This window comes from Apus apus, chromosome 1, assembly GCF_020740795.1.
Source record: "Apus apus isolate bApuApu2 chromosome 1, bApuApu2.pri.cur, whole genome shotgun sequence".
Lineage (NCBI taxonomy): Eukaryota > Metazoa > Chordata > Aves > Apodiformes > Apodidae > Apus > Apus apus.
This window is the reverse complement of record NC_067282.1, coordinates 172823516-172967694: the sequence shown is the minus strand read 5'-3', so window position 1 is coordinate 172967694 and position 144179 is coordinate 172823516. Positions and strand designations below refer to the sequence as shown.

At 37.0% G+C, this 144179-nt stretch overlaps 1 protein-coding gene across 4 annotated transcripts; it reads left to right on the top strand.

Moving 5' to 3' along the window:
• Positions 1 to 32535: 32535 nt before the first annotated feature.
• SLC16A7 (solute carrier family 16 member 7) lies at positions 32536 to 121047 on the top strand. Of its 4 annotated transcripts, none has more exons than XM_051621320.1 (5): positions 32536 to 32736; positions 83460 to 83702; positions 108192 to 108335; positions 109891 to 110703; positions 113532 to 121047. In XM_051621320.1, the coding sequence occupies exons 2-5, from the start codon at positions 83489 to 83491 to the stop codon at positions 113801 to 113803; spliced, it is 1443 nt and encodes a 480-aa protein (XP_051477280.1). In that variant the 5' UTR covers positions 32536 to 32736; positions 83460 to 83488; the 3' UTR covers positions 113804 to 121047. The 4 variants fall into 4 exon arrangements, with proteins under 4 accessions (XP_051477280.1, XP_051477288.1, XP_051477298.1 ...); XM_051621328.1 differs by lacking the exon at positions 32536 to 32736 and adding an exon at positions 54074 to 54124; XM_051621338.1 differs by lacking the exon at positions 32536 to 32736 and adding an exon at positions 67921 to 67990.
• The last annotated feature ends 23132 nt before the right edge of the window (positions 121048 to 144179 follow it).

Below are 144179 nucleotides of genomic sequence, written 5' to 3'. Positions count from 1 at the left end.
TTGTCTGAGTTTCTCACAGCTCCAGATCAGCCAGCACTGGCAACAGATCTGCAAGGCATCTCATTGTGCTCAGTCCCCTCCTATCTGTGGATGTTGTCTACCTGGACTTCAGTAACTCTTTTGTCACTGTCTCCCACAGCATTCTGATAAAAAAAAATGGCTGCTCATGGCTAGGATGGGCATGTGGTCTGCTGGGTAAAACACTGACTGGATAGCTGGGTCCAAAGAGTGGTGGTGAATGCAGCATCTGGCAGTCAGTCACAAGTGGGATTCTTCAGGGCTCAGTATTCGGACCACTTCTTTTTAACACCTTTATCAATGACCTTGATGAAGAGATAGAATGCACCTTCAGTTCGTTTGCAGACACCAAGTTGGGTGGGAGTGTTGATCTGCCTGAGGGTAGGGAGGCTCTACAGAGAGACTTGGACAGATTAGATCGATGAGTCAGGTCACCCATATGAGCTTCAAGCAAGCCAAAAATCAGCCTCCAGGTTTAAGTATTGTTGTTAGGTGGCTCATAATATCTGAGAACTAAACACTGTTGCTGACAGGTTGGTGTGCCCCATTGCTCACTCCAGTTTCCCTTTTTCCCCAGTACAGATAGAGGAGAAGACCTGGGCATACACCAGACACACCTTGGCTTCATTGTCAGGAAAGCCAGACATCTCAGCAGGACGAGACCTGAGTAGAACAAAAGCTTCTCATGACCTTCTTGATTCAGGAACTATCACTGCAATTTCAGCTATCTTGCAGCTAATGAAATTTTTGTCCCTGGAATAATTTCTAAGTCAAACCTTTGTTATTTATCAAGTAAGCTACAAAGATCTGAGTAAGAAGAGGCAAGGTCTATACCTGTCCTTGTATCCCCACTGGCTCTCCTTGTGTACAGACATCAAACCAGTTTTACAAGAATGTTCCAGAGGTGTTGCCTTGCAACACAAAGTTACACATTACTTGCCCTTCAACAACCCTTTCCAAAGACACACAACACACTACGTATTCACGCTGTTTCTTTGCTCCGCAATTCCTCTGACCCTTTTGCACTCTACTGTTTGTTCTTTGTCAGAAGACAGGCACACAGAGTCCACCTCTTTCCTGTCTCCTCTTGATGAAGGCTCTGAGAATGTTTTATATTCTTTATCCATTTGCTTAGCTACCATCTCCCCAGAATAAGGTGATATTCCTCAGAGACCTCTACATTATTTGCCCACAGTCTTATATTTTACTTTAAATCAAATAATAGACACATAAATCCAGTTTTATCGTGATCTTCTGTATATTTATGTCTGTCAATCTTTGTCTGCTTTCCATATATATGTATATACATACATGTACCCTCTCCCCCCTACTCTTCTAAAGTATTTACAACATGTCATGGTTTTGGGCCCAACACGACAACAAAGAAGACGCTCCATGGCTGCTCACTCAACTCCCCCCACACACACACTCTGGGATGAGGAGGACAAAGCTCATGGGTCGAGACAAAGGACAAGGAGGGTTCTTCACCAATTAAGGTCCCGGGCAAAACAGACTCAACTTGGGGAAATAATAATATTTTAAATTCACACTAATCAAACACACACAGGACACAGAAAACACACAGAGCAGGGCTTGCATATGTTACCCCACCCGTCCCTTCTTCCTGGGCCCAAATCACTTTGTTCCTGGTTTCTCTCCCTCCTTCCCCCCAGCTGCACAGGGGGACAGGGGATGGGGTTTAGAGTCAGTTCACAGGCTGGTAGTTCTTGCTGCGCCATCCTCCTCAGGAAGAAGGATTCCTTACAGTCCTTCCCTGCTTCCCCACAGGGTGTCTCCCATGGGAGAGAGTCCTCCACAAACCTCTCCTTCATGAGTCCTTCCCACGAGGTCTGGAGCTGCTCCAGCCTGGGCTTCCCACAGAGTCACGGGCTGCTTTGGGAACAAACTCCCCTGGCACCAGGGTCTTCCACAGCTGCATAATCAGAGTCCACTGGCAGCAAATTCACTGGCCAAGTTCACCCCTCCTGGAGTCTTCAGGGAATGTTCCATTGTGTTCCTCCATGAGTGCAGGGAGACAGCTGCCACCTCACTATGGGTTGCAGGGAAACTGCTGCTAGGGCGCCTTCTTCCTTTTCTTCCTCACCAACCACCAGCACCACTCTTTTTCCCCAGCACCACTCTCCTCCTCCACAGCTCAACTCTTCTCCCCTATCCTTCTCTGCTCCGGTCTTATCTCAGTTCTTTTGTGTGTTAATCGCTGAGGTGCCTCTGTTGTCCCTCTAATGGCTCCTTGGCTGGGTTTTGGGGCAGGGGGAGATTCTCAGCTTCTTACCGGAGCCACTCTTGTGGTCCTTCCCCCACTACCAAAAAAAACACCAAACCAGAACACAACAGCATACAATACTACTATTTTTGGTCTGATTTCTAATTTCAGTTAAACAACACTAGAGCAGGTGAAAGGGTTACTACTTGATCTTAACTACAAACTTCGCTGACCTAATTTTATGTTCGATATTGTATTTCTGGACCACATCTGGAAAAGAGCAACCAAGCATCTGAAATCAACACAGAATAAATCCTCTTGTTCTAAAATGCAGTCACAAAGATCTGCTTCAAAGTTGCTACAAGGGCAAGATATTAATAGCCATCACTATCTTTAGCAGTTTGATTTTATGTTGCAGCTTCTGCAGTGAAGACCATATGCTCTGAGAGAGGACTCACACCTTCTGAAGCAGTTTTTCTGAACAGGTTCACTTGGTTCTAGTATCAGACTCTCTGTCTTCCTACTTCATTTCTATCCTATGATGAAAACAAGTTTTCTGTTACCACAGAGTCTTTTCCTTTTTCAGAGCTGTTGGTAAATCATACAATGGAAACTACGAAAAATAAAAGTTGCTGAAATCTAGAAGCCTTTTCTAACTTTTTTTTTTTTTTTTCAGTCTTTTTAGTGCATTCCATACAGTACAGCAACAGATCCTTTTTGTGCTTCTGCATGCCAACACTCAGCTTCAGTGCCAGGTTTGGAAACATACGCTACCAGTCCCAGGTGATCACCCTGCCTTTGTTCAAGTGTGCCCCCAAGTCCCTGCTTACATGCATCAGGTGACAGCTTTGTCTGGCACTCATTGTACTTCAATATCAGAACAATTTGCTTTCTGTTTGAATTGTGTAAGAATTTCAAACTCCATGCTTTGATTGGTATGTAGTACCTGTCTGCACTTCTATGAATTATGAAAGGCTTCTAAGTAAGCAACTGGACTAGGTAAAAACTTTCCCAAGAACATACTCTTCCCATGAATTTTTTATCACCATTTTCTTTCTCTAGGTCAAGGAATCACCTCTGTCCTATTGCGACTTACCTGTATAACATAACAAGGCACTTCTCCAAATTTTATTATTTCTTTAACCTTACTTTTATTGTCTTTTAAATCTGTAACATGAGACATTTTCAGAGCTTATCGGAATGTCTGCTTATATTCCTGCATTGTTTCATCTTACATTAGCCAATCCTTCACGTAATACCTTAATAATCTAAATAGTTTTGATTATTTATGTATTTTGGGACTGTACTTCAGGTACAAGGCATAACTCCAAATGTAAGTCAGCAGAGCCACAGTTCCCCAAAGTATTAAAAGCTGACAAACTTTGTTTTAAAGGAAAAAAATATAATTTATCATAATCAAAGCAGAATATTGAACACAGAGTTTGCCACAAAATTTCCTCTTTAATAGCTAGAGGTTGATGTTTTAAAAAACAGTTGTTCAGAGTATTTGTGATAATCTCCCATTGAAATCTAGCTACTGAAGAATGAATCCATTCAGCATGCTCTCAAATTCTCTCAAGAAATCAAATGTAATCAATCTACCAAAGCTGTCATTAAGATTGAGAGATTTCTTTTGATCATGGCAGGACAACATGTATTCCTGTAAATTAAATTTTCTTTATCTGTTTCATATGCTGTTGATGTATCATATGTATCATATGTATCATATGTATCATATGATGTATCACCTCTTCTATTAAAGATGTATTGGAAAGATATTTTGTATGTATGTAACAACCCCATATACCAGTACAGGTTGGGAGCTGACCTGCTGGAGAGCAGTGTAGGAGAAAGGGACCTGGGGGTCCTGGTGGACAGGAGGATGACCATGAGCCAGCAACGTGCCCTTGTGACCAAGAAGGCCAATGGCATCCTGGGGTGTATTAGAAAGGGTGTGGTTAGTGGGTCAAAGGAGGTTCTCCTCCCCCTCTATTCTGCCTTGGTGAGGCTGCATCTGGAATATTGTGTCCAGTTCTGGGTGACCTCATCAATGTTTACAAACCTGTAAAGGGTGAGTGTCAGGACAATGGAGCCAAGCTTTTTTCAGTGATGACCAGTGGTAGGACAAGGGGCAATGAATGCAAACTGGAGCATAGGAGGTTCCATGTGAATATCAGGAAGAACGTCTTTACTGTGAGAGTGACAGAGCACTGTAACAGGCTGCCCATAGAGGTTGTGGAGTCTCCTTCGCTGGAGATATTCAAAACCCGCCTGGACGCCTTCCTGTGTGATGTGCTCTAGGTGATCCTGCTCTGGCAGGGGGGTTGGACTAGATGAACTTTCAAGATCCCTTCCAACCCCTAGGATTCTGTGATTCTGTGATCTCTAATTTCTGCCCTACAGTATAGAGTCTTTTTAAAAAAATCATTTATGTCTGATACAGAATCATAGAATCATCCTGGTTAGAAAGGATCTTGAAGATCATCAAGTCTAACCACAACCTAAATCTCCCTGCTATAACCTAATTTACCTGTTCAGTGCTTAATCATGTTGCTAAGCACTGTATCTGTATTTTTTTTAAACACTTCCAGGGATGGTGACTCCACCACCTCCCTAGGCAGCCTGTTCCAGTGTCCAACCACTCTTTCCGTAAATAAATTGTTTCTAATATCTAGTCTAAACCTTCCCTGGTGCAGCTTCAGGCCATTTCCTCTCATCCTGTCATTATTCACTTGAGAGAAAAGGCCAACTCCCACTTCCCTACAACCTACTTTCAAGCAGTTGTAGAGAGCAATGAGGTCTCCCCTCAGCCTCAGTATGGCTCTTATCAAGACCTGATTTATCTTTGCACCTAGCTAAAGTCACCCAAAGTAGGATTGATTCCTCAACTCCCCTGTCTGAATCTCAGTGTGTTGCACAAGACCAGGATCACTCACCACATTTCTTACTGTATCTCCAGACCTATGTAACCTGGTTGCTTCCCAGTGTCCATGTATGTTCAACATAGGGTACAGTTTTGGAGAAATAGCTCTCTTGAACAGTTTGTCAATAAATCTGCTGTATTCCCATGCTGCTACTACTTTTTCTGTGCAGACTTGTGTCGCATTACTTTGCAGATACACAGTGTGTTCCTCTAAAAATTAGGTACCTTTCAGCTGGCACTATTAGGCCTGCTGGGCAGAATCAGAATAATCCCCCTTACTCCCAGCTGACTTCCCTAATAATACACTACAATTAGAATTATCTTCTCTTTTATCTTCTATGTCCACAGGGTCAATTTTAAGAGAAGGGAGGAAGAGTCCATTCACCCAAGAGTTCTTAGAATCTTCTATGAGGGTTTTACACTCTATATTTCAGTCCCCATGACCAGAAATAATTGTTTCCTTAGATGGACTAAATCTCAAAGGAATAGAAGCACTGAATATTTCTGATTATTTCCTACTGTTATTTCCTAGTATTTCTTCCCTCTTTAAAAGATGAGGGAGACATCTAGTTTAAGACTGGACACTCCACTGGAAAGGTTCCGTTTTCTTTATTTGACAAAGAAAAACAAATAAATTCAAAGTGTGGCTAAAATTGAAATGATCACCTAGCTTCCAGTATGGAACTCCCAATTCTGCTGCATGTCTTCTGCTAGCTAACTCTGCAGCTTTTGAGGCCCTATAATAAACCTATATGAAGGGGAATATAGCAGGAAAAAAGTATTTTAACCTGCAAAAATGCAAAAAGCTTTCTACCACTTTAATTTTATTAACACTTGGCATAAAAAAAACAACCAACCAAAGAGCCAATAAACCAGCACCACAGTGGACATGGAACATACAGTCTAAGATTAGGAAGCAGATCAGCTTGTCTGCAATATTGGACTCCACTCTCAGTAAACTAAACCTTTCTTTTGCAGATGTGTTTCTTCCTCGCTTTACTTACTATGGAATTTAATTTTTTATTTTATCACTGTATTAGTGTATACTGGAGCTTCTACACAGTCTGCTGCATTTACTGGGAAAGCAAAAAATTGGATAGCAATTATATCATTAAAGACTATCTCAAAATCCATATCCAACCTAAATAAGTTCACACAAACAGACCTGACATTAACTTTTGAATGACAAGCTTTACAATCTTCAAATTGTTCCCTTAGTTAACTGTCAATGGGAAATAAATGAGTAAAGGCAATACATGGCTGAAATCTCTCAAGAATGCTGGAAAAAAGTTATTTAAAAATATAAAATTAATGAAATGCTTGTGGATTTTCTTAAATTAATAGTGAAGGTTTAAAATATCAGTTACTTATGTGATTCAGTCAAAACAAATGTAATGTTATATTGAAGACCACTGCAGAGATCAGAACCCTCTTTTAGTACACTGCTCTGAGTGGAAAGCGATACCGAATCTAAAAGCTTTACTTGCTAATAAATGATTCTCTCTTTTTGACTAAACTAATTTTGTCTATTTATTTTTATTTTCATCATGAAGTCTAGTTTTTTGTTCCACTACTACTTCTGTTTCTGACATCTGCATCCACACTTCTGGGGTGCTACATTTGCCTCAGCAGACCTCTGATGATTAATCTACATTTTAGTCATGATCATCTATGTCAAGGAGAAATAGATGCTGCTAATGAGTTATTGATATCACCCTTCACTAAACTAAAATAGCTGGAATTAACTAAGAAATTTGTCTAGATTAGTATATATGCACAGACAACTCTCTGCATAAGGAATTAGAATCAGGAACACTTTTCTTTCTCTTTTTTTTTTTTTTTTTTTTTTTTTCTTCCTTTCCTTTCAGCTGCATAAAAAGAAATGTGAGAGAAGAGTAAGTAAGATTGTGTTCATCTCTTTCCCCCACTGCTGTCTGCCCAAAGGAGAAATAAGTAAAGTCCTATGCAAGAATTCAAACTGCAATGAAAAATTCACAGATCAGAAGAGTGGGTGAGGGTGGGGGCTATTGGCTCTTCCAAAACATTTTTCCCTTTTATAGATCTGTCTCCAGAGCCTGCTTACTTTGTCAACATGCAGAGATTAACTGAGCTACTGTCCATGTATGCAACCTTGGTTTCATAATGGTTTACCATATCTTGATTAAGAGTTTGCACTAATATAGATAAGCACCAAAACATAGATCCCCACTGTTGTCAAATCCTCTGTTTTCTGAAAGGGCTCGTTGATATAAAGCCTTCATTGTTCCAAACAGATACATGAGATTTACCCAGTAGGCTGGGCCATGAATGTCTTTCTCTCTACCTCTTTAATGCACTGGTTGTTACATTTTGTTTTGATTACTTGAATCAGACCACTCGTAATGCATAACCAGACTAAATGGATCACCTGAGCTTTGATTACCTCTAGAAATAAATCCTTCACTACAAAAGCAAAACCTAATCCAAAGGAGCAAACTGCACATTCTCTTAGCATTCACACTTTCCCTGGAGATGCCAGCAATGAGTCTCAGGTAAAACTAACTCACTTTAAAGTACCCTTGATTATTTACAAATCCCTATACAACCATGATCCATTTTATTTTAGAAGCAGTTATCACCCTATTGTCTGTGATGACACACTCCATTCTGAAGACTGATAGTCTGTGGGTAATTGTGAAAAGTAATCTCTCTGAGCTCAGCAAGTGCATGTATTTTAGTTTCTGTTTCTTCTTCAATGATTTAGGGTCTTTAGGATTATTTCTTTCTTTGACATGAATCACAAATAGTACTTGTCGTTAGTAAAATATTTTTAATTTCAACCAATAAATATTAAATTCTACCAAGTTTTCTTTTTAAAAGTGTAATAAAACATGCTATTTCATAGTTCAAGAATAGTTACTAGTTTTATTATTAGGTTCTTATTTCTTAGGTGCTATTATAATACACATGAAATGTAAACAGACATTTGAATGGAGAAAAGTGAATATTTTTAAGATGCTGGTTACATAATTTAGAACCTAAGACAGAAATACTTTATAAAATAAATGAATTCAAAATATCTTCCTTTTTATCTTACTTTTTAATGGTTAGGAAAACTAATAACGTTCTTATTTATTAATGATTTTACAGTAAGTCATATCTGTTGTATACTTTAATGAAACATAAGCACTGGGTGAAATTTCTAAATGGAACAATGAAATCAAAGACTCTGTATATATGAAACTTTGAACTTGTCCAAGTTATCTAAAAATAAACATGACATATTTTTCTTCATTAACAATACTGACAAAATACCTTTAAGGAGTTATCTCGGAATAAAAGAAGGTAAAGAACAAATAAAATTGCCATTTCAACATGCAACAGAAAGTATCCACAATAGTAAATGGATATGGTGAACTCAGGGGTTCACAAGATTAGGTGATGCGTGTTCTGCCTTTGCTTCACTCAGAGTATGAAGGAGAGACTATGTTACAGACAAAAAAGGAATACAATACTTCTATATTTTGGGTAAGGTAGATTTGATGAGCAGGCACTCCTGAAGACAAAAAACTCTCAACATTCGGGTTAATCTGGCATCGTTTTATTGCAGGTAAGGACAGTGTTATTTAATACTTTATAATTAATTATACCATAGAAAGGATATTTTACATGAAAAAGAACACATAGAACATGTTATGAAAACTACATTCCAAATAAATACGTTTTGGGGCATCCAAACTTCATGAGCTTATCTGGAACAATGGACTATATGTCATGGTGTATATACAGTATTATCCAGATCTGAAATGATGGCATTATCCAGAACTACTGACCCCAGACACTGGGAGTTCTTAATACTTTTACTGTATAGCACTGCTATTCCAATCACACAGTTAAATGCTGATAACACCAAACTAGCTCTACAATCAGCTTCCTATCAACAGCTGTAGCAGTGTTGTATTCTCATACAGCCTCTGTGTTACAGTAATAAAGGCAATATGTTTCTCTTGAGTCCCAAACTTCTAGGAGAAACAGAAAACAAAACTATTCACTTTGCCCATACAAAACAATGCCACTGACATTTCCAAGTTCAAAAGAAATCCTTAAAACTATATTTTATTTTTGGGCTAAACTGTCTGCTGAAAATCTCACAGATTGTCTTCTTCATCACATTCCCCCTGGTATTTACAATGTTTGTTTCTACTGCTTAGTCCCAGGACAGCTATAATCTCTGTGCCAGCATCACTACAGAGAAAATCTTTGTGTCTGACATCTACTTCAAATCCCAACCCCAGAGCTTTAAATCATGAAAGCATCTTCTGACCTTACCTTATTTTTCTTACTGAATCTCGTGAATTCTTCTCACTTTGCTCTATTCCACAAACTTTTTGCATGCCCCCAGGTATGTACAGAAGCTCCTAATAGCCACATAACCCCCCCCCCCCATTTCTCCACACTCTGTGTAAAGTGTTTTTTGGCAATTTACCTTGTCATGCAGCAAAATTGTGTGTGTTTGGATCTGAAGCAGGTGATACATAATAAATACCTGACAAAAATATTTTTACCAGCATTTAAAATATCAGTACAGACATATTCCTATCCAGAAAGTTTAATCCAGTGACTTTCAGATGTCTGAAAACCAAGAAACAGGGAGTTGATGTACACGTAATTGAACTTGTGAATATCAAGAAAAATAATGCTAAAACATGTCAGTGAAGCATTAACTCTTCTTACTCAAGTGGCAAAAATCCACATGCATTTCAGCTGGATTCACTCTGCTAAGCACATTGATATTGAATGTTGAAGGGATTAGCTGGAGCAGCTTGGCAGTCTGAGGAGATCTGGGTCTCAGCCAGTACTGGGTGTATTCAAGGAGAGAGGTGTATGTGTGTCTTAATCCAATATCAGTGCAAAGAAATTAAAGATTTTTATTGTAATGGATTTTTTTAGTTTTGTGAGAGTGAAAATCCGACAGGAAATCAACTTAATTTATTAAATTATATAAAAGGATTGTAAACCATCACATATTTGTGGTTACCTCCTAGTTCTAACCCATGTGGGGATAACTTTAACTGATTGTAGTTGATTTAGCTGCACCTTTGTTGTGAAAGGTCTATGTTGGTTATTTGGTTGTCGGAGCATTGTTCAGCCCATACGAAGGAAGGAAGGAAGGAAGGAAGGAAGGAAGGAAGGAAGGAAGGAAGGAAGGAAGGAAGGAAGGAAGGAAGGAAGGAAGGAAGGAAGGAAGGAAGGAAGGAAGGAAGGAAGGAAGGAAGGAAGGAAGTCTTCACAGCCATGCTTGTGAAGGATGTATTGCACTATGTTGTAGAGAAGTCAAAGAGCATTCAGTATCCAATAACATGCTGTACATTGCCATATAGGGTATTTTCCATGTTTTTGTCATAACTTTGGCTGTATCCAGCTATGTTATGGCCTCTTAACAAAGTATCGAACTTTAGTTCATAGATGATCAGCCTGAAAGGCATCAGATAGGTTTAAGAATTAGTCCAATATTTATCTCAAATTTGGAGAGTTTCCTGAACTAATCTTCTATTTGTACATGCCAGACGATTGTCTTAAACATTATTATTTCTACGCAGTGGTTTCTTTTCGTGTAAATGATTAAATATTCTTGGTTGAGAGAGGGAAACTAAGAAACTGTCCTGAAACTAGAATTCATTCCTGTCAAGTGCCATGGTAGTAAGGTTGAAATCTCTTTTTCAGTTAATAATTTTATTTGTGGAAAATGAAATGTAACAGTTACACTGGCATGGAGACAGATCTTTTCTGTCCAAATATTGTATTGGCCAAGGTGATATTTATGACTGATAAACATCTGACAGAAGAATACCTCAGAGTTTTTCTTTATCTATTATGAATATGCAAATACAAATACAAACCGGTTCCAGACCATTAAGCATGTTAAAGTCAAGAATAATTGTCTTGAATCATTTAAAAATCTGACAGGAAAGCTATGCAGTGTCTGAAGGACAAATCTAATGTACTTAAAATGGCTTAGTAACATCATGAACAAACTATGCTATAAATGGATTTCTCAGGTTACAATAAAAATGGAAATACTACAGCCTCACGCTGGCACAACCATACAGCAAAATCCCACCTACATTTATAATGCAATATTTTGGCTATGACTGACTCTTACTAGAACTGGATTTGAACTTTAATTACAATCTTTGCAACCAAGTCTTTACAGTCAGATTTTAACACTTTGATTTTTTCAAAAGTAGGAAAAAACACCATGGTTTGCAAGGAAACTGAAAAACTATTTCCTTAACCCATGACCTGTAACCATTATTACTTTCACGTCTTCACATTCCATTCAAATCATCACATTCCAATGAAAACATGTTTCCCCCTGTGTACTGTATATATAGTAAATAAGCAGGGGCACAGATATTTATGGTAGAAATACCAGGAGCAAATTACTGTTGCTGAGGTAGTCACTCCAAGCCATCTTCAAAATTAATGGTCAGAAATAGACACCTCAAGGGCAGCTAACTGGAGCAATTTTTGATTATTATGTTTAGGTGAGATTAAATTCTTCCATAGTGTCTGTTTTTCTCTATTGATTAAGTAGCATAGGTAAAGTGAGTAGCTGAAAGTTAGGTGTCTCATATTCAGTTGCTTAATTTAGAGCAAATACATATAAACCTAAAGGAAATCATGGGATATACTAAATTATTTGTCCTTTTGACAAAGAAGCATGCACTCCGGAACTTACATACCGGAAGGGAGAGCAATCAGAATTTGGAAGCATAAATATCTTTATTTCATTTTTCACTTGTTCTAAACAATTACTTATCTCTTATCATGCCACATACACTTCTATATGCTTTTTACAGATTTGAAGGTTTTTATGTATTTGCATTTCCATAAATATATGACATATTTACAATTTGCTAATACCACTTGTATTCATTGGTATAATTATGTTCCCTGCTTTGCTCTACATTCCTGTGCCAATAATTCATGTTACTGTGGTTGTTTTCTGACCATTACTGACTGTCAAGCTCAGATCATCAGAAAACTAACCAAAAAATCTCCCAAGACCTCTTTCCAAGTGGAAACAGTTACACTGGTGGATGTGTCTATAGCTAGGATTGTCTTTCTTCCTGTGTGCAGTTCTGTGCAGTTACTGGTGATGAATTTAATCTGCAGTTTTTAACTCTCAGGTGCCTACATAACTCTGCAGCTGCTCAGAATCAGCTTCAGAAACATTCTGATACAATGCTTATAAGTACATCCACATATCTGTTCTTTTCTTTATATGATGTTCTTCTGAGATTTTGATGTGTTGAAAAAATTGACCAAAAAAAAAAAAAAATTGTTCTGGAATTGTTTGTTCAAATTCATTGCTATGTAAGCAATTATTTCATAGGCTTTTCTATCCAAGTACCTGCCCTTTGGGGTTTTTATTGCTTTTATTACCCATTTGGCATAATGGTATTTTTACTATTGCCAGACTCCATTACCAAATCAGAAAGGCTACAGATAAAGTTTGTCATCAAATATACTGATGTTTAATATGAAACTTTGCATGCACAGCTTTTACAATATATTAATGCTGTGTTAATATAGCTTATAGTAATAGAGACTCAATCCTTAGCAACAGGAATTGACAATATAAATTATTGCTTTTCTACTTTTCACAATTTATAAAATGTGGGCTTAACTGTTACTGATGCCGTACGTTGTTTCCTTAAAGATGAAATTTGAATTCAAAGCACAAAACAAGAAGGTCCTAGAAGATAATGGTAGATTTATTACCCATGAGGAAAAAGGTCAAAGCAATTTGTAGAGTGTAGTTATCTTCAACAGGAAGCAAATAAAAGCTTTGCTTTACGTTTCTGAAGTCTAGAGGGTCACTCCTTTTACTGTTTACTGAGAGACTGAAGTGGTTTCCTCAGATATGCGCATAATATATAAAAAACTTGTGATGTGGGACACTTCAGTTGATATATTAGCTAGCAAAAGAATGCTGTGGGTACATAGCCACATAAGCAGGAAAATGCCAGGAAGTTTACCACGCCTGTTGCAAATACAATTATGTAATTAAAGAAAATATCAGCAAATATTAATATTAATCTACTTGGAAATACCACAGTTATTCAAATAAAATTCTGGGGCAAATTCAGGTACAACAAAACTAGGCTTATTTACACAATTACACATAACAATAATTTCTCCTCATAGGAGTTTCTTAAACTGAGATTTCTGCTTTTAAAGGCAGAATGTGACTAATGTTTTAATTTCTGCAGAAGGAATTTCTCCTAGAGCAGGAGACTGAATGTATCTCTCTACCTCTCAGATAAACATCTTTCTGTGGTTGTGCTGTCCCTTTTCTTTTTATTAATCTGTTTTTTCTCTCTCCTCCCAAAAATGATTCACACTTGTCCTGACAAGGGATTCACAGTCTCTCAAACACCTTGAGTCAAGGCATCTGTTGTGTGAAGTGTATCTTTTACTTGATGAAGAGGATTAATACAAAGGACATTTCATCACCAAGTCTCAGAGCAACCCCTTCCAGTCCTAGTCAGTGCATTTTGGCCTTCACACTTCACCCACGGTGATATTTGTACACTCCATCTGAGCATGTTCCCTGTTTTTTAGGATGCAAGGACAGAGAAGGGTTTTCCCAGTTTCACTGTCAAGTAACACCACATGTGGAGAGAATCTGATTATAGTACAAACCAGATTATCTTGCTATCTGAGAATATCATATAAGCACAGCAAAAAAGAGCTTTGGCAGTCAGTTTTTTAGTTCCAGGATGGATTTACTTTCATATAAGAACAAAAAATATGCTTTTATAGTAATGTAGGACCTGTATTTTTTTCTGTTGATTGAGGTGAAGAACTGTACATAGGTGAGGAAATGCATTTGAATTATATTTCATCACGATTCAGGGTCTCCAAGACAGCAACTCATGAAAGAGTAGAAAGCAGAATCTGAAAAAATCAAGATCTTAATACCATAACTGTCTGGGTGGCTAAGGCTGGTCACCATAATCTTATCTATGCAGATCAGAGATCTTTTTTAAGCAAGACAGTGTAAAAGCCTTTTAAACCAGTATACACACACTACGCTTAAACCAAGTTTATTGAGTTTTGTGCTAGTAACATGCCACTGGAAGAAGCAGTACATCACTATTTCTCCTGCACATAGAGACCTGGATTTCTCAGGTTCATCAGTACATGAGTACAGTCCTCTGGGCTACAATCTGAAAGAAAGATCCTAGTGGCACAAAGCCCTTATTTTTTCTCAGGTCTTTGTCTTTAGATATTAATGCAGGAGGTAGGACTGACACTCAAGCTTTTCCCACTGTCATCTTTGCTAGTAAATAATGTACTTGTTTCAGCACCTTTGCAGCTTTATATGACTGTCAATGTAGTAAAAACCAACAGGCTAGTGCCCTTGCCAGAAGTTGATAGACTTACAGTGTTGGGACACTCAAAGGAATTAAACATGTTAAAGTTATATGTTATCACTCTTTCCCAACTTGGTTTCTTGATTTCTCAGCAAAGATTTCTCATATATTTGCTTATCCCCTTGAAAAATTAGAATATTTCTCAGTCACACTATAAAGCCATATCCATGCGATTCTAAAAACAGCGGGCTGATGATTTACTTCACAATGATGAGAGGCTGGATCAGCACTTCTTCACTTCAGACCATTATTCTGTGAAGTACCTCTCAGACTAACTCTCAAAAATCCTAATGGAATGAAAAGGTAAAAGCACTGCATGAAGAATGACCGGCCAGTTCAGTCCTTTACAGATCTGCATTTCTGCTGTAGTCAATACACCTGGTTGAGGGTGCAGCCTCAGTGTTAAATTTGTCTTACTGAAATAAATAGTATTAGTATGTACTTGATTATCACATACTGTGTTTAAAAAAACTGATTTATCATTCATACAAATAGATACAGCACAAACCAAAAGCCTGGGATGTTGTGAGGAGAATGACATAAAAAAAAAGATTTTTTCATATGTAACAATGATGTTCTGCATTTGAAAAACACTGTTACAAACCAATTATATTTACTATTATTTTACTTTTCTTTAGCTATCACATTATAAAATATGCATTGTTATTTTGTTTTCTAAACCTGCCAACTGCAAAGTCACTTGTGATTTCTATTGCCATTGTCTATAACCATTTTCAACCAAAGATATACAAATTATCATAATAAGAAGAATAAAAATAAGAGCGCATTTTGGTAATCTACAAACTTATCAGTTAGAATAAAGTTATAATGTAAAAATCCATAAACTAAATATGAAACAATTACATTCCCATGTTTCCATGTTTATATTCTGAATGTATCTGGATAGTTATTATTTTATTGCATGTTATGAGTACATTGTCTCAAGACCTTTTTAAGAAACAGGATGTCATTTATTTACCTAATTTTTAAGACAAATAGATTTGGACACCAGGGTTGGCCAAAGATGTATCAGTTCTTTTTTTAAAAAATAAAGTAATTTTTCTGCTTTACAGATTACCGCCAGACTCACTTATTATTTTGATCTCCTATTTAAAAAAAAGCCCATCTGAATCAAATGCAGTATCACAGTATTAACATCGATAGTCCTTCTTAAAGAACTATTGTGTAAGTAGGATGAAGGTGTCATTACAATCTTTATTGTATTTATGAAAGTTCTATTTCAGACTGCTCTTCACCTATTTCTGTAGTTCTGTGTTTATAACATGTTCAGAGTTCTTTCTTTGCACCTCTGATTTCTGTTCTGCTTTCTGTTTTGGCTCTGGTGTTCCTGCAGCATTCCCATTCTAAGAAAATTCAGCAAACTTCTATGTATAGCAGAGGGCAAAATCATAGTTTACTTCAGCTGTGAATGGGAAAAGCAAGTATTTTCTGCCACCTTTGTTGAATCTTTGTTATCTAATCCAGCCTGATGTTATCTGCCTCTGTCTCCTTATCTAGTCATGTTTGCACATTTTTTTGGATTAGGAGAAAATGAACTCAGCAGTAAAACCTTATGTCAATCTGCTATGTCTAAACATAGCTAAACAACATAGGACCAGAGAGCAATTTCAAACCCTAAATCCAACCACTCGTTCTACTTAATTATTAACATACTCTCAGGCATGGTTTTCACCTGTACCATCTAGCACTCTCCTAGAAAATGCTTGGGATTGCATGAACCAAGATCCATTCCCTCACCCAGAGCTTTCTCCGCCCTGCTATCCTCTACTAACCTACCAACCACCCCACACCTGTGGCACTATTCCAGCAAGTATTGTACCTCAAATACACCCATATACTCTGTCTATGACACCCCAGAACCAAAATGGATGCCCTCAGCAACATGCTCCGAAAACAAGATGCCAATGGTCTGCAATGTTCTTTCATTTTTTCAATCTTTTTAACTGAAAAAAAAGAAAAGAAAAAAAAAAAGAAAAGAAAAAAAGAAAAAAAGAAAAAGGAAAGCCATCATTATTACTTCTGTGGGTCAAAGTATTTGATCCCAGGCACAGGTTCAAGTCAAGAATATTGTGTGGATGTGGTCAGTCTATGTTTATGCTTTAGAACTGAGGAGTGCTACCTGGCTGTTTGCCTATTTTCAAGTACAGCTGTCAGCAGTTGTTGCCTGGTTGGAGATGCAGGTCAATGCTACAGGTGATATAGAAAGTCACTGAACATGGCAAAGTTTAGCTATTCATAGGTAATGCATCCTCAGTAAGGAGAGAGTCTAGAGAAAGGTTAATATGTATGTTTTACCAATCACATCCTTTTTTTTCTTTTTTTTATTTCTTTCTTTTTTTTTTTTTTTTTTTTAATCTAAAGAGGCTTTTATATCTATTTTGGGTTCAGAGGCTGAGCTTTTCCTTAGGCTAAGTATATAAACAACCAAGTAGAGATCACTTTTCTTAAAACACACCTGATCCTACCTACACTCTGAATGTAGCCCATTTTTATAAATATATTGCAGGAACTTACTTATTTTCTTTCAGCTCCAACAAACTCTCCAGAGTCAGAAGCTGCTGAGGATGATATGCCTTCTGAGATTTAGGTATCTTGATCTGTTTTGGGTGTTGGAAGTAAGAACCTCAACATTCAATCTTGAAGCATCATCGAAAATCACTTCTAAAGGTCATAGTAACAGACATTGCTCCATCAAAATAATACAAAAGCTAGTATCTGAATTGGAATAGCTGCAGGAAACAGGGAATGCAGACGTGAAGCAGATCAGAATTAGATGCTTGGTTTGCATAGGAAATAGAAGGGGAAAAATAGTGCTGGGAGGGAATCTGACTGGCCTCTGGATAATCCTCAAAGGATTATCAACTTTGAAGGGAATAGTTATATGAGTTTTGGCATTTTTTTTATGGTGTGCCTCAAAAATAGTTTTGCATGAGTCACCCCAAGACTATTATTAAGTCAACATTTGACTACCATTGTGAATAGTCTCAATCAAAAAACAGTATAAACTCCATAATATAATGGAGATGCTTTTATTAACACTCTTCTTAATGGGCAGGTTATTTTAACTGCATAGTGCAGTGAATGAAAATATTTTGCTCTCAGATTTACATCTTGATTTCTTTGAATGAATAAGTTTTATCCTTTCTTAGTCTAGAAGTAGCTAATAGGCCATTAATTACAGGGACCATTGACCTTGATTGCCAAAGATATCCTTTAAAATCCTGTTTTTGAGATGTATGAAGACCAAACCTCTGGTGGGGCTGTCCATGCACCCTTTCTCTCAACAGAATTTTAGGTTATCAGTACTTTCATGGCTTCCCTAGAAACCTTGAAACTGTATAATTGAGGGTTTCTTTAGTTTAAACAAATATAATTGACATAATTCATGTTTCTTCTATAGAACATGAACAAGTTTACATAGCATTAGAGTTTAAAATGTTCTTATTTCCTCCTACACATTTTTATTTAAGCCAGGCTCTAATTCCACCTACAAACTTTTAAACTATTACGTTATGCAAAACCACCTATTCTTAATTTTCTGTGTTTATGTGTAGGTGGGACAGAGGGAAGGGAGAGTATTGAGTAGGTACTAATATGGCAGGATATAGGAACTGTTGTAATTCTGACTGACATCCCTTACCTCAGTCTATGAAATACCCTGTGAGACATGACAAAGAAAAAGCTGGGGAAAAACAGGGTCAGGGAAGTCAATAAACCCCATGAGCAGAGGACTAGAGAGAGTGACTGCCATGTTGCCATGTTGTCCTTGTTCATATAGTTATGTTCCAAATTTGCAATGCATCAGCATCTTTTTTTTTTTTTTTCCCCTGATTCTGCATTTATGCACTTCAATTTTTGAAGTAAAATAATAATAATAATTTTGTACCTCCAACATTTGGTGCATTTGAGAAACTAGAAACAGTTATTTTCTCCTTTCCTGTAACTGCAGTAATTTAGTAATATGATGCAAAATCAAACCTATCCTGTATCAAAAACCCTCACTGTGCCAAGTGATCCCAATGGTATAATTTAATTCTGCTCCTTCCTAACACATTGCAGGACTGAAGCGAATGCTGTTGTCAGATGAGGAGCAGAGATGAGTAGAGATGATGATAATGTTGATGACAGTCTGACAAAGTATGAATTCATCAAAAAAGGCATTTTCAGTCACTTCAAAATTGAGTGCAAGCCAAATGTGTTCATTACCAGAATTTTGAAAATTTTTGTTACACACAAATGTAGAACTATCATTACGCCTGCTTAATATAGTGGTCCTGACATCCATACAAAATTTGGCAGTCCCTGTTTAAATTCTCAGCTTTCTCCTACATCCTGGGTTAGTATCCTAACTTCAGAGTACAAAGTAGAAATGGGAGATTCGATTTAGATTATAGTGAGCTGTTTTGTGTTAGTGCTCTTAAATCCAGTGGCTCTTGAAAGATTTTCTGAGTCAAATGCTATCAAGTTTTTGGCTCTCTCTGTCTCAGTAATAATGTCTTACACAGAATGGAGTACCTCCAACATATGGATATCCTATCCATAAATTTCCCAGACTTCAAGTGCTCCACTTCCCACCTCTTACGGTGCTTGTCTGAACTCAGATCAGTTCTCCTTCTGATCGAGGGCAGGAATATGGAATTGTTTCATAGGTTAAATTAATACCTTCTACCAAGGCTATTACCCTATTCTAAGGGTAATACAGAGAAGAGAGAAGAGTTCTGTTATTTCTGCTAGAATTGTTCTCTTGACAAAGCCACCTCCAGCTTGGCAGTTAGGATCAGAGGGGTTTAATATTTAATTCCCCTAATATTAACTGGAAATTAAATCTAGGCTGCACAAGATATGTGGATGTTCCAACACTCCAACAGAAAGAAATATGTGGTTTTCTCTAGCAGTTTTATCTGGAACTGGTTCATCTTCTTTGCTTTTCCTTACCTGTGTTCCAAGAAAATTGCTTGTACAGGGCCATATGATACTTTGATCTCAACTAATTGATTTTTTTTTTTTTTTCCATAGGTCTGGGGCCTAAATTAGAAAAAAAAAGAAAAAGGCAAAAAAAATGAAACAAAACACTCACTTCTCAGAATAAAAACATATTTCTATTGCTTAATTCAGAAGCTAAACTGAAAAATCAATTATTTGCACAGCCTTAAAAAATCATCGGTCTCATTGACATAAATGAGCTGAAGCACACAAGTGAATTGAAAACTAAATTCCTCTATAATTGCCAACATCTGTCACAACTAATTTTAGAATTACTTATTGATCTTTCATTACAAAGATTTAGAAAAGCACTCATTTGGTAATCTAGGCACTTCTGACTTCATTCACAATAAAAACATTATCATAACACTGTCAAAATGAAATACTTAAATAAACATCAATAAATTACTCCAAATATAACCTCAATATAGGGAAGACTTTTCCTCATTGGAACTTTAGGTGGTGGTTTTGTTGTTTGTTTGTGGTTTGGATTTTTTTGTGGGTTTTTTTGTTATTTTGTTTTGTTTTGTTATTTTTGGGGGGTGTGTGTTTGTTTGTTTGTTTTGCTTTTGTAAGCCACTCTATCTTCACCCCTTTCATTCAGGATATCAATGGGAATGTATGACAAAGAACTAAACAACCACAATTCTCTAAGATGAAAAATTAATTGCATAGTCATATATGTGTAACAAAACATGAGCATTTGTTTAGAAACAACAAATGAGTCTCATTGGGCCTCCCAGAAAGCAGTTGTCTAGAATTTTTAAATCTTCCTCTCTTTTGGAAATTCTCACTGAGAAATCAACAGAAATTGAAGTAATTATATACACAACCAGTTTTGTTCCCTTTGAAAATAATGTCTTGTTTCATTTGATAATTCTAAATAACCAGTATCAGTACAAGAAAATTGTTAGCTAGGGTTATTTTTTTAAAATTAATATTACTTGCTCTACTCTGTTTTTTTAGATATGGTTAGCTAAGTGGTTGATGAAGACTGTAAGAAGCAGAGAATATAGTCTGCATACATGGGAGAAAAAACTCACCAGATACCAATATTTCCTATCAAAGCAGAAAATAGCTGAGCAGCAAATATTTCTGCATGTGCCAACTCTGAATACACTTGGCAAAGCGATGTTGTGTGCAAGAGAAAAAGATATCTGTGAATATCAGAGATCAGCTGCCAGCTGTGGGCAGGTCTGCGGCAGTTTCACTGCTGGCCAGGCTTCACTAGCTGTATAGCTTGGGATGTGTTAGTCTATGAAAAACTCCTGCTCCTGCAGAGTGTTATGGGGGCTCAAGCAGATTCTTTATACCTTACACAAAATACAAGTACAACAAAGCTGTGCCATTTTTTTTTGCTTCTGTTGGGTACTACATCCGCACCACAAGTCTATTCAAACCACACTCTTCAAGCAATAGTCCATATGGAGCACAGAAAAGTAGTAACCTGCAGTTAAAACGTAGTGAACTCACCAACAGAGTTTAAAGTGTCTCTGTTTAGGGGCATAAATGGATGGGATGACAGAATCAGGATGAATTTCTCTTACTACATCTAGAGGAAAATCAGGAAAAACACAATCCATGTCTTCTCCATCCTCGCCATCACTCAGTGTTGGATGCTACAGGAGGAAGTCCCCTAGCCTGGAAATATGTAAGTGCTCATCCATAACTTAATGGCTTTTTGTTTTTATTTTCTTCAGCTTAACTAATAAAGTGCTTATCCAGTGCAGAAGTATCAGCCAAAATTGGAAGCCTGTGATAAGTCATTGTACTACAGGACACAAACAGGAAAGACATAATTAACTATTGAACTGTCAAAGATCAGCTAGAGGCAGTATGATAAATCTGTTTTTGGTCCACTGATCAATTTTTCCCTGAAAAATGATGTTAATATGCAAACAAGGGAAAAGTTAGGATGGAAGTAATTTCACTTAACTTTGGATTTTTAAACTGCAGATGTTTATATCTGTACTAACACCCCGAGTTGTCTTTGTAGTCAGTAGAGTCAAATCAGCAGTTCTAGAACACAGTTCTTCTGACCCATTTTAGATCTTTTTGATGAAATCAACTGTGTCCTTCAGATGCCTACTTCTAACTACTAAGAAAAGGGTAGGCTAGATGCTTACCTCTGATGTAGCTGCTATATTGCAAAAGTTGCATTTTTTCATACAAATTTCACATAAAGTAACTGAAGTTCAAAAGGTGCCTGGCAGAGACCCCTCCATCTGTGCAACTGAATGCTATAAAGTGCAGTGTTTGGGACCTTGCTGACCTTTCCTATGATCTTACTACACACACAGCACACTAGAATCCCTTTGGAAGGGAACTGCTATATCTCACTGTATCTGCCATCACAACTGATTCTTGTTTGAAAGATAAATTACAGGTTACAGTGGGTTGCAATTACGGATGAGAGGTCATTTCACCCATTCTTTTGCCTTCAGCCAAAGTCAGGTACATTTTATATCAGATATATCAAAATACACGTTTACATAAAGTTTGTTAAATGGTTTTATGAACTATTACTGAGCAAAAAATTAACCGTAATAGGAAACCTAACTCCGTGATGTTCAGCTACTGCAGATTTGTGAATAGGAAGGCCCTTCAGAATAAAAATCCTGACAAACCTGTATTCAAAAGCTTTGGCCATTCTAACTGCAATAATTGTAAAATGTTCTTACATTCATTTTTGTGGCCATGCTGATTTTATATAAAACCTATATCGATTGTTCCAGTGATTTGTATGGGGCAGAAATATCTGTAGATCTATCTGGTTAATGTGCAGGCTAATGGAAGCTACAGAGTAATAATCTGCCCTTAATTCACTGACTTCTTTCAAAGATCCAGCTTTCTGTGCAGCCTATTAATCTACTAATGAGTCAAACCATTTCTGAAATATACAGGCACCACTTCCAGACATGCTAGAATTTGTTTGCATCTCCCTGGTTTTCTTCAATGTCAAAGTGCTATCCACAGCATCAAGCTAGTCTATTTTAAGAGTTACTTTCAGAAAGGATGCCCTTATCAGGAAAGGTTTTTGGATTTAATAGGAAAAAAAAAAAAAAAAAAAAAAAAAAAAAAAGAAGAAGAGTATACAGCACATATTACTTTAAATTTAATGAAAAAAGTTATTAACATAAACAAAATATGTAAGCGGTTGTTTCATACCTGGTAACATGGTTCTGCAGCATACTTTCATAATGGAAAACAAAAAGATTTAAAGGAATGGTTCTAACATCATCTGTATCCATGGCTAATTTAAACTACCTGGGTACATCCTGCACAGAATAACGGGGAGGCACGCAGGCAGCTTTGCGTTCTCCACAAACATCTGTTTGTAATGCATTTCCTCTCCTCCTTTTTAAGCTGTTTAATTGTCTGGTTTTCAATTGCCAGGCCTCTGTGTCAGGGTCTACAACTGTTTTGTAAAGCATTAGTATGCTTCATAAGTAGGATAGGAAAAGTAACCTTTTCAGCCAGTGGAGATGGCACAGCTTATAGACTGTATCTAAAAAACACGCTTTCAGAGAGAAACAGTGCTTTCATAAATATTTTTTATTTGTTCAAAGAGCAATTAAACTACAAAAGACACATGACAGCATAATGAAGAGTGGACTAATTGGGGTACTAAAAACAATATACCTGAGCTCACAGATCCTGACAAAGCAGGATACAAAGGATTATCTTCGCATAAACTGCAATGTGCCTGTGAAGTCATGGTCTGTCTTCAATGACTCAGTACATGATGTATTTGAGGGCAAATATTGTTTATGTTGTATCTAGTGTATACAATTTTTAGAACTAAATATATCTCAAAAGCTAATATTTTTAAGTACTTATGAGAATTTCTATTTGAAAAGTTGCACAAGAAGCTTCAAACACTTTGTTCCCAACTAGCTCTTGTAATTCTTGTCATAGTACATAAGCTTGTTATATAGCTTGTTCATTCTATATTAGAGCAGCTAATATCTGAGATTTAAATCCTTCTCCTTTTGGCCTCATCTCCATCTGTTCAGGAACACTGGCTGGCTGCCACCACTCTGCAGCTGTCTAGGCTGGAAGTATGCAAAGCAATAGCAATCCAAATACACTTCTCTTTCTTAGGTTTCACCCACTTTGGGAAACTGTGACTATCTCAGATGAGAGATGCAAAGTAAACCATTATTTCAATTAAAGACATAAAGGCAAAAAGAAAAGCTCTTCAGTACTTACAACACAATGGATAACAACTAAAAGGACTGAAGATTAATTGTGCATTCAATATGCTCTCAATGTTCATGATATTCTACAGACTAATTCAGCAGCTAGGTTTTCACATTACCTTGAGTGAAGAATATAATCCTAGTAGAGCAGGCTCATTGATGCTTAAGGTTTCCGCAAACCAACTACTCTTCAGTTTAGTACAGTAATTTTATTGAGACTATCATAGCTGTCATATTTGTAACATCTGCCAGGATGATTAAGATCTACTCCCTTAAGTATCCCAGCTTTCTCATATAGTGAGTGGGTCAAGCGCCTCCAGGAGAAAATTCAGAAACCTTAAGGAGGAAGAATTTGCCTTTCCACTGATGGTGCAGCAAGTGTCCTTGGGAACTCTCAACCATGATATTTGTCTGAACAACTTTCTAACTCATTTACCTACACAGAACAGGTACCTTCATCCCCTGAGATTAAGAGTACTGAAATCACCTCTGTGCACAACCACATAATGAAGGATCCCTCTTTTTATGCACAATCAGGGAAGTTGACCATGAAGAAATACTAAGACCTCCTTCTGTTTACACCTCTCACAGGTGTAAAGTTTCTGAACCTCAGAAAGTTATGTAGCCTGAGACTGAGTTAAACTACTTCCTCTCCATTTTTCCTGTTGAATCTGGATTGCAATGTAGAAAAGACCAAAACATTCCAAAGAATCATGGGAGAGAGAAAAAAAAAACACCAAACAACAAAAAACCTTTTTCTATCCTAATGCTAAGGATGCTTGCCCAAGAGAGATGCACTCTTACTTCTTGCTCCAAGTGTTAGCTATGTATTATTTGCACTATTTACAACAGCACATTTTCAGTATCTTGTTAGCTCATTATTACTGATGTACAGGAATCTTTTATAATACATATGTAGGCATATTCTAGAATTTTATCTATTCTTTTTTGCTTTTTCTTTTTCATCTTCTTTTAAAAAGTAATTAAAATATGTAAGTCAAAAAGAAAATTACCCTGCTGTGTAAAAAGTTATGTAATCTAATGAAGTTAGGCCTATCTTTAAACACAGGGGTAGTAATTTGCAGGTGTATAACACCTGAAAGAATAAATTTATGTAAAAAATGGATCTTGACTGGCCCACAGCCTGTCGCTGGGGTTATACTGGCACAATAGAAAATATTAATCAGGCCTCAAAATAGCATAAGTTCATTTTAAACTTCTAGTATTATGTAAGCTTTGAAATTTTGGCCTTACTTTTTTTGCAGTCATAGAATGAGATATGAAAGGAAATACACTCAGCAATCACTTAGAGGCAGAATTTACAGAGGCACACATTTAATTCATGTCCAGTAGCAAAACAAGTATTAAAACAATACATTAAAAGCCCCAACATGTAGATCAGTTACTTTTTAAGAATGACAGAGAGGACTGTTGAAAGGACACACATAACTTATGCAACCAGCAATGTGGATACAACTAAGTCTCCTTAATGGGTTTTATATGACATGATGATTGCCTGATTAGGACTTTCTTTAATAGGGGCAGCCAATACTCTAAAAACATTTTATGCCTGTTTCTTGGTTTATGCTCTTTCAGTGTGGTATAGATAGATTTTTTTAAAGCATCTTTCAAAGCAAATCGAGCAGCAGAATTCCCTTTTTTTGTCTTTTATTTTGCTCAACTCCAAAGGAATTCACATTTCACGGACATCAGCTACTTTTTATTGTCCACCTCAGGGGGTTAACAAAATAAAGACAGATGTCAGTGGCATAACTCTATAACTGCTTTGGTGGAAAGATGCCATTGAAAGACTTTGTTTCAGTGCCAACTCTCACAAAAATATCTCCTGATGCTATCTCTTTACCACTAATATATATAGTCCTACAATGTCTCAGAAAGAGCAAAAAGAGGTATCAAACGGTATCAGTTTCTTTGCAGGTTCATGCAAGATTTCAGACTTCCCATAGACAGGATTTTTATAATTATGAGTGATTTGAAGAGAAAGATGTTTTGTAGGACTGTGTCAATACACAGCTACTAAGAACAACACATACTGTTACTTACAGATATGGGCCTTTCCCCGCCTTCTCTGTGCTCATAGTAGAGAAAACAGAATGGTTCAGTTATTTTAAGACAAGCAGAAATTACAGAAAAAAGAAATCACATGCCCCACAGTGGACCAGTCAGCATGGCAGGAATACTATGCAATAGCTGCACTGTCACACAGACACAGCAAGACGGAGGATAAAAAGGAGGTGTAACTAGTTTTCTATTCTGGCAGCTGTAATGTAATAGAGGGTCATGGTGTCCCTGGGATTTTGGTCAGCTGTCTTTCAGCAGTGTGATCCTTCTTCACTTTACTCCAATAGTGATTTCTATAACTGAGTATGTCAAACTGCATTTCCAACAACATCTTGAATACTACTTCAGAGCTAACAGGCATGAACTGCTACTGTATTTTCAGCAATATTAGACAGCACTGATCTGGGAGTTGAGTTCATCAATGACCTACCTGAGTTGTTACCTCTTCTCTAGAAGAGAGGTTTATTATCTCTCCCAGGTTTTCAGATTGCTTTTCTATTATCTGTTTATCTTCTACACTTCTACTGACTACCTGCTTCAGCTGATAACTGCCAGCTGCCTCAAATTCTCTGTGATGCCCGATAGAGATCTTTGACAGTTGAGTCTATTGCTGTAGTTACAATGTGTTGTTGTTCGTGTCCCCAGGAGCTGTAAGAGAAAATAATTTTATTGGGCCTGGAATAGACATGGTTGATGCTTATAGAGAAAACTGACCTCAATAGCAAGATCAGCTTTAGCTATATTTTATTACTAGAACTCTACAGTGTAATTCCATTTATATGAATTTTGTCACAGAAATTGAAGTATACTTATCTCTTTCACTAACAGAATTAGGATTAAAGTTTCATGCTAGCAACAGAGCAACAGTGTGTATGAATTAGGGTAGAGTGAGACAGAGGCTGACAATAGCTCACTGATACTAAGCTTACAGAAGATGGCCTAGGTGATTACCTATTCATTTTAATGGTAATACCTGGTGTATTTACTAGAGATTATGAGCATGCATACCACACTAGCCTGCATATGGACATGAGAGAAGTTAGAGTTGAGTATTTATGGAACAGAAATCATCAGTCTGGAAAAAAATAAACAAAAAAAACCCAACAAAGACATAATCAAAATGTAATATTATGTAGGCCAAAATGCCACACAATCCTAAGCATACACCCTTAGATGCAGAATTTGTGACTAGAAGACATAACTTGTGGTGTAGCCAAGGAATCTAAGCTTCGAAGAGGACCTGTAAAATTTTGTGTTCAAATGAAACTACATGACAAATGGCATATGAGGGAAATGGACTATTCCATCAGGAAGCTTACCCAAACAGTTAATGGATAGACCAACAGAAAAATAGCATCAGTTATTCAACATCTGCAGCATTTTCTTTTCCTGTGGTGGAAAATAACACTTCAAAACTTTTTCTGTTAATATCACTAAAAAGACCTCAAGCTGTTATCAGCTGAAACAGGAGTGTGTATAACATGCCTTCTTCCAGAAGTCTCTCTCACTATTGAATGGATCCAGAATGAATAACGAGATGTGTGACTTCTTTTCACACACATGTGAGACAGATAAGTTTGTTTAATTTCTTCTTTCCAACCAATTAGGTCACTGAAAAACACATAATGCCACCCTCCCATACACAGACACATACATACGTGCACACACAGATCTAAACCTTTGCTAGCTTCTTGAAATTCACACATAAATTATTAATTACTATCACTAATAAATTTTTAATTCTTACCCTTAGAGCATGGATATGAACATTTTTACTCTGAATAATGAGCTTCCTACATTGAAGGGGCTCTGACACTGAAAGGATGCAGAATTATGACAGTTTCTTTTTAAATCTGCAACAGAGAACTGAATCACTTCAGAACGTTTGTTCTTCATCACTCACAAAGGAGTGTATTCAGTTTAAAATCTTGATACCATTGCAACTGAGTTCTACATAAAAAATAAAGCCATACATCAACTTTTAATCTGAAAGCTCATGGGAATTTTTGTGACTTTAAGCAGGATGCAGACACTAAACTGTATCTAAACTTGTGCAGTCTGTAGGCCAGGATCACACACTGTTATAACTGCAGCTAGTTTATCTTCTCTGCCTCTGAATAGAAAATGCAAAATGCAATGAAGCACACAGCAACTAAGTAAATTAAGACACATACACCTTTCCTAGAGAGGGTGTTTCAAAAAGGGGCATAGAAAGAAACTGCATGAGGCACATACATATATAGAGAAAATACATACATGTATGATGTAATGGTTAACATGTTAATATAATCTACTGGTTCTATATAGATACATTAATATATACAGTACTAATAGAAATAAGATGTATTCCATATAAGTATAGAATACATTATTTATACTGCATGTAGCACTGTACTATAGCGTGCAATATGTACCATGTATAATAGAGATATTGTGTATATGATATACCTTATCACATATACATATCACTGTGTAAAATTTATTGTCTGTAATATACAGTATACATTTATTAAAATCTATATAACTTTTAATTTTTTCTAGTTAAGGCACATCAGTGGAGAAAATAGAACCATGTAATGAAAAACAGGTACCATTTATATCTTCTTGTATTTATTTTTCAGCTCCCTTTGAAAATCACTTTCCTAATAGTCTATAAAAATATATGAACTTTAATACTTCACTATAAAAGACAATATAGCCATGTTCTGCATTTTTCAGGAACTGTCCTATATGGCCTATGACTTTCTTCAGGGCATACAAAGTGTTTGAACATGGAAGAAAGCTTAACACCTTTATGATGTCAAGTATACAACTTTGATTTCAGCACTAGCAGCTTCTCTACAAAATATCTTACACCAGGCTTCATCCTAATTTACACATTTTTAATCCTGTAATTGTGGGCCTGCCTGGAAGCAACAATGAGTTTGACCATGGTCATCTGTACCCAAGCCTCCTTCACTTCTATGCCCAAGACTTGCTACTTAGTTAATGCTCTTCCCTCTACTTGGCTTAGTGGGCCCCTCTTGCATGCTTCTTGGTATTCCAAAGCCTGTAGTGCAACCTGCTGCCAGGACACACACAGTGACCGTGGGGACAATGGGCACAGGTTCCTTTTATACATTTGCACAAGAGATGACTGACACCACTACCTAAATTAATACAAGTGCTCTGTCTGTTTCAGGAATAAAAGTGTTTCCTGCCTCTTACAGTGAACTATTTACTGCTCCTTACAACTACAGTACCAGGATCTGCCCAGAGACTGTAGCGACCTGGCTGCTTTACAAACATGTGACAAAGTATTCTCTCCTGCACTTGCAGTGGGAGCAGATGATGCATAAATTGTAACAATAATATCCTAAGTAAAGAAAGAATGATATAATGTCACATTACTGAAATTTTAAGGTCTGTGTATTCTGGTTTAATGAGTGTAGTTTAAAGCACAGAATAATTCCTAACATCTCTCACATACAAGCAAACAGATTGGTAAGCAAAAGAGCCAACAAAACCTGATTTCTATGAATCTGTGCTTTGAAATGGCAGTCCTCTGTGGATGGATTCTTTGATGTTTACCAGGTATGGCCTTGAACACTTCCAGGTATGGGGAATCCACAGCTTCCACGGGTAACCTGTTCCAGTGTCTCACCACCTTCACACCAAAGAATTTCTTCCTAAAGTCTAATATAACCTACCCTCTTCCATTTTAAAGCCATCACTCCTCATCATATCACTACGTGCCCTTGTAAAAAGTCCCTCCCTAACTTTCCTGTAGGCTCATTTCGGGTACTGGAAGGTTGTTAGAATGTCTCCCTGGAATTTTCCCTTCTCCAGGCTGAACAACCCCAGCTTCCTCAGCTTGTCTTTGTAGAAGAGGTGTTGCTGCCTTCTGATCATATTTGTGGCCCTCTTCCGGACTTGCTCCAACAGTTCTATGTTCTTCTTGTTTTGGGGGCTTCAGAATTGGACATTACTACAGGCGGGGTGTAGAGGGAGAGAATGACCTCCTTTGACCTGCTAGTCATGCTTCTTTTGATGCAGCCCAGGTTGGCTTCCTGGTCTGCAATCACACATTACTGGCTCATGTTGAGCCATGAACCAACACCCCAAAGTCCTTCTCCTCGGGGCTGCTCTCAATCCATTCTCCACCCAACCTGTACTTGAGCTTGGGATTGCCCTGACCCAGGTGCAGGACCTTGCACTTGCTGAAATTAATGCAGTTCGTATGGACCCACCTTACAAGTCTGTCAAGGTCCCTCTGGACAGTCTCCCTTCCCTCAAGCATGTCAACTGCACCACACAGCTTAATGTCATCAGTGAATTTGCTGAGGGTGCACTTAATCTCATTTTCCATGAAAAAGAGGTTAAACAGTGCTGGTCCCAATACTGACCCCTGATGAATGACATTTGTTAATGATCTCCACTTGGATATCGAGCTGTTGACCGCAACTCTTTGAGTGTGAACATCTACCCAATTCCTAATCCACTAAATGGTCCATCTGTCAAGTCCATGTCTCTCTGATTAGAGACTAGGATGTCATGTGGGACAAAGCCTTCAGGAGCTCCATGATCTTGCTGGGCACAGAGGTTAGACTGACTGGCCTGTAGTTCCCTGGGTCTTCCTTTTTTCCCTTTTTGAAAATGGGGGTTATGTTTCCCCTTTTCCAGTCAGAGGAAACTTGATTGGACTACCCTGATTTCTCAAATATGGTGGATAGTGGCTCAGCAACTTCATCCGCCAGTTCCCTCAGGACCTGTGGGTGCATCTCATCAGATCCCATTGACATATTTAAGTTCCTTAGATGGTCTCAAACCTGACCTACCCCTACCATGGGTCGTTCTTCCTTCTTGCAGCCCCTGCCTTTGCCTTCTGTGACTTGGGCAGTGTGTCTTCAGTGCTTGCCAATCAAGACTGAGGCAAAAAAAATCGAGTACCTTGGCCTTCTCCATATCCCAGGGAACTAGGCCTCCTGTTTACTTCCAGTAGAGCCCATATTTTCTTTAGTCTTCCTTCTGTTTTCGACATACTTCTAGAAACTTTTATTGTTGCCCTTGATATCCATGGCCAGATTGAATTCTATATGGGCTTTATCTTTTCTAACCTGATCCCTGGCTGCTCAATTTCTTTGTGTTCCTCCCAGGCTGTCATTCCTTGCTTACACCCTCTGTAGGCTTCCTTTTGGTATTTGAGTTTTCCAGGAGCAACTTGTTCATCCATCCTCCTGGCACTTTTGCTTGACTTCTCCTTTTTTGGCATGCAGTGCTCTTGAGCTTGGAGGAGCTGGTTCTTCAATATTGAGCAGCTTTCTTGGGCTCCTTTTCCCAACAGGGCTTTATCCCATGGTGCTCTACCAGGCAGGTCTGCAAATAGGCTGATCTCCTTTAGCCCAGGGTAGAGATCTTGCTGTGAGCTCCCCCAACTGCCACTAAGAATCTTGAACTCCACCATCTTATGGTCACTGCAGCCAAAGCTGCCCTTGAACTTCACATTCCCCATTAGCTGCTCCTTGTTGGTGAAAACAAGATCCAGCATAGCAACTCTCCTTGTTGGCTCCTCTATCACTTGGAGAAGGAAGTTAGCATCAATGCATTCCAGGAACCTCCTGAATTGCTTATGTCCTGCTGTGTTGTCCAAAGTGCAACAGAAGTACACAAAGGACTAAACATAGAATATGCAATAAAGTTTCAAAAAAATATCACATTATAACCACATTTACTTTTGTACATATTATGCAACATAATGTCAATAACTGCAATTACTCCAGCTTCCTCCTGCTACTTTTCATGTTGCACATAATATGCAATCTTTACCCATGAGAATAGGCATTATGGTAAAGGTTTTAATTATGCAATTTTAAAATTATGTTCTTTCTCTTCCCCTACAGGATTTCAGCCTTAAGGACAGAATTTTTAGAAATCTTAGTGGCCACTTTCACAAATATGCTAATGATACATACAAAATACTTCTTGTAATTTTTTTTATTATTATTATTATTGTTTTTAAGGGAGAGATAAAGGGGCCAAAGGGCAAGTTAACCAAGATTTTGATCAAGAACTCACTGCTGACTGGCCAAATTTCAGTTCGTGCTTCAGAAGATGTTATAAAAAAAAAAAAAAAATCCGTTTTTTTTTTTTTTCTAACACGAGCAAACTTATTTGCCTGTCACCTACCCGCGGAATAGCGAGTGCGAACAGCCTTATAACGTGAAATACTCCGTACCCTCGGTCCCGAAGAGCAGGAGGAGAACTGGGTGGGGCCGGGGGTGGGGGAATGGACACGTCTTGCGCTGCCTGGAGTGAGGTAAAGATCTCCCTGCCCCTCTAGTTCCCAAGCAGCCCACGCTGCCCCAGCCGCTCCTCCGAGCGAGGGGGGCTCCGCGCTTGGTGGCTGCGGGACGGGCAGGTGGGCGGGGAGGCTGCGGGCGAGGGAGGGGGCTGAGGCCTCGCCCCGGCGGCCGCGGTGTCCCCGCTGCTGCCCCCGCTGCTGCCCGGCGCGGCGCATCCCACCTCCCGCCCCAGGCGTTGGCTCCGTCTCCCCGGACCGGGCGCCGCGCCCCGTCAGCCCCGCGGAGCCGGGTTGGGCAGCCCGGGAGGCGTCTCCTCCGCAGCCCCCGCCCTCCCGCGCCGGTGCTGAAGCGTCTCGGCCGCTCCCCGGCAGCACCCCGGGGACAGCGGCACCCCGTCGGCCCCGCAGCAGCACCCGAGCCTCCCTCCCTGCCGCCTGGCCCGGGCTCCCGCGCCGCTGCTTTGCTGCCGAGGACACCTCATGGGAAATAAATAAATTAATTGCCCCACTCACCCCCGCGGCAGGGAAAGGAGCCGGCGGCGGCCGCGGGATTAGATCCAGCCCGAGCTAGAGACCAGGTAACGTAACCTACCCGCCAGGAGGGTGGAGGACGAGCAGCGAAACCGCTGAGGTCGCCCCCGCCGGGGAGGGCTCCGGGGGACGGAGAAGGGGCTGCCGCAGGCGGGGCGCGCCGGCGCGGCCCCGGGCTGGCTGCGTGAGGGCGGCTGCCCCCGCGCTGTGCGCGCCGCACTGTCAGTCACACACACACCCCCACCGCCGCCCACGCAGGGATGGATGGATGGATGGATGGATGGATGGATGGATGGATGGATGGATGGATGGATGGACGGACGCCGCGCGGGGCGCAGCCGCCGCCCCCGCAGGCGCTGTCCCGGTACCAAAGCAGCCACGGCAGGGAGACACCGCACTCCCTGCCGTGGCCCGTCGGCCCTGCAGCGAGCGGCTTCCCCGCTGCCATGCGGGCGCCCGGCGCTGACAGCGGGGCAGGCGGGCGGGCGGCGGGGCCGGGCCGAGGCCGCAGCTTAGGGGGGCGGGGGGGGCGCGGCGCGATCCCGCCCCCGCGCACCGCGTGCATCCCCGCGGGGCGGCGAGCCGGGGCGCCGAGGACGCCCCCGCCGCAGCTGCGGCACCGCCCGCCTCCGCCCCGGGGGCAGCTCCGGTTTGAAATGTGGGCGGAGAGCCTCGGAGGCGACGGCAGGGGAGCGAAAACCCTGGTGCCGCGCTTGCCGTCATCAAAAGCGGACCTCCCAGAAGAGGTGTTGTCATAGCTGTGTGGTCAGGATGACCTTGAGGAAAGTGGGTCTGGATGGACCCTCTGCTGCACCTAGTGCCAGCTGCAGCACTAATTGCTCTGCTCTGGGCTGCTCTGAGCTCGACAATGCTGACATTATTCTCTCCAAACATTGCTGGCTTTGGTTAGTGGTTGTGTACCGGGCTTCCGCTGTAACTGGGGTGCCAGAGCTGGGAAAATATTTCTCCATCGTTTTCTGCTTGACCTCTGCTAGCACACAGTGGACTCAGGGTCCTTGAAGGGAATGGTACGAAGTGTCTCCCTGGCAAAGGGCAATCGTACGGAGAGAAAGGAGTTAGGTGTCTCCACAGAGACCTCTGTGTCCTGGGTTTGTAGTTGTTGAAATGGCCCCTACAGGACACTGAAGCAATCTTAAAAGAAACTGGGAAGTTGGTGGGTTCACATTTCAGAGACCACAGCGTTCCCTGGTAGCACTGGGAGGGCATGTTACTTCTCAGTCCTGCAGGCACACTGAACTGGCACAAGTTCTCCACTGCTTTTCCAGTCAGGTGGCTTGGAAAACAGACTGAAACAGAATAACATTTAGAGATAACTGTTTATTCAGATGCCAGCCTAAGCTTTCAGTAAGGGAGTCTTACTGAAATTATTATTTAAAGCTGTTTTTGGAAAAAGAAAGAAACTGAAGGAAGTTGCTGCGTCATGGAGGTGTCCATTCTTGTTTCATTGGTCTCTATAATAGTCATTCTTATTTCCATAGTGACATCCATCTGTGGCTCTCAAGTTCAAGTTACTTATCAAATAGTAATGATACGGGTGCTTGCAGCTTCCATTACAGGAATGAGGCCATAAACTTAGTAACGCACCAATCAAGCCAAAAAAATACTGCCTCAGATCTGTCTAGATGAATCATGATATGAAAGTCTTCTAGACAGAGGGATGTAGACTGGTATTTAAAGGAAGCAGAAAACTGACAAACAGTTCAATAAAAGTGGTAAATGCTTTTATGTACAAGTACTCCTCTCTCCTGTTATTGTCTGCAAACTTTGAATATCATACTTGGGAATGAGTGCTGAATATCTACACCTTCCACATGGTGGAATAAATTCAGAGCAGAAATTATACTCCAGACGTTTCTGTTCTTTGTGAAATTTGTTATAGAAATATAACTCTATGTATCTGTAAGGACCCAGCTAATTTAGTTTGCAACATAGTCTCTGCAGTGTAAGTGGCTACAGAGCAAAAGAGCTAATAATTCTGAATAGGCACACTGGATTTTTTTTTTTTTTTTTTTTTTTTTTTCTCCTGGCAGCATTAGTTGATTTTTGGTTAATTAAGACAGCCAAGTCAGGCTTATTTTATTGTGTGGTGGAGATGTGGAATTGCCTAAATATCAGCTATGGTCTTCATGGAAGGTCTTCGTGGATGGCAGAAAACGGGTCAAACTTTTTATGGATAGGAAAGCTCTTTGGATTATGTAGTGACGCAAATGATCTGAACAGGTATTGTGCCGGTAAAGGAGGAGACTTTGAACTCTTACAAAGGGAAATATCAAAGAATCAGAGTAGTTAAACACTGCAGCTCTATGTCTGCAGTGAAAAGAGGTGGAGTTCTGTTTCAGCAATTTTCAGTGTAAGTGAATGCATCATTAATAGTATATAAAAAAAATTCTCCTTCCAGCTCTTTAATTCCATCTGTCACTTCTCTGGAATATATATTGGATTCAAGTTCACTCAGCTCTTACTATGGCAATATCTTATTCTAGAATCTGAGTTTTATGGTGGTAGGAGATCCTTTGGGCAGCCTTAAGGGAGATGCTGTTATTTACAGACAGTCAAGTTAAGGGAAAGTAAAGAAAAGAACACTTCTCCTTGAATCACAAGCTGGTGTTTTTTAAAAAATGTTTTTCTTTCATTGCACTTCTTTCTTGGATTTGGTTTTTGCTTCACTATATCTTACTTGTCTTTTTCTGGCCCCCGTTGCTTTTATTTTTCTTCATTTTAGAAAAAAGTCCTCTTTGGAATCCTTTGTTTCTTAGGTAAATTATCTTGTCCTCTATTTATGATGAGCAGGTGTTTTTTCTTCCAATAACTCGGGTTATTATTGTACCTCTTCCAGCTCAAGAAAAGAGACCACAGCTCACCTGATTTTTTAATATATTTTTTTCCTATTGCAACATCACAGGATGGTTTTGAAGAGTTGCATTTTTCTTGAGGAGATGTTTGATTTAGCAAAGATGGTGGCTGAATGTAATTCTCAATGAATTGTGTCCTATATACCGTTTGCCAGTGTTAATGCTGTCCATTTTCTTATGCAAGGATCAAGAAAAGAAGGATGTTCTTGGGCTATGCTAGTAATCTGTGCTGTTAAGTGAATTTTATATTTCAAGGTAGGTATGATCATGAAAATGTAATTTTCTTTTGGTATTTGTCAGGTCGTAGCTGTTAATCATTGACAGATAATATTACCGGTTTCTGTGCCTGTTTATATAATATATATGGCCTAATGTTTGCACAGCACCAAGGAGGAGGTTAGATAGGAAAACACAATGTCATTGGCCACTGGTTTATGTGTCAAATGAAGGTGAGAAACAGGATGCATCTCAAATATGCATCTAAGTCCAAACCTGCATTCCTTGGCTCTCATGTATTTGTGAGCTGTTGTACCAACTTTCATAATTTTATTGTGAATCTTGGAACATTTGAATAATAATTTGCAGTTTGCAAACAAAAGTATCTGAGATACAGGAGTAATAAGAAACTATTCCATGAGTAGAGGAATAGAGGATGTTGGACAAACTACCTGAGGAGCACTATTTGCCTTTACAATCTGTCACATATTTCTGATATTTCTTATAACTCTTGGTCTTATACTCAAGCAATCAAAATAATGTTAAGCTTTTATTAACTATCTAACCAGGTCATGGTGGCTGACAAACTAGAAAGAGTTTCAGTTTGGGTTTTGTTTGTTTGTTTGTTTGTTTGTTTTGCTTTGTTTTTTATCCTTGCAATCTCAAGATGTTTTAATTAATCATATTTGTGTCTGGGGGGGTTGTGTGATTCATCAACACCAGCTTGTTCTTTTGTTGAGTATATTTTTAGTTTTAGTTTATACAGTGTCTTTAAGCAGGTCTTCTATTTATTATCTCAAGGTCAACCCCCCAGTTACGTGCTAACCCTTTTTTATTTTTGAGACATGGTGCTTTCATGTCTCATGACACTTACAGTAATATCTAATCAGAAGTATGCATTAAGAGCATTTCCTGATAGAAATGGAATAAGCATTTCCAAGAGGATATTAAAGGAACTAGAGCAATTAAAAAAAATCCCAAAAAAGAAGGAAGAAAATTAATGGGAAAGAATAGGGCATTAGCATGATATACTCCTTCGCTTTGTGGGTGCAAGACTTAAGATCTTAAGAAATGCAATTAATTCACAGAATCAGGAAGCAATAGAGAACAAACTGAAGCCTGATTTTTTTTTTTTTGTTTAGCAGTTGTTACATTTTCTTTAAACTTGATGTCATGATTACTTTATGTGAAGTATTAAGTGTATTTAAATGTCCACAAAATAAGAAAGCAGGGCTCTGAATAATAGTGTAAAATGTATAGAATTTGCTAATAACTAGTTTGTGGGAAACTTTTAAGTCAGACATTGACAAATTCCATAAAGCCTACACATTATAGAAGTTGGAGTACTTGAGAAGAGGTGGATTTTATGTTATTTTCATATATTGCTATGGAAGATAATGACAACATCTGATTTAATGGTCAAAGCATAAAACTCCACTGGTTGGCATTGCCCAAATGTGCAGGATTGTTTAAACAGTGTTGGCTTTCTTCCAGCCTGAATATTTGTACCCCACAAAAGAACACTTTCCAGTTCTTTTGACAGCAAATGTAGTAGTTATTTCACTTTAATTTCTCTTTTACATTTTCCAATGGAGGACAGCTGTAGGTCATAATCAAGATGCTGTGGGAACATTCAGAAAGCAAATTGCACAGAAGACAGATCAGAACACCTGTATTTTATGGCTTTTCTTATCATTATATATATATACATGTCCTGGTCCTTTAGAATAGCTCATCTTCCCACACCTGCTAGCAGACTCCAGCAGCTGCAGGTATGTCCATTGTGTAGTGCCCTTCCCATTATATGGCCTCAGTGATAGCAAACTGTTGGCAGCACTCCCAAGTTTAACACTTAAGGATAGTGCATAGGACAAGGAGTCATAATGGTGTTCAAAATGTGTTTGTCATCAAAGAACTTGAGCCTTTGCTGTCACTGCAGTGGTGGTAAAGACATTGAAGTGATGTACAATGCTCTTTGCATGTGTTTGGTGCAATAGGAATTAGAAATCTGTCACAAAAGAGTGAGCACTATATCACTCAAAAGATAGAAGTTATATGTTTTACATATAAGGAGATGAATTGAGATTTTAGCATTCATGCTTGCCAGGCATGACTTAGATACTCTTACAGTACAAGCAAAAAGGAGACAAAAAGAGATGAAATCTCCATTAGTCTCTTGTATTAGTATCAGACTCACAGTGTTAGATTCAGATTTGTACTTCTCAGTGCTAGTTTTCTGAACTCAAGAAATACTGAGAACAAATGTGTGTTTTACAATGCTAAAAAGATGTGAAAGAACAAACCAGAAAAGATTTTATGATTTCTGTGCTGACAAAAATGACAAAAGCATACATGAAAAAGGTGTATTTGATGATTTTAAAACAAAATTAGTTCCTATTGTAATTAATTTGATTAGTATTGCAGATAGAGAAATACGCTCACTTCCAGCATCTGTTTTTCAAATCAATTGTATCAGAGTGTTTTTTAGCATTAGAAATCTTGGACTTTGTGGCATTTTTGTCAAACCTTTGGTGGTGAAGGTTAGAATTTTTGGTGTGACACAGGACTATGTTCAAACTACCAACTATAACAAAGTGGCTTCTGAGAGACATAGCTGTTTTTCTCTGGTGACCTTACTGGGAGTTGGAAATTGGAAAACTTAATGTGTAGGACATCTCAACACTTTGCCGTGCTATTGAATTAAAATGTGATAGGAATTGAGGTTACTATATTGAGTTCCTATAGTCTGTGTTCTTAATAAGGCCTGCAGGGAAGGTTCAAAAGAGAAAGGAAAAAGAACAACTTAATGATGCAAATAAGCTCCCCATGAGAATGCAGGTGTCTGATTTCTTAAGAATTGGAATTTTATGTGTTAAATTCCTTGACAATTCTGCCTTTGCTGAGTACACTCTTCACTGAACAAATATTTTCTAGAAGTTAACTACTTTTGCATGCTATGCCAGTGATGGATTTGAATGTGAAAATGGGTATTTGGCCCCATGTTCTCAACAATGCCTCCTGCTGATGTTAGAAATAGAAATTGGTGAGCTATAAACTGCAATTTGGAACAGAAGATAAATTTCAGAGGTAGAGAAAGTGTGCCTAGGACAGAGGCTCAAGATGGCTGAGCAAGGGGGTTTCATCTGGAAGGAGGTAGAGAGAACAGAATAGGCTGTGGAGGGAAATTGGTGCTGGAAGCTGAAGAAGGCAATGAGTCTATCATCCCATTATGAAACCCTCTTTAAGATGTACATCTTTATAGTAATTTGTACATAGTGTTACATTAAAGGCTTCCTTTCTGCCCTGAGGAATTCATAAGATCTCTGCTCATTGTGTCACACAGGGCTCCTAATGCCCTGTCTTCCATTAGGCAGCCTCTTTCCCCTCTTCTCACCAACTCTACAAAAGGTGAATCAGGAGACTCAATTGCTCATGATTAGAAGCCACAATGCCAGGTTTTAGCATGGAGTGAAAAAAACCTTGTGTATTTTGAGACCTCTATTATATATTTAATGAAAATAGGTAGGAAAGAATATGCCACAATAACCTGTATTTACAAAGCATGAAGTATGCATTGTATTTCTGAAGAATAAGTAAAAAGAAGATCCTGTTTTCCTGTTCTTGTGCAGATACAATTATGTTGGCTGGAGGCATATGGCAGTTTTTGTTCTCATTTTTTTCTAATGTAGTTATCAAAAATTAGATATTTTGATGTAGTTACACTAGGTAGGATGGTGCTTTATTTCAATTTAGCTTATTTCCTCATTGAAACATAACAACACTAGTGCATATGAGAGCTGTGCATGCCCTGTCTCAGTTTTAGCTATATTGTAACAGTGAGAGTTTTATAAAAAAAAAAATAAATCAGATGAATATAAGGCCAAATTCACATGAGGCATGGAAATCCAGGAAGGACATTTAAAACAGACCTAAAAACATTGTATTGTCTCTCAGTCAAAGAATATGTCATTGTTGCTTGGCTGACGTATCCTCTGCTCCTCATACTTCGAGTCTGAACTTGAGCTGCCTTCCTTTTGTGCATTTCCACTGGGTTAAAAGGCATTACTCATGGTTTATACACAGTAATGGCTGCGGAGAGTCTTTCAACTGCTTCTCAGCACTCAGTTAGTTTTCTGCATCGCTTGCTTTGGCTTACCTCATGAGTTTAAATTGAAATTATTTCTCATAATGATTATCAAAATGATTTCTCTGTTTCCAAACACTGTCATGTGTCCATCTTCTCTATCCTTCTCTTCCCATCTTTATATCTGGGAAAACCTTTTCATTCCCCCCATTTATTAGAATAAAATTCTCACAGAATCACAGAATCACAGAATGTTAGGGGTTAGAAGGGACCTTGAAAGATCATCTAGTCCAACCCCCCTGCCAGAGCAGGATCACCTAGAGTAGCTCGCACAGGAACATGTACAGTCTCCAGAGAAGGAGACTCAACAACCTCTCTGGGCAGCCTGTTCCAGTGCTCTGTCACCCTCACAGTGAAAATGTTTTCCCTTATGTTTACGTGGAACCACCTATGCTTGTACCTGTTGCCCCTTGTCCTGTCACTGGACATCACTGAGAAGAGCCTGGCTCCATTCTCCTGACACTCACCCTTTACATATTTATAAACTTCAGTGAGGTCACCCCTCAGTCTTCTCCAAGCTAAAGAGACCCAGTTGCCTCAGCCTTTCCTTATAAGGGAGATGTTCTACTCCCTTAATCATCTTTGTAGCTCTGCACTGGACTCTTTGAAGCAGTTCCCCGGTCTTCCTGAACTGAGTGGCCCAGTATTCCAGACACAGTATTCCAGATGTGGCCTCACCAGGGCAGAGTAGAGGGGGAGGAGTTGCTCTCTCAACCTAGTAACCACACCCCTTCTAATACATCCCAGGATGCCATTGACTTTCTTGGCCACAAGGGCACACTGCTGGCTCATGGTAATTTTTCTGTCCACCAGGACCCCCAGGTCCCTTTTCCCTGCCCTGCACTCCAACAGGTCAGTCCCCAACCTATACAGGTACATGGGGTTGTTCTTTCCCGGATGCAAGGCTCTACGCGTGCCCTTGTTGTATTTCATTAAATTTCTCCCCGCCCAGCTCTCCAGCCTATCTAGGTCACACTGGATGACAACACAGCCTACTGGTGTGTCAGCCACACCTCCCAGTTTTGTGTCATCAGTGAACTTGCTGACAGTGCCCTCTGTTCCCTCATCCAGGTCGTTGATGAATATTTTGAATAGTACTAGTCCCAGAACCCATCTATGAGGGACTCCACTAGATACAGGCCTCCAACTAGACTCTGTCCCATTGACCACAAGTCTCTGACTTCTTCCTTTCAAGCAGTTCACAACCCACCTCACTACCTGATCATCCAGAACACACTTCCTCAGTTTAGCTGCGAGGATGCTTTGGGAGATGGTGTCAAATGCTTTACTGAAATCAAGATAAACCACATCAACTACACTACCATAATCTATCCACCTCATAAAAGGTAATCAGGTTGGTTAAACATGACTTCCCATTGATAAAACTGTGTTGACTCCTCCTGATGACTCTCTTATCCCTGATATGCCTAGAGACAGCACCAAGGATAAGTTGTTCCATCACCTTTCCAGGGGTGGAGGTGAGGCTGACTGGTCTATAGTTACCCAGGTCTTCCTTCTTTACTCTTTTTGAAGACTGAAGTTACATTTGCTTTCCTCCAGTCCTCAGGCACCTCTCCTGTTCCCCATGACTTACCAAAGATGATGGAGAGTGACCTAGCAATGACTTCTGCCAGCTCCCTCAGCACCCATGGGTGTGTCTCATCAGAACCCATGGATTTATGGATGTTCAGATTGCTTAACTGATCCCTAGCCTAGTCCTCATGAACCAAGGCAAACACTTCCTTTATCCTGGCTTCCTCTGGGGCCTCAGGGGTCTGGGGCTTCTGAGGACAGTTTCCAGCAGTATAGACAGAGGCAAAGGAGGCAATCAGTAACTTTGCCTTCTTTGTATCCTCTGTCACCAGGGCACCCACCTCATCCAGCAGTGGGCCTATATTGCCTCTAGTGTTAGTTTTGTCTTTAATGTATTTGAATAAGCCCTTTCTGTTGTCCTCGACCTCTCTTGCAAGATTTAATTCCAAGGAGGCCTTAGCTTTCCTAGTTGTCTCCCTACACCCTCTGACAACAGTCCTATATGCCTCCCAAGTGGCCAGCCCCTCCTTCCATGGTCTGCAAACTCTCTTCCACTTGAGCTTGCCCAGCAGTTCCCTTTTTAACTATGTGGGTCTCCTGGCTCCCTTTATTGATCCCCACCCATTGGGATGCTCTTGTCTTGAGCTTGGAAGATAAAGTATAAGATAAAATACTCATCCTATCAGCATAATGGGTTTTCCATAATACAACTGGAAACTGTTTGAGACATGCTCGTTTGCAGGAGAGCTTTTGTACAGCACAGATGATGAGTCTTCATAGTGATAAGTATTTATGTTTTGTTGATGCTATTTTTATTTTTAGATTTACAAACGTTTACATTCTTCACCCTTCTGTTTTTTAATTCTGCCTTTCAGGTATTATGATGAGGTTGAACAAAAAATTGTACCCTTAAAAAAATGACAAATGTAGAAGAGGAATACAGAGGAGAAGAGAGAGACATTAACCAGAGGAAATAACATTATTTTGAGGAATTTCACAGAGTCAAATATCTTCAGGCTAGCAGAAATGGAATAATGTGTCATATTTTCAGTCAGAGTGTTTTTTAGTTGTCTTTAGATTGTTGCTGGGTTTTTAAAAATTATTTTTAAGAAAAGAGAGAGAATGTTGACCTTTATTTTTATTATTTCTGTGTGCTAATTGTGGTCCATAGCAAGGTTTTCTGTTGGTGATGAACAGTTGTGTTGTCTGATCACTAAATGAGTATGCATTCTTGGCAGTGTTGTTATGTGTACCGTGATATCCATCAAACAAGTGTTAATAAAGAAATGAATATGTAATAAGACATGAGAAAAACTTAACAAACAATTGAGTGATAGATTATAGCCACTGTTTAGTCTAGTGCTTGAATATCTTGACTTCCAGAAGTACTTTGCTAATAATGTAAAACACATTCAAAACCATTGCACTTAACACTCTAAAATTAAATAAAGTCTAGAACTGTCATCTTAAGTAATGATGGCCTATGACCTCAGTGGGAGCCAACATGGACTCTACAGTATGGATTTCTTCAGGTGTATTAGTAGTAGGTGGATGAAAAGGGGGTTCCTGACTGATGACTTGTTCAGCACCGTGAAGCTCCATGGTAGCCAGCAATCCCCTGATGCATCCCACTGCACATGTTTGTGATCTGCACATGCACAGGCAGCTCCCTCAGATGTGTGCTGTGAAAAAGGAGCTTTGACATATTAAATGTAAATACGTCATGTGTACATGGCTGTGTCCAGTAGCACCCATGTGCATAAGAAAATGTTGATCCAGTTGACAGTTTCCAGCTCAGAATAATTTTTGTGGTTAAAGAAATAGAGGTTTCCACCATTATTCTTAATACTAAAGCTGATTGGTTTATGCAACCTGGAAATTACAGTCATGGTGTGTTTGTAATGTAATAAGGTACAAAAGCCCATTCTTTCCACAATTAAAACAGTTTCTTCTTTGAATGTGATAGCATAGAAAGGTGCTAATGAAGCAAGATGTTCTTGCTTACCTGGGTAATCAACTTATACTTCTGGATATACTTTAGTATTGCTGAAATACTGTATACCTAAAATGATTACTCAAAACATCTTTTTCTCATGGCAAATGAATTTTAGCTATGAGGTCATAATATTTTTTTCTTGCATCTATTTTCTGAAAAATTAGAGAATTTAAAAGTACTGAAAAGTAAGCGTGGAAATGGCAACTACAATAGCTTTTATTATTCCAAGCTTTTAAATTATTGTGGTTAAATTGCTAGTCTAATAGAATAGGATTCTTACAGAATACTGAATGGTATGTTTTACTGAGGATTCAGAATATATTTTTAACCTTAATAAGGGAGTAAGGATTTTTTTTCTTTCTTTCTTTTCTTTTTTTTTTTTTTTTCTTTTCCCCCACTTACCAGTGTTATCCCAGGTGTATAAATACAGCAGTTTTTGTATGCAGCACAATTGTTTTGTGAAACCTAAATTAGGATCTTTAATTACAGTGTTACAGGATCCTGGGTAAGTAGGTTGTTATCTCTTAATAACTGAAGCTTAAATACTCTTTTAAATCAATCCTCTCTTCTATGCAACACTGGTACTGGATGGAATCAGAAGTTATAAATGTGTGCTGAACAGCCTATTTTATAAGTACTTTGAACAGCAGATACAGTTGTTTTCTAAGCAGAGAATCTTGCATTATGGTGTAGTGTCAAAGAAGCATCTACTTGCTTCTCATTATGGCAACTGATTAGGCATAAGGAGATAGTTTTCTAACAGGAGTAATTAAGTGTATCTATTCAAATGCACAAAGTGATGTAAAAATGGGAAGAAATGCAACATGCTGCATACTAGGAGATGAAATAGGGAAATGAAGAAACCCTTGGAAGAAGTGTGAATATACTGCCTTGATGTTTCAGGAAGTTCTAGTGTTGCAGTACCAGGGAAGTGGTAGAGGCACCATCCCTGGATATGTTCAGGGAAAGACTGGATGTGGCACTTAGTGCCATGGTCTAGCCAATGTGGTGGTGTTGGTCATAGGCTGGACTTGATGATCTTAAAGGTGTTTTCCAGCCTTGGTGATTCTGTGATTCTGTGATTTACAGCCTATATTGATCTGCCATGAGTACCATAGATACATATAAATTTATATGACCAGGTATGTAGGAAGGTATAGTGAATAGTGATGAAAAAGCATGTATAATACAAGGAGAACAGTGTGAAAGAAAATATGAGACTGAAGGAGAGGAACCCACGTGTTGGCAGTAAAGAAGCATGAGGAGATGTAGAAACTTGACTCAGTAAGAAACAAAGGGATCAGATACTTGGAGAAGACATTTCACTGCCATTTCTTTGACTTAGCACATGAACTGTCAGAACTGAACAGGTGATTCTTTAGTCAGCATTTAACAGTAATTTTATCTCCCTAGAGAATGGAGGACTCCTATAATCACAGAAGTTTTTACTCATCCAACCAAAGCAGAACAGGTTCTGTTTTCCAGAGCCAAGTGGCTAAGGTCATTTGCTTCATAGCTATTCTCACTGCTCCAAAGCAGAGTTTGAACTGTTTGGTCAATCCCTGCTGGGTTCATTAACTTTGTGTGTTTGTTTCTGTTACCCTACTGAGAAGGGAATGGTTTGTATTTGTGTTCCTAAAATATTGGACCTGAATTATTTAACCAAACCCCACTGAGCACAGAAACTTTTGTATTTGGTTGGACTCATGCTCCCAGGGTCATTTTCATCTGCTCCTCTGACCTTGCCAGAGGGAATCCCTGCTTATTTCTTCATTTGATAGAACTGTTTATCTGGGCCCTGCTGAGGGTAGAAATGGGCTGCCTACTTCCTGCTGCAAATGGGAACCATCAGAGACTATCACTTGTCCTAAAGAGAAGAGCTTATGTAAGACTTTTTTTTTTTTTTTTCCCCTCAGAGAATTGGTAATTTCTTGTCTTGGAGGGTGTTGCAGTGATTTTTCAAGCAGGAGTAGGAAGGCTGGTGACAGCAGAGAGAAGGCACAGGGTCTTGAAGGTAGAAAAAAGAAGGAAAGGTACATGTTGTAATCTGTCAGGCTGTTGGCCTTTAATTCTCAGGCAGTCCAGCAATGCATCAACTTGTTTCCTGCCCTGCTTTTGAGGAAAGCTGTAGTAGCTACCAAAAAACCCTCTATGCCTCAGAGTGGAGGGAATGCACAGTACTGTCGGAGCAGCAGCCTATGTACTAGAGCAGTTTGAGCAGTTGTGGATGATGGGCTGACTTTTGAGAGGCTGTTTGTGTAAGTGCTAAGGTTATTGCCTTAAAAAAACTACACAGATGCACAAAATAATTGCTGTAGGGCTACAATGAACCTGTACATTGATCTGAATCTTTTACCTGGGATAGCTAAAAGTGGTGTATTTATCTCAAATAGATGTACTCAGGGTGGCTTGAAAGAAGCTGATTAGGACAGAGAGCAAAAGAGAAAAGTGAGCTGTAGGGGAGAGGTGCTGCTGGAGTGGTATTCAGACCAGCTGGGAGCTGCATAAAATTTATCTGTCTCCTGAGGAGCCTCAGTTGGCAGAATTTGTGTGCATTTCTGCCCATAAAAATAAACCTGCTTTACCCTGCTAGAAACTACAGCCAAGAGTTGGTCCCCCCTGAGGTGAAAGCTTCTGCTAGAACAGCTGCCCCTCCAGGCATAGAAAGACATTGTACTACACCTTTTAATCACTATGGATTATATCTCCTTCCTGCCTAAACAAAATTACTTCATCAATTGCCAAATATTTTTATCACTATGCTTATATATTAATGTATACATAAGTGCAACTGTCACGCTCCCACTATATCTACCTTTATTGCTTACTTGTTTTAAATGCCTCCCTTAATCATCAAAATTAATCAATCAAAATCAAATTTGACTGAAAAGCTGAGTGTACTTTCAACAAATATATAACATATCTTTATCAATTTATGTGTCTATATGTAAGTCATAAACTATCAATTTGGAAATTGCATTTGCTTGCATATACTTGCAGGCTGAAAACAGATTTTTTTGCTTAACATAATAATTATGGGATGACAACTTTTACTAAGTTAAGGCTAAGATTTACGGGCTTTCACAGACATACACCACTAAAAATGAAGATGTCAATAAAGGCAATAGTACCACTCCATTCAAGCTAATTTTCCTCTTACCTTTTATTTTGCCATGTCCTCTCTGCATCCTCTCCTCTCTGAAGAACTGATACTCAGTAAGTCTCATGTATACACTCAGTTCCATTGAATTAGACTCACATACATTATCTGATCTTATTAGAAAAAAACAGTTTTCTACTCTGAAAAACACACTTGCCCACAAGTAATTTATGAAAGACAAAGCAAGGGATTTAGTTTAAGAATCTAAAGTGATCTGAGTAAAAGAGAAAAATAGCAAACATATATGAGTGATTTGAACATATTTTGTTTTCATGAGCTACTACGGTGCTTTAAAAAAGTAAGAAAGTTAGTGGTCAATTCAATACTTCTTTATTTAAGACATTAGGTGGTATTCATGGAATTGTAGAATCATAGAATGGTTTGAGTTCTAAGGGACTTTAAAGATCATCTAGTTTCAACCCCCCTACATGGGCAGGGACACCTCCCACTAGATCAGGTTGCTCAGGGCCCCATCCAGCCTGGTCTTGAACACTTCCAGGGATGCGGCTTCCATAGATTCCCTGTGCAACCTGTTCAGTGTCTCACCACTCTCACACTAAATAATTTCCTCTTAATGTCTAACCTAGATCTCCCCTCTTCCAGTTTTGATCCATTACTACTTGTCCTCTCACTATGAGCCCTCGTAAAAAGTCCCTCCCCAGCTTTTCTGTGGGCTCCATTCAGGTACTTGAAGGTTGCTATAAGGTCCCCCCAGAGCCTTCTTCTCTTGAAGCTGAACAGCCCCAACTCTTTCAGCCTGTCCTCATAGGAGAGTGCTCCAGCCCTTGGTTCATTTTAGTGGCCCTTCTCTGGACTTTCTCCATGAACTCCATGTCCTTCATATGTTGGGGGCTCCAGAACTGGACACAGTATTCACAAGAGCCAAATAAAAGAGGAGAATCACCTCCCTTGACCTGCTGGCTATGCTTCTTTTGATGCAGCCCAGGACACAGTTGGCTTTCTGGACTGCCAGCACACATTGCTGGCTCATGTCCACCATCACCTCCACGTCTTTCTCCTCTGGACTGTTTTCTAACCATTCGCCACCCAGTCTGTATTTGGGCTTGGGACTGCCCTGACCCAGGTGCAGGACCTCGCACTTGGCCTTGTTGAACTCCATGCAGTTTGCACGAACCCACCTCTTGGTAATACCGACGCCTGGGGAACACCACCATCGAGCCGTTGATCAGCATTCTTTGAGTATGACCAGCCAGCCAGTTCCTTACCCAGCAAGTGGTCCATCCATCGAATCTTTACCATTCCAGTTTTGATACCAGGATGTTGTACGGGACAGTGTAAAAGGCTTTACACAGGTCCAGGTAAATTATGTTGGTTGCTCTTCCACTGATGCCATGACCCCACGGTAGAAGGCCACCAAATTAGGTAGGATTTGCCCTTGGTTAAGCCATGTTGGCCATCACCTATCACTCCTTTGTTTTCCATGTGCCTTAGAAGCCTTCAGAAGGATCTGCTCCCTGATCTTGCTGGGCACATAGGTGAGACTGACTGGCCTGTAGTTCCCTGGGTCTTCCTTTCTTCTCTTCTTGAAAATGGAAGTTATGTTTCCCCTTTTCCAGTCAGTGGGAATTTCTCCAGACTGCCAAGACTTTTCAAATATGATGGATAGTGGCTCAGCAACTTCATCCGCCAGTTCCTTAAGGATGAATCTGGTCAGGTCCCACGGATTTGTGCATGTTCAGGTTCTTCGGATGGTCATGAACTTGCTCTTCTCCTACAGTGGGGAGATCTTCCTACTCACAGTCCATGCCTTCACCTTCTCTAACTTGGATAGTGTGACCAGAGTCTTTGCCAGTGAAGACTGAGGCAAAGTAGTCATTGAGTACCTCAGCCTTCTCTATGTTCTGCGTGGCTGGGTCTCCAGTTTTCTTCTGAAGTGAGCCCACAGTTTCCCTCATCTTCCTCTTATTGCTGATGTACCTTTAGAAACCTCTTTTGTTGTTCCTGGCTAGGTTTAACTCTGTCTGTGCTTTGGCCTTCCTTACCTGCTTCCTTACTTCTCTGACAACTTTTCTGTACTCCTCCCAGGTTACCTGTCCCTGCTTCCACTGTCTGCATACCTTGTTTTTTTTTTTAACTTTGTCCAAAAGACCCTTGCTCAGCCATACAGGCCCCATGGCTCTCCTGCCTGCCTTCCTCTTTGTTGGGGCACACAGCTCCTGGGCATGGAGGAAGTGATCCTTGTATATGGACCAGCTTTCCTGAGCTCCCCTTCCCTCCAAGGCTTTGTCCCATGGTACCCGACCAAGCAGATCCTTGAAGAGACCATGTCATGGTCTGTACAGCCTAGTTTCCTATAAAGTTTTATATCATCAGCCAGCCCTTTTCTGTTGGTGAAAAAGGCTTAACTCTGTCCTGATAGAGTTATAAACATCTGTAGCCTTATAAATGATTTTGAACGTGTTGCGTTCTTTTATTTAGTTTATGATTATATATCATATAATGATGGTGTACAAGACAGAGGAGTTATTGCCATTTTGAAGACAAATGAGAAAATCTCTGTGTTTCACATTACCCAGGTAACAGCAAGTCTGTTTGGTCCTGCTGTTATCCATTCATGGTTCCTTATGGTCTTCTCCATTCACCCATTACTATCTCTTGAAGATAAACACTGCAAAAGATTGCTCACAGGAGAATTAGGTAAGAACCTTCCCAAAAGATTGTGTGTTCACACGATGTTGAGCAATGTGGCAGCACACCTTTCAGATTTGCTTTTTTTTTCTTACCTAACACCCACAAATTGTGCACTGTCACGTCCTATGGCATATTTTATTACCCAAGCTCTTGTTTAACTGCAGTTACCTAATAAAAAAACCCCACACCAAACGAACAAAGAAACAAACAAACAAAACAAACAAAACAAACCCAATATTTCAGGCCTAAATGAGAACACTTTTTTTAATAATTCACAGAGAATAGCTTTAAATTATTATTGTGGATTTTTTTTCTGCAAATAGATCTACTATGGAATTCTCAAGCTCATTTGAAAAGTCTTGGTAGTATCTCCGGCAAACTATTTTTCTGGTTAATTGTAAGCAGTTCCTGATGTATGTTCACTATCTGTATCTTCAGAGGCAGCCCTAGCTATTTTGTTGCCTTGAATAGAATATATTCTGCTGCCACTGCTCCAACATTTCCAATAAATTATATTTAATAGTAGGCATTTTAATAGAATTTCAGAATGCCACATATTTATCTATTATGAAATACTGTCTTATAGAATTCCAGAAATATACAAGACAAAATATTTCCACATTCTAAAAATTAATGTCTTATTAGCAATTTAATCATTGCAGTCACAAATTGGCTCTAAAAATGTTGCCTCTCTAATTCTGCAGCTCTGGGCCGCTGTCCAGTCTTTACCTAAGGTGAGCTGCCCTCTTTGTTTTTCAGTAAGACATTGAACCTTTAAATGGATGGTTTATGCAATAACTTAGTTGAGTAAAATGTGAATTAAAATTGCACAAATGAAATTTGTCACTGTTTCTTTTTTCCTTTATTTTATTTTTTTTTAACAAGGCAGAGATTTGCTTTAGTTATACAAGACTTGACTTGAAGATTTACTTTCAAAAGAATAGTATTAGTTGGCTATGGTATGTACATAAAGCATGAGATAGTTTACCTGCATCTTCCATAAATTTTCTTCTATACGGCCATGATAGCCATAAAAATGTTCATAATGCAACATTCCTGAGTTGCACATTTTACAAACAGAGCAACAAAATATGGGTATTGCAGTGAATACTTTTCAGAGATTCATTACTCTGCCAAACTGAATGTATTTTTCTCAGCAATACAGAAAAGACTGCAAAATTGCAGATTTCAACACTATACTGCAAAGCTGTGGATCTACTTCAAAGAAAACAGGAAGAACATTTTTAGAATCCAGAACGTATACTTCTAAACTTTCTTATTTTATAAGAATTAAATAAGTAAACATGAAAACTCTCCTCCTACCTGCCCAAAACAATTAAAATTTAAAAACACTGAACTGGAAGAAGGAACTGGTTAATTACTTCCAATCTCCTACACTACCAAGAAGCTGTATTATGAGCACACAGAAGTGTTCATTCAAATGCAGAGTTCAGTAGCATAGATATTGATAATTTGGTTAATTAGACTCTATATAATGGGAAGATCAAGGCACTTGTAGGCCACATAATTTGTTATAGCTTAGATGGTCTAAAACTGATCAGTGAGATGCATCCCAGAAGTTCAGTTCTGCCCATTGGCTGTAAGTGGAACCTAGGTATCTGGCTCACATGCAGATGTCAACACTGTCAATGTCTAAATATGGCTGTGATGTTTCTGTCTCTTAAATCAGAAAAAGTCACAAATCAAGTGTAAGCCAAATAATATCTTGCAAGTCTTTGTTACAAATAGATCTTTCCTAAAATGTAAAAAGATGAAATCATATACTAGCAGAAGAAACAGCATCATCTCCCAGCATATGAAGTCTTGCAAGGGATTACACCAAAACCAAAAATTCACACCAGCAGAAAAAAACCTTTCACCAAACACCCATTATTTGAACAAATAGCTATATAGCTTTAAGTACTATTGCTGCTGGTAATGTAAAACAGTCTTTCAAGGAATTCAACATCCTTGGATTGTGGTTGAAGAAAAAATTGTGTGTAATATTAAAGATATCATTTGGCTGTGTGCAAAACTGATTTTTTTTTAAGTGCCTATTAATAAACAGATGTTGTACTGGAACAGCTGTTAGTGAGTAGCATGTCTGAGATGAAGTTCAGATCAGTGTCCAGACTAAATGGTTATGCTGAACTTTCTTCAATGTTGATAGCTTAAGCTCATGATCCCAGAAGATCCCAAAACTTCAGCCTCTTCCTGGTGTCTGGCTCTTTTTCAGGAAGGAGTGGTTAAATTTAACAAGTATGTGCCTATGTGTCAATGGGCAGCAAGGTGCAGTAAAGCGATTACATCTAGGCACCTGTCTTAGAGGAGCCCTCTAGTAGCTGGATTCCTATAGTTTTTAAAAACCCACAATCATTACTATTCACAAAATACATTTCCAGATTAGTCTCATGTGGTGAGCTGAGTAATAGCTCTCTTGGTAATCATGCCTTTCTTGTAGTCAAAGCTCAAAGACAGTAATAACTTTTATTTATTGTCAAGTTCAAGCTGACAGTGAAATTCAGGGGAGCTAACTGACAGTAGCATGTCCTCTGGCAATTAGCTCTGTCACTCAGAAGCACACTTTAGTGTTAGCTCAAACCTTCTACCTCAGGCTCAGTTCCCTGGATTTAGAAGATCAGCCTTGATGTAGGCCCAGACTTAGATTCTTCTGTTTGTTATCTGAAGTGGATGAACAAAAGGCAACTATGGTCTACCACTGTGATGCCAAGCTGGTCCTGTGCTTTCCCCACCTGTGTTGACCATGCAGTCAGCATCACCAGAGGACAGCTGTGGGCTCACCTTCTAGGGACATCACAGTGGTACATGTTGCTAATCTCTCTTCCTGTGGCTGCCTTTCACGGGTGCAACAATCTTGAGTCCAGAGGTGATTTTCTGTTCCCCTGCACAAGATCCTGCGGAAGGAAGGGCCTGCCATCGATGGGCATGGTGGGGGGGAGCAACTTTGCTGACACAAGTGAGAAGCTGTACCCCAGGACTAAACACAAGTTGTCAAAATCTAACAGAGGGTTTCCAGCATGAACAATGCCTCACTTCCTATTTCTCTCCAATAATAGGAAACAAGATATTTCTGTCACTGCAGGGTCTCTGTCAGAGTTCAGCAACCCGTGTTTACTTCCTTTTTGTCCTCTTCTTATGTGCTTGTGTCAGCAAACACATTCCCTTCCTGTTGTTGTCCTCAGTGATGAAAAGAACACCCCTTGCAAGTGTCCTCCCTGCAGTTTGGCAATAGAGGTTTACCTATTACTGCCACGTATTATCTCCAATATATTTCATCCTTCCCAAAGGAAGCATTCCATATTAAAATTGAAGTTTTAGACAGTACAGAGATCAATTAAATGATATTTTCTCATTATTGCACTAGTGTTTTCCTTTAAGCAACTCCCATATTGCGTGTGCTTCCAGTAGTGCTAGAACTCGTCTCACTTTTCATGCAAGATTGTCACAGGTCTTAGAAATGCAGATAATCATTAACATCATTATTTTCAGATAAATTAAGAAATTAATTGAGATAATTTCTTCTTTCCCTGTGAATACTCAAAGTGGTGGGCAGTGAAGAAAGTAGCAACAATATTCTCATAAAGTTTGTCCCAGAGACTGCCTAAAATTCCCAAACAAGGCACTTCTAAGTGCTTGGAGGCTTTCATATCAATTGCACAGTGAATATCTAGAACAAGGGAAAAGTTTAAATTTTTTTAAAATCGTTTTTTCCTTTTCATTTGGCCATGCAGTTTCATCCCCTCCAGGATTTACCTGGGTCAAGCAAGTATGGTGTGAGAGACTGGTGAAAAATAGCAGTGGTAATAACACATATACCTTTTTGTTTGGTTCTTAAAAAAAAAAGTTAATGTTATTTTTGGAATTAAAAAGAAAGAAGTTCGATGTGAACTTGTAAAATCATTTTGCTCAGAGTTCTTGAGTGAAGTTACAATCTGCTCTAAGGTACAACTTGCTTTTTATGTGTGCATTTTTTTTTTAATTTTCCTTAAAAAATGGTGACTTTTGGTAAAATGTAGGCAATAGTGGAAAAATATATTTTGAGTTCTGAAGTAAATTTTGCATTGTCTCCAGCAAAATACAGCTTTTTAAATAATGTAGTTGTTAGCATTGCTTATTAATAAAAATAAGTTTATAATTACTCTAAAAAGCCTAATGTGGTATTTTAATATTCCTGTAAATGGAGCAGTGTAAAAATGTCTAAGTCAATTGCATACTTACTGTTAATTGCTGGATAATTTTGCTCAAATGAGAAAAAAAAAAATCCTTTGCAACATTAGCTGCATTAAGTGCCTGCAATTTTACTTTTAAGCTTCTGCAGATGATCTTTAGAGTATTTTGATTAAATTTTTAATTTGTTGTACAAAATCATATTAATCCTAATCTTACTATGTGTTTTAAAAGGCAGGTTCACACCAAGCACCCTAGTACCTGCTGAACTTCTTAGCGATAGGCACAAACTATTTTCAGGTGTCCCCAGATATTAGCACTCACTTTAAAGGCTATAGCATCCAATTATGCCTTTGAATTCCTTTTGATGAGAAGGAAAAATCCTACGTGTCAGACAAAGAAACTGTGAAAGAACTTCAAACAGACGATGTAATGTTCCCAGAAGTCCTGTGGGATTGTGTTCTGAATGTTGAGCTTCACCATAACCTCTTGTGCCTTAGTAATTTGAGATACTTGTTGGTTTGGCAGTTGGTCACACAAAATAAACCGCCCAAACATCATGTGTGATAATCAGCCAATCAGGTCTCCAAAGAGTCTTTAAATGTTCAAACTGAACAAAGGCTCTGTATCTATCAAGTTCAGATTTTTGTCTTGGACAGCAGCCGTCTGCCAGGTAACGTGCTGTTTTTCTATTTCCTTTTGGTTTAGTGGTAATAGGAAGTTTCAGGTTACAGAGGTAATCCATGCAAAACTAATTGACTAATTAAATGCAAGGCAAGTCAATGCGGCAGTGCACGTTGTGCAATATTTGCTGCTGGGTTGTGCAATATTTGCTGCAGACTTTAAAATGATTCATATTGGCAGAAGAGTGTGGAACACTTTACCAAAGAAATATTCTTACACTGTGTCTGGTCCTAGAAGGATATAACAAGGATTAGTTACTGAATAGTTACACTCCCCAGTCTTTTCAGGCTTTATAGATTTGATTGACATTTTTTGTTTATATATTTTGCCAATATTTCTGAGAAAATAGAGTTCAAAGATGAGTCTTCTAAAGAGAAACTTTAAAAAAAGGGAAGCATCAGTGTAGCTCAGGCTGGATTTCAGAACTGATGGACATGAAATGTAAATTAGAGTGAATGGTGTGCTGGAAGTGGTTCTGTGGCTATGTGACTTGGATTGAATTGGAGGAATGAGAGGATAGTGATAAGGAGTGAAATCAAAGTAGCAAAAACATAGCTTTGAAGAAGCTAAGGAACCTCACATCTAGTATGGAAAAAGTTATATGAGGGCAGGAGATTTGAAGACAAGTGGGACATAGCTGATGCAATGGGCAAGGTAGGTGATTGCTGTGGCAGCATGTGTGGGAATCAGGACTAGAGCCTGGGTCGACAAGGAGAATGAATCTCATGTGTTCTGAAGTAACTCATAATTTATAAATGCAATGTCAATTTTGCTTACTTGACAAGTCTTCATGATAAACATCTTGTTTTGGAGGCCAGCAATAACATAACATAAGCCCCCTGGATGAAGCTGAGTGATGAAGGCTATTCAGCCTCACTGAGCACTTACACAGTTCATTCTTCTGCAGTGCCTGAGATTTTTATAATAAAGAATGAAGGTGTATATTTCACTGACACAAGTAACTGTTTCAGTCTGTTACAACCTCAAAACTCAGTATGCCTAGTTTTAGCTGTAGGCACTTAAAAATGGTTACATTTCTTTGACTGAAGCAATGCAAAGTAATTTCCAACCCTTTTTTTTGTATTTAACAACAAACTTCCAACCAACCTAAACAGCCTTGCTAGCAGTTTTACAATGGATGATTAGATACAATCTTGGGGAGAAGTTTACTGAGTTTTCAGGAGATAACCTGGTGATTTTTGGTGCTGTTTTTGTCATCCCTGTTATCAAAGTTTAAAGCCTGAAGGTCCAATTCTTTGCTTACTGAGCTCAAAACTGAGTGCAAAACAATCTTTGATTTCACTAGAGCAGGCTGGTGGTTTAAAGGTCAGAATTTTGGCTGTCATCTTCACAACTCTTCTAATGTCAGAATCACTGTAATAATTTACTGCGTAGTAAGGGTATGGACTTAAATGGGTCAATCTGCAGAACAAAAAATGACAAAACTGGTCAATGGCGACAATTTTCTTGTTTATTTCTGAGGGGTATTTTATAATATATATATATATTTAAAATTTGCATTTGCTCATTATATGATTCTCAATAAATGTACGTTAAATGTTATTCATGAAGTATTCATGAGAAATGAAAATACTGGGAAGATATAAAAGAGTAATATTTTGTTTTTCACCAGTGACTGATACCCTGGTGTATATTCATATAGTCCCATCCTCATGTAGAACTAATGTAACTCTCCAACAGTAAAAAGAGTCACTTGCTGACAGTAAAAATAAAAGGAAGGTAATGGTAGAGAGGTCCCCAAATCCTTATTTAAAGGAGTCATGTTTGAACAAGTGATTTTTTGTGATGCTGCATGCAACATTAGTGAAGTTTTATTATGAAGACAAATCTTTTTGCTTTAACTTACCTCCTAAAAGACTGTTTTTCAGATTGTCACACAGAACTGATTTACCAGTAAAACTCCCTAGATCCCCTTAAACAGTTAGAAGATGGAAAGAAATTGAGGGAAAAAAAAAACAAACAACACACATCAGCTTGTCTCTTCTCCCCAGAGTGACAGAGAAAGGAAGCACTGTGCTTGACCCACAAAACAGGAGAGTGAAAGATGTGTGTTCAATGTAGTTACAGATATTATAAAACAATCACTGTGTGATATTTAAATATTGCTTTGTGGTGTTTCCACTGAGATATTCCATTCGTATGTGATGACAATGAATCATGATAGCACTACCACTGGGAGCCCTTGCCATGGCTGCATACTTTTCTGGGTTTTTTTAATTCCTGTGGATTGCCCATGGAAACAAGGGGGGGAAAAAAATTACTTGAAGAACATAACTAGAATAGAAGCAGTAAAGATATAATGGTACTTAAAAGTGGACCAACTTTTCAACACAGTTTTATTTAATTTTGTCAGTATTCTTTTATTCAAGTTAGAGATGCAGCTTAAATAAAGTCTTGTGGGGAATGTGAACAAATGTCTTTAAAAATGTCCCTGGGCGGTCCATATGTGTTGACAAAACTGGGCTTTTTTCATTATTTTTTTCTAGTTCTGTAGATGTTGCTTGTCTATAGCTACTAATTAGAGAGAATATTTTCAGATAAAGAGATTTGAGTAAGACAAGTTATTCTTTACTGGATAAACACTCAGTATCTGTACAGCATATCAGTTCAGCTGGCAACGTTTCTCCCAGATCTAACTCCCACAAGCTCAGATGGTTAAGTCTTTAGAGCAGGGAAAAGTGCCATCTGGTGATTCAAAGCGATACAAAACTGATGGGATCAACTTCTTGCAGATGACAAATGGAACTGGTCATCAACCTCAAATAAAATTGACATAGGTGAAACCTGACAAAACATTCAGCAATCTCCTTCATCAGATTTCCATTTAAAATTTTATTCTTTCATTATACTGCAGCAAATTAATATAATATGTTTAGCAGCATAATTCATGCAATTCTGAAATCACAAAAATGTCAGTGTATATGATGTGTGCTGGTACAAAAACTAGATACTACATATATGCCAACTATATAAATAATAATTTACTTGTATAAATATAAAATAAAATATAAAATATACATATAAAATATAAAATATTAATAAAAATTATAAACGTATGCTTAGATTTGTCCTTTTACATGTAATTTTGAATCCCTGATATAGGGGTTAGGATTTATTTACATGGATGATATATAGCATGTGTTGTGTGTAAAACAGTAACAATAGTGTCTGATGTATGAAGAAACTAGTTAAACAGTAATATGTTAGAATAATGGTTCTAACTATTTTAATAATTATTCTAACTATTTTAATAAGTTTTAAAAATATTTGCTAGTTGATAAGCTGATGATGTGCCTTGAACTATAGACCTCAAATTTAAGAACAGAAGGACCATAAAGAAAGTAGGCTGTGACTTTACAGAAAAAGAGAAGACAGAAATATAGCAATATTTTATTCAGCAGGTTCAGTTCCTTTCTCTGGGCAGAACTGGATCTGATTTATGTTTTAGTTTGTGGTAAGGGTGAATTAGTAGCTAAGAGAGCAATTCTAGCTCACTGCATTTGTTTAAAGGCTCACATCTGTAAATTCTTAGGCTGAATATTAATTTTCTTTGTATGAGAACATTATGCAAAGTTGTGGTTTGTTTTTTTTCATTAAGGCTCTTTTAAGAGGCTCACTGGAGTGAAGCTTAATTCTGGAGAGTCTAGTAAGAAGTACTAAAATGCTGAGTGTAAGCATTCACATGAATTGCTCCTTTAGTTTGAATACTGAAATATCTGTTGATAAAGAGAAAGGAACTGTAAAACATCTGTAATTCCTGTTTGTAGGCAGATTTTCTTTGAAATCAGCAGACAATTCGAAAGGGTCAGACTGTATATGTATTTCAGTAAACTGATCCTTCAGCTTAAAAAAGAAATACTTAATAAAAGAATAGCATCTAATGAATACCAGACCGTATCCCTTTTCTAATTCTTAATTTCTGTGTTTAAAAACATTTACTACACAGTAGTGTTTATAAATCACTTAGTATGTGTCTTTTTACATGAATGTCATTTTGAAAGAGAGAAAAAAAAAAAAGGCAGAAAGAAACAAAATGTCCTACTGAATGCTTATGGCTCTGTATGGGATTATACAGGTGTGTTTTGCATAAAATCTCTAATAATCTGCCAAACACGAGCTCAAGGCACCTTGTCATACATACCCTGTGAAGTTATAACGCTTTTTGTATGTGGTGCCACAGACAACAATGCAAAGAAGAAGTATTTCTAAGGCAAATCCTATTCTGTAATCCGCTTTAACTTACTTGTTAGTTTTTCTATATTCAGGTATTAGTTCAGCTTTTCCATTATTTTACGTTAGTGCCTTGTAATTTAAAGCCTGGTGTGAATCTATCACTTCAAATGCATACTGTTCTCTGATGTTGTGTGTTTGACTTGGCATAGATAATTTTATCCATAATAGACAGTAACTCTATTTCAAGGAGGTAAGACAAGATGACAGTTCTTTATATTGGTACACAATCACTAGTTGAATCAAGGTGAGTTTTCACAGTAGAATGAGCTACTTGTGATTGCGTCCGGTCACCCTGATAATGAGAAATGGCATAAATCTTCAATTTATTAAATTCTTTCCACTCACTCATGGTATCTTAATTTCCATAAGTTTTCAAATGAGTTTTAGTTTTTGGTTTTCAAGTAGTAATTGGAAATATCAAAAGTACAAAATTAAACTCTAGGTGTCTATACAACATTAAGAGAATGAATACAACATAAATTCAGTTCATTGCAAATTTCAATAACAACACTTTTAATGCAGCTTAATGGTTTTAGAAGTCAATTGATGATAAAGCCAAAATTCCTGTAGAGCAGATTGAGTGAAAGCAATCATCCTTGTGGGAACTGGAACTTATGTTGACTCTTTTGCATTCATCATAGAATGGTTAAGGTTGGAAGGGACCTTAAAGATCATCAGGTTCCAGCCTCCCTGCCGTGAGCAGAAACACCTCACACTAGACGGGGCTGCACAAACCCTCACCCAACCTGGCCTTAAACACCTCCAGGCTGGGGTCTTCCACAACCTGTGGAACACACACATGTTCACAACATGTGATCAGAAAAGCAAAGAATTTTCTACTTTAAGAACTCTTAGGCTGTCAAAAGGTATATCAAGTTCTGTTCACAAAACCAGAGGTTACAGCATGCTTTCACCTTATCTTAAACAAAAAAGCATTTAAATGACAGATGAATTAGTTTCCAGCATAAAAAACTGACTTTGAAAAAATGGAAACAACTGGACTGTGTATGGAGTGGACAGACAATTTAAGATGTACTTTGAATTCTAGGACTTGACTTGGCTTAAAGCCAGGCCTCCTTCAGAAGACCAGTACTGCATTAGAGTTAGGATTCTTCCTGGACATCATGTGCTGCAACAGGAGCTCTACCAGCCTGTGGGATGGAACAGCATATCCCCATCTGTTGCTGGCCAGCTATCCTATACATCCCCCTCCCTTTCATGAGATCAGCCTGGCAGCAGTAGTTATGCTCTGGAGCCATCAAGCAGTGGAGCTGCAAACATAAGCCAAAAGGAGAAGGTGAAATTCTTCGCAGACATTTGCCTGTCTAGAATTCAGTCTCTGTGTGTGTTGGGCTTTCTAGCTCTCATTTAGGGAGCTAGAAATTCTGAGCAGTCTTTTAAAGGGTAGAAGCATACAGTTCTTGTTAGGAGAGATAATGAGATTGGTTATTGAGTTTTGTTATACTGAATATTGTTGGAAGAATTGTGTGCTTTTCTGATAACTAATGGTTTACCATGCTTACTAGTGAACAAACTATTTTACATTTCATTACATTTACCATTGCCTTGTGTCAAGAGAGCATTCATCACCATCTCTGAAGACTTAACTCTCACATTTGGGAATAGTAATTACCTTTTTAAAAATTATTAATATTGCAATACATTCAGGAAATACTCTGACAGTCAGTGCAAAATGTGGCAGTCCACAGTGTCTTATGCAGTGTCAACCTGTGGGAGAAAAAGGTAAAACATCAAGAAAACACTGCTTTAATATTTATTCTGAGAGAAAGGAGTGGTAACATGGCAGTTAGGTCTATTTGAGAGTAGGATTATTAAGGGAAGGGTGGTGGTTTTTTGTTTGTTGTTTTGTTTTGTTTTTTTCCCTAGGTTTCAGACAAGGTTCAAAGTTTATTGAGGTAAGTAGAATGGGATATAATTCAGTCTTTGTGGATTTGCCTTGAAAACAGTTAAAGAAAAGAAGGAACTTAAAAATAGATTATGAAGAAAGTTTTAAAATAAATGATCTTCATAAAACAAATTATCTTCAAAAGTAAATTATGTTTCATTTCTGTTTCCTTAATTCTTCCCAAAAATCTTTTCAAAAGAGCAGGAATAGTCAGTAATGAATAAGTAGTTCAGTATTGTCTTTAAAACGTATACCAATGTTGTTAAGAAAAATCTTCACTAAAACTGATAATTATACTCATTAAACAGTCATGAATCCTTCACTCTACAAAGGTGTGAATACTTGAAAGAGTTTGAGGCTTCTTTCACTAATCTCACACGACTTTTTGTAGTCTGTTTTTGCAAAAAGAGGAAAATTGATATATGATGTCAAATTGAAGTCCCAGTCAGCTCAGCATCCTGTTTCCAAAGGTGTTTAGTTGAATCTGCACAGACTGTATGAAACTAGTGATGTCTAGTGTGATTTTGTAATAAACACATGGTAGTTTGATCTTCAGTATGTCCTGTCATAGTGAGTTCCCCTCTATGAAACTAGAGTTGAAATTGGTATGAACAAATATTTGTTTTAAATCTACCTGATCATTTCTTTGAGTAGCTCCTCCTCCTTGTATTGTGAGAAACAGTTGTAGTTGTTAACGTACTGTCTTGCTCTATATAATTCAGATTTTACAGTGTCACAGACATAGATTAGCAATAATATATTAATGCCATTACATCATATTTAGATTGACTAGGAAGAGTCTGCTTTATTCTGGGCAGCTATCTGTGGTGATTATATGATGTATTAATTTTGTTTTCCATTATCCCTGATTGCTATCAAATTCAAAGAAAAGTACGATAGGAATGGATATTTAAAAAAAAAAAAAAAAGTTACCCATTAGATAACTCGGTGTGAATATTTTTTGTTTGGTCTTTGTTTTGCAGCCTGCAGTTCCTTGGGAATGCAGACATGGAGACACGCTGGTGCAGCGCGGGTACCCAGGTAGCTGGTGAAGGGAAGGCCCTGGCAGGCTGCATGTAGCAGCCAGCACTCCCAGAAGAACAGTTAGGAGGTGATTTGCTCACATGCCAAGGTTGCTGGCTGGCCCTTGCCTGAAGACAGATGAACTAGGGCTACAGGAGAAGAAAAAGTTAATCTGCATTGTAAATGGCAGGTTGATGTAACATCAGCCCGAGGGTATTATGACTTCAGCTGATGGCCTAATGGTGGTGTGCAACTCAAGCAGTCTGTGCTGGTAATACCTAGGTGGAGAGGAGGAGTATGAATACTAAAACTAGAACAGTTGATCTGTGGAAGAGAAAGTCTTTTCAAGCCCTTTGGGTTTTGTCCCTTTGCACAAAGGGAATGATGGCTGGCATGAAGTGAGGTGAAACCTTGAAACATGTAGTAGAAAGGGAAAAAGGATGGAGGAGGTATCTGGGATGAAGAGAATATGATGTGCATGACCATACAAAGTGGAGAATGCTCCATGAGAGGCAGCTGAAAACCCCTTATTTCTGGTGTTTTCTGGATTAGGGCAATTGAGATGGGGCTGCAAAAAGGAGGGCTAGCTATTTTGGGGCATGGTTATCTGAACTTAGCTACTCAGATGCAGAAATCTTTAAGCTGTGAGAGGGAAAGCCATCCTCCTTCTCATCAGATAGTTTTATAACAACTCATTTTAAGAGTAGAAGTTATCATTTGAAAAGATCCATTTGAATGAGGGCAAATTGCACCCTCAGCAAATCAGAAGGCTAAGGATAGTGTGAGGAGGAAGCAACCTTTCATTTTATGCACCTTTATTCCCACCGAACAGTCAGTTAACTATATTGAATAGTGAAATAAAGAAAAATGTAAAAGGCAGAAAAAAATCCCACCTAATGACAAGACAGGAAACTTAAAAAAGTTTTTAACAAAATCTGGCATAGCAGACACTTTAAATCACTATTTATAAGTAGGCCATCACTGTACTGAAATACCGGTATAATGAAACAACCAGTTAAGTGCTTTTGGGTGTCTATATCTGTTTCTTAACTGCTTTGAATTCTTTCTTTCTTCTTTTATTTTTTGTAAGATTTTTCAGAAAATATTAATTCACTTTCAATATTACTGTTATACATAAAATTATTCATATGTCCTCAATTTTAAATTTGAAATCTGAAGAGGTAAACATGAAGGAAACTCCATAATTTAGGAATTTTTGCTTTAGTAATGAACTCTCTTCACACATTATTAGCAAACTAATTCGTATCAATCAGTATGAAATACACCGTTGGAACAAATGTTAACAGTTTTTGCTTAGTAATTAGTCTCTGACTTATGAGGAAGATTTTCTAAAATGTATGAAAATATTAAAGACTTAATTACAGTATGTAAAAATGCTTTTTGGATTCATTTCATCCTTCACATAAGACACATTGTTTTCTGTCCCTCAGTAAGTACTTTATTTGTTCAAAATGATCCCATGATATTCATTTCTACCTTGGCAAAAAGGATGTAGATTGAAAGTAGGTACTAACATCTGTCTACATTGTGAAGCTGAATTACTCATGCGTTAGCAGTAAGAGGAGAAAATGGCTAGCAAATATACATAAATTCAGGCTCAAGGGCCCAGTATTCTTGTGCAATGCTGGTTAAACAGACTGACAAAGCAGAGAAAGTTTGAGATGTGTTAATATGGGAAAATGTAGTTAGTTCCAAAATAAAAGTTTCTGTAATACAGCCAGTAGATATAAACAGAGATTAACAGTGCTAGCCCTATGTGTAATCAAATCATACCACAAGGCTGATGATTTGCTGGGTATTGTACAGTAGAAATACAAGATTTGAAGAGAAATTGCAGAAGCAAACCCTTCACAAATAGACATATTATATGTATCAGAATGAAATATATCGATGTCAGAAATGCAGCTTCATTTGTTATTGCAGCTGTCCTATCTGCTAAGTCACAAAATTGCTTCTAAAGACTGGGGTAACAGTTAACATCTGTTCTTGAGGAGCATTACATTTGTAACAGAGAGGTGTCTGAAGGGCAATTGAACCTTAAGTTCATAGAAAAGTAGGTAAACATTGCTTTCCTTATGTCACTAGGGAAATGTAGTTCTTTAGCTAAAAATAAATTCCTTATCTCTCCTTCCCTGCTAACCATAATAGCGTAGAAGTTGAAACATTTTTTTCCTTCTCTACCAATATTCAATGAAGAACAATTAATTTTCTCCTGTCTCAGGTATCACTTTATCCATCTTTCTCTCCCTCACTCTTTCTTACACTTTATGTTTCTGTGTCCCCTTTCTTTCTCTTCCTTCATCTAAGTACATACATTCACGTTGTCCTTATCCAACCAAAATGCTACTGAAGCTTTTTTCCAGATGCCACACAGCTCACTGTGTAGGTACCTGGCAACAGAAGCCAGTGTCATGAAGACATACCTTGGCTTTTTATATGACACATGAAATATCTGCATAAAGTACAGGCTATCTTGATGTCTGTATCCTAATGGCCACATGTATGGGGCATCAGACAAAAAAGTGTTGGCTTATGAGTCTGGGGGAAATTTTATCTCAGTGTGGTTTCCTCAGACAGCAGGTAAGAGAGAAGCGTACTTTCACACAAAGGCTTACTTCCACTGTTTCCTCATTTCTTACAAGGGCAACATCTGAACTTGCTTTCAGAGCATTGCTTGTTTACTTATTCATGGTGAGTACTCCAATTTTAGAAATATGTCGACTCTGTAATTAACTGGAAATAAAATTTTTCTGTGGCATGAGTCAGAAGTGCCTAGCTGATGATATTTAGCCACTTCTTGATCTTTTCTTTTGGTGCACAGCATGAAGTGTACAAATGTGGTTCTGCCTACTCAGAACTGAAAAGGATTATCCTACATTGGAAGTGCTAGATTTCCAGAAGTTCCTCATGTCTTCATAGGCAGTAATTCTGGGAGATGTCAGGGAAAAATCTGACAGTACTACAAGTTATAGAAATTACTTTAATATTGCTCAAAAGTTACCTGGGTTTATATTAGCACATTGACTCTATTTTTTTACTGCTGAGTTTTGTCTTTTAAACTCCTATTTTTTGAGGGGTTTTAAATTTTATATTTTCACCTTGATTTGTCTTTCATCAGATTCATGCATCTATATACAAATAACCAGAAGTGCCTTACCTGTTTAGATAGACATTGAAATAAAATACCATTTTGTTTCATGGAAATCTCAGACACTGATCCATCTTTTCCTGCTTTTGAACATCCTAATATCTTTATGAGTAGAGGACCAACTTATGTCTTTCTCATAGAATCCTGGGGGTTGGAAGGGACCTTGAAAGATCATCTAGTCCATCATGCCCTGTAAGAGAGAATGAAGTCCGTTAAAGGTGGACTGATGCTATTATGATACAATAATAAAATATCAATACATTCTTCTAGCCTAAAGCCTGCTTTCCAAAATTCTGATTTCAACATCTAGTATCATGTGCATACCTGAAATACAAATAAAAAAATCTTTTATTGTGGAATTAGTGTAATGTGCAGATTAACAAACAGTCATGGAAATACTTGAATGAATAGTAGCAGGCCCAGCAATTTACTGTGACTTTCCTTTCAACTTTTGTCACGTGTGATTTTCGCAAGGTTTCTTTTATTACCCTGTACAGTTGCCATAATAACAGCATCTCTGTTGTTGGAAACCTCAGGCTGTATTTGTCACAGGCATACCAGGCAAGTAGGAAAATTGTACTTAAGCTCTGACATAGTAAGGCATGACTTTATTAATTTAGCTGGATTTGGCCGGCTGAGAGTGGTTCACCACATTACTCTGTTGGTATAAAATTTGCTTCCTTGTAATTTTTGATGGATCATTAATTACCCCGGTCAGGTAGTAGCAAAGGGTTTGTAGTCTAATTCCTGCAACAGGTTTTGTAAAATGTAGAATCATTTCTGAGGTGCAGTGTGTGGAATAAAATTAACATAAGGCTGTTTTTTATTAGTTTTGGTTTTATTCCTTTTGATGTAATTTCCAATGTTTGTCACTGCACTTTTGTTGCCTTGTTGCTTGTGTTTCATAAAATACTACATATGGTGTGACATGCTCAAATTGGTTTTGCTACATATAAATAAATGCCTTAGATATGAGATACTATGATTCTATTCTTCATTTGCCTTGTCAAGGTGAAGTTTGGTATATTTCCTTAGAAATATATGGAATTTGAAAGTGAAATTGAATGTTTTGGCATCTTCATCCTATTATTTTAACTCATTGGGAATTTTTTGTTTGGCTTAAGTAAGTACTCTTTGGTTCTCAGAGCTGTAAGGTTTGACAGGATAAACTTCTAAAGCTATGAAAGCGTTGTCTGTTTCCTTTTCTAGATTGTCAGCTGATAATTCTCAGTCAGTTCAATTCATTGCTAGTATCTTTAAACATTTTTAGAAAAATTTTTGGCACCGGTATTTGGAATGTCCACAGAAAATATACTCCATTGCTTTTTTATGAACTCTAAATTAACAGATAAAATCTAAATAAGATTCTTTTGCCTCTTCAGTAAAATAAACTATAAGGAATTTAAACAGATATAAGTGCAAAAATAATTATTTCTAAATGCTATTTATTTTTTATATGAGAAGTGACAAAGAAGCAATGAATAACAGGATATGAGATTGCTAAAAGCAAATTAAAACATGGATAAAACATATAAATATTATCCAGACTATTAGAATAGACAGAGGGAGGGTTTCATCTAGGTATTCCATTGCAATTTGGTTATGGCTTGCTTGAGTACATCTAGCAGATATTTATACTTTGATGTGTAGATCCTTGTTTCTCATTTGGAAATCTTTTCAAGTCAGGATTTTAGGACTTTGGCAATTATTTAGAAATCTCAGATGCACTGTGGATGTACAGTGGTGTCCTGCAGCTCAGTACCTGAGACTGCTGCATTGTCATGTAAAACAGATGCGCATATTTCTGCCCAGGAGGTTTCAAGCAGAAATACGCCAGGCCTAAGCAGCATTAAACTGAAGTCTGGATAGTCAACCTGTAAACAGTGAAGTGTCTGCTTTAAGCCTAAGGCTCCTGTAATGTTTGGGATCACATGATGGTGTCTTTGCTTACAGAACACATTGAATTTTGTTAGTTTCTGTTTGAGAAACTTTATCAGTGGTTTCCATACACAAAACCATGTTCCTATTGCCTTAGACCATAACTATTGAATTGATTACTCAGAAAATAACTGGTCAATTTTTTAAATTGTCCTGAGTCCTAGTTTAAAGTTTAACTCTTGAGAGAACACTACGCTTTTTCCTAGAACAGTTTTTTATTTGCATGCACAAGTAGGATGGACATGCTTCTAATAGGCCAGAGAAGTCTGGAGAATTAATTCCTAGGGTTTTAGAATCATATTGATTTTGTTTGTTTGCCTATTTCAATCAATCTCTTTTTCTTCAACTACTTTGGTATTAACATTTCACATTAATTTTGTCTCAGCAATATGTTGGCAGAAAAACAAAGAAAAACCTTCATTTGCATATAGAATTTAATTGTTGGAAACTGCTATTGAAGGGATCTGTGAAAAAGTTTTACATAATTTTGTTCCATTAATAAAGACTGAGTTTGTTGTGGGTTTTTTTTGTTGTTTTTTTGTTTGTTTGTTTGTTTTTTCACTGCCCCTCACTTCTGTGTATGTAAGACATCTGAAGTTGAAGCAAGCAATAATGGTTATGGTAGTTATTCTTATCCTTTAAAATTTTCAGGATCTGATTGTTGTAAGATAACAATAAATTTGTCTGCTAAGTTTTCTTCATTGTAGCTGATCTTTACTGTGCTGAGACTACTCTGTTGGCCAGTAGTATTTTGAAAAAGAGGATCAAGCCCATGCATCTATTACTTACAGGAAGTAATGTATCTGATCTTTGCAAGAAACAACTAGGTGTTCTCTGGGTGCCAGGAAACATGTTAAAGAGTTAGAAAAAGTTTACAGAGTATAAAAATTATTTTATATTTGCTCCTAACCCTAGTGTTTTGTCATACGACTTGATGAAAAAAGGTATCAACTGTTGAATTTCCCTGAAATTCTGTGTTGATAAATTGTATCAAATAAAACACAGCAGCCTGGCCAAGATCTACATTGTTTCCTAAAACTGTCCAAAGATTTTACAGTTGAAGCAGTTTGGCATGACAGTTCTTCCCCAGAAATGCTGTGGCATTTGACGCTGGCCAGCTGAGGCTAGAACAGCTATCGGAAAAAAGCAAGCCAGAAATACAGGATTTTTAAAATACTTGTGACTGTGTGATACTGTGTGACCGTACAGAAGAAAGATACCTTAATTATTTTGTGAAAGCATGGAATTTTTCTCTGGCTTGACTAGAAGTGAAAGGAAGAGGCAACAGAGGGAAAGACCACAGAGAGAAGCAAACCCTCTGAGAGACGGGAGCCAAATGTTTCTTCTGTAACAGGTGCATACGGTCATACACATTACTGAGCCTGCCTACATTTTCTTGCATAATCCTCCCCACCTCTTTGCATGACTTAACTCATAATATAGGCAGGGTCAATGAGGGTGAACTAAAACCTCTAGTCATGAGCCTAAAAGGTGACCTTGTTCTGCTGTGTTGCCGAATATTTAATTTGAAAGCTCAGCTGAGTCCTCCTCTCATATCCTTGAGTGTGAGTACAAATATGAAAAATATTGCATAAATAAAGTACAGCTTAAATAAGATGAATGTGATAATTGAAGTCAGAATGGACAACATATTCAGTTGAGGCTTCAAAGATTGTTATACATGCCGTGCTAATCCCCCAGAATGCTTTCCTGTTTTATTTATGACAATTTTTATTATTATTTTTTTTTCTTTCAATAGGTAAATTCTACTAAATTTACCTGTTCTAAATTCTGGCACAGAAAATATGTTAATTTGCTTTTCTTCCTGTGTTTTTTTTAATGAGCACTTGCTCATGCTGCAAAATACAAACATACAATAACTTGGCTAATGCTGAATGTGTAGAATTTGCATATATTATTTCATCTAAGTGACATATAAGCCAGCACTGACTTTAATTTTTCCAGTGAATCCTTTCATTTGGAGTTTAATAGTGGGTCTTTCAGGGATAGCTTCTTTCTTCTGCAACAAGTACAGGAAGAGGTTATTGCTACATAATTATTTCAAATTTTCAAAATCAAAATATCATACTTTTCCATTAGAAGAACTTGGTCTGTGACTTTCTGCTTGGCCCACTCAAGCTGGAATCTGTTTAATTCAGAATAATGAAAAAGATACATTTGTTTGCCTAGGAGTGTGAAATAATGTGGGATGAACTGCAGAGGGACTGTTGCTATCATATAATCAACACTGGTGCTAGGGTTCATTCACTCTTCATCAAAAATGTGATTGGTGTTGAAATTTCCAAGTTTATGCTGAAGACAAGAGGGAATATTTTTGTAACATCAGAAACATTTACTTTAATCTTTAATAGTTTTCACATCACTAAAAATTCTCCTCATCTGAAGTGTTTGCTTTAATCCTTTTTGTCTCTTTTTCAGTGAAGAAGAGACTGTTTATTGTTTGCCTTGCAAAATATATGAATCTCTAAATACTGAATGAATGTGCTGGACCAAATAAGAAAGTTACATTTAAAAATCTGGTTGTTTGGGGTTTTTTTATGCCTTTTTTTAAAAAAAAAAAAAAACAACAAAAAAAAGCGCTAGTAAGAAAGAATGGTTCTGAAATAAACTTTTTCTCATTGAGTTCAGGTTACTTGCATAAATAAACTTTGATTTCCATGAACATGGGAAAATAAATAAATAAATAAATAAATAAATAAAAATTTAAAAATATGGAAGTTGGGGATTCTCCACTACCACTCTAATTTTAGAAAGTTTTGTGCAGAGCTTAATTTTTTTCAGTCTCCCTTGATCATTCCAGAGGAACTTTGTGGTATCACCACACTCGAACAGATAGATTCCAGGCAACCTGAAGGTAGGAACTTTAGTATTTGTACACCAGCTGGGGCTGGCAGCCCCAGCAACAAACACTTTAAAAATGCAGATAGATTAAATAGGTTCTGACACTACCTTGTGCAAAAGGCAGTTTTAAAAGTCAAAAGTATTACAGTGTTAAAGACCTTGTCATTGAGAAGCAAACATATTATTTCACATTGTAGACTGAAAAAGGAAAGAAGACAACAATAGACAATATATTCTACAACAGTCCCACTCATCACTTAATTTCCTTATTGGACAAAATGAAGAGGACAAAAGTGCTCATATATAGGCACTTAAATGGAGAGGTTTTCATGGCTAGAGAAAATTATCTTGATTGCTATTTGCATCGGACATACGTTTTTGGCCAGTTCTCATCATCCCTCAATTCACTACAAATGAAGTTTTTTACAGAAAGGAGTATAAGCTTCATATGTAAGGTTGATATATAAGTTTAATACATACATGATAATAAATATAAGTTTATTTATAAACAGTGGTAATAAAAACCTCAAAGAGCTGTTGCATGACAGTGAAGGCCCTTACATTTCTTTTACTAGTTGATTTGGAGTGCTCATGTTCTGTTTCTTAGCATGGTCAGAAATGCCTCAGCCTTGGTTATGCTGGATGCCCTACTCCTATTGAAGTCTATGAAGTAAACAGCATGAGGTCATTTGATAGGTCTGGACTGTTCTGCATTTTTAGAGGTTAGCTGGTCAATAGGGTCTCACACTGTTTGTTGTGTTAGGTGACTCTGGCACTTCCTTTTTAGGCACTTGCTCAATTATCAGAATATTACTTAACCTTCAATTTGTTTTCCACCAAAGAAAATTCTAACCAACATCTTTTGCATTTCAAGAGAGTAATTCAGTTTTGAGACTATTTGGGAGGACATTGTCCCTCCATCTTGATAAAATGTATTTTTTTTTGAAGCAATAATCACATGTTCTTTGACTGTCAAAAATGCAAGTACTAACAGAATTTAGTCTAAGCTGGAGAAACTGCTGCTTTGGAAGTGAATATATAAAGTTTAGGTTTTACTGAAGTGACTGTCTTTCCTCTACGGACATGTTAGGTATGCGTAACCAATAACTGGCTTGCAAAGCTCTTGCATTAAGTGATGAGTAATCACTCAGTCTTGTCCTTGAGTCTACCAAAGCTCCTACTTTAGTATTTATTTCACATGGAATTTTATCCTCATGCCTCCAGGAACTTGAGTGGTTTGTTTTATATGGCTTTTTTTTTCTGGATCATGGAAGGCATGCAACTTTATATGACAGGAGTGCTCTTTATTGTTGTTTGTCTTTTAAAAAATACATAAAATGTTGCTATCATTCAAAATCAAACTTTTGCAATCTGTTCTCTTACTTTTCTGCTGTTTTACTGAATTGACAGATTGTAAATCCCCAATCTTTCTCTTCCAGAAATATGACTGAAGGAGTCTACATTAGAATTTTTTGTATTAATTTACATACAGAATTTGTACATCAGCTTTGCATTACTACATGTGACATGTACATTACTACAACTTACATGTAGTTTTTATTTAAATAATTGTAAAATGTCTATGAACTAGCATATGAAAAAATCCTACAATAGCCTTATTTCTTAATGGTTCTAGAAAATCTAAGACTTTCCTTTGATTGACGGAAAATGAAAGAGTACTTTTGGTTCATTTACCATTTAAAATATGCAGAGCTATCATAGGTAATAATAACTATTTTGTAATGTATATGTACTGCAAATGTGATTGAAAATCTCATAAATAGCCAGAGCTAGATGACACCTCATGTACTTCTCAGAATCCTATTTTGTTTTGCAAAGAAGTTGAGTCATTGCTTTACTCACATTTTGGAGATTAAAACAACACTAATTCCCTCATCCTTTTGCACTCCGGTATTTGCTCAGAAAACCTGACAGGGTGCATTCTGTCACTGTCCTTTTTCATTTTCACAGTACCTCCAGTAATATTTTGAGAGATAAGTGAAATATTGAAAAACATGTTTGGAGAAGAATCTGTAAAGAAAAACAATGCTTAAATCCAGTGATCCCAGAAAGTGGTTCTTGTTTCATCTGCCGCTATTGACTGAGAAAGGATCTATCTAAATGACAATTAGAAATATGAATTTGTAGTTTAAATGCATCTAAGCCCCTTAGAAGCCAGTTGAGCTGTATGTGAAAGTAGAAGTCTATGTATAGGCAATCTTTACATAGTCTATGCATACTTATGTATAGGTAGGATAATAGCTTAAGATTTCAGTTGAAGTAAGTGAAAGAGATATCTTTAAGGGTTTTAGAAAAACATTTAAAATCTGGAGTTGTGTGTTTTGTACACAAATAGAAGTATTAATATCTTGTAGACTGAAAGAATAATCTTCAGTGGACTCTAATGCTCTTAGACTACAGATCCCAGTATTGTATTACTTTCTAAAGGGAAAAACTTGAGATTTACAAAACTTCACTGCCACTTCTTTGTCTTCTTGTCAAGACAAAATGAATAGATATGAGGAGTGTGCCATACATGTTTTTTTGACATGATGAAGGATTTTACATGTAGAAAGTTTGGCTAAACTCATAATTTTTATGTGTAAGTTGGCCTTCAGTATAAATCATACGGTAAAAAACCAAATGTGTTTACCTAACTGCTTTTCATGAGGAAAAACACAACTAATTTTTTTTGCCTCTGAACTGACAAAACTTCGGTTCAGAAAGGGACAATAGAGTCATTGCTTAAATTGATGTGCTCATTGCCCTACATTTGATAAGGCTTGCTCTTGATTTTTTAAGCTTCCAGGTAAATTTGATTTACCGAGTATCTTCTGTGAATATTTTTAACTGTGCCCTTTTGCTAATTGGAAGCATGAAAATGCCACAGAGATCTTTATATTTCTTGTCTCATTTGCTATATCTTTATGTAAACTTTATGGCTGTTTCTATTGCAGTTTTTATAGTGAAATTTTGAAGATTTGAGTTATTTTGATCTAAATTCTCAATAATGGAAATAATGAGTTTTATAACAAGTTAGTTGACAGGAGAATAAGCTGAAGTGTAAAGCTTTTCTTGTAATGAAGCAGTAATGTAAAACCTAATGTTTTTGAGTCTGTTTGTTTTGGTGTGGTTTTGGTGAAAAAGGGTTTTGTAGAGCAAAGCACTTTGTTACATGGGAGTTTTACAGTTAGAGTCCAGCATAAACGAAGAAATGTGCAACCTCTTGTGGATTTATCTGCTTGCTTTTGAGTAATGAAGCAATGCTATCCCATGCTTTCTGTCAAAAAACCCCCCAGTAATTTGCCAGATAAAACAGAACTATTGCGGTAGCAAGCTCATAGCCCATAATTAGCAGGCTGTTGCATTTCAGGACTTTAGTTTTCAGGTCTGCAGTTTGGGTCTGCAAGCCCAGACAGTGCCCTATTTGGATCTTCCATTTATGCTAAGAAAAGAAGTTTCATAATGTCTGAGAAAAACACTTTTGTAACAGGCTAAGATAGTTGGTAAGTTCTGGTCAAAAGGTGTATGTTCCAGAAGGCTTATGGTCCCCACTGTAGACTGAGGAGATGGATGTTAAATAAGGTATGTGGATAGTGCTGGGCTTAAATAGAAAATTCAATCCAAATTAGGAGCATATGAAAAATTATGGAAATAAAAAAAATTGTTTTCTAGATTCTTCAGAAATTCTTGCATGAGAACTTCTCTTGCATCCTTCAGTGGATGGTCAATTATTCATCTCTTTGAGTGTGTTGACAAGCACTAAACAAGTTTTCAGTGCTGCTGTGCCAGAGCAGAACCACAGGCTTCACACATACGTGTTGGATGTTAGTAAATGGCAGGATAAAAAGGTTGCAAATGATAAATGTAAAACCAATATGATTTATATTAGACTCATGATGAATTGTAAAACTTTTTACAAATTAGTCAAAGATTATTTTAGCTGTTGCACTGTAGAACTGCTCTCTATGAGGTACAGAATATGATGTACTCTTTGGGTGTTGTGTACTGTGTTAGGAAAAAGTGTTGCTCATAACAGACAAGAGAGGTTTTTTGATCTCCCCATGTCTAGTTTCTTACAATGGGTGGAGGAGTACACATCAGAATTTGATTAAACCATCTTGGTCTTTAAAGTTGTTTTGTATATGTATCGGTAGGTCACCTCATTAACACTTGGACAAAGTACATAGTAAGTTTGTAATTAAACATCCTCTTCCTTCCCATGGAAATCAAATACAATCTTAACTTCTTCCTCCCCGGTATTTGTTTGTGCTAAAACATTGCTGTTGCCTAAATTATATTAGTTTTGGTACTTACTTCAAATGAATTTTTTATCGTCATGTTCCAGACTAGACAAATAATCATCATACACGTACTAATTTTATGTAGCACAATGCCATAATACCTGATTAGAGCTAAATTGCCTTGATGGAATACTGAGCTGACATAGCTATTCTTCTCCTACTAGCCATTTTTAGCCATCAAGAGACAGCATGAGTATCTGCATAGTACTAAACTGTCCCATGTAAATATATGTCTCCCCATTTGTTTAGCTGTCTGCTCAGTTACAGGCTATCAAATAAGAATAGACCTTCTTTTACGATCTTTTACAAGCATAAATGTTAGTATAAGAAAGGCTGAAAGTTGAGTGTGCTGGACATGCTGTCTAATGCTATGTGGATAGAGAAGCTGCCCTCCCCTGCACAGTCCTCAAGGTGCTGTTAAAATCTGATTTCTGGTCTTAAGAAGTGGCAAGTGCATCTTGAAGGATGGCCCCTGCGTGGCACCAAACACGAGCACTGTGCTGGTATATCTGCATGATTATCTGTCTGCCCGGAACCTGAGTCAGTTGGAGTGAGGAACATACCTTGCTGTCATGTTTTCCTTTTTCAAAGCCATAGGTATCACTGGTCATGAGATTAATAAAATGTTAATTAATGTCTCTGACTTGAGAAAACTCTGAGAAGACTGTGTCTGTGAGAAAAATGTTGACATTTTTAGAATTCTTCCATTTCATTTTATGAAGCCATACTGATTCAGTTCTAGAAACATTTTTAATAAATGTATAAAAAGTTTTTGTCTATGATAAATTCTGTTGAGGTGTATTAATTTCTTTCTTCTTTTACTTATTTTTCTTCCTTCAGTTTCTTTCTTCTTTTACTTCTTTTTCTTCCTTCTTTCTCTTTCTCTTTTTTTCTCTTTCTTTTTCTTTCTGTCTGTCTGTCTTTCTTTCTGTCTTCTGACCTTATATGTTTTAGGAATCCCGGAAGGACCTCTAGATTGATTTATTTTTTTACTTATACTGTGCCTGGAATCATTGGTTCACATTTTAACTTTCACTGGCAGAAACAGCTCACACATCAAACCTTTACAGGCACAGCTGTATCAAATGGGTTTTTCAGTTTGAATTATTGATATATTTTTAATTTTACTGCATACAAATAGATGGCTTATTTTCTCTACTCTCACATAGATTTAAAATCTGTATTAACCGAATAGCTTTTTATTTATGACCTAAATCCTAGGGAGTTTTTTATACTGGATGCCTACAGAAACTGTTCTGGCTTTTGCAAGATACAGTGGTTCCGAAGTAATTTATTTTAAAATCTGTTTTTCTCATTGTAAGTTTTAGAGGTTCTGCCCATTGCCTTTTTGCCTTTGTTAATATGATTTTCTATGTAGTAAATAAGTTAACTGTAGCTTTGCTAACAAATAATTCATAATTCATGAGATTTTCTGGTTCACAGATTTAAAAGTCTCTGTGTCATCAGAAGTGTTTCTAACATTTTCCATTTTATTAATAATATAGAAAATATTTCTTAAGCTAGTAGCAATTTCCAAACTGGCAGGAATAAATGAAATGTGAACCCTGTATAAGCTTTTGCAGTCTAGATTTATTTTCCAGCCTTGGCCTGTTACATGTTTCCAGTCATATGCTCTTAGGAACAGAATCCAGATCAGTTTACTTCCTATTACATAATCTAAGTAGTTGTCACTGAGACTGAAGCTTTAGTAACTATTTCCACCCAGGGGAGTCATGTGCTGCACCAGCACAGAGGAAAAATGTTTTCCTAGTATATGTGAAATGACACTTCCAGGCCAGGATTCAGGCAAGTGGAAGGGCATATGCAGAAAGTACACTGTGCCATAACTCTGAAGTAGAGAAGACAGCCAGGAGCTGCTTTCTAACCTCAAGAGCACAGAGTAATTTTTACAAAGTTTACAGAAATTGATGTCAGCAGAATTTGAATTGAAATCTATTGCATCTTCATAATGTCAAATATTAAACTGATAGATGGTTGTGAGTATTATCTTCAGCAATAAATGAATTAAATATTGCCACTTCCAAATTATAAGTTTATGTAAAAAGATATGAATTTTTATTTTGAAATCCTTAACTAATAGCCCAGCCTAAGAATAGACTAGCATTTCCCATCATTGATATTTTCTGCAGCTTAGTATTGAGAGAATGATATTAAAATGAATATCCGTTATTACTGATAATGGAAAATCTGCTGCTTTGGAAATATTACGCTATTTATTTTTCAAGCAATATGCAGCAGCTGTGCAGACAACTCCATTAACACTGACTTGAAACTTTAGTTCTTCCATTTATGAAATATTACAAATAAGTGAAAATATAACTCCCCATCTTCTAAACACCATAACTCTTTAAACTATGTATCAAACATACAGCTCCAGATTTACAGTACTTCCTTTATTCTGGGTATTCTTTTTTTCAACACTCACTTCATGTGAATTTTAAAGATTACTGTGCTGATGTACTGAGAAGGTTTATATTTCCAAAAAAATTTCAAAGTCTATACAGAGTTAAAATAATAAGTTTATACAACAAGTTGAAAAGCTGTGAGCTACCATAGGGGAGTAGTACTGGAATTTAAGGGTGGTATGAGTGGTTAGAAATTAATTAATAAATTGATCAATATTGTTTCAGTGCGTGGAGCCAACACTGAACTATAAAAGGTGTGTTTAACTGAGCTTATTAAAACTAGTTCTTTAATGTCACAAAAAAGTTTTGGTTTGGGTTTGTTAGAAAGATTGATTAGTTTGACAGTTTATTTTTTTCCAAGTATGCAGAATATTTAATCAACTTCAATCAACTTATTGTTGAAACTGATTAATTCTTCATACTGGATCAGTGGCATTTTCAATTTAGCCATCAACATTTTATTTCAGTGCACTTCAATTTGGATATAGTGCCAACCTCTTTAGGCTAGATATTCTATTGACTGCTTTTTTGAAGTAATTAAAACAGAATTGCAATCACTTTGGTTGGAATTCATTTCAGTTAGCTTTAGTCATCTAGGCATTTAGTCATCCAAAGTAAGTGAGTCACTTATGTTTCCTTAAAGTCAATGAAAAAAGGTAGCAATAGAAGACATGATGAATGGAAGTCCAATCCATGACTGTGATTGGGAATACAGATTATGGTTTCCTAGGAGAATGTGGTACCACAACATGTGAGATTAAGAAAAAAAATAAAAAATCCTCCAGAACTCCTTCCAGTAAAACTCCAATGAAATATAGATGCTACATTAATATTAGTTTTGTCAAATTATGCTAGTTAGCTTACTACTGACTCAGAAGTGCTCAAAATCTGATTTGAATCATGTAACAATTCCAGTTATATAAATATAAACAATTTTTTTTTTTTTTTTTTTTTTTTTTTTTTTTTGATGAGGCTTCCAGTTCTGTAAAAACCTGACCTTATTGACTGACTAAATAATGGCTTTTGGCCTTAGCCACTGTGTAAACCATGATGAAGTCGGGCCTTAGTGCAAATGGGATTTTAATTGCACTCTCACAGTGTAATTTATACACTTTTTCTTTTTATAGGGCAATATCTTGCCAGGCTCACTTCTGTCTCAGTAATCCTATTTTGAGTCCTCGAACAGGAAGAAGGAATTACATGACATGTGCCTTTGTTCCAGTCTTCTTGGTAAAAGTGAATTAGACCTTTCATTATTTCCACAGCCATCAGAACTCAAATCTGTAATCATCCTTGTTTAATTCAGCAAACAGTTTTTGCTTTTCCATCCAATTAATCTGCTCTGCTGATGCTGTTAGTAAGAATCAGCCCGTTACAAAGCCAAACCCTAAGAAGAAAGGAATTTATTTGGATTGTTAATTTATTTTTATCTTGTAAGATGTGCCTTTCCCTTCCTTCTGCTTCCCTCCACAAAGCCTGCCTCTACTAATTTCCGAGGCATTTGGAAGAATGGTATTAATATGCCTGCTTTGCATGTGTGATGTGCAAAGGGCTATTACTTTTCCACACAGTCTTCAAGCACATATTTTTCTTGTACTGCTTCAGTGGGATGATAAGTATACTACAATATTGATTCTTAACTGTAAATTATGGATGGGTTGAATAACTCTGTGTTTGTTTCATGGATGTGAATATTTAGAACTTGCTTGTTCATCTCCTCTTGCAGAAGAAAAAAGAAAAAAAAAGAAAAGAAGAAAAAAAAGTGCTTTGCCTTTGTTCATTAAAATACAGCTTTATACTTAAAATACCTGTAGCAATATATTTTAATATTATTGGATGTTTTGCTGTTAAATTCTGAAGTGGAATAGGCTTTAAAATTAAGTAAAACTGATGCATTTTTTTTAAGGTTTTCTTAGAGATGTAGTGAAAATAGAAAATAACATAAGCCCCATAAACATAGTTTAATCTAATACATATATATATATAATTTGATTCTCACACGGAAGTCTGAAAAGTGTTCACAGACATAGCCCTTTGATTCAAGCCTGCTGGAGAAACTACAAAAAAATGGCAGCTTTCTAAAATGGTAAATAGCCTGAGCACATTTCAGCAGTTTTGGTCTCACACAGAGTTTATTTGTCCAGCAGGTTCGACCCTAGTGGAAAAAAAGGCAGTAAAGTCAGATTCTGAGTGAATCTTTCATTTACCTGGGTTTCATTTGTCACATACCCCTCAGTCTCTGAATGCAGACATTCAGACAAAATGTAGACTATTTTACTCTTTCAGGATAATTAACCAGTTCTTTAGGGCTGGCTACCAGAGCTCATTAGGAGCTACTTTCCCTCCCAAGCTGACAAGCTAGAGCTAAAACCAGTGAACAATCTCTCTTGATCCTTTTAGTCTTTCTGCATCCTCCCTTTCTCCACAATAAAATCTCAAGTCAGAGCAGAACCATCTCACTAACAAGACATTTTTTTCTTTAAATACTGAGTATTGCTCACCAGATAATGACAATAGCTTGTAGAAGTTGGTGAAGCAATATGATTTGATGAGATGTCACCTGCTATGTTGTCATCCTGCTTGGAACTTGTTAAAGAGCTGTCAATAAGAAAATTGAAAACTTTGCAGCTTTTAAGCAAGGATCTTTTAGAAAAGTGTTATTCCTGTATAGCTCATTGTTTTGCTAATGCTACCATACAGTTATTTATTTCAAATACAGCAATGTAATTAGCATTTGTTAGGGGTAAGTTAGAGCAGCAGACTATTCAAACCTATAAAGCAAACACTGTACCCCACCTTTGCTCCTAACTCAAGTATTAAGCAGGACAATTAATCTCCATTTGCTTCTTAATGAGCTTCTAAAACACACACATACTTTAAAATCCCAGTCAACTCAGAGTTTACTTGGACATGCGTCCACATCCCAGCTTTGCCATTGATTTGGGATAAGACTTATTTAGCCTATTATTATGCTTATTTCCCATGTCTAGAAGTGGATACTTCGGAATTGTCCTACAGGGATAAGACTGAGTTAGCTCAAATTTGCAAAGATTTTTGAAGTCCTTAGCTTACTGTGTGGAACTGGAATGCACTACACAAGTGACAAATATTCCTACTATCCTACAGCAACTGGGGACAGATCTTTTGCATAATAGCTCTTTTACCCCAGGACAAATGGCTTCTTAGTCAAGTGGTGATGGGGCACATTGAGAACAAGGCAACAAAATGCAAGTAGAAAGAAAACAGTTACTCTCATATTGCAAAAAAACAAAACTAAAATTCCCAGTAAAGTCAGAGTCTCTGTAAACAAGAGAACAGCATAACCCCTTCTCCAAAGAGCCTTTGACAAGATGTTGTATTGATAGCTGATTCTGGCAGCTGGCAACTGCAGAATATTAATGAAGCATTGGTACAAAAGCAGTCTGAACAGGTTGATCATAAGTATCAAGATACATTATTTGTCTGTAACATTTGCTCTTAGTTTGACCTCGTTGCTTGCTTGCAGATTTCTCTTTCCTTTTCCCACCTTTTTTTTAATTCTTTCCTTCTTCCCTTCCTCATTTCGTCCTTCTCTCCTTTTCTCATTTTCTGTCTTTCATTCACTAGTTCTCATTTTCTCAATTAAGTTCAAATATGCTGAGAAACCTATATAATAATAGATGTTGCATATCGGATATTTTAAGTGTCCTTTTGCCTGTTTGTCTCCTATTATTTGTTAGTAGGCACATGCAGCTCTTACTACAGTAAGCCATGTTCTTTTTCACTGCTTACGTAAATGAGATTTATACAGGAGAGCTAGAAGGACCTTAGGAGAAAATCCTTGTATACTGTCTGACTCAGAGTGTGGAATGTCTGAGCAACCTCTCTGTGTCTGACAGAGAAAAGGGAGATTGATGGCTTCACTCAGGACATGCTTCAGTTTCTATTCCCCTGCTGCTTCCCCAGGCAGAGGGCAGGCAGCGTTCCTCAGCCACTGCTTGCCTATAAAAGCATAGGTATGAGCAGTGTTTGCTTGCTAGCTTTTAGGCACATGATGGAATTCATGTGACCAGCTAAAAACACCAGTGGTAACCTTTATTTACTCAAGTGCTGCTTTTTTCTTTTTGTCTGGTTCTGTGTCCTTCACATAGGCATAATCACACATGCCTTTTTTTATGCTTTCTAACATAGTTCTTTTTCCTCTTCACAACCCACAATAAGGTCTTGGAGTTCTGAAAAGTCATTTTGCTTGTCACTGCTTCATTCCTGCCTCTTCCACTCTTTCCTTTGTCAGCTTTCATACCCACTCATCTAAAATGCTGTTTTGATTGCAAATGGATTTTGTACTTGTCCATATACTACGTATGCTATCCAAATCTTACCAGTTGGGCTTACATTAGAGGTAGGTATATTGATGTGCTAGACTGCTTTAGGAAGAGTTTCAAGGATATTAAGTGTGGATTTTACCGGAGAAATTTGCTTTAGTTCCTGAGCAGGTATGGAATGTTTGAGATGTTGGATTTAATATTTCTGATGAATACTTTTTCCTCTTGGTGCAGGCTTAGCTATAATTTTTCTCCTCTTCACCTTTTATTAATTGTAGCTAAAATTGGCTATCATGATCATAAAGGAACATCAGGGAAGTTATTATTAACTCTACTCTGAGGGATAAGCAGGAGGTGTGAGGTACAATGATCCAGACTCTTCTTTGTGACAGTGTAACGTCTAGTGTAGGTTAGCAGAGAACCTTTTCCTGCAGCAGTGCTACAGGCTGGCTATGGAGGGGACTTTGCAGCCAAATGCCTCTAGGCTGAGGCACAGGAGCAGCCATGCCGATTGCTCTCCTTAGTGCCCTTCTAGTTCACTGTGAAGCTTTTGAAGGGAAGAAAGCACTGAACTGGAAGAGCCTGTTCTGCTGCCCTAAAGAGGTGGACATAATGGGATCTTTCCAATGCCCTGGTGCCTTAAAGACAGTTAGGAGCCTTCAGTGTTCTGACTAATGTGGTGGCAGTGATTTTTTTAAAGTGGTTGTGCATTGCATTTAGGAAAAGGAGTGCTTCCTTAATAAATTGATAAACCCTTTCCATTTTTATTGAGAGCAATGCCTTGATGTTGTGTGGCATTCCTAAATTTATAATAGAGATGCAAGAGTTGTCATGTGAATATGAAATATGAAAACAAATATGCTTAAACCTTTGAAGTGTAAGAAAACAATAGTTAACCTTTTTTTAGGAAATAACCCAGATTTTTTCTCAGATGAGCAGAACAGCAGCTTTCTGGGACAAATAGCAAACGGTGTTGTTTATTGTCACTCATTTCACAGGGTTCTGCTTTTCATGGTAATTTGAGGTTTTGTGCTTTTGAAGGCAGTTGATCATCACTATGTGTGTTCTATGCTTTCTGAGATACTCTTCCTTCTAATGGATCCTGATTCAGCCAAACCAAACTGGTATTTAACTGCTTTGTCTAAGTTAATTCTGAGCAACCAGAATTGTCTCTACCTGTCTAACTACTTCTATTGGCAGACCCAGGTTTTCGTCACTGATGTAGGTCAGTAGACTAATTTTAAGCTAAGACTAAGATAATCAGAAAAAAAATACACATCAGAGTTTCTTTCTGGACATGCATTAAAAAGGATTCATATGCTCTGTGTGCAGAGCAATAGGTATTTTTTTGTCCTAATAGCAAGCCTGTATGATATGATGCAGAAGCTGAACTACCTGGGCTTTTGCAACTTTGCATAGAAACCAGATGTTTTAGTGGTTGATTTAGCTTCCCCCCAGAGGTCTGCCAGTATCAGGGCAGTGTCAGCTATATATCAGGTGTGATCAGCTTCAGTAAAGTGTAGAATCAGATGTACAGTGGGTTCATGTCACAGAGCCAGCCTAGTTATAGATAGTAGTAAAAACAACACTTTGCTAGTTTTGTGGCATGTATTTCATGCCGTGCTACATGGCATTTACCCGGGAAGTACTCCAGGCACTAGCCCAGGAGATTAATATAAGCTGACACAGTTCATTTTTTAGTTTTTGTTAAGGTAATCATATCACTCCCACTGCTAATGCAGTTTGCTGTGAGAAATTGGAATATGCAGTAAATGGCACAGAAGAAATCGCATAGAGACTTGCTGGTAATCATAAGTGTAACAGCAACCTACACACTGTTATCCACAGCTTTTGATACTGGTATGGCAGGAGCAATCGAGTAAGAAGTTGCCTAAATGCCCAAAGAAACAAGAGGGAGGAGGAATTTTCAGTTTGTGCTATTTGTGTAGGCTGGATTACACAGGAAAAAACAGAGTGGACTCCAGCTCTGTGGTTAATAATAAAGGGATCTGATAATGGAAAAATCTCAGAATTACAAAATGCATTCTCGCTACTACATGTTTTCTAAAATGGTTATGCAGAATGTAGAAAGCTGAAGTTTTTAGGTGTCAGGAAGATAATAACAGTATGATTTTATTTCAAACTTTAGGAGTTTTATGTGGATTACCTATGATTTCCTGAGCTGCCTGAATGTGCTGATTGCACCTCTTAGAACCTCTAAAATATAAATCTGTGGTGACATCTATTATGGCAAATTCTTCATTAGAGAATAACTGTGGAAAGTCTGGGAGGTTACTGGTGAAGACTTCCAGATGTCTTCTGACACATGTAAACAGATCAAAAATAGTTCCATCAAGCTCCACCTTGTGTAAATAATTCCTGCAAGAAGTATCATCATCAATGAATATGAAGATGACAAATTTAAAAGTAAGAGTACAATATGGAATTGTAATAATTTGTGTTTATATTATGGATACAAAGGAAATTTGAAATATCTGCTTAGAACCTGCTTTTTAGATGTTCTCATGAGATAAGCAAATGATATCAACAATCATCAGCTATTGGATACTGGCAGCATATGATTAAAAACAGAGTGAGGAATTTATTCCTTGTTTTAGTTGCTGAAGATTTTGTTAAGGTGCTGGTGAATCTCAGCAACACAAAGGCATTTAGTGATAATTTATTGTAACTTTTTTCCATTACTTCCTTTAAGTCCCATTTCCAGGTTGTTGGGGTTTTTTTCTGTTTCATCCCTGTGTTAAATCCCCGCTGCATGTAGTAGCACTACTGAAATTAACCCACACCAACATGTCCCTTTCCAATAAGTTAGTAATTACAAATACTTCCACAGTGACTGAGATCAGTGATTTGAAACAGTTGCCACTTACTGAATAGGATGTTACAAATATTCTTGCCACGAGTTTTTTTTTTTGCAGAGCAGCTTTTTCCTCTAAAAACAGGTAACGATCCCATGAAAGCTGGAAATTGGTCTTTGCTCCAGGGATTCTTTATAATCCCTGCAGATGATGACTGAATAATGCAGTTTGATTTAAAACAAAACAAAACAACATCAACAAACAAACAAAACAAACAAACAAAACAGGACAACTGTTTGAAACCTTGTTTCTTCTTTTTCAGCCTAGTTGGAGAAGAGACAGAGACCAAAAATGCCACCAGCAACAGGAGCACCGGAGTACCCACCTCCAGATGGAGGTTGGGGATGGGTTGTGGTCTTTGGGGCTTTTATCTCCATTGGATTTTCCTACGCATTCCCCAAAGCCATCACAGTATTCTTTAAAGAAATACAAGAAATCTTCCACACATCATATAGTGAGATAGCTTGGATATCATCGATAATGTTAGCTGTCATGTATGCAGGAGGTAAGACATTTGTGAAATTTGCATATACCATAGTTTTTTTGTTGGTTCTTTATTATTTGTTTGTTTTTTCCTATGGTCTTAAAGCATCTAAAGTTAATTACTACGTGATTTTATCATTATTGCCTAAAGAAAAACATGGGCTTCTTTTTGTGTCATACTTTTCAGAGAGTACTGGTAGCCACATCATCACTAAACACTTTACTTTCTCTTTAAAAACATTTCATATTCTCTTCGTTTTTTCCAATGCTGGCTGAGACAGAGATGTTATTAAGATGTCTTGACAAATGATGTCAGTATCAATGAAAGCTTGTTGTTCAGATATTTTGATCCCATTTTTATTCATATAATAATAGAGAACCATACATTATTAATCATAATTTAGAGAGAATCATAAAGGATTTTATAGGACCAGCAATAATAATGAAGTGATTCACCAAAACTCACCAGATTAAGAAGTAATTTGAACTAATGTGATCAGGAGTGCAGAAAAAGAGCAGGTATGTCTTGCCACATTCAGGTCCCCTTCAATGTAATTTCTTCTTAATAGATACATCAGGACTTGCACTGTGGAGTGTACATACGTAACTGTGGGGGCCGCTGAAGAGTGCTAGACCCATCTGGAACAAAGGAAGAGCACAGGGATTGAAAAGCTGAAATTTTTTTCTGCTTTCACTGTGCTGTGACTTTTGACCTGGACTCTTTTTCACTACATTTTCTAATTGGAGCTAAATTTTCTAAGGGCAGATTTGTTTTATAGCTCAGGTGCTGTTATTTTGTTATAATTTTTGAATAATGTTTAATTTATGCTGTTTCTGTGATCTCAAAGTTCACCCAAGTTTTATTACTAGTACAGGTGCAAATCACAGGACATTTAGCTGTGGCCATTTTCATCTGCGAGGAGCAATGTGCACAACTCTTCATATAAAATACAAGGCATTCAGTACTTATACCTTTTCTCTAATACTTCTTTTACTGTTCTGAGCATCAAGCATGCTAACTTCGCCTGTGCATTAAAAATTACAAAATGTTTTACTATTCATACTGCTAACACCTACTGCAGTTGCTATGAAGATCTGTTGCATAGCTAGAGTAAGCAAAGTTGTTTGGATATCACATAGACTTGTGGTTTTAAAATGCTGAGAATAACGACCCTGCCTGATATAAACACTCTTTGAAGCCATAGCTTCTCTAGAAACACTTCCTAAAACATAGGCCATTTAGACAATCACTGGCAGAATATGAAATAGCAATCAGGAAAAACATTACTGAAGGAAATCACTCCTTTGTTTTTATTGTCTGAAGGTGGTTTGTTTCCTTAGCATTTGATGTGCTGTAGTACAAGTTGCATTGTTTACTATGAAGTGTGATATGTACATCTGTGATGAACACTGTGTTCATCATACTACTAATTATGGTAACCTGAAAACATCTAAGATCTGTCATCCTCATTAGAGCTTAGCATTTAATCTATTAATCATCACAGTGGGGTCAGCAAATAAGTTAGAATCTGTGCAGACACTCTTGCTTTGGAGGCTGCAGCCTCTTGCAGTAATTAGCTGGCATCTGTGTTACAGTAACAAGATATTAACTTACCTTTCAGTGCCTGAGAAAAAAGCAACACCAAAACCAACAGCTAATAAAAGGCATCCAGTAAGGAGCTAAAAGAATGTTAATTATGTTTATCGCTTACTTCATACTTAGAATAAATGGCATTAAATTATAGCAGACCATCTGGCAATCCATATGCTCTCCTGCAGTCTCGGTTAATTTCAGCAAATAGGTCAAGCACAGCATTCACCCCATTAGGAAAGCACTAAGCAGAGGTGACAAATCTGAAAAATCAAATCAATATAAAGCTCTATTTCCCTTTCAGTCTGGAACAATATGCACTTTCATACCGGGTTTTGTTGTTTTTTTGTGGGGTTTGTTTGTTTGTTTGTTTTCTTAAGCTCTATCTCTCTCCACCCCCCTGCCATCACCTGGAGGTTTGTTAGAGTTTACTAAAAAGCCAACCCAAAAAGCAAGGTTCTGTGATGTGATCAAGGTTACAGGTACTGCATGGCCTCTACTGTTCAGCCCATGCTTGAAAAAAGCACCCTCTGGAGAAGAGCAATAGTTCAGTCTCCATGGCAACTCCTTCTTTTGCCTCTCTTGAGCAGAGACTGTCAATTGTATCAAATTAAGGGTGATGGTTTTGTGATGGACTCCTACACCCAAAGGACTGTGACTGAGACCACCAAACTTTTGTTACTGGAGAACAGAAGGTGGGATAAAATGGAATTGAGTTATTGTGACAGGGCATTCTGTGTTTCTGTATATGTGTGAACACATATATATTTAAATGTTTCTGCATGTATGTATTCTTATATACATAAACAATATATGTATTCATATTCTTACAGAGCCATATTTATGCTCTAATGCACACATGGATAAATTAAGTCAACAAAAATACCAAATACAATCGACCTCAAGTTCTCTCAGTTCATTCTTTTCCAAAACTTCGCTTCTCACTTTGTGTGGTATTAACAGCAAAAAGTGATTAGAGTTTCATATCGGAGCTTGATCTGTTTTCAGTAAAAATGTTTTCATTGCTTTCAGTGTAGGTTTGATAGCAGCCTTAGTGGCAGCTATGAAAGCCATGTGACAGGTCAGGTGGTTTCAGACACAGCTGACCTTGAGTTTTAGATTTCCTTAGGGAAAGAACAATTGGTTTACTCACTTGTCTTTAACTCTTTTTCTGTCATTTTTCCAAGGACAATTTCAGGTTTGTTTTTTCATGTCTTTGTTTTTTGTTTTGCTCTTTTTATTTCCCAAATAACTTTTTTGCTGTATCATTGGTTATAGAGATTAGTTTGAGAGCTGATAAATCCTTCAAGCCATACCCAGCTGTGAAATGTGGGATAGTCTTGCGAGTCTAAGATTCCAAAAAGAAGGGTACATTTAAATTCTAGATTGTATAAGTAAATAATTTACAGAACAAGTTGGACCCCTTTTGAAGAAAGATACTATAGAAGTGTAAGTAGGGTCCATTGCCATTTTTCAAAACACTCTCATAATTTAAAAATTGCAGCATTAAATACCTTCCTCTTACTTCTATATTTCTTAAGTTGTTAAATTTTGAGGTTCAGTATTTCCAAACAGTAGCAAACCTTTAAAACCCTGGTGACAACACAAAAGTAACCTATAGACAAATTCTCATTTTGACTTTGTCAAATATTGATTTGGAAAATAAAATATCATACAGTATGTTAAAAATATTTGAGATTATATCTCTGTGGGTGTTTTGGTGATATTGCTGTGAAGATGAAATGGCGTGCACAGTGGAAATGACAGTTGCAAAATCCATGGAACACAAACAACAGATGGTTATAGGTTTTTACTTTTGGGCAGGACCTGAGCTTCTACACTTTTTTCCTCCCTGGTAATATTTTCATATTTTACAAATACTGGCACAAGGAATTCAGTGGCCATGGATAGGGACATTGAAAAGCTTTCTTAAATTGACCTATGTCCTTTGTTGTCAGGGACATGCATTTTTCTCCATCATAGTATGCAAAGTATTGAATTTTAATAACATCATTTAGAGTGTCCTTGAAAGCAGAACTTATCAACTTGCTGAATGCCTCATGGGCATGAGGGAATACTTCACATTTAGCCTAAAATACATGTAAAACATCTACCTCAATTTGAGACTCAAAGATAAAGGCAAAGAAGTCATAATGAGATGACACAAGAAGAGAGCATTTTGAATCTTACTAGCAAATGGAGATAAGTACAAAAAAGAGGTACTGGGAGTAACAAAAATATTATATGCTTACAATAGCTCAGTTTTTAAAAAATAAGACCTGAATGCTAAGGAAGCCCGATTAAGTCTCTGAAAGGTAATACAGCTACTTCTTAAATTTCTTGGAAAGCTTTGAATTTTAGTAAAACTGCACCTTGTAGGGCAGTGTTCTGCAGTAGCAATGGCTGTTTGAAACAGAGGCCTTCCCTAATGTTTAGGAAACACACTTTGAAATGCTCATGAGAGCAAAGATGAAAAAAAGCAGCTTTGTTGTAGATGGTTTTATACAGTTTTTCAAACAGGTTTTTCATCCTATCTACAGGAGCAAGCTGGTTTTTTATTCTGCAACTTCTTATGTTTGGCTGAACAGATAACATCTAATTGTTGAATATTTGGTGCCTTTTGAGGATCCAGTTTTCTCAGGTTTTCGTGAAACATAGTTTTTACTTGGATCTACTCACACTCAGGAAGCCAGTCCCAAAGTTAAGGACATGCTGACACAAAGAAATAAGGGTTTTTTGCCTATAATTGTACACTTAATTGTGAGTAATTGTCAGAAAGATGTCACATGACAAAGAATTCCCACTGTGCTTCTGCCAGGCTCTTTCAGTGTCCAGATCATAGGTTATTAGTAATTATTTGATGCATATCATAGAAACATTTGTGGTGACTTCAATTTAATTAACTCAAGCCCTTTACTAAAGCAGTTATAATTTACATACAAGTAGGCAACGTGGATTACATAATAAACATTAGTTAAGCACTCTTTTCCTATTGAAGGAAGATTTGCTTATCGTCATTTGGTTCTATGGCCAGGGATTTCTACAAGTCAGTATTGACAGCTTTTTTATCTGCAAAGAAGATTCCTTTTTTTCTCTCCCACTTAGTTTCATGTAGTGGGTTAAAGTCAAACAATAATACATAACATGCATCATAAAATGCATTTTCTAAGGGGCTGAAACTTCAGGTTTGAGTAAGAAAGTTATCAAGTGTCACCATTTGACTCAGGTTCGACAACAATGCTCTCAATCCCCTTGCACCCAGGTAGGGAAGGAGAGAGAAAAAGAGAGAGACTTGGCTGGATTGAAAACTAAACTACACAGCTTTAATTTAACACTAATGTTATAAGAAAATATATACAATTATATACAAATGTGTTCAGGAAATGTACAAAGCCCCTGTTGCCTCCCCCCACCCCCAGCAGCTCCCACAGCACTCTCCTTAGTTGCGAACAGTCCTGAAAAATCCTGGGCTGCTGCTGGAGAGAGCACAGAGTGATTAGCGTCAGGAGAGCTCAAGCCTGGGGGTCAATGGTGATGGATGGACGGAGTCCTCCCCTGATGCCGGCCATGAATGGAAGAGAAGGGAAGAAGAAGCAGGAAGGAAGTTGTCTTCTGTGATCTCTGACCTTCCTCTGAGCTTACATAGATATATGGAATATCTCAGGCCAGTTTTGCTGTCTGTCTAATTCAGCCTCCTACGGGGGGGTCATAAATCTCCCTTGTAGTGTCTGACCCAGCAGAGTAAAGGTGTGACTTTGGAGACCCAGCAGTTAGAAAAACATTCCAGCTGTTAACAGCCCAAGCTGGAACACTTTGGTACTAGTTAAAAGAAAGCTAACTGAAGGAAAAAAAGTCAGTAGAAGGAAAAATAGCTTCATCCTGGCTCAAACGAGGACATCAAGGTACAAAATTAGGCCTTTGATATGTTCATTGAGCTTGTAAAACTTTGAAGAAAGAATGCTTATTTTGTGTACACTAATAACGTTGGATTAGTTCCCATATAGTTTTTCATATCACTGGATCATACAATAGTTGCATTTGTGATGTGTGTCACATAATTCAAAGGTAATGAAACAATGGTCTAGCACAACTGGGAATCATGAGATATTTAGGCAGATACCAGAGAAGCACTGTGGGGAAGGAAAAGTCTGTGTATACCATTGTAGTCACAACATCACTTCAAGTGAAATAATAAACCCAGCACTTTACAAAGAACTTATTATAGAATTGTACTGGTCCATTGTTTTGGAATGTCTAAGAACTATTCCCTTGTTTATTTTGAAGGGTATATTCAAGGGAAACAGTGTTGTACTGATATGTTTAGAAGATATTCTTAGCCAATATCAAATGGCAACAGGTGAGATTTTGGCTGTGACTCATAAAGCTGTGTAATCTATAGTCATTAACAGAGGTAGTTGGAACAGGGACTTAGTGACAGGTTTATGCTTATACCAGGGAACTACAGAAATAAAAGAATAAGTAGGTTTAAGATTGTCTTTTAGGATTATATTACAGGCTTTTAAAATTGATTAACTGGTTTTGAAAATTTTTGCAGAGATCACATATGACACACATAGATAAACATATATACCAAAATAAGAGTTTTTGGTTGGTCAGAACCTTTTCATCTCACAGTGATATTCTATTAAGATTATGTCTATCAAAAAGCACAAACAACTGCAGTTTTCACAGGTAATGTATGATTTGGTGGTGCATGCAAACAAAATAAAAGCTTACCTTTCTTTCCCACCATTGTTACACTTTTTTATTAATTGTCAAGAAACAGTTAAGCATTTTCACTGCAGTTTTGCTTGACTTTTGTTCAGGTGAATATGTAGTATGAGTAGACTACCAAATGAAATATTGTGATTAAAATACGAGACTGTATTGTGAAATAAGACATTGATTTCCTCATCTAGTTCAAACACGTCTTTGATCACTTTCCCACTGATGATGGGAATATGTGCCCTGTTTTGTTTTCTATGTGTACTGCTTTCAAATACTTAAGGGTAAGTGCTTTGACATTTAGAAAACTTTGAAGAAAGTACTGACACCTTCACAGCTTTTTAACAATAGTAACTAGAGACTATATGGACAGGATTTCTGTTTAATATTCCTCAGCATAGGTACCTACATCTGATCCAACCTTCTGTTGTCAGTCACTAAAAAAGGGATCTTCTGATTCATCCCTTCATAAGTTAAAATAAAAAAAATATTCATGTTTTAGAAAGACTTCTCTGTCTTTTGAGTGCTAAAGGAATCTAGGGGGAGAGTTCTGATGCCCGTTTTTCACAAATCTCAGGTGATGCCACACTACATGATCATTGCCCTATACTAATACATTATATTTCACTCCCTGGAGACCCTGAAATCTAAGAATATTCCTGTTACATGATTTTGAGCTTGCTCCAGTTAAGGTTTTATTTTCTTTAGTCTTCCTCTTCTATGTTCCATGGGTTTTAATTCTCCCACATTTCAGTGACACTGATTCAGTTGTACTAGTTTTAATACTATTTAAAATATCTAGTAATTTTAAGATTACCTATTATCTTGTAGATCTTCTGTAATCTTGCAATGACTTTCCTCATACCCGTAATTTCCTTTCTTCCAACACCAGCTACAAAAAAAACCAAAACACAACTGGGAGAATAACTGGTTTATTTAATAATTGAAAAAGTTTGCATTCTTTTGTAGCTGATTATAAGCTGATAGAAATCTAAGGATCTGTTATATTTTTTTTTTGTCTGTGAGTGATTTGAAAGTTGAGTACACTAAAGTCTCTTTGTAACAAGATCCTCAAATACTTCCCTATCAGTATCATCTGGCAGTACCAATTTTGTCATAGTACAAACCTTACTCATACTGCTCTCCTATGGAGGACTTATTTGCTCTTCTAGGAGCAGAACTTACTTCACTGAATTTTTTTCTTCTGTTAGACAAATGAACTTCTCTGTCCTGCACATGCAGCTTCCATATTTGCAGATGTGTCCTAGATTTTATCTTGTTATTTTCTGCATCATGCAGTACAACTTAAAATCAGGACTTCCCAAGGACTTTGCAATAGCTTTCAGCATAGGACTGTCACAAGAGAAGAGGACAGTTGTCCTGTTTGGGCTTTCCTAGAAGGCAGAGTAATCTAATGTCCTCAAAAGTTAAATTTCACTCAGAAAAGCTTCAAGAGCAGTTCTGTTCTAAGTTATTTGATTTACTGACATGTACCCAGATGGCAGAATTAATCCCTCCTTATTGTGACATTGCTAAGCTTTGACTGTATGTAACTAAGTAGCTGAATCTGTTGTTATTTGCCTAATCAGAATAGATGTCATTTCTAGAGCAGCATGTAAATAAACAAAGTGCAGGGGGTTTTACTTATGGATATTCAACTTAGACTGTCTTTGCAAGAACAGTTCCATCCATAAGAAACCAAGGCTCTTTAGCTATTGACATGAAACATTTAATTAAGGAACATAAGGTTTTAAAGCCTGTGCAAAGCATGATGTTAGTTATGGTAAAATAAGATTTTTAGTCAATTAGTTTATCTGGACATGTGTCCAGCAAAATGCAGTAAAATGAAATAATTAAAGTAAAATAAATACATTCTTGGTAAAGGACCTTAGGTCATGTGCTACATATGGCAAATATGCAGTTTTATTTGCCTTTATAGCCCATGTTCTGGAGTCCCAGTTTGGCTAGTGACACTGGAAAAAAGAAATAATGACAGTAGGAAACCTTACTCTACATAGTCATGGATGACGGTTCACTATCTTATGCTTTTATCAGAGACATGTAAAATAACTGCTTGGGACTCTATTCCAATTATGGGCACCAAGGCACTAATCCTGCAAATTGTGCATAATTTTACATAAATAGTCTTTTCACCTGCTTAAAGTCAACATCTAAACATGTATATATATGGATGCAAATATGGTTATCCACAGGTGTTTGTAACACCACCATCTCTTGACAGCATACCATCAATGACTTAAATGTTCTCAGAGGCACTCATTAAAATCTCATTTTTAGTTATAACAACCTTAAAAAGATGTTATCCGTAAATGTTTAATGTCTTTTCCCCCAAATAAAATATAAATAAGATAAAGAAGATTAGCTTTGAGGATTTATGGTATTTGAGCAAAACTGGTGGAATTCACTTTATTGAAGTAATAATTTGATTAAACTTTTGCCTTATTTGTCAGAAAGCTTATCTCTGTTTCATAAATAAAAAGGAAAAATCTAAGGACACAATGCAATATGACCTGAAGTATGAGACTCCTAACTTCAATTTTAGCTTATTGGCTTCCACAGAGTTCCAGTGCTGCAAAGTGCACCAAAGAATGGAGAATCAGGCCCTGTGACTGTAAGGATTGTTCTGATTATTCTTTGAAGCGACAAACTACGTAACAAAACACTTTCAGGTAGTGACCTGAAATTTTATGATTCTCATGTGAGAAGAGAATGTAGTCAACGTTAGAGATGGTTGTAAGGGGCTGATGGCCTTCATAATAATTTTTGATTAACACATTTTTTTTGTCATGGAAAGTTACAGATGTATTTTTTTTGTAAAGAAAAAAAAAAAAAGGAAAAAGATAAAAAGAAGTTTATGAAAGAAACCTCACACACCTCTCTTTCCTGTGGGCTGGATCTGCAGAAGGACATCTCCCAGAATGTGATGGGGCAATTCATCTCAGAGTGAGGTTCACTGTATGTTAACTGACTGCATATATGATAATGAGTAACACAGTTCAGCAACTGGGCTTATACAAAATTTAAAAATTGTAGAGTTGTATTTTTTTAAGACAGTTTGGCAATGAAATGCAATATAGTACTGAATGACCGGAAACAAACTATTAGCAATTATTTTGAAAAGCTAAGAGGAAGAATTAGATCATAGGAATAACGGATAGTTGTATTTCTAATTTCTTTGTTTGCATGACAGAATACATTTGAGGTATTTCCAAGTGACTTTTTGAAGAGTTTGTATTAAACTGAAAATTCTAAGACTTGAAATTTTTATTTCAGCTTGACAATAAAATGAATGCTGAAGCATAAGAATATTTAATGCAATGCTAATCCTATGTATCATTCCTTAAAAATCAAATATCATGTCACAAAGACAGTACATGTGGGAGTGATCCTCTTGTCTTTCACATGGCACCATAGCTTGTATCTGTGCAAAGAGTGTGCAAGGTTATATAAAACTTTGTCATTGTGATTTAGAAGCTTTTCATATTTACTTACTCAAATGTAAATAGTAACCTGAGTGCCAAGCACTTGACCCTATGCTCAGAGAAACAGAGCAGAAGTGGCATATAGGATTAAGACAAGAACAAACATTATCACAGAATTTATTCCAGATAATTTCTCCTGTTCTTATAAAAAATTTACCTGGCAAGGTGTTGATATACATATTGCCTAGATCAGTCAACTTTCTAAAGCAATTTCTTTTCAGTAAGATGGATTAAAACTCACTAAAGAAACATAGTTCCTCCTGTGGGAAGAAAATAATTCTTTCATTACTAAACCTAAGTAGTGTTCTCCTATCAGGCACACATGTTAAATCCTTGCAGAAGTGGGTATATTTCATTGGATTATTTTAATATGTTCTGGCTGAAGAATATCAGCACAACTCCTTAGATGAGTGCTGGGTCCAGGAATGCATGGTACGTAGGCAGCATCTGTAATACAAATAATGAGAAGCCTATCTCTTAATGGGCATTATTTTATTTTGAATTTATGATGCATCACAATGTTTATAAGTAAGCTGCTTGACATTACTCAGTGAAGAATAAGGTTTCTGCCAGTGGCGGGTTGTTTTATTTCTTTACACTAGGTAACACATACGTCAGATTCAAAAGCCACACAAATATTATCTTCAAGTGCAGTAAGATAGCACTAGGCCACCAAGCCACTTCATGTTGCTTCTTTCACCAGAGCTCAAATATTATCTGTTCATGTAAGCAGACCCAATCTAGACTTTGCCCCATCTGCCACCCCCCCATCATTTTCAGAAAACCTTGTATATGGAGATGTATCCTTTGCTGCTACAAGGGAAAAGACTGTGTATAAAACACTGCACGTATTTCCTCTCTAGTCCAGGCAAAACAAATGCTACAAAGACCTTTACCCAACCCCCTCATAATGTACTCCTTTCCCACTGCGTAAGTCCCAGGCTTCCTCTACTAATTTTTTATTATTCTTTCACTCTTTACTTGGTCATATTTTATGGAATATTGTTTTAATAAGAGAAGCCATGCTTTCCTCCTCATTAGAGGAATTAACCATGTTTTGATTTATTAAAGCCCATGGAAAGTGTATTTGTTGAAAAAGTCAACAAAAGAAATGGCATTTAACTATACACTGGAAACATATAAAAGTTTGAAAGATGCTTCAGGTAAAGTTCTTTCCATTGTAGATGGAAATCTAAAAGTGCCAACTTGATGACAAATCTGAACCTGATGACAAAAGGTATGTGAAGTGGGTATGGGAATATTGCAAAGATTAGCTGGCATCTACTCAGATAATGTATAGATTGAAAAAAAAGTATCTGATTCCTCTTTCAGTTCTATTGGATAGAGTGCTATTCTTGGGCATGTGTATTTTGCTGTAAAAGGTTAGGGAGAAGTAGGGAGAAAAGAATGAGTAGAGAAGAGATTAGCATTCATTCTCAAATTATTCATTAATCACGAAATATTTTCCTCAATATTATTATTTTTGAAAAGCAGTTAAATGTGGGTTGTCTAAAGTTGAAGTAAATTGGAAAATGTTCTGATCTGAACCTGTGGAACATTTTGAGTCCTGGACCTGTTCACTAAATTCTCTCAACAGGTTCTGCTTATTTTGTTAGTACTGTTGATCAAGAGCTCCCGAGAACCGAGATTCCTGGTCTCCCCTTTTGTGAATACTGGGAAAAATCTTGATTCTGTACCTGGTATGATCCCATTCATGTACTACTGTTGTCTGCCCTTACACTCTAAATACCTTAAGTGTGAAAACTTAGTTAGAATGCTGAATTCCCATTTTGTATGGTTCCTTTGAAACACAAATTCCCTTCACCCTCCTCTTTCCTTTTCCTTTTCCCTTCTACTCTCACTTCCCCCTTCCTCTTCTTGTTCTCACAGTACTTTGTGAACTAAATATTATTCACATATATTTACTTTATGCAGTTCTTCAGATATGGATCTAATTTATGAGCTACAAAGGCCTTTGGGAAATTCGCAGAAGCACAAAATCATCAGAATCGGAAGGGACCTCCAGAGATCGTCTGGTCTAACTCCTCACTTAAGTAGGATGGCCTAGATCACACTACACAGGACTGCTTCCAGGAAGGTCTTGACTGTCTCCAGAGAAGGGAACTCCACAACCTCCCTGGGCAGCCTGTTCCAGTGCTCTGTCACCCTCACCATAAAGAACTTTTTCCTCGTATTTAAATGGAATTTACTATGTTTCAGATTGTGCCCACTGCTCCTCATCCTGTCACTGGGAAATACTGAAAAGGATCTGGCTCCACTCTTTTGCATCCACCCTTGAGATATTTACAGGCATGAGTAAGGTCTCCCCTCAGCCTTCCCTTCACCAGGATAAAGAGTCCCAGTTCTCTCAACCTTTCCTCATAAGGAAGATGCTCCAATCTCCCAGTCATCTTTGTTGGTCTTCGCTGGACTGTCCCTAGTAGTTCCCTGTCTCTCTTGAACTGGGGAGCCCAGAACTCCAGAAGCATTCCAGCAAGTGACCTCACCAGGGCAGAGTAGAGGGGGAGAATGACCTCTCTCCAACTACTGGCCACATTTTTCCTTATGCACCCCAGGATTCCATTTGCCTTCTTGGTGGCAAGAGTACATTGCTGGCTCATGGGTAATTTACTATCTACCAGGACTCCCAGATCCTTCTCCTTGGAACTGCAATCCAGCACGTCCACCCCTCACCTATATTGGTGCATAGGGTTCTTCCTCCCAAGGCGCAGGACCCTACACTTGCCCTGTTAAACCTCATTAGGTTCCTCTCTGCCCATCTCTCCAGCCTGTCCAGGTCATGCTGGATGGCAGCTGACTTCTTCCAATGACTTTCTTGGCTTTCACATGTTTTGTGATGATGTCCAGAACATTTGTTCCAACACCTTACTGAGGATGGAGGTGAAACTAACTGACCTGTAGTTCCCTGGGTCCTCCTCCTCACCCTAGCCTGCCTGTAGTTCCCTGGGTTTTCCTCCTTGCCCTTCTTGAAGACTGGAGTGATATTGGCCCTCCTCCAGTCCTAAGGCACCTCTCCTGTTCTCCACAACCTCTTAAAGATGATGGAGAGTGGCCCAGTAATATTTTCCAGTCCTCTCAGCACTCACAGGTGCATCCCATTAGGGCCCATGGATTTATGCATGTCCTGTTTGGCTAAGTGGCCTCTAGCCTGGTCCTCCTGTACCCAGGGAAAGTCTTCCTCTCTCCAAACCTTATCTTTAACCTTCAGGGCCTGGGAATCAAGAGGGTCAGCTTTAGAAGTAAAGACTGAAGCAAAGAAGACATTCAGTAACTGCCTTCTCTGTATCTTTTGCCACTAAGGCACCCACCTCATTCATCAGCAGGCCTACGTTTCTCCTAGTCTTCCTTTTTCTGCTGATGTCCTGAAAGAAACCCTTCTTGTTGTCCTTGATAACCCTCACCAGATTTAATTCCAGGTGGGCCTTAGCTTTCTTCTTTGGAACCCTTCATTCTCTGACTACATTCCTATATTCCTCCCAAGAGGTCAGTCCTGTTTTCCACATTCTGTAAATTTCCTTCTTCCCTTTATATTTTCCTAAAGATCCCTACTCATCCATGCAGGTCTTCTACCTCCGCTGCTTGATTTCCTCCTCATAGGGATGCACCAGTCTTGAGCATGGAGGAAGTAGTGTTTGAAAGTTGCCCAGCTCTCATGGACATCCATACCATCCAGGGCCCTGACCCATGGTATTCCTCAGAGTAGATCTTTGAAGAGTCTAAACTTTGCTCTCCTGAAGTCCAGTGCTGTAATCTTACTTATTTCTCTACTTCTTCCACACAAAATAGTAAGCTCCACCATTTCACGGTTGCTACAGCCAAGGTTGCCCCCAACCTTGAAATCCCCAACAAGACCTTTGTTTGTTAATACCAGGTCCAGCAGCACACCTCAACGAGCTGCATCATAAAGTTATGAACACTCTGCAGGAACCTCCTGGACCATGTATGCCTGGCTGTGTTTCCTTTCTAGCAAATATCAGGGGGGTTGAAGTCCCCTATGAGAACCAGGGCCTGTGATTGTGAAGCTACTTTCAGGGCCTTTATAAAGGCCTCATCAATCTCCTCCTCCTGATCGGGTGGCCTGTAGTAAATACAAAAATTCCCCCTCTTATGCTTCTGATTGTTACCACTGACAGTCATCATATGGATTTTATTGGGTATTATTAAAAATAAAATTACAACTAAAATAATTATAAAATAATATTTCAGAAAGATTTTCCTATTAATTATATTTTAATCTTAATTATAGATATGTGATAAAAAGCAAATACATTTGGAAGTAATCTTACAAAGTTATTGCCAATGACCTAAATATGATGACTTCTCAGGACACATCCAGATTTATATTTCTCGTTACATATATTCTGAATATGTAGATGATATTTAATGATCTACTCATGATGCATAATTCACAGTAAGTGGCCCACAGAAACATTATAAGTAGTAGGCTGGGTATTTTCAATTTGAAGTTTAATTATACAGTGCAAAATTGAGACCAGAAAGGAATACAATAAAGGAGCCACTGGGAAGAAGCATGTATCTTGTGCTTTCTCTGAAATTATATATTACTGCCTGTAACTATGTATAAGGAATAATTTCCAAGTTGAGTTAGCTATAATATTATTCTGGAAGAAAACAAATAAACTGTAGAATGATGTGCAGGGTAAAAATGGAATATTGTATGAACATTAATATGATGGGCAATTTGTAGAAGACAAAGAAATCCAAATGACAATATTAATCTTTGCTGAAGTTGGCTGCATTTTTCACAGTGAATGCATTATATGAAAAATATAATTATTTGAGTTGCAGAGAATATACCCTGCATTTGCAAGAACAATAAGTAGCCTGTGCAAGGTCTTCTGAAAGTGTTTGCTATGACTTTCTCTCTGTGATGTCTGCTAGACTTCTGAATGACAGAATATGTTTTCTGCTTCCAGGAAAAGTAGCCACAGATTTTTAAGAAGGTGTATAAAAGCAATGAATGATAATAGGGAAAAATAAATAGGAAGTGCTGAGTAATGAATATTAATGAGTATTGTGTTCACATGTGCATACTCAGATTTATAGAAAAGACAGTTATTTCTCAAAGAGGAAGAAAGAAAGGAAGGGAATATTTCTAACCAGCTAATAACATAGCTTAGGAAAATATCTGTGAAGAATTAAAATAGATATTTGCAAGCAGTATTTGTTTTGTGGGTGTTTGTTTTTTTCTTTCTAATAATTAGCTCTTAGATTAACAATGTATCTCTTATTTTCAAGTTTCTATAATTGTACTTGAGACAATGGGGTAGTTTAACCTCTGTCTTTTCAGTTTTATGATCAGGAATGATACAGAAAATCATCCTTCCTTTTTAACAGCAGAATATACAGAACGTTGGCAATCTGTTTCTCACAGTTAGCAAGCTAAGTTTATAGCTAAAAAATGTAATGTGCTTGGGCAACACCCAAAGTAATGAACACTAAGCCTGCTCAGCTACAAGTTTTCAAGTTATTTGAACTCAAAAGAGTGAGTTTAGAAGCTTTCAGGTGAAAAATACTTATAAATGGGATGAATACTTTCTCTTATCCCAGGAAAAAGCAACTCATTTACATAATCAGAAATTCAACAATCAGATGAGGAAAAGTGGTGGGGGGTTTGTTTGTTTGTTTGTTTGGCATGTGTATGTTTGTGTAAATATGTAGTCTCAGTGTCTGGTCATAGCAGTTCATAGAATCATAGAATCATAGAATCATAGGGGTTGGAAGGGACCTCGAAAGATCATCTAGTCCAACCCCCCTGCCAGAGCAGGGTCACCTAGAGTACATCACACAGGAAGGCGTCCAGGCGGGTTTTGAATGTCTCCAGCGAAGGAGACTCCACAACCTCTCTGGGCAGCCTGTTCCAGTGCTCTGTCACTCTCACAGTAAAAAAATTTTTCCTGATATTTTTTAGTAAGATTATTTTTGAGACAGAAAAAAACCAGTAGAAATACTGGATAGCTGTAAATGAACCTGTAGTTTTGGTTTAGTATTAGTTTTCCTTGGTTCCCTGAAAGCAGACATATTAGATAACATTTAATTTATTTCAGAAATGTGATGCTTCTTTCAGTGCAAGTGCTTAAACACGGGTATTACCAAATTGAAGTAAGTCTTTCATTTGCAACCATCCACAGAAAAAGAAGGAACAGCCACTGTGATGAGTGGATAATACTTCAAGGATGAGACCTCTGGAAGAAAACCACTAAATATTTTCATGCCTCCTGAAATTGCTGGTGAAAACCTCAGAAGGATATAAATTTAGTGAAGTTTATTATTAATACCTTCATATTGACTACTGCTATAGACAATTATATTTACTAATATTTATACATTAGTATTATTATCTTTACAGTGTTTCTGGAGAGGAAAAATGAGCAAGTCCTTCTTGTTTTTTTTCATTTGAAGGAGAAGTAAAAAGCACAGATTCATTGTGCATGTCAAGAGTAATATTATTTAAGTGATATCCCAAACATATTTTTGGGGTCTGAAAAGCTGTTTAAAATTTAGGTTCATGTGAGTCTTGAAGTTCTGAGGTGTTAACTGCTTTTAAACACTAAGCTTTAAAAAGCCATTGTTTGTTTTCTGCAGGAAACTTTCACTAATTCTTCCAAATACGTTGTATTTGCCAATGTATTTTCTAATGTTCATGTTGATACACTACATGACATTTACTGCTTAAATTGTGAGCTAGTTGCATCAGTTTTCTGAGAAGAAAAGCATATTTTTTTCTGAGAAGGCTCTTGGCAATGCAGATATCATGTGCTGATGCCATTTTCAGCTATCCTCATTACAGAGGCACGCAGGCCACTTTGTGAAGAATATGTGCCTGGTGTTGCAATGTCTCTATTTATATGCATCTCTCATAGGTGGTTTGGATCCATCTCATCGTTAGCTTGCTCCTTCCTCTCTTCTTTCTTGTTTCTTGCCTTTTTCCAAGTTGAAAGACTGTTTTTTGCAAATACCTATACATGGGCTTCAGTTTAATCAGTAATACTGAAGGTAACAGTAAGACAAATACAAGGAAAGTTAAAAAAAAAATGCTGAAGTGTTTTGCTGCATCTAGCTGCATGTCACAATAAACGTGTCAATGTGAACTTTGGGCATTTAGTTTTGGGACAGCTTTTTCTTGTAGTCAGTGGCCATAAATATTTCTGAAAACTGCTCAGTGTTCAGCAGCTCTTAGAATTACACTGATTTCCTATTAAATATTATGAAGTTTCATGTTGCTAATTTCAAAAGAAATGTCATAAACCATCTTACAGTCTTCTGCTTTGTGATCAAGTGTTTTAGCCTTCATAAAAAAAATAATCTGTAGCAGGGCATGCAAAAGGCAATATAACGCATCAAATTATATTCATGTAAATAATAATCAGCATGGCTACTCCTTCATTAAAAGCTGAGTGATATCCCAACTTTTAAAAAGTCATAGATATAGACTAATTTGCTCACTTGAAGATATTTTCTAAATTACATGGTCAGTAACTCCATACACATTCACACCCTGGCAAACAAGGCAAAAACCTGTAAGCCAAACAACAGCTTTAATCAAAATATGAAATTCCCTTGGTTCATGTTTCTGATGTGTCAGTGGAAAAAAACCAATCAAAACCAAACAAACCAAAAAGTATCAAAACAGCTCAAGGACCTGAAATTTCTACACAAAAGCGATACTTTTAGAGCAAGCACCAGCACCACCGATCGCTTATGTAGGAAATTTTTTTTTTTTTTCACAGAAAGAGTGGTTAGACACTGGAATAGGCTGCCCAGGGAGGTGGTTGAGTCACCACTCCTGGATGTCTTTAAGGGTCTTTTGGATGTGGTGTTGATGGATATGGTTTAGGGGAGAACTTTGCAGAGCAGGAATGATATTTGGATTTGGTGATCCCAAGGGTCTTTTTCAACCTGAATAGTTCTATGATTCTATGATTCTGTGATTCTGAACATTTCAGGAAAAAGACAGCTCTTATTTGCAGCCAGGCATATGTTTCTGAATTTGAGTTCAAAATTATCAGCTGTAATCTTTTGGGAGGAGGAACCATAAAGAAGCAGCCTATGTGTCTGAAGTGCTCTACCATCAGCCAGGCTCCTATGGGTCACCACACACGTGATAACTGTATTTCTTATTTAAAGTCCTAAGAAATATCTGAAGGTAAAATTAATCCTGATTACTAATCAAAAGACAGAAACTTAATGAAATTCAAGGATCCTTCAGGACAGAAGTGAGAATGTGTGCATCCAGAGTAATGACACTGAGCAAATCTAGTTAAAGAAGGGAAAGTGGTGACCAAAGTGTGATGAATGGTTGGATGACCGACTGCCTACTGCTCAGCATGCTGTGCTTTCAGCTGCTGAGCTACCTGAACTCATAGTTTAGTGACCCTAACTCAGTGTTAGCCATTTCTTTCTGGTGATATTTTCTGCAAGAGCATTTTTTTTCTCTTTGATTTCTGTTAAGGTACTATATTATCTAGGTTTATGGAATCAGTGCAGCCAGTTTTAAATGTTATTTGAAATGAGAAAAAAATACTGCCAAATGCAGAGAGAAACTACAGAGAAAGCTTTCCAAAAATTGTTGAACTATGTACCATCATTGCTGCTACACTAACACAGAGGATGTGTCAGAATTACAGGCTTCCATTCCCAGAAATGTGCTAAAGAATCTAACATAAAAATAGTTGCATGACATTTTAATATTTTCAAATTCATCATTATTTTTCTGGGATATTTTTTTTTGGTCTGCTTTCTCTAAATGCCTATCCAAAAGTGCTAGAAGTATTTAGGCAAAGGTACTTGAACCAGAGAGGACTCTCACCGAATGCTCTGTATTTTGACTTAGTCCTATTTGAGAAAAGCAGCATATTTTTTAACTGCTTTACAACTTAATGAGCAGGTTTTTAAACATGAACAGAATCAGTTTTGAGTTATTTTTCCTCTGGATACCAGAGATGACGTTCTAATAGCAGTACTAGATACTTTCTTAAATAGTTCATGGTTGAAGGAGTTGTTTGAAAGATAAAGGCTGTACTTTAGCAAGGAAAAAGAAAAAAAGAGAGTGAGAAGGAAAAATGGGGGTGGGGAGGGAAACCCTGAATTTTATTAGCAAGTAGCTTATCCTAATGTTAATTCTTGAAGCTCCTTGGGCTTTTCCAGGCTTGCAGGAAACAGAAATTAAAAAAAATAATAAATAAAATAAATAAAGCTGGAGTGGAAATATAGATGCATTAACTCTACAGCAGATGGCTGAAAATGTACTTGTGTTTAAATCACTTGACAGAGTGCAATCTACAATATTGCATTAGTGCAACTTGAAATATTATTATTGCATAATTCACTTTATTGAAACAAATGTCATACTGTTCAGACTGAGTCATTTCAGGTTTCTTTGAATCAACAATACTATAAACACTGTACGACACTTTCAATCTATGTTTTAAAAATTATGTTTATGTCAAGAAGGTTCATCTCTAGTTCCATACTAAAAGTATTGAAGGTAGCAAAATAGAAGCATAAATGTACTGGCAGTATGTGGACCAAATTACAGATGTGAATGATCTTCCATTCTATCACTTTATTATAGCAGTGAGTAATCAAACTAGAACAAATAAATTCAATACTAAAGCCTGAAATGAAACAAAAATTTAATTCCTACAGTGAATATAAATATAGACCCAAAGATGACCGACCTCATTATGAACATGAAAGCAAATGATGGCAACATGATACTGCTACAAATCAATCCCTACTATTGTAATCATTCCAACTAATTATTCATCTAAGGTGCAGAATAATTTTTGACTTGTCACAGAAAGTTGTGTCTATATACAGCAGGACTATCTAAAGTAAATATATATATATATTCATTTTGGTAAGAAAAAAAAAAAATGGGAAAGAGAACAGGCAGAAAAAACTATAGTGTCCTAGATTCTCTTCCTCATAAATTAATGGAGTGTTCCTAATATATTTGGACTTATAAATGTTATTCTGCCTGAGAGCTGAGCAAGATATAGATGTTATGTCAAATAAATCTTCCTTTATTCTATTTCATAGCCTTAAAACTGATCTACCTGTACTATTACCTCAAGGTGTTATGAAATTGAAATATTGTTATCTAGTTTGCATCCTTTAAGCTTTTAGAGATACTAGGTATAAAGTTGTTGCATTGTATTGAGAGTCAGATCATTTTTAGAAGTATTTATTTTCTTAGGTCTGCAAAAAGCAAATAAATAGATAGATATGTGTGTATCTCTGAGAATGTAACTATATTGGAAAGACTATTAAATTTATAGTGGACAGTTTGAGCCCTCTATTCATTTCCACAAAAATAGCCACCAATATATTTATTTTAAAAGAAACTTCAAAGACTGAGCTATGCTTAAACTATATTAACAAAATAAGCATCTTTTAAGGGGAAAAAGTGATTATTTCTTCAAACATCTGCTTTTTATGTCTACTTATTATTCATTTATGTAGTTGTTTGTATTGCCTTTCATTTACGACATTATGGCTTAAAAGAAGAGTGAAGATTTAAATGGTTATTGAAAAGTTAAACTTGGAAGCGAGAGGAAAATATTATTGCTACCATTGTTATTATATGAAATAATTAATTGCATTTGTAAGCACTGTATTTCTTCAAAGAGGTCTTGATATTCACTGAAGACCAATGAAAACAGCTTTTTCCTCACATTTTGCACAATACAGATGTGCAAGTGAATGTTCTGCTGAGCCATCAAAATACAGTGTAAGTGTTACATTATTATCATCTCTGTAAAAAAGATCATAAACAGTTCCCAAATGAATGAGCCAGACGTCTGCTCACATAGCTGAAATTACTTTTGCCACTTTTCCACTGTCATTTGACAAAAAAATGTGAAAAGCAGCTATGTTTTTTTGTTGTTGTCTTCTAAATAATTTGTGTCCTGCTTCATAGCCCTTCCTGAAACAGTTCTTCAGTGACACTGGTTACAGTTCTGTCTTATTCCTTCTCACAGTCTGGTCATTTGCCTCAAACAGAAAGATATAAAACAAAAATACAGCCAGGAGACTGTTAGCAAATTATGATAATGGTCTTTAGTTTGGTTTAGGGAGTGTATAGCCTTTTGTGGCTGATGGTTTGTAGGTGCTAAGGGAGAGATCAGAGTAAGTATTCTTGTGGGCTTCCTGACTTAACATCTGTTATGTAGTTACTTCAGGCTTTGGGAAACTAGACTCAGAGATCCAGCAGTCCTCTAGTGCATTAATGCGCATTAATGTATAGCATGATTTTGGCAGTGTTACAGCTTAATCTTCCTTCTACTAAAAGGAAGAAGTATGCAGGGAATATAGATAGATGTTGGCATGTGAGCATTGCTTAAATAATTGTAGAATCTGTTAGATCTAAAATAAAATTTGTGCATGGCTATAAAACATATGATGTCAGATGAACAGCTGGAATTTATGTAGATTCATATACATTAAAGTATGAATATGCATAATTTTATGATACTGCAAAACCAAGTATATACAAAGATGTCACAAGAATATTTTTAATCTACTCATCAAATTGGAAGGGTTCCTATATAGCTTCCAGAGTAATCTCAAACTAACTTTATGGCTTATATAACAATTAATATTTACCACATGCACACATTTTAAATAAAAAAGCTGGAATATACTAATAGCAGACCCAAAAAGTAAATGGAGCTGTCGTGCTAAATACACATCACTAACTGAAGGAAAACATCTCAAAGAGAATGTGATGTTTAAAGGAATTTTAAATTCATACTACATTCCAGATTCAGGTAATTTGAAAATATGACCATCAAACAGCTTTGTCTTTCCTCTGGTATCTTCATCCACTGCCTACCTAAATTAATATATCCATATTTGACTTGTAGCTAGCAGGTCTTGTGGGTGAAGCTAACATTACATGCTTTGGTCTGAAAAGCTGTAAGTTACAGTCCTGGCCTCACTGCCAAAGTTAAGATCCACAAAGGTCCAGTTTTCTTGCTCCTAATAAGGAAGGATTGATGGAACAATATTAAAGAATATTATTATTGTGGTCAATACTCTTCTGGAATGACTATTAGAACAGAGCTCATCTTTGTCCTTGACTATGTTTGGAAAGCTTTATCAATGCTGTGCAATGCTGTTTTTTTGATCCATAGCTTCATTTCAAATGCTAACAATATAGCAATATTGCACAACACTCATTTTTAAATGCCATTCCTCACTTCTCACACTGGTGTAAGGAGAAAATAAACAGGTTGCTAACAGGTCTGTCTACATCATAAGTGAAGTATTTATGTAAGAGTACAGTTCCAGATGCTGCATGTAGTGAATGAATAAAATAGTATGGTCAAATATTTATGTGCTATGATGCCTATTTCCTACATTTTGTTCTAAGGATCAGAAAAGGAACATTTTAAGTAAGACTACAGCAAGGCAACGTAAATACAGCCACAATTTGGGGGGAGCTCAGAATGTTAACAAATATTACATAATTTTTTAATTGACAATTTTGTAAATACTTCCAGAACTTGAAAATAATTTGGTAAATCATTATTTTGGTATCTTTGAAGTGAAATACTGTTATTGTGTTTAGCAATGATAAGAAAACTTTTTATTTTTTTTCCAGAAAATTGCCTTACATTTAATTTATTTTCCAAAATATAAATATTAACTGGTGTTGGGATGGAACTTTTTTCTTTGAGTTAAACAAAGAGATCAAGTTAAAAGGGGCTTTTTGGCCCAGAGGAAATATTTGTATTGTTCACATATTTCAAAAAGCCTTTCTAATTCAAACATGAGCCAAACTACTGAATGTCCCAACATAGCTCTCTAAATAAAAAACCAAAACAAAACAACAATGTGATCGAAGTTATGCTTCTGCATAGCTATGAAAGCACAAGTTGATTAAGACAGGAGAAGTAAGCATGATATGGTTGGAAAGTGTTTGGAGTGTAATTTGCCTGTCTTTCATGTTTCACTGCTCTCTTCCTATGATCTCAAAGGAGAAACCCACCTCATCGCTGTTCTGCTTAGTGTTCCCCCCAAACGGAAATTAGAAGTGTTAAGTATCTCATAATATAACCTGTCAGTGAAATATTTTAGTGCTTCATATGTGATTTAAAGAATTTTAATACATTTCTGGGCTAGTGTATATTTGTTGAGCCAGTCTGTGCTGTGGATTTTGAGGAGTTGGTTTCAGTATATGGTTATGCTTGAATTGCAGTCCACTGAGCAGCAGAGCCTGGTCTCCTATCTATAAGATAAACCCTAATGCCTTCAGTCTGAGCATTCTTTACCTTCCCAGTAAAACAGCCACCCTGTTTATCCTCTGTGCCCCCTCCTACCTTAAGTGTTACAGCTGCCTGGGCAAGAAGATAGATTGCTTTTACCAGCAGAAAGCTGAGTGTATTGGCAAGTGTCTGTGCTGTCTGGATAAGGACCTCCTTTTTTAAACAGCTGCTGCCCTAGGCTCCGTGTGACCTAAGCTATTTAATGAATGCACAGACTCTAAGTTCTAAAAAATCTGAAGTAACACTGTAGCTATGATTAATTTTTTTTCTTAGTTATGTTTGGATTAGGCTTTTTTTCACATAATGGAGCTTCTGGCATTTATTCCTTTAGATATCTACAAAGAGAGAAACTTAAAACTGTTACCAGTACAGTGAATGATTTGCAGTGAAATCAGATGTAGATCTTGTCATTCTGCTTTATGCTGGGTGCCTGCTTTATCTTGATTTTGAAATTTTTAATTATGGGTTGTTGGGTTTTTTAAACTGGGTAAGTTTAGTTATTGCAAAAGTAAGACTATTTGTAATAGTTTAGGCCAAATATAGTGCCGTCAGATGGTATGCAGACTTACCTAAAGAGCTTTGACAACCTCTTTATCTTGATATGTAGCACACAATCTATTCTAGTCATGGTCGTTTAAAAAACATATCATGCATGTCATGCTAAATTGCACACTAGCTGTTTGTTTAGTATGCACGTAATTACACCATAAACTGAATTGCAGTCGAAACCAAAAAAATGAACCTGTAGTAATATTTTTGAAGTTTATGTATCTTTATGCTAAAGCACATCTTAGATTTTCCCGGACAACTTATAATCACCTTATTGCCCATTAACACTCCTTTCTGGATGAGGTGAGGGAAAGTGAGCCTCAAGGGCCAGAGATTTACATTCTGTTTTGACAATATTTTCAGAGTTTATGTGTAGTTTTAAGTAGAAGTCCAGGACATGCCACAGTATTAAGGTTAGTTTTTAATTTGGTTCCCTGGAGATTCTTCTTTCTCTGTGAAGGGGAATTTTGATACTTGTCTCATACTTGAAATTGTTCAGAAGTCCTTGCACTTTCAAAACTTCTATTGACTGATCTCAGTACTGATAGCTTGTGAACTGCAACCATCTCTCTTGCTTGTCTGATGTCTTTAATCTTTAATTTGATCTATCTCCATAACTAAGCAATATTTATATTGGCATGGAGGCAGTATAGCCACATCCTGGCTCATGTGTCTGCAAACTCACAGTGTTTATAAGACAAATCAGTATAGAAACAGCCAAGTATTTCATGGGATGGAGGAATAAAACATTACAATAAACTCTAAACACAAAGACATGTATGATGAGTTACCTATCACGTGTTAATGTGTTTTCTTTCTACCAACAGGTCCCATAAGCAGCATTTTGGTGAATAAGTATGGTAGCCGGCCTGTGATGATAGCAGGAGGTATCTTATGTTCATTTGGTATGATTGCCTCCTCTTTCTGCAACAGTGTCCTGGAGCTTTATATATGTATTGGTGTCGTTGGAGGTAAGAGTCTGGTTTAAAAGGGATTATAATATTCTGTTATATTATTTCTAATACTGTTTTACCAATGAACCTTACTGATCAAGATCCCACTGTGCAGGGCATTGTACAAACGCAAACCAAGAAGCTAGCAAATTCACTTCATTTCAGCTACCTGAATTTTTCAATTAGCTTGTATGATGTTAAATTATTTCTTAGGATATTTCAGGAACAACTGATGATTTTACCCAATAAATGCTGTATGTAGGTACTGTTCCACACTGCACTGTAATTATGGTATAAAAATTGATTGGCTTGTGACAGCATTTATTACAGTAATTTGTGTAGAATTTCACATTCATTCTTTTAGCTTTCAGTCATGTTGCACTTCAAATGAGGTAGCAGAGGCTATCAGAATTCTCACAGGGGCTATCAGAATTCTAGTAAAAATATGAAAACTAACACCAGGTTTCTGTAGGTTTTTATGTACATATACTCTCACAGAAGGTATAACAACTTACAGTTCAATAGCTTTCTATTTGCAATCTCCCATATCATATATCATCAAATGCCTAGATAGTGCCTAAGGCAATCAACTGAAGTGATCATAAAGCAAGTCAATCAAATACCTCCTTCTCAAAAGTTGTGAGTTTGTTTCGGGTTTTTTTGACTGGGTCCTCAGAATAAGGAAGGCAAGTGAGTAGAAATATTGGCAGATATTAAATGAATGAGATGGCACTTGTTACTATATTCAAGCTCATCTTTATGCTGGGGCTGAGGGAGTACTTCTTTGTTAAGTGATTATTCCTTAAACCTCTTATTTTTTACATCCAAAACTTATGGCTCACTGAAAGAATAAAGCCAGGGTCCAGGAATGGCCCTATCAGAGAAGAAAGAACCTCGCCTGTGCCATTCAGTAGATGAATGCCTACTTAGACATTATTGCCTAGGTGTCCTAATACAGAGAGAAGGCCTAGTGGTTCAGCTTATACATGCAGCTGATGCGGTTGGGTGTTCTGCTCCCATGCATGTCCTCTGGAACTCTTCCACTCTCTGTAATGACTTCCATACCTGGGAAAGTGCTAAATGTGCTCCAAAATAATTAGGCATTTTAATGTCCACTTTAGTACACAAGTTTGATCTTAAATAGGGCTGGAAATAAGAAATGAAATGTATGCAATTAAATACACCCTGCATGCATTGTAGCTGAGGTGACATTTAATAACTTTAGTGAAATGAGCCAAGAGAGAATTGCATTATAGCTTAGCAAATATAAAAATGGTGAGTCAAGGCACTGATACCATAATTCTTATGTGATTGCTGAAACACCACAAGGAGTTTTGGCTTTTATTGCTCTGTTACAGGGGGAAATGGCAGAATGCCACCATGACATAGTCTTGGCGTTAACACACATGGATAGCAATGAAGCTCGATTTCATTCTCTGATACTGTTTAGTATCTATATTCATTGAGAATAACTGTATTAGATACTGGTCACCTTAAAAATAACTTGAAAGAGGTGTGATATGTCTTTTTAGTGCATGACCTTCAATAATACTGTCTTTTATGTGTTGTTTAGGACTGGGCTTAGCATTCAACTTACAGCCTGCCTTGACCATGATTGGCAAGTATTTCTATAAGAAGCGTCCCATTGCTAATGGATTAGCTATGGCTGGAAGTCCAGTGTTTCTGAGCACACTGGCACCTCTCAATCAATTCCTCTTTAATGCATTTGGCTGGAAAGGAAGCTTTCTCATTCTGGGAGGACTTCTTTTGAACTGCTGTGTGGCTGGGTCACTTATGAGACCTGTTGGACCGAAAACAGTCCCTCCTGTGAAAAAAGATGTTGAAAAAGGAACAGGAGATTCTGCCTTGCACAAAACCAGCAAAAAGTCTTTTTGGCAAACTATAAATACATATCTTGATTTGTCCCTCTTCAAACATAGAGGGTTTCTGATCTATTTGTCAGGAAATGTCATTATGTTTATTGGTTTCTTCGCTCCAATAGTTTTCTTGGCTCCTTATGCCAAGCACAAAGGAATTGATGAATATTCTGCTGCTTTTTTGCTATCTATCTTAGCCTTTGTCGACATGTTTGCTAGGCCTTCAATGGGACTTGTAGCAAACTCCAAGTTTATTCGGCCAAAGATTCAGTACTTTTTTAGTTTTGCTGTCTTTTACAATGGCGTCTGTCACATCTTGTGCCCTCTGGCAACAAATTACACTGGCTTGGTGATATATGCTGTATTTTTTGGGTTTGCATTTGGAATGGTTAGCAGCGTGCTTTTTGAGACATTGATGGACCTCGTTGGGGCTGCCAGATTTTCCAGTGCAGTTGGACTTGTTACAATCGTGGAATGTTGCCCTGTACTCATAGGCCCTCCTCTAGGAGGTAAGAATCTATTTTATGCCATTTTTTGCAGACATTACAGCATAATCTTGCAAATTATTATTGAATTAATATAAACATTGTTCTTAATGTTAATGTTTTCTGTATGACTAGGAATGTCCTGTAGCCTCAGTGCACTGTGTCAGTTATTGCACTTTGCAACTGTAGATCCACATGAGAATCTGAAGGCATACATTGCATGCATGTGCAATAGACAGATAGAGAGTATATCCCTACTGGCCCATAAATTCATGTGATAAATTCATGTTTTCTTGAGCACAATCTTTGCAGTCTTGATTTACATGTATTCAGCTCTAATCTGCTCTTCACCAATGTAGTTCTTACTCTTTTGAATTGGTCGAATCCACTGATCAGTTTTCCTTAAGATCTCACAGGGACTTACAGTTTCCCTAACCTAATGGCTGCCAGAGGAGCACCCACACAAATTTTAAATAGCACCTTTAGTTTGTCTTAACCGAAAGGATTGGCATTTCTAGAGAGAAGAAACCTGTAGGTGCCAGAAAGGACATGGACATGCTCAGCAGCCTAGGCAGGGTTCATGCCTGGTGGGATTCCACTGCAGTGTTGTTGAGCATTTCACCCTGGCATGATTGTGCCAGGGAAGGTCGAGATTGGATATATGGAAAATTTTCTTCACTGAAAGGGTCGTCAGGCACTGGAAAAGGCTGTCCATGGAAGTGGTGGTCACCATCCCCAAAGGTATTTAAAAGACATGTAGATGTGGTGCTTAAAGATATGGTTTAGTGGTGGACTTGGCAGTGCTAGGTTAACATTAATGATCTTAAAGTTCCTTTCTAACAAAAATGATTCTATGATTTCACACCACAGCCTCACTGTCAGCCAGTCCTTTAGACTGTTACTATAGCCAACAGATACATGTAAGGCAATTCAGAGAGAGAACCATCCTACATTGACTAAAAGATGGTAATGTTGCCAGCTTCTATCTTTTGAGTGCAAGGGAAACTTAAAGGAGCCTAAGCTTGGACTATATTAATAATTTTTGGACTTCTAGCACCAAAACTGATTAAGACTCTTATCTAAAGTATTTTTTGTTTGCTAGCCTTTTAGTCAGTATTTAATAATGCTGTTAGTAAGTTTTATAATCTGAAAGTTTCTGATGATATATGAGGCTAAAGAAATAGATGCTCAAATCTTACTGAAAAGTAAATCTTACTGAAAAGTATCCATTAAATGTAAGCCTGACACTATGAAAATATAAAGATGCTGATATTACCAGCCTTGTGAACATACACTATAGCCACATAAGCAAAGCCAAAAAAGTCAGCAAGATTGTTTGTGCCTAAAACCCTTTATAATTATCAAAGTATTTTAGGGATTACTCTCACTGTTTTTATGAAATTGCATTTTTGAGTGAAATTTTAAATATGCCAGAACAATTCCACTCACTTTAGTACGATAATATTTGTATAATTAAAAGTTTAATAGTCCTAAATATATTCCATATTTCCCTCATCTTTTAACATACAAATTCATTTTCCTAATGGTCAAACAAAAGATGTTCTCACACAGACTCTTCCTATGCCACCTAGTGGGGGACTGAGGCTGCTGGAGTCCAGCCTTTTCATTCAGGTTCTGAAATCAATATTAATATTAACTCTAAAGATATTTAATATTTATGGAGCAATAGCATATGCAACTTTTTATTTTTCAGTATATTAGTTTTGCAGAAGTTTTGAAAACCATGTTTGTGCTATAACTGTATAAATAATAAATTTTTGTTATTAAATAGAGACAACAATGGGGATGAGCACATGGAAAAGCCAAATTCCAGTTTGACTAGTTCATATCCTTTAAAATATTATACTGAAGTAATTTAAATGCAGAATTTAATTTTTAATAATCAGTATTGTGAGACTGCTCATCAAAAAAAACCCCACAACACTAAATTGTCCTATTTACACAAATGGGTGAATGATACAGTTGCAGTGCTACTTGAGTTTTCCTTAATAAGAGGCTTGTGAAATAAAGAAAATACTGAAATAATTTACTAGTTTGTAAATATGTATCAGGTGAATAGGCTGGCATTATGGCTTAGCCCGGTAAAAGCATCAAAATACATACTAAATTGAAGCGGACAAGTTATCCTGTGCATTTCAATGACAGCAGAGTTCAGAGCTAAATGGTTGGATACCTACAAATGTTGATTAGACAACTGGGAAAATTTAGAAAGAATGGCTCATAAAATGGAAGAACGGTTCAATTTTATTTTCCTTCTCGTGACCAATTTAATCTCAGAAGTGTGGATGTAATGTTTAGGTAGAGGCTTCAGAGTTCAACATTCAGGAGTTGAGCATGATAGTTGCAGGAGCAAGCCTTTCTATCTCTTTCAACAGTCACAGGAAAGCAAAATTGAAAAACAAGCAGTTGATGCACAGTGACAGCAGCCTAAAACGGCACATACCTCTTCATCCTATTGTCTGCATGCAGCCTCCGAGAGTGTCAGACAGTCACTCCAAAACAATAGGAAACAAAATTAGGAGGTGAATAAAATAATAAGACAATGAAAGAACTAAATAACTGCCTGTCATTATTCGTTAAGCTTTACTTACTTGGTTCTTCACTATTTTATCATTGACAGTGATTCCAATGACAGCTTCTAGCTTGACTAAAACAGGTTTTGTTAGAGTTCCAATATATATGTTAGACTTTTTGAACATATTGAAAATGCTTTTCTGCTCCTACTTCAAAACCAGGCAATATATAGGTATTTCTCCTAGGGAAAGATCTGAGTTGTATTGAGTATGCTATTCTAAAGGCTCTTTTTCTCTCTTCTTGTCATTGTATTTCAGGTTGGTTGGTTGATGTTACCGGTGAATATCAGTACATGTATTTTGTCTGTGGAGTGATTGTGACTGTGGCCAGTATCTGGTTGTTCATTGGCAATGCCATTAACTACAGGCTTTTGGCAAAAGAAAAGAAGCTAGAAGATGAGAAGCAGAAAGCTCTGAAGAACGCTGACTCAAAGGAAGCAGAACCGTTAACAAACAATGAGAACGAAGATGCTGCCAGCAGAGCTGATAAAGCTCTTGAAGATCCTTCAGAAAGAGAAACTAATATTTAAGCTGCAATATAGCTCAGAAGGCAACATTTATAGCTTCCATTAGAAATATGTCTACAGGACATAGGCCAAGTTTTGAGGTAAAAATGATCAGTCACAATATTGGATGGGAACAGATTTTTGCCCCACGGCAAGACTCTAAGTTAAAATAGTATCTACAGTATATTTATTTCAGTGATGCAAAATTGAGATTACAGAGGTAGTTGCTCCATGCAAATGATTCCATCAAACTATGACTCTGGACAATCAAGAGTCAGGTAAATCAGACTATATATAAAGCCTTCCAATGACAGTTTTGTTTTAAAACTATATCTCATGCAAACGTATCTCTTACTCTTATTTGGGAAGATACTTTGTGTTCACCTTAGAGTATTGTTAAAGTTTGCTGAAATAATCTACCCAAATTGTACTTACTACTAATAGTAAAAAGAATATAAGCTCAAAGATTTTAAAAGAGGCAGAATACCTGAGTAAAGCACACTGAAACTTTTTCTCTTTTTTATGCCCACAAGATCAAAAAGATACATTATGTCTGTATAAAAAATTATGATATTGATGTAAAAGCTGAGGCTAGAAGATGAACAGTTGGTGGGCTGCATCTCTAAAATACAATAAACAGCTTTATTAGAATGTATTTCAGAATTTGTTTCCTCCTGTGGTAGCTGACTACATTGTACTTCAACATATACATTAGAACACAAAGTACATTCAGACCTCACTAATTCAAACTAAGCTAAAATTTGTCTGTATGTAAAAAGGTTTAAAACCAAGAGTGACAGTTAGTTTGTTCAGTTATGTATTCCTCTATGGTGGGAGGAACTGGACTGGACTGTAAAGCCTTTTTCCTAAAGGGCCTAGATTCAGAACCTGCTGATGTTAAAAGGATACTTACCCTTGGCTTTTGTGGCCTGGCTGAGTTTCATGGCAATGACTTCAAAGTAGGTGCTTGGGTTTATTGGCAAGTCAGTATTGTTTGATGGATCTATTGAGAGATTTAAGTTCTAACTTCAGGTCTTTGCAGACAGGTAACTTTATACCAGTTCTCACCTACCTTTCCCATGTACTTAATGAAGAGCTATTCTTCTGTAGTGTCAGTTTTGAACACAAATGCTGCAAGGCACACTGACAGTGCCAACCTGGAAGCTTTCTACTGATATATCATTTTTGTGTAGGGTATTTGGTCTTGTGTCTACAATTTCACACAGACATTTATATAAATTAAAATGTACACAATTGTTCCTCTTCCTTTAGGCAAAGAAATTGTAGGTCTACAATTTTACTTAAAAGAAATTAGCACTGCACTTGAAATCTAGAAGTGCCAGCTTCTGAAGGTATTAAGTAAAAAAATATTTACTCCATTTGTAGGTAAGGAAAGGTGCTATTAATTTTGGCAAGATGCAAATAAATGCCTGAGAAACTGTGAAAATTAAGAGTGTGATTGATAAAACATTGATGCGCTGTTTATACAGAATATACATACATTTAATTCATGGAAAGAATGTAATTCTTTTTAGCCCTCTTAAATCTCAAAAGTTGCAAATATATTGGACAGACAGCTAGCTTTGTTAAACATTCTTTAAAGCACCAATAAGAGAAGGAAAAAAAAAAAAAGTGAAATCTAACAAATACGTGAGTGCATTTAAGAAAGAATAGTGTACATATTATTATTATTTTCAGTCTTCTAAAAATTTTGGTAGTGCTTGCATCTGTTTTGCTGGGTTACCATCTTATATACTATGAACTTCCATAGTAATGCTGAACTTTTCCATTATCTGAACACCGTTTTGGAGAAGCATTGTGAAGTATCATGCAGCATGGTACAGAAATTAAAGTCTACTTTTTACCTAATTATATGCAGGAAAACCAAACACCTTCTATAAGTCCTATAATCTTATAGGTGAATCAGCACAAAATATCTATGTTTCAGAGTTTTGGGAGAAAATACAGGTTACATGCTCAGATTTGAGCAGTGAACTGTGTAAAGGAGAATGATGTAGTCCCAGTAAAATTACACTTCCTCTCCCAGCCTCCAAGTTCAAAGAATAAATAAATACGTTGCACCTCCTTCCTAAACATAGCCCTGCCAGCACAAAATGAGACCAAAGCTTTGTTGTGTTCTTGGCTATGAAAACATACAGAGTGAATTCCAGCATCTGTGAAGGCCCTATGTGCCCAGAGTCAGAGAGGTGAGGAGTTTCATAGACATGAAGCTTTCACACAGTGAAGGAACATCAATTATAAATACTGAATTGCAAAAGACTAACTGAAATTTTAGCTAAAGACTAGTGATCAGAAACATCACTGTGCTCTTAACAACAAGTGGTAGAAAGGTAGAGATTATTTGAAAAGAGGTGAATATAGGGACTGAACCAAAAATACTGAGGCAAAATTCTAAGTGCTTATTATCTCTTTGCAAAATATAATGTGATTAAGTATATAGAGTAGAAGACAAGAAGTGTCAAGTTTTGACTTAAGTCTCTTGAAAATTGCTGTTGAATAAATAAGGGACTCAGAAGAAAGATTATTTTTAAAGGGTCTCAGGAAACATGCAGGCAACTTACCTGTTCTATGCAGGATCACAGAATACTGTGCAATATGGCATAGGAAATGAGGGAAAAACCAAGTTCCTCTAGTTGTAGACACCCTTGAGCATCAGTAACAAAAATTATGTTACTATCTCAGAGGAAATAAAAATTGATATAAACACAACCTCTGCAGAGCTACTTCTCTTTCATGTCTGGTCAATTCAAAATTAATATGAACGAACAAACTTTTTTACCTGCACTCACCAATGTTTAACTTTTTAATCCCATAGGGTAAAAATAATGTAGCAGGCAACTGAAGCAATGTAATGTATGAACAGAATCAAGGGAAGCATTTCCTTACACCTCTTTCATTACTTTTCCTAATAATACTAGAAAAAAACACACCCCAACAAAACAAGACAAAACAAAACCATCAGAATGCTCTTGATATTACTCAATATTAAGGAAGTTAAAATCCAGAGATAAATGAAGAAAATTGGAACTGTATCTATGCAAAAACTGCCTGGAATTAAAAAACTCTGTCTTCCAAATAACAGGTCCTAAAGGGGCAATTGCCTTGTATCGATAGCTCTTATTTCTAAAAGTAATAATAAGAATAAATTGCCTTGAATCAATTCTATACTGAACAGCAAAGTAGTAAAATTAGTATAACTTGCCTTCAAACCCCTGAACATCACTCTTACTTGAACTGAGCTGTAATTTTTACTGCAAATCATTTCATCATTAGATTTCTGCTTTCAGAATAAATCCTGGGTATATTCTATCTCTCTAAATCCCCCTCATGCCTTTTAAATACCTTGCCACCAGTAGGAACCACCGCTGGGTCAGGACAGAGAGGTGCCCCAGCCCTACAATCAAGGAATGTACTCTTAAACTTCAAGATATACCAGATGCATCAATTATGCACTATGGAGTCTGCAGGCTCTATCAGACAGTGCTTGCAAATCCTTAATTGCTCTTAATCTCATTTATACTAATTTATATGTCATCCTCTTCCTTTCTCGACCACAGTATCACTTATCCTAATTATCAAATTGCTGTTATTTGATCAAACAAGAAAAATAATGCCAAATTTTTAAAATTAATATGAAAGGGTGTAATATTTTTCCTATTTAACATCAAGGTTAAGTTTCAAGTGGTTTCACAGTAGAAAGATGCTTTTATCTCTTTAGGGTTTTTTGAAATTATAATCTCTGGTAGCTGGAAGGTTCTTCCGTATTGCCCTTTCTAACTCTAGATAAAGACTTCTCACCAATAATTCTTAGTACTTTTTTAAGAACATATCAAAAGTTCACCCCTCCCTCCTCTCACCATTAAACTGTGGTTGCAGATTTTGTCAGTTCTGTATTTCCACTAAGTTCACAAAAGCATCTTTTTACATGAAATCTTGCAGCACAGTAGTCAGACTACAATCCTTTTATTTCAGGAGTGTGATTTGTGAACTGTTTTGACAGAGTAAGGTAAAGTCTTACTTTATCTTCAAGTAGTTTTTTTTTTTTTTTTTTTAATGATGCTGTCCTTAGGAGAAGTTGTTCAACTTTATGTACCATTGAAGTCAATGGCAGCAATTTCACTGACATCATTATTCAAAATTCACATGAATTTTAATAATCTTTTAGCATATCAGCATCCGGTGTGCTTAAAAAACCTTTGACAGTGTGTACGTAATTGTTCCTTCCAGAGAACTCTTGTTCCTCTTGAAGGCTCCTCACTCCATTCTTCATTTTGATGTAACACCAAGAATTTGGGCCTGACATACAGTGATTTTTCTTGAATGCTTTCTTGTCATTCACTTTCCTCAAATGCCTAAAAAAACCATTTTCACTTGCTAATTTCAGGTCTGGATGGTTGTGAATGTTAGTGGGGAAGTATTATTCAGGTACATAATAAGCTACTGATATCGCATACAGCCAGGTCTGGGGCATCCATCAAGTCTTCACTAAACAAAGCCATGACCACTTTTATTGTTGAGCATGTTGTGACTGATAATGAGAATTAACAAAATTAAATGAAGGCAACTTTTGTTAGCTTCTCTATAGATGACTATTTTTCTATTCACAGAGAGGAATATAAAGGGAATTTTTAAATACCTAATTTCTGACATAACAATTTTAAGAAGGCTTTCGGGATTTTTTTTTTGGGTGGGGGCTTTTCAGATATTTGTGCTTATATATAGATATATAAAATATGTTTTCAGGTATTATCACCTTTTTGATCACAGTTTGTGTAAGCATTTCTATGTAATTTCAACATACTGTGCATGTTGTTGTTTTGCAGTTCAAATTTTTCTTGTCATCTACCTCTCAATTGAAGTTTAGAGACTTGCACAACCCTGGAAAAATACAGTTAACAAAAAGCATAATGATCAAACCTCTACAGAGTCTCACAAAATCTCCCCAACATTTGAAACTATTTAGATTTCTATTTTTAAGGTGTTGCATCTTTATGACTAAATTCATCTATCAATTGGCATATCTTTATTAAATCTAAAGATTTAACCCATAATGGTATATTTTTTACATCACTGAACTCAGTGTGTTATTCAGATAGCAAACGTCTACTGCTCTTTTTGTGAGATCCTGGCCCTCATTTAATATTACATAGGTAATACATCAAAAGAATTTTCAAAAGTATTACCAAATATGTCACATTTTGCATTCTTAAAAAAACAAAACAAAACAAAGCCAACCCCACAAAACTTTAGCCTGTCCCCCATCCCCCTTTGTGAGAAGTTGAGAGAGATGGTCACAAAATGTCATACTGGGGCTGAGGAATAATGATATGCTCTTAACAAAACCAGACATGATGATTGTTGCTTCAAAGATACTCTTCTTTTTAGTCTCCAAACAATTCTTGCCTTCTAGAATCTAGTAAAAATCCCACTGAAGCCAAGAGAAAGAAGCATTTCAAAGTCAAAGACCTTGATCAGACATCAGAGGTGATGTGGCTTCAGTGGAGGCTTCAGCCTTATTTTCTCCAAAATAGATCTCAAGAGGATCCAATGTAACAGAGCAAATGCAGGTTTTATTGCAACTGGCCAATTTAACTGTGCCTGCATAATATTCCTAATGAATAAATCCCTAAATTAACGCACAATATGTATTATTTTAATAGCCTATGTAAATAAAAAAGTAAAACATAAACTCTGAATGTAGATTATAAAACAGAAAATATATTTAAATAAATACCCAAACATACCTTTAACCCCAAAGGAAATTATCTATTTCCTTTCAAGCCTTCCTTCAGCAGTTTATAATCTTAATTTTTGTTATTTTCCAGAGAAAATGGTTTATGCCTTTCAGGAATGTGTATATAGATTTATATATAAGGAAATACAAATGAATATGTGTGTACATATGTATTGCCCTATATATAAAACTCAAATTTATATATATTATATATATTTATGTATATATAAAATATATATAATGTCTCACAGTAAGTTGCATACTGTGCCTGATAAATGAAGCATATTTGTAAGCAGATAAAACACTTCAACAAAAGACAGAAAAATGTAAAGATTTTCTACAAGAGTATATTTTATTATTTTTCTGTTTCTGCTGGCTTAATTGATTTTAGAAATTTGTTCAGAAAATATCAATATTACATAACACTGGTATTCCTACCATGATTCAGTTCAAAGTGGCCTAAATCACTGAGCATTTTCATAGCTGTTGGACTATAGAACCTACATTGTTGGTGGAGGGGTTGGTTGGTGGGTTTTGCCATGTTAATTTTAACCACAGGATCTCTGAGCATACTGCGACACGTAGACTGAGTTTTCATTTATTGCAGTATGTATGACAAGATCACATGAGGTTTGAGGGACATGATATTCTTGTAAAAATTATGGAGACTGAGGATACTGAAGGCCCTGCAAACAATATTCCTATTAAACTATTATGGGAAACTCTCCAGAGCACTAGGCTCTAGAAACACTGACAATTTTTCATACTTTTTCCAGGTTTTTGGTATTTTTATTTTGTCTGCAAGTAGGCAAGCCAGTGAAAAGTTTATGTTTGTCTCTGACTCTTTAGAAGTTCTACCTGAAAGTTATTGAGAGATTTTTTGGAGTGCTACATAAAGCACTTACATAAATACAGTTCCTGAAGTGTGACATAGGTGCATTTTTCACCTGTAGGCTACTTGGAAAGTTCACCATATCTGCAGTCTACCAACAAAACTTGGTATTGCTATGCAATAATTAAACATGCAGTAGCCATTGTTGTTGACTAACAAACTTTTTTCTTCCTTTTTCTATTTTGCAATACTGTACGGGTTTTACTTGAATATATTGCCTACATTTTGGGTTTTTTTGTTGTTGTGGGTTGTCTTTTGGGGTTTGTTTTTTTTGTTGTTATTATTTTATTTTATTTTATTTTGCAATCATTTCTTAGCTAGAGGTGCTATTTATTTTCCAAAGAGACCTGGGTGAATGATAACATTCTCTCTCTAGGTGCCAAATCCTTTTTTTGACCTGACAAAATTCATTGTTCGTAATGTACATTAACCCTGTAAAATGCTTATGCACTACATTACATTGTATTTAAATGCATACATGCTCATTAACTTCTATTCCAGGCTTGTACTAGTGTCAAATATGTCAAGTTTGTCTATATATATTTATGGAAAATTACATTGAAAAGTATGTATAATAAAGAAATTAAAAGTAAATAAAATTTCTGTGTAAAGTTTTTGAAAGGATGTAAATGCTGTTTTTTTACACTCTTTACTTGTAAGTTATTTATTTTTTTAAACTGTGCAAATATTCATAGATATATTAATTGATTAACTGTTCAAGTGTAGCTAAGATCTCAAAATCACTTATTCTTGCGCACAGAAGCAGAACCAGAAGATTTCCTGTGTAGGAAAAATACTGCCAGCAGCAGAATGGGCTATCAGACCCTTGCTTTTCCTAATTCTACTATAATTATGATTTAATCTCATAGATTACTCAAATAACATCTGGGCACCAAGGATTTTTCCCTGTTCCTCTGATTGGGATGTTTTTCTCTGTTCTGTGTGCATGCAATATAATTCAGTTATCGCTAATACTCATTTTCATACAAAAGACAATTTTATCCATATGGCTTGAAATAGTGGATGTAGGTAATTATTTCTTCTCATCTTTCTAAACACTCCCAAATGATATGCATTTTTCAACTGATTTAAGGTTATGATTGCTTACCCCTCTCAAAATGTTGTTTAAATATAGGATGTTACTGGATAATTATAGTTAGAGATATTAAGGAGGTATTAGAGATAATATTAGAATTACTAACGTCCTTTGCATCCTACCTACACACATTTTACACAGAAGCAAAATAAGCTACTAGGAAACAAAGTTGCAAAAGGTGAACTATTTAATAAGAAAGAACTGACTGTATAAGAAAGAAAATGGTCTTTATTTTTAGATTTCTAATAACTGTAAAATATATATTTTTAATATGCTATCTGTATTCTTCTTGATATGGAACTGTTGATTCAGCTACCAGGGTATTTTTAGATTTATTAGATTCTATCCCCTCATAATATTTGCATATTTGAATATTTGTAATATTTATAAACAATTTTCAGGCGTTGACCAAGTAAAAAATAAAAATAAAATGAAAAAATCCATAGTGGCAAAAATGTTCCTTTGGCACAATAACCCAGATATAATAATAAACCCTGCTCAAAGACATGGTTATCACTTTCATGCCTAAAGGTATGTTGCTTCACTGAATCTGGTTGCTGGACTAAAATACATTGCTGATTAATAGACACTGATTTCAGAAAAATCATACCTGTCCCTGAGGGTTTCTATTTTGATAGTGGCAAATGGCAAGACAGATGAAGACCTTAAGCTGTATTTTGTCTCCAAAGTCAGCTGTTACTATACTTTCCCACAAATAGTATTTTATTCTCGTAGTGAGTCCTTTAAGTTAACAGGTTTTCCCAAACTGAGTTAACAGGTTCCATTTACCACTGCAGCTCAACAGTAATCACTTCCACATTTTGTTCCTCTATTCAAGACTTAAAGGCATAGTAATTTAGTAAAGTTCCTAATACATAATATACATATACTATCATACTTCTAATATAATTAAATCCCTAATAGTATGTATGTGAACACTTGTTTTTCCTTATGCCTCCTCTTCATACACCCTGGTGTGCATGCATTTGACATAGCAAAGTATGCTTCAGTTTGTCTTCTTAAATTGAGATAGGACAAGCCCCTAGCAATCAGAGATATCAAGTTTATAATTTAAATACAAAATTAGAATCTTAAGTCAAAGAAAAACAAGTGCTATATAGAGTGCAACAATAAGAGGCATTTAATTTGTGATTGACATTTAGTGGTTGACTTAGTTCGGTTTTCATTGACTTTTGATTTCCAGTGCCTGGTGACACCAAACTGTAAGTATATCCCATGAGGTAACAAATATTTAGTCAGAATATATCCACCCCTTGGAACACCTGTTTTTCTCATGCAAACTTTCTATAGGAGCCTATTGTATAATGTAATTATGTTTTCACCTCAAATCTGAGATATGAAGACATGATTCTGCTGCTTCTGTGACTAGAATGAAACCTCACTCTTTTACTCTTCTCTGTACAAAAGAACTCTTCAGCTAATCCCCAGTTCCACTGTTTTATCACAAGATATATAAAAAGATTGTTTACCTAGAGGAAATCCAGAAACACTTAGGCAGAATGATATTTTAAGAACATTTAACCCACATTTTGCCCATAAGTGCAGATGGATTTTAAAACATCTGAATCTATACTTTCCTCAATTCAGTTTAAAATTTTAGAACTGCGGATTCCAAGTATTACTTGAGAATTACATGAAATTAATATTTCAAATTAGTATATCTGAAAGCAAAGGAAGTTGTAAAAACTAATATTATCATTAAATTATTTTCTTTTTTTCATTTTGCTAAAATTTTGTGTAAATGGGCATGGAAGATAATCAAGTTACTTCGTCTCTTTCATGGGCACTTCTGACATTTTTGCTCATACTGACCATGTTGAAAAATCAGCCATTAAGTAAAGTCATATATGTTAGCTGCAAGACATGGATCTTCTTTAAAAACAACATAACACAAACATGCACCTGAACAACAACAGTAAGTTAAAGAAAAAATAAGAGGGGGTGGGTGGGAAAATAAATAATCTTCCAACCATTTTGAAAAACGGAAACTCTCAGATCTTTTGTGATAATAACCATCTCTGAGGAATTTCTTGGAAACGGCCACATCTCCATAAAGAAAAGCTGAACTCAAATGCATGACTGGAGGAGATACTGTTCAGCATTTGTAGATTTCTTAATTTTTTTGCACATATTATTCAACTATAGATAGACTCAGATTGTAGTATCTGAAAACTATCTTTACTTTCAATGCTTGTGAGCAGCAGTATCTATGTAAGGGTTTTTTTTTGTTTTGTTTTGTTACAAAAGTTATGGATTTTCTTTCTTTTGATATGTCAATTTTTTTCTGAATTTAATTATCTTTTTTTGTCTCCGGAAATTGAATAACTGTAGTTAAGCAATGTATATTTTCTGTGTAAAATTGTTGCAGATTTATTGTGACAGCAGAAGAGTTTTGGTGCCTACTTCCTTTTGGTCTTACTTCCCCTTCATATCGTTTTTCATAACCCAGATGTGCGCAATCTATTTGAACCCTTTCATGTCTATGAAATTGGGATAGGAAATCTTGCCAATGTTACTTTCCTTGTTTCTTAATTTAAGACAGGCAGAAGTTAATCACCACAATCTATTTTGGTTTTATTGCCCTCCTCAAAGTTCATGGCGACCAGCAAAAAACACAAGCATTTAACAAAACTCTTTATATGGTATTTGAATTCTGAGAACTAAAGCCATGGGAAGTATTTAGGAAAATGTTTCATTCAAACATTTTAAAACTCTAGCAAGTTTCTGTTTAAATCAGTTTAAACTAAATACTAATAGAAGAGTATTGTTTCACATATTCTGGTTCAGATGTCCATAGCTTACATGTGCTTGTATTTTCCATGCAATTTTTTCAGAAATGGTCCTTTAGAACCCTAAAGCTGTAACTAGGTACTAAAAGAAACAGCAAAATTTTCTGAAATATCACACATATATATCTGTTTTCACTGACAAAGAGTATGTTTTGGAGGAACAGGGATTCATTTTGCCAGCCATCATAATATACTTTGATTAATAACTGCAATTCCAGTTTGACCTGAATGATCGATGAGTAGCACTTAGGCAGTGTAATTATTCTGTTAAATCACTGAACTGAATAATTGGGGGAAAATGGTTGAGGTTTAAATGAAGGGATTATTTTCCCCTCATGGAAATAAAATGTTTCTTTGCCTTAATTATGAAACAAAGCTTTTCTATTCCACTTTGGACCTTCTGAATGGAAATAAAGGTAGAGTTGGATACCATTTATGAAACAACAGGATTCAGCAATGATCACAATATTAATCAGACAGAGAGACAGATTCAGATCTTTCTTCTGCCTGACGTGCATGAACCTAAGATTCCCATTTCTAAAGATGTTGGGGTTTCAGAATAAGTTGATGTCCTGCTAATAATTTTTACTGCCTCAGAGACTGGCAATCTTCTGTTCCCTTTTGCATAGTGGCACACTAGCACCTGTACTGCATGTCTTCCAACTTCATGCAAAGTGAAGGAGCACCAATAAAAGAAATTGCTAATAGCTGCACATCAGAAAAATCCTGGAGAATTGTGTTTGGGAAATATAAGAAATGCATTGGTTTGAAAAAATACAGTATTCATAGCTTTTTAAACACTGAAACAAAGTAGATTGGTATTGCTAATCTCCTCTGTCTTTTCACTTAGTTGATGTCCACGGCAAATAAAAGGTTTTACTGTTGATCATTAATAAAATCCACAGTCAGCTGTTTTGTGTTTACCTGGACAGTGGAATTGTTGTACTAAAGGTAGTCTGAATCAATTGAAAATTACTGTCTCACATAACTAGATATTTATCTTCCTATCCTCAAACCCAGAGGCATTGAAGTTTAGTTTGGATATGAAAAGTAATGGAAAGTGGGAAATAATACCCCAAAGGAGCAATTATTTTCCAAGAGAGTTAGTTTTTTTAGCAATACTTTTTTTCACACAAGTAGCAGTGTCACAAAGTGGTCTTAATTCTGGGTTCCACTCACTTTTATTAAAGCAAGATTTCATCTTAAAATTACTCAAGTGAAAATACAAAAACCTCATTCTTTAACTCTGCCTTAACAACAGCAGCAGGAGCACGCTGGAGATCCAGTAGAGCTGGCAGAGGGTGGCTGATGTATATTGTCCCAGGGGCTAAAATGTGTGACATACTTAGTTGCCCTCAATAATTTGATATTAACAGGAGTTTGCAGCCAGAGAACTGCTTTAACTTCTGCAGCTGGTGCAGGGCATCGACAGCAAGCATGAGACCCCCTGGAACCATTTACAACTCCATTTTGTGTATCAGTTAATAACTTATACCCACGCCTGTGTCATCAGGCTCTGAAATGTGTTTTCCGTTTACTGAAGCAACAGTCACTGAGAGGCCTCCACGATAACCTTTCTCTCACCTCCCTCTGAGTGCTGACCAGACAGCTGACAGCAGAGCTTGGGGTGGAAATTGCTTGCCTCACACTTCCAGCACATTCTCCAGCTCACAGCTAAGCATCCACCATACACAACTAAGCAATGCCTTGCTTCAACGTAGCAAGGTACGCAGTTCAGGGGCTTATCTCACTGGGTTACATCAAGAACCATCTATTTTGAACACAGTCCAGATCCACCCTCACTCTGCACCAAACTGTATCAAAGGATGACCACAAAACTTTTAGGCTGAATGGTTTGTCTGCTTCTTTCTGTGGTAGTTGTAATCGTCAGTGTGTACACAGGAAAAATGTAAGGTTTTTATTTCAGGGACTTTTCTTTCTGACAGATTTTGCCAAAAACCTTAAGAACTTCACACGGAACAAAGAAAAAATATTTATTAATAGATTTTTTCACTTCAGGATGCCTGTTTTTAGGAGGGTTTCTCTGTCAAGAAATTTTTACTATGGAAACATACCTTCTGGAATAGTTTTTTTGACAAAACACATGACTGAAAATTATAAGCAATCCCACGCTGGAAGTATCTTAAGGTGGGTGGCAGGAACACAAAAAACCTCCAGAAACAGCACATTCAGGAGTCTTTCTTCACATTCTAAAAAGCTTTTATCTTTTAATACAGACTTCATGGGAAAGTTTGTATATTTAGAGAGTTTTCCTTAAATTAGGGTCACATTATGAATAAAAATAAATTAAAATGCAGGATAACCAGAATTTGTTTAATGGATTATTTTACGAAATTTCCAGGCAACTTCCTGGACTGGATTTATCTCTATTTTCCTACATTTCTACACATACAAGAAAGTATGTCTAGAGACCTTTGCAAAGAAAGGTGAAACCTACAAAGTCAAGGTGAGTACTAATGTTTTTAGTTTCTCAGAACACATACTTTTTTCCTTGTCACCTTTGTAGCAGCTGAAGGATCACTTCCCCTTTTACAGAATTGCAGGCAATAAGTTCTCAGCATGAGATTGCTAGCATCCCTGAAGAGTACCACACAGCTACTTACTTTCTAACACTTCTGGCCTAGAAATAACTTCCTAGTTCAGTAAAACTCAAAACCACGTTTAAATGAAAGGCAATTATTTCTCTACTCAGCTTCTTATTTCTAAGTGGGGTTTATTATCATAGGAAACAATAGATACAGACATTCGTAGCAGTGCTAATGTATTAGATAGTAAAGAATGAATGAAGCTCTGTGAAGCTAAAAATATAAATAAAGAACGAGAGTTTCAGGAGTGGTATCTAAGCTATATGAAAAGTCATCTTGCTCACAGTCACCATATCTCCATGTCTACTATGAACATGAAACACTGAACAGCTGAAAGTTCAGCTGGTTACCCCTACATTGTATTAATTGGTTAACATTACACAGCTTTGTGGATCTGCTGAGTATGTGTAGCAAATGGAAGGTACATACAGCCTTCTGATCCCTTGAGTATTCCTAGATGCTGTGTTGAAACACAGACAGCTCCTTTTTGTCACCAGAGATTGAAGAGAAGAAGGTCATATGCTGCTAGGCCTGCGTACTGTGTTCTTTTCCCATTATATCTTCTCCTGTTTCACAAGATAAGGCATTCTCTCTCATAGTTACCTTTCTGGAGACAGGATGCAACAAAGGGGGAAAAGCTCTGTTTTCCCAGTAACATGTGAGCAGTACCTACCCCAAAAGCTGGTAAGTGGAGTTTAGGAGGAGGTCCTTATCTGACTAGCTCTGGTCTCACTTTTTCTTTTCACAGGGGCTTTCCAAATGCACAGTTTTGTACCTCAAAATGCTCTCTAACTGAAAATATAGGCAATTGCTGCTGAGTAGGAATAAGCATTGCAGTATGGTTCTGCCACCACATGTCAGGTTGTGACATACTATGTTGTAGTGATTTAGTGAAACGTCTACCTCACACCAGCCACTTGCTTCAAGATGGAGAAGTAGATTGCTTGCATCTCTACTGAGATATCATCCACATCATGTCTGTTGCATCTGCTATCCTTAGGCCTGGCTGATGCACATCATATTTTGATCTTTCCATCCACCTGAAAGCAACAACTTCCTGTACAAAGATGAGCAACTTTGAAGAGGGTGTGCATGAAAAGTCCTCATAGGTATTATATGGAGTATATGGAGGAGCAGCACTGCAGACTAACTTGGGACTCTTCATTAGTAAGGCTACAACATGAGAGGAGAGAACTGAGGGGTCTTCTAATGCCACATGCCATGGTGCTTCAGCTTTACCACATACGTCTGTGCATACATCAGACATAAATGAGTTGCCTGTCGGGACTCTACACTGAAGAAGACAGTGTATTCTCAGGATCAGGAATTAAGCTCTTCTCCAATGATTTAATTTCATCAGTACGATGATAAGGAGAAGGAAGGAAGGACACAATCAGTGAAATCCAAAAAGTGTATGGTCAGCTCTATTTCTTTCTTAGCTATCATCTGATTTATGAAGTTCAAAGTGTAGCAGTCTCTTAGCTTCAGTTGACAATAGTGCTTCTGGAGTTCTTTGTGAACTGATGAATATCACAACCAGTCTCCTGCCTTCACTTGCATTACTTGACAATGACTCAGATGGAGGCAGTGTTTCCGGCTCCTGTGATGTAATTCTGAATGATGCTTTTTTAAAAAAACATTATTTCTGCTACATTATATAAGAGTTAAAAAACTAAACCTCTAAGAAGCTAGTTTATAACCCTCTACCATTAGCCTTCTAATACAGAGCAAGAATGAACATGCCCATTCTGATATACATCCAAACTTAACATCGGATTTATACCTTAATTTCTGAATATATATGAAGACCTAAGGTCTTCTTGGAGGTCTGCAAACTTCAGTCTTGTCCAAATTGCTTGATTTGTTGCTTGATTGCAACCTGTTTTAAAAGAGGTCATGATTCTTACCTGAAGATGTCAGGAGTATCTTTGAAAATACCAGCAATATGTTTCCTTGGGCAAACACCATCTTTAAAATCCACCAGTTGAATAGGCAAGCAAAAGTTCTGGAGACTGACTTAGACTGCAATGTATTGCAATTATAAATTAATTCCCAGGAACTTATCCATGTATATATATATATATATAAAATAGAAAAAATATATACATTTTTAGAATTTTTTTATTACATTTGTATACACATTTTATTTAAAGTCCAATATCTTGTAAATGTTCCTGAAGACAAAAGAAAGTAAATAATTTGCTTCAGAAAGCAGATACTGCTCAGAAATATTTGATCTCTTTTATATTTGATGAAACTAGGACTATAAAAAAGTCAGACAAGTTTTCACTCAGCACTAAAAAAATATTTCTCATCCCAATCAAACAATTTAAAATCCCAGTACTCAGTAAGGCTTTTATATGTTTTCACTTTCATTTTGCCTAGCATGTATGCAGGAAAGTCCATAGGAATCTGCTGTACCAAGTGTACACTTCCTCTGGAGCTCTCCAGGTGACTTTCAGCTGAATTTCCATTTCATTAATTTAAATTTCAAAATATTAATTATTAAAAACATGTTTCGTATTTCAACTTTTAAAGCTTTCCTGCTCATAGGGAACAATCTTCATTTAATTCAGACAGTTTCTCTATATTCATAATGAACTGTCCATTTTATATTTCATCTCCTTAAACTCTTGTGTTAGGAAGATTATTAAAAAAAAGAGTATATATGAAAGTGTCAGAAACTTAATCTGCTTGCACTGATCATTAAATGAGATCTATCCTTATAATCTGAGTCATCAAGAGAATTTTCTCAGAAGATTAAAGAAATGGCCCTGAAAAGTTCTGGTAATCAAAGCTGCATAAATTCAAAAAGCATACTTGCTGCTCTGCTCCTAAAATCCATACTTTAATAAAAAAAAATTAAAGGCATCATTTGCCTTCTCATACTTCAAGACTGCAGCTTAGAATTCAGCTGAGGAGAATAAAAAATTAAGTTTAAGCCTTTAAAGAGTGATTCAAGTATTCCTGTAAGAAATCCAGTTGGAGTTCTACATCTTTTAAAATACTTTTAAAAGGCACTCTCAAGTACAACAAATTGTAACCACTAAAAAAAAAAAAAAACAAACATATTTAAGGCTCATAAAAGGCCCAGTTCATATGCTGAAACAATTCTTCATGCAGTCATCTGAGAACTTAAAATTTTATGGCCAGCTAAAGCTTTCTAAACTTTCGGCATGTTTCTGTTGTCTTTATCTTCCCATGTGCTGCCCATTGCATTGCAGTGAATACCTGTACAAAGTCAGTAACCCTTCAGTTCTGATTCTTTATATTCCCATGGAAATCTTTTTATTTTCCATTAGAGAATGTCACTTCCATATAGCAACAGCTTTCTTGCACACAAGTGGCATATGTATTTACATGAAATTTCTCTGTGTATTTCTCCTAGGTATTTGTGTTCAACACTGTGAGGGAAAAAGAAACTGTTGACAGAAGGCAAGAAATAGTTTAAAAAAATAAGATTACCCTACTAGAATTAAATGAGATTTGACTGGTATATAAAGGAGATATGTCACCTGATATTTGATCATTTGAGGAGCTTGCTATGTAAGTCATACATCATCTAGAGTTTACCAAGCCTCATGCTAAGAGCTGTGAAGTTGTCAAAAATAATTTGGGGGAAAACGAGAGGATTTGATCTGTCACATGTTTAAACTGTGAAACTGATTGAATACAGAGAGAAAAGTGAAAGCATGTGTTAAGCACAAATAAAACCAAGTAACTCTGTATCCATAATACTTGATTAAATAATGCTCATTGAGAACACAGATCCTCTTCTAATTTATAATTTTATAATTTAGCATGTCACAAGCACAGTCTATTTCTTTTTTCAAATGGGACTTTTTCCTACATAATAACTGCACTCAACTAATAATAAGAGCAAAGGTTACATTGCAGTTCTTATCTAGAACGAGTGAAGTTTGATGAAGGAATATTTTTCAGTCATAGTAGAAAGCATTCCAAGAAAATAAACGGAGATCTTAGTCTTCATGAGCTCAATAACTAAATGCAACATTTTCACTAGAAATGCATTAGCTACATGACAGATGTGATTTTGTACTCCTACTCACAATAAACCTAGTGATTATTTATGCAGGTATTGTGCTATTGAACTAGCTTTATGGTATTTGAAAATAGCTTCTAGTAGTAGAATCTTAGAACATAGAATCATAGAACTATTCAGATTGGAAAAGACCTTGGGATCACCGAGTCCAACCATCATCCCTACTCCACGAAGTTCTCCCATTAGCCATAACCACCAACACCACATCTAAACAACCCTTAAACACATCCAGGGATGGTGACTCAACCACCTCCCTGGGCAGCCTATTCCAGTGTCTAACCACTCTTTCTGTGAAAAAAATTTTCGAATGTCCAGTCTAAACCTTCCCTGTTGCAGCTTGAAGCCATTCCCTCTTGTTCTGTCACTAATTACCTGTGAAAAGATATTAGCACCAACCTCTCTACAATGACCTTTCAGGTAGTTGTAGAGACTGATGAGGTCTCCCCTCAGCCTCCTTTTCCTCAAACTAAACATTCCCAGCTCCTTCAAATGTTCTTCATAAGATTTTTTTCTCTAGGCCCTTCACCAGCTTCGTTGCCCTCCTCTGTACTCCGTCCAGCACCTCGATATCTCTCTTGAATTGAGGTGCCCAAAACTGGACACAGTACTCCAGGTGTGGCCTCACCAGTGCTGAGTACAGGAGGACAATCACCTCCCTACTTCTGCTGGTCACACTATTTCAAATACAAGCCAGGATGCCATCTGCTTTCTTGGCCATCTGGGCACTCTGCTGGCTCATATTCAGCCGCTTCTTAATTAGAACCCATAGGTCCTTTTCTGCCAGACAGCTTTCCAGCCACGCTTCCCCAAGCCTGTAGGGTTGCCTGTAATTGTTGTGGCCTCAGTGCAGGACCTGGCATTTGGCCTTGTTGAAAACCATACTATTAACAGTAGCCCAGTGATCTAATCTATCTAAGTCTCTGTAGAGCCTCCCTATCCTCATGCAGATCAACACTCCTGCTAGCTTGGTGCCATCTGCAAAGCTACTTATAATACACTCTATGTCCTTATCAAGATAATCAATAAAGATGTTAACAGAAATGGTCCCAACACTAGTATTGCTCGTAATTGATACCTCAATCATTTAACACATCAAGTCAATTTTCTCCTCTTTTCTTCAATTCTAGAGGTGGATTTCTAGTGTCCTCAGATCTCTAAATAAGGTGAGAAAAATTATTTTTTAGAGATGTCTTTCTCTTCCAGCACACTGTGACTCTGAAATGTCTCTTCCTCTTTCCCTTCCTTTTCCTCTTATTCTTCCTCTCCCTCTCCCTCACTCATTTCCTCCCTGTAAAATATGATTTTTCTTCATAATTCAAGTTTCACTGAAAAAAAAAAAAATCATCAACTACAAAAAGAAGTCTTATCAAAGAGAAAAATCCCATAAGATCCTTTTTTTAGCAAGCAGTAAAATACAGTATTATCATAAACTCTGTTCACCCCTGGAGTATGGCTACATCAGGCTGAGATTCATAAATTTATTTTTCACAGAGCCATGATTCTGATGGTGTTTTGCACAGACTAGTCATCCTGAACTATTTTTTTTTACTCTTTAACTCTCATCAGGAATGATCTAATGGATTTTGTAGTACAATGATCACCCATGTCAATGTAATAGCAGAAGACTGGTCTAGGGATCTTTTTCCCTATCATAGTATTGGCAAGCAGATGAAGTTATGTACTAACCTCCACCTTGTTTCTGTTATCATTTGAAGGTCATCATATTTAGATTCTTGGTTCTTTCTTGGCCTAAACTAGGTTCCTTATTAATTATCAGCAGGCTGAAAACAATTTATCATACCATATGCTGACTTATTCCCATTAAAATAACAAACTGAAACCCTACTATTAGTGCACAAGTTTACTATTCCCCGGAAATTTATTAGGGAAAGGGATGGCTGCAGATTATTTATGTTATTACAAATAATTCTGAAACTCAAGACAAGACATAAGTATGACTACTGAAGAGTCATGTCTACTGCATTTATTTCTGTGTTTTCACATTAAAGTACATACCTTTGTACATAAGACAATACTGAAAGTAAAAATGCAGAAATTAAAGTTTCTAAAAAATAATCTTGCTAGAATTCGTTAATCACTTACATAGTAAGAGAAAAATATGTACATTTTCTGGCAGTGTTGCTGGCCGTATCTTAAATAAACAATACACTGTTTACAGAGAAAATTTCTGTTGATAAAGCCAATTAAAGCAATCACAGTTAGGAAAATGTAAACCTGGACTCTGAGCTGACCCTTCAATGACTAGGTCTTTGTCTTCTTTATGTTTTTTAAACTTAGCAACAGAAGATACAGCTGGACAGTCAGCCCACGTATTCCAGCTAGGCTGGGAACACTAATCAGGTTCCTAACATTTTTAAAAATTAAAAGAGCTGTACTTGAGCTAATACATTCATAATCTAGAGATGAAGCCATTAGCACAGCTGTCCAAGGGTCAACAAATGAGAACTGCAGCATCTTGTGTGTTTTTAAACTAATCTGCCTAATTGGCTCATGGAGTCTCACTTCAAAGATGTACTTTTTTATGATAAAAACCACATAATTACTACGTGTGAGATTGCGTCAGCCTTGGTGAGGAACAGAAAGAAAACCAATACTGTTTGGCACCATATCTAGCCTTTTTGTCAAAAAGAACTTTCTGAAATGTCTCTCCCAGTCCTATCTTTTTATTTTTTATTTTTTATTTTTGGCTTCATCTTCCTAACTCTACAAGCATTTGCTGCTCCTTATCACCGTATCTCAGTGATTAAAGGAAAATAATGGCAATTATTGGTAAGAATTTGTAGGGTGCGGAGATGATGGGTTACTTCTTGTTTGTGTATTTGTTTGCTCTTCTTTGCCTTGAGCTAGGAAAATAAAATGGATAAAAAGTAACGGTTTCAGAAGGTTGTGGAAACAAAATATCCTACCATGAAGCAAAATTATATCATTATCTCCCTCAGAGAAACTGGCTTGTGGAAGCACCATTCTTGGGCAGTAGAGCATGGATACAGGATGAGTTAAAGCTGACAACAGAAAGACTGAAATGTTGGTTGATTCTCTGAACTTACATTCAATAGCAAGTGCTTACATTTGTCCATTATTTTGTTTGAGCAGAGTAACATACCTTGGCCAGATTTAAAAATAACATTGTATGGAATGTCATAAAAGCCAATTCACAGAATCCACTAAAGTGGTTTCTATGTACACAAAATCAATTTAAAATCTTTCATTTCCACTTATCCTTAATTCTTTTTCACTTGTCTCTCACATACGTAAATGACTGCAAGACTGGACAAGGATTGAGCGGTTTGTGAAGACAGAACAAGGATAACTCCCATCCATGTATTGTGCTCAAATCCCTACATTGGTTGTTGAAAATATCTCTCCCATCATTTGCCTTTGAGTCATGCCTTATAATTTATCCAATCCAGACCCCCAAATAAGCCATAAATTTATGTGCCTACAAAATACAATTTACAATCCTTTTGTAATATCAAAAAGAGGGAAACCTGGAATTATGATAGAATAGCATGTGAATGCACTAGACTGCTTATTAAAAAATGTATAAGTTTTCCTAAACAACCATTTTGGAACTGACCTTGGTTTTGATTATTATAAATAACGGAACATTATCTTGGATGTGGTTCTCAATAAAATCCTAAGGAACATCGCATACATAAAAAAAAATTTTAGTAAAATCCCCTTTGTTAACTAATTAATGAACAAAGGATCAAGTTGCTCAGATGTGATGAGGTTACTTCTTTAATTTAAAGAGCTATACTTATACACAAAAAAAAAAGGATATTGCTTTATTTCATCTTCTTTCACTTATTTTCTTAATTTTAAGTCTGTTATTTTATTTGAAGATAATTTTTCTTTTTATTTTGTATATGCAGCTTTCCCTCTGATTGTTTTTTTGTTGTTTGTTGGGTTTTAAAATTATTAATTTTTTTAATCAGCTGCCTCTTTTCTTCTGAAAATTTTTATATAATGGAATCTGAAAGTTTTTCTTTTAATTGTTAGTAAAAACAGAATAAAATTACAAGATAAACCACGGCAATATAAAATATAAATAAATAAACCAAAAAAGAAAGTTTATCATTAAAATTTGTAATAAACTAAAAAAACCCACCAAAACCCCAAAAAACAACAAAAAAAAAGCCTGAAAGAAAAAGATAAATCCTAGCTAAAAACCATAGAGAATATGTGTTCTTATTTAACACTTCAAGGAATGAGCAAATATAAATAGAGGAAAAAAGAATGTTATTAATTCTAGAAGCATTCTTTTATGTCCTGGGGGATTCCATGTAGACTCTCATATATAAGATCTTGATTTACTTTGGGAAAAGCAGTCTCACCAGGTGTAGTTGATGGAGCTGAGAAAATAACTTTCAAGACAGGACAAGAAAATTACATTTACAACCTCTATTTCTTCTTTTAACCAACATAAGAAAACCATGTGTAAAGGGTAAGGCACTTCTGTACTTGTTAACCAGCTTCATCTGTGAAATGATAAAGAGATCTCAAATCTTTTTAAAAAAACAGAACCATATATGAGACCTTTACAGATTCACTTGTACTTGGAACTTTCTCAGTTTGGAAGAGTGGAAGAAAAATGGAAGTTTCATGCCACCATTCTTCAGGTACTTCTACAGACCCTGCCGGATCTCGTGGGGTGCTAAAAAGGCTCATCCCCATGGCCATGAAGGACCCCAGAAATGTGGTGATGGGGCAGATCCCAATGCCCCAGGCAGAGAAAGCAGCCCCAGCTATGCCCCCAGGCCTGTCCCAGGGCAGCCCACCAGTCAGAGGACAACCAACATCAGTCATCAGTGAGAAGGCTCTCTGCACCAACCCTCACGATGGGGGCACTGCCCAGGTGCTTGCTGTGGGGTGCAGGGAAGAACATTTCAGGACTGCATAGGACTTACTATAGGATGCTTAGGGCAGGTAATGAAGGTGGGGTAATGGAAGGATCATGGTGGTTTGGGGAGGACCAAGTGTGGGTAAACAGAGGGAGAAGGGGAGCAAAGGTGGCAGTAGTGTGCATACTTGTCCTGGGATGGATGCCTGTCTGGCCATGTCTGCACTTGAACAGCACGTTCTGTCCTGGCTTCTCACTAAACTCCATGTCTAGTGATTTTCCTGGGTATGCGGCTCTCTGGGTTTTGTGCATGTGCATATGGGGCTGCTGAGGGCCAGGGCTGGAGCAGGTGTGGCATTGACTTAGCATGGTGTGGTATCAGTGTCTGTGACTTTTGTCAGCAGCAAGCTGGACCAGTCGGCAAGAGGGACATTTGGCTGGGAGGTGTTCTGTGACATGGGGTTGCTGGGGAGAGCCCAGGGCCTGGGCTTTGCCCTCAGGGCCCAGAGACTGATTCATCCTTGAGCGGGAGACTGGGCTACAAAGCTTTCAATATGGGTTATTGTATGACCCTATGACCTTGTAAATGGCTTCATAAAACATCTTTTTCCTAAAATGAAATATAAGTAAACAAAAAAGAAAAATAAATATTTAAAGACTGAACTTTGTAACTTTTAATAATCGAAGAACAGGCTCAGTAAATGAAGTCACTTGAAACAGGGCTTATCGATCACAACCTATTTGAATGGCAGGAACACAAAGGACAAAATACCATAGTGCCACTGCACAAAATTCATAGGAACAACAGTACAGACCTTCAGTAGTAAAGAAGCAGTGCTGTGACTTACAGAGCTTAGTCAAATACAATGAAAGTGGTATATTTGTGTTAAAACCTAGCATGGAGTACATTTCAAAGATCAGTAGGAAATGTTAAGTGTCAGCCAAGTGACTGTGCATCTGGCAAGCTCAGTACAAAATTTGTAATAATCATTGGAGGAGCTAGTTATTCACATGGATAAATCACATAAAATTTAGTTCAGCAACAAAATTTTAGACTGTTGCTTAAAGCAATTAGTTACAAAGCCTGAATCTGGGTGAAAACAGGTTTACAACCATTTAGTGAGCACAATTTACAAAATTAATTTAGCTACATAAAAAATCAAACAAAAATATCTACTCTATTATTATTAACTTCTAAGAAATTAATTATGGAAAAAGGAGAAAGAGTCTTAAAAGAACATCAAAACAAATAGTGTTTGCATACAACATTGAGAACATTTAATGACATTAAGCTTCAAAAAATAATGTAAACATCTTTAAAAAGACCACAAATAAAGGCAGCATGTGTAAAAGAAGTGTAAATGAGGATCCTAAAAATTAAATGACTGCCCACAGAGACTGGAATTTCTTTCTAGAACTATAAAAGTACAAAGACTACAAAAAGTTAAATGAAAAAACATAATACATGAGTCTAAAATTCTGATTATGAACAATTTAGTAATGACATCAAAGACCAGTAAATTTTTTTTGAAAGACAGTAGAAGAGTCTCACAACAGAGACTGAAGAGCCAATAAATGATGAAGGTACAGTATTCAGAACAAAAAGACTGTTCAGGGAAAATAAACATAAATCAAACAAGCACATAATATATTTTACACCAGTGTTTTTAATTAAGACATTAAAACATTTTCCTTCATGGAATATATATTTTATGTGGTGAGTGGAGGATCTGTTTCATATTGTAATACATATAATTTTACAATAAATCAGTAGCATTAATGATAGCAATTATTACAACACCTTTTTTTTTTTTTTCTCCCCTACAAAAAGCTGAAAAACATAAATTTGAAACTAGAGTAATTTTGTAGTTAGTGGCATGTTTACTCAGTTCATTTAGTTGGTTTCAATATGAAAGAATGACAGTCAATAAAAAGTGATGCTAATTATAAGAGCATTCTGGGGGCTTCTCAGAAATTATAGTTCAATAAGGCAGCTGCAAATGTACATTTGACCATTACCAGAAATAATACTGGGAAATATGGACATGTGGTCTGAGTACAGCAGCTATTTCTATGTTTCCCTGTGTTTATAAACAGAAATTATCCATAAGACCATTCAGTTTCACAGAGAAACATAAGAAAATCAGTAATATAAAATATTTTTATGCATTCCAAATAATTAAAAAACACCTAGCCTATTGTAACTGATCCTTTTTTACTGGCTGTAACAGAGAAACTTCTGTCTTTTAATGCACCTTGGATTTACTCTGGCAGATATAACTGAATTGGAAAATGATTGGATAATTTTATTTATTAATTTGCATTGTATTATCTGCCTAATGCTATATTGTGAGGAAAGAAAATCAGGATAATAACCTTCTTTAAAGAGAAAATAGAGTAATCTCTTTTATTTTTTAGATCAGCTATAGTTTTTACATGTATGGTTTAGTCAGTGTAGTGTCGTCATGTGTCACTGGAGGAGAAGAAATGAAGTCTCTATTATTCGCTAATATTTGAGATATTTTATTTTTCTCTTTTTTATGTCATTCTGTCTTAAGGTACTTGAATAAAGTTTGGGTATGTTCACAAAAAATATTTAGCAAGATTACAGACAAAAAACATCTGTTGTTTCAGGAGAATATTTGAGGTGCTCACATGTTTCCAGTCAGAAGTATGAGGGTACTTTGAACACAAAACATTGCTTCATTTCCCAGGGAAGAATGTGGTGGTAGTGGTAGCTGCAAAAAAAGAATCTTTTTCAGGAAGGAGTAGAAAACAAGTGGTGACTGCAGAGTAACTTGCTAGAGGCTGAATGGCTGTTAACTGCATTACCAAGTTGTTGATTTGCATGCTGTACACTTACAATCAATCTTAAAAGGAAGTCTGTGAGTCTAACTGACAGGAGATGTATTTGCTTCCTTTAACAGTTTTTGCCTCCACAAAGTTTTTTTCTTTTTTCTTGAGGATTTTACCTGTAGGGAATATTTGTGACTAATATCCACTTTTCTTAAGAATTGCTTTTTTACTCTGTATGCAAGAAGCACACATAACCCTTTTAAAGTATTTTTAGTCTTCCATTAAACCAAGCTTCTTTCAAAAGCTCTGTTGGTCATGCTGGCCCTAAAAATATTCAGGCATGGCTATGTGGTCTACTAGATAGGGAGGGACACACCTGGTGAGTTCTTGCATTTCTCTGTATGAATGTAAAATATAGGTAGGACTTTTTTGCTTTCCTGTTGCATTCAGTTGCTACAATAACTGCATATCAAGTATAAATTAATGAATTTGTTTTATCAGCATAACATGTTTTTCTTGAATTTCACTACTACTATTGATTTTTACTTACTTTAATTGTATATTCTACATCAATTTGTAACAATTGAATCTGTTGATGAAGATTTAATATTTAAAATTTCTGAGGTTAGAAAAAACAGAAGTCTTTTCCAAGGATTATTCCAATTATCTATTAGTTAGATAAAAAAAAATTACCAAATTAGATTTCTACCAGCAAAGAAAAAAATTTGAGAAGGTAACCACTTCATAACTGATCTCAGTGTAAGTACTGTTGTGCTGCTGCTGCCATTGTGTGGGTGATTAGAGCCGCAAAGTAATAAGTATGCATTTCTCTACTTTAAATAGAGAGTTCTAAACTTGTATTTCTCCCTCTCATTTCCTGCCAAATCTTTATTAGGCTGGATAGCCTCCTCCCCTTGAAATAAGATGAAAACCTGCAGTTTAATTCTTAGGCTACTGCCTGTCTTCAGTGTTACTAGACACAAGCTCCTTAAGTACTTCTGCAATTTGCATTACATTGCTGTTGAATGACACACACACACAAAAATACTGGCTGAACAAAATCTAAGACTCCCTTTGGCAGTGAATGCCTAATACAAAACTATATAAACAAATTTTAATATTTTTCCTCATCTTCTGTCTACAGGACAAGGATTCAGCATCACAAGAATTACACAGGAGAGAGGTAGCACATTATCAATCTCCAAATAGTCCTTCTGCTGGAAGATAAGGAGCTTTTCTAGTAAGCACAGCTTTGAATCACAGTCTCCCCGGCAACAATGAATCAAGTTATTGCTCTCTTTAATTATCACAGAATTGTCAGAGTTGGAAGGGACCTCTAGAGATCATCTAGTCCAACTCTCCTGCTAAAACAGGATGGCCTAGAGCACATTACTCAGGACTGCATCCAGGCAGGTCTTGAATATCTTAAGAGGAGACTGCACAACGTCCCTGGGCAGCCTGTCCCAGTGCTCTGTCACCCTCACACTAAAGAAGTTTTTTTCTCATATTTAAATGGAACTTCCTATGTTCCAGCTTGTGCCTGTTGCCCCTCCTCCTATTTCAGGGAACTATTGAAAAGAGTCCAGCTCCATCCTCCCTGCACCCACCCTTTAGATAATTACAGGCATGAATACGGTGTTCCCTCAGCCTTCTCTGCTCCAGGCTAAAGAGTCCCAGCTCTCGCAGCCTTTCCTCATAAGGGAGATGCTCCAGTCCCCCAGTTATCTTCCTTGTCTTTATGTAACAGGATAAAAAAATCGAGGAATCCTGTAGCAATGTCATCAGAAAAAAAAAAAAGAATAATTCAGCTAAGTTCTGACTAACAATCCTTTGAATTAATTTCCAGCTCCACTTTCCAAGCAAGTTTTTATATTTGAGGTACAGTACTGAGTAGTGCTCAGCAGCCTAAGTCTGATGATAAACACTGAAAAGGAGGAGTTGTTTAAAGACATAATATCTGATCTATTTATCTTAAAGATAACTAAACATTTAACTGGATCTACTATAATAAGACTGTTGCAAGACTATCTTATAGTGTGCAACCACTTCAGTTATAATGTAAGGGACAAACAATACAGAACAACAAGAACAAAAAAGTATTACCTTAACTGACTGGCATCTTATGTTATCACCCTTTACTATTTCAATAGAATTATTTTTCTCTTCCACTTAATCCAGCAGCAAGTGGAGATTATTTCATGTTATGACTCAAAGGATAAAGCATTCTTTAATAACAGCCAGTACTAATTCCTGCATCATGCATCTCCAATCCAGATTGAATGCCTTCACCTTTCCTTCCTTCCACACATAATTTATAAATTCTGACAGAATCACAGCCCAGAATAGGGCTGCCGGGCACATAAATAAAAATTTAACAACTAGTAAAGGCAAGATATTTATTTCATTATAACACTGAGTTTTAAAACTGGTAGTCAGAAGAGTCTGCCATTGTTTCATAGCACTAAATGAGGTTCCTTTTGCATGGTGGAACTTACTAACACTCTTTCTAAGTGGACAAAGCAAACAAACATGGTCCTCAAAAGTTGGCTGAGTCACACCATCCCTAGTGCTGACAGATTTCACTACCGTCAGGAGAAACCATGCCTGTACTCTGGAATACATCTGAAAGTCTCACTGCTGCATGATCAGGAACATTTACACTTTTATCTGTTTTTCCTAAATAAAGACTGTGGAGAGACAATGAATTTATGCATGTCACTAAACTACAGGTACCAATATCACAGAATCACAGAATATTAGTGGTTGGAAGGGACCTCCAAAGATCATCGAGTCCAACCCTGCCAGAGCAGGACCCAAAAAAACTGGGGCAGATCACTCAGAAAGGCATCCAGAGAGGTCTTGAAAGTCTCCAGAGAAGGAGACTCCAAAACCTCTCTGAGCAGCCTGTTCCAGTGCTCTGTAACCCTCACAGTAAAGAAATTTTTCCTCATGTTGAGGTGGCACTTCCCATGCTCGAGTTTGAATCCACTGCCCCTCGTCCTATCTCAGGGCACAAGTGAAAAGAGTTTGTCCTTGCCTTCTTGATTTCCAGCCCTATTTATAGACATTGATTTTAATTAGATTCCCCCTCAGTCTTCTTCTCTCTAGACTGAAAAGCCCCAGGTCTCTTAGCCTTTCCTCATAAGGCAGGAGTTCCCGTCCCTTAATCATCCTCATAACCTTCTGTTGGACTCTCTCAAGCAGATCCCTGTCCTTCTTGAACTGAGGAGCCCAGAACTGGACACAATACTTCAAGTGAGGTCTCACCGGGGCCGAGTAGAGGAGGAGAACCTCTCTTGATCTGCTTCTTCCCTGCACCCACAGCAAGTCCCGTACACCTGGGCAGTGCCCCCATTGTGAGGGGTGGTGCAGAGAGCGTCCTCACGGATTGCAGGTGCTGGTTGTCCCCTGACTGGTGGGGCTGGGGCTGCCCTGGGACAGCCCTGGAGGCACAGCTGGGGCTGCTGTCTCTGCCTGGGGCATTGGGATCTGCCCCACCACCACACCTCTGTGTTTCTTCATGGCCATGGACATGAGCCTTTCACAGACTGATGGATCCTGGGGAGCACTTGCTGGAAATGGTGGTACTGGGTTTCCCCAAATTGGGAAGTTCCTCTGCACTGTTTCTTTGTCTGTGTGGGGGCAGCTTTTATCACATAACCTAACAGCACATCCTTCATGTTAAGGATGGACAGCATTAGATGTACAGGCTTCTCAGAACAAAATTGTGTGTGGTAATACTGTCACAAATGTATGACAGGAGGAGCCCCATAGAGGTGAAAAATACTTTCTACTTGTCACATAAACTATGAAAGCCAAACTTTGTTGCTTCAGTTTGCCAGCAGTTGAATGATGCAACAGTGCTCTAGGTACATTGATTTAATTTTTTTTCCCTAGAAAACTTCATTTTTCTAAGCAGAATTACATTCTCCAAATGCAGACTTGTGCAATGCTAGGGACTAATGACACTGTCAGTCAGTGCATCTTATTTAACTCCGAAAGCCTTTGTTCACATGCTGTGTTGGTTTACAAATGGAAATGAGAAATTAGTATTTCCAACTTAATCATTCCTCATAGCTACATCAAAAGACTCTGAGAAGACATTTGTGACTCTAAGCTTTTTACTCCTTGTCCCAAAGATGAATCACATCCCAATTCCTATGACAGAGTCCTGCAGGACAGTAGAGTGTTTGCACTGTGTGGCAATCTGCATCTCCAAGCTTGCTGAAATTCAATTTAATTTTCAGGGGTATGAAATCCACTGAAATTTAAAGTTATAATGGTAAAATGGTACAACATTTTTTTTTTTCTTCAGCCGTACTTCATTAAAAACTAAGAGTTTCTTGATTAAATATGATTAAATGCGGCTTAATGCCTTGTGAAATTTTAACAGATACAGACTACACCTAAGTTCCTGAGAGTCATGGCACTGAAGTCCATTAAACAAAGTTATTTTACTGAGAAATGGTAGCTGACATGTCTGTAAAATTCATAGGAATGGAATGGTCTTCAAAACCTCTCAGGAGTTGGAGAAGGAAATTGCATTTGATGTAATAGGAAACATTTGCGATTTTTTAATACAAGGCAATGTATTCTACATGCTTGCCATCAAGAAACTTTTTCAATCTTCTGCTGCCTTTGGAGTGACTCTTCCGATGACTTTTTAAAAGGAGAAAAGACAGCTTACTCTATAGTGGGGACACTGGAAATACTTGTATGCTTGTGATGGAAATTGCTCTCAGTTGGAAGTTTTAATGGAAAGTTCATTTGAAAGTTTCCTTATGTATAATCTGTTTTGCACAATTACAGAAAACAACTTGATTTTGATCAAAACATTTTTTATACATGATTGTGTCACCAATAGTATGAAAAAATAAGAACAAAGATTAAGTATTTGTAACAGATTTTTCTCTCCACAGGATTTTATTGGTTTATATATTCTTTAATATACTGTACATAAAGGTGGAGTGAAATTAGTACATTCTGCTAAGGAGTACTCTTGAATGCAGATAAAATGTTTTGTGGGCCCATAGAGCTATAAACTTTGCCACAGTTATGACTTTAAATTGGTTCTGAAAATGAGTTATGAATGCAAAATTCAGATTTACATTTGGGTGTTTATAATGTATTATTTTTTTTTTAATCTGCATGCTTGAAGAATAAATGCATTTTAATTTTTTCTCTATATCTAAAAAAGTATCTTTACTATGAAATAATAAAACCCATATATGATTCTGCCAACCTTTGTAGGAAGCTCACTGAATCTGAACATTAAAATGCAGGTAATATTTCATTTAGATTAGTCAATGATATATCTGAGTATCCATATTTTGCTTAGGGTTTTGTGTGTGTGTGTGCTAACGCGCTTACAGATTCAGTGAGAGTTCTGAGTACAAATATCTGAAATCCTACTGATTTTATTTCATTTGATAATGACAGGCTTTTGAAGCTTTCTTTACCTAAAATTGGCATCTTTCAAACAAAGAATTAAAACAATGGACATAAGCACTCGTTATTG

What these genes read in the sequence shown, in the direction of transcription:
- SLC16A7 (XM_051621320.1), top strand. Translation starts at nt 83,489, where the DNA reads ATGCCACCAGCAACAGGAGCACCGGAGTACCCACCTCCAGATGGAGGT. An exon ending in AGCTGTCATGTATGCAGGAG is followed by an intron (nt 83,703 to 108,191) that starts GTAAGACATTTG and finishes TTCTACCAACAG; the next exon opens with GTCCCATAAGCAGCATTTTG. An exon ending in CATAGGCCCTCCTCTAGGAG is followed by an intron (nt 110,704 to 113,531) that starts GTAAGAATCTAT and finishes ATTGTATTTCAG; the next exon opens with GTTGGTTGGTTGATGTTACC.